The sequence below is a fragment of the Primulina huaijiensis genome, chromosome 15 (assembly GCF_012295235.1).
Source record: "Primulina huaijiensis isolate GDHJ02 chromosome 15, ASM1229523v2, whole genome shotgun sequence".
NCBI lineage: Eukaryota > Viridiplantae > Streptophyta > Magnoliopsida > Lamiales > Gesneriaceae > Primulina > Primulina huaijiensis.
In genome coordinates, this window is record NC_133320.1 from 24,299,865 (window position 1) to 24,432,354 (window position 132,490).

A 132,490-nucleotide genomic window follows, 5' to 3' on the forward strand; every position below is an offset into this window, starting at 1 on the left:
TTGCAGCAATGTTTGCCGCAGGTACACNTATATAGTATGATTAAAATATTATATATCTTCTTAAAAAAATTGGTAGGGAAAAAGATAAGAACATGGCCAAGTAAAATGTGAGCAATTATAACAATAATTCAATAAAAAGTAGTTAGAAATAAGACATTAATTATTTCCAATTATAGCATAATTATTGTATCTTGCAAAATGGATCCTTTATTAAATAATTATTATAAGGAAAACATAATGTCGATTGCATTCGACACATTAATTGTTTTTAAATCAAAGTGATTATAAAGATTATTTTGTTAGCAATATTAATTTGTTGCTGCTAACTTTCTACTTATTACACGAGAAGTTATTCAAATAATCATTTAAAATTGGATATTCTCTACATCTAAAAACATTCGATATACATATTTGTAAAGAAACATATATATTGCAAATAATTAAACGTAATGAGTATACGACACAAAAATAAAATTAGCTATTTATAATTTGCTTGATAAAAACTAGGGAAAATAGTTTATTTGGTACAATAACTTGTTCATTAAACTTCACAATATTTTCAAATTTTGATTTTGACAACTGTTAATTTTCGTTTATTTTGATCAAATTACCGATATATATACATACATACATATATATATATTTCTATACTATATTATTAAGTTTGAGACACTTAGAGTAACTAACTTTTAGTATCATGGTCTGTTTTAATAATTATATATATTAACAAAGTATTAAGATTTTAATGCAAGTCATATGTAGTTCAGCAGATAAAGTCTTTGTTTTTTATGCATTAAGTTGTATGTTCAATTTCTATTTGGGTTTTTTTTATTTCTTTTTTGTTTCTATTTATTTTTTAATTCATATATCAAAATTGTATTATANATATTCTTAATTAAAATTCTTCATGCGTCCACTATCAGTCCAAAAACTGGTGTCCGATTCTTCTTTCTCTTTTTCTCCTTTTGATTTATCTGGGGAGGGTAGAGTAAGGGGTGAATGATATGGTCGTCACTCAGTAAGCGGGGGCCGTTCGAGCACAACATAAAAATATTTACACAATTTTAGAAAACAACACATAAGCATATCATGCTTTTCATAACATATCATCATATTCATATCATAACAGCACTGCGATTTTTCCACCTTCTATGGTTTACTGATATCAGTCCCTAAGTTTTAATCCTCTAAGGGGGCGAGGCCATAATACGGTTCTATCCCACCGTGAAGGGCCATATGTTGGGATTCCCACCCATTTTCAGTGAATCCTCACAGTGCCAACACGTAAACGTACCAAAATCGCACAAAAAAAAAACGTAGAAACAGAATGACGGTGCTCGACCGAAATTTTCGAAAACAAGAAAACACATAACCGAAATTATGGATTTAAAACAAGCCCACTTACCTTAGATTCTAGAGAAAACGTGAAAAATTCGCAAAATCATAGAAGAATCATGCAACTGACACTTCGAGAACGCAGCAGCACATCGCCTGGAAAAAATCAGCCGTCTTGAAAAATTCTTTGCGCCTTATTGAACCGTTGGATCGGGCTCAAACTTTTACAGTACGTCCAAATTTATATCAAATAAATTATGAACGGTGGAGATCGGGTTTGGAAGTCGTTTTAATCTGTTTTTGGATGAAAAACCGTAGGTCTGCTGTTTTCCGCGTAGAATTTGAGCAGTTTTCTTGCAAAGGCTACAAACGAAAAACTAACCGTTGGATTTGGCCGAAATTTGGATATGTTGTTCGAAACATATGGAAGCACGTTCTGAACGGTGGAGATCGGATTCCGTGTATCCGAGAGAGAGAAACGAATTTCTGAACTTGAACATAATTTTGTTGACTCGTGCAGAATTTTCGGAGAGGAAATTTCGAAAATTAGAGAGCAAAACTCGAAAATTTGTGGTGTAAATTCTGAATGAAAGCTTCTCCTATTTATAGGAGGTGACTGCTATCGAGATCGCATATTATCTCCTCGTTTAAACTCTGAATTAAATCTTGAATATGAGATATATTATTATCTCTTATCTATCTCATTATCATTATTCAAATATCTATATCTCTTAAATCTTATAACTCTATCTGTTACAATATTTATCCAGGTATATCAAATCTTAGATCTTTATCTGGTAAAAATCTATATAATCTCAAATCTTATATCTCTATCTGGTATAACCTCTCCAACTTTGAATTTATATCTAAAAAATTTACCTACTTATATCCAAAAATTTCTTATTTAATTTCTTAGATCATGGTCTATTTATTTATCCCAAGTTCAAAATATATGCACAATATTATCTTAAATCTTGAGCTCCAAAAATATTGTACACGATATAATTATCCACTCAACTTTAGATAAACTGCAAATCTTACATCTCAAATAAAATAATGAGATAGATACCCAAATCTTGAATAATCCTAGCACACTTAAATTACAAAAAATATTATCACGATCACAAAATCTTGGGTTTTACATAGCTCGTAGTCGTTATCCTTCGATTTGCAGTAGAATAAATATTCGGTTAACACAATAACATGTAAATCATGCTAACCTGGTAAACACATTGGACGTGTCATATATGACAAGCTCATCTAAAAAAGTGTTAGTAGGCGATAGTCGAACTATTAATCATTGTTAAAACACTCACAACATTCCACCAACTTAGACATAAAAGGACACACAAATATTATTTTTGTAATATTCTATTATGATGTCGTGCTCAATTATGATGTAACAACCGCGTCATAAATCAAATCAAACACCAATATATATTAAGAATTTTAAATTGTAATAATAATTTCTTAGATTAATTAATTCATGCATATTTTTTTATAAGTTTCCTAAGCGATTTACCAATTCTCCGTTAGCCCAAGCCCACACGCAGAAACATACACATTGTTGAAGTCATTTTTAATAATTCAAGTTTATTATTTAGTTTGTCAGAAAATTTAAGTCGAATCGAATTTGAAATCGAGCTTTAAATTGAATCGAATTCGAGCTAAAAGTTTTAAAATTTACGAACTTTGAATTGAGATCGAATTCACATAAAACTAATTCAAGCCTTCAAATTTTTGTCATATTCGATTCGTTACACCCCTAGTATTATTAATTGCTTTTGTCGTTTTTATCTGAAAGTATACCTCATAGCTATGATTCTATATTTATATTCTTGTATGTTAAGATATTGTTTGGCTTGTGCTATATCGGAGTTGACTGGGTTGGCCGAGTCGATTCTTCTTATCAACATTTTGTCGGACAAGTCTGTCGCATATGTTTGCGGTTTGGTGTAGACATCTTTGAATCATCTCGTATTTGGCTTGAGTTTAACAATCTGTAACTATTGACATTTGATAGAAGTTAAGTTAACATTTTATTTAATCATGAAATACAATGATTATAAGTAAAATACTTTTGCAAATTACAGAATTTGTAATTTATAGAAATATCCAAACTTTTAGGGATATAATAATTATTTGAGCTAAAATCAACGATAAATAAAATATCAATATAGTTGTAATGTTACAAAGCTTGATAATAATATAATAAAAACTAAACTCTAATAAAGCATTTCTATATCTAAGAAAAATCACACTAAAATTTAAAAATTATTACCTTTTTTTTTATTAATGTAATTGTTTGGTATGGTTTATTTTTATCGAAAACTTGAATCAAACTAATTTTTCAGTATAATTGATTTTAAAACCGATTCAACCCGTGATTGATCAAAACTCAAACCATACGGTTTGGTTCGTTTCTGGACACCCTTAAGTTTGCCTATGCTTAATCTTCTGCACAATTAATGAGAAACATATGTTCTTATGTAACTATTGAAATTTTTTTTCTTATAAAAATACATGAACATATATATATATATATACAACCTTATCCTAAAACATCACATATAATTTGTACACTTCCATGCTTCCAAAACTGGATTGGTCGGTTCAATCAATTTGATCGGAAATCGATCACTGGACCAATCTGGTTCATGTTTAAAAAATCGTTTTAACGGTCACATTAGTCGAACCGTTTCACTTATATTTTTTTAAGATTTTTTTTTTGATAATTTTATGTTTTTATATTTAAAATCATTATTTGGATTTTGAACTTTTTGTTAAAAATATTATTTTAATAGTATTATAACTTATTTTATTTATAATTTTTTGTTTAAAATATATATGTAATAATANCTAAATATATACATATATATGTGATATTTGAATTATGATAAAGACAAAATCGTGTCATGACATGATGTTACTCGTTAGAAAATCCAAAATACCTATTTTTGGAGTCTTTCTATTTTTGTTTCACGAATAATATTAAACAAATCTAAAAAACATGTTAAAACCAGAGATTTTAAATTTCAATTTTTTAACAATAACTTTTTTTTTAAAAAAATGGATTAAACAAACACAAGCTAATATATTTTAATATTTAAGATAAATGCATTACTATCAACTAAACTATATATAAACCTATGGATAATAGATGATTTAATAATCTAAATTATAAGATATTATGTCACGCATTAAAAATGACGATGATTAGTATCTTATTGTAATTAAAACGGGGATGAGCTGTTACTTAGTAGTCCAAAATTATATTAATCTTTCATGGAAATATCGAATTCCATAAAACCATTTGACTAATAAAATATTCACAGAAATTCAAATAAAAAAAATACAAATAAAAGAAAATAGTAAAAAAAATTGGCCGCTTACCCTACTGATCTCAAAAGAGACGCCGTTTTACTTCCGTAGAGCCCGCGGTCTCCGTTGACCGACCGTTGACTACCTCGTGAACAGGTGAGGCCGAGGGAGTGAAATACATAGGCGAATCATAGGGGGTCGAAAACGGCGTGGCATCACTCCAGTAGTGATCGTCGATCTCCACCGCCACGGCCTCCGGAGGCTCATCCACCGCCTCGAAACACTCCTGCAAGGTTACCCTGCTCCTACTGCTATCATCGATCTTCTTAACCTCCTCCCCAGAGAAACGAAGAGAAATCTCTGCAGGTGATTCCGTATGTTCCCCCTCCTCTTCTTTGATGGTGAAGAGAAATCTCGGCGGTCCAAACATGCCATGAATCTTCAAGAGGTCAACATCGATGACCTCAATCTCCGGCCGCGGATTCGAACCGAGTCCATCGGCTGTATCTGGAGCAGGTACAGAGTTGGGGTGCGACCTAACACAGAAGAAGTAGAGAAGCTCTTTGGAGGAGAAGGATGATCCCGACGACGAATGTTGTGAGAAGTGATCTCCTCCGCCATCGTGACGGTGGAAGACGCGGCGTCGCCATAAGACATAAAATAGCTGGGTGAGTAGCATCACAAGTGAGACAGCGAAGATTATAATCAGCACAATTCCCACCATGCTCAGTCTGCCGCCGCCGCCACTCATTTTGCTCCGTGTTCTTGTTTAGCTATTATTCACTAAATAATATATAGCGCAACTAATTAAACGGAGAATTGATGTCTTGCGGAACAAATAATATTTTTGTTTTAATATATTTTGTACGGTTGCCATTTTTAGATTCATTATAGGATTCGCCAAATGTTTGTCAGGAGCCACGTACAGCGTTTATTATTAAATTTGAAACAAATTATTAATAAAATATTAAATTTTAATATAAATTATAAATATCTGATTATAAGTTCAATTCCTACAATTTTTTTTCTATTTATTATTTTAATTCATATATAAAAATTGCAAGTGTTATATTTTGATTTTCATTTAAATATAAACCAAATGAATTATAAAAAATATTATACAGCGTGCATCAATATACTAGTATGTAGATATAAATTTTGAATTTATATCATAATTAAACTCATCTTTAAATAAATAAAAAATAGGATTAAATATATAAATTATAGACTATAGTTATTATTTCACGAAGAAATATCGCTTCCAAATTAGATTTTTGTGGGTATAGTTTGTTGGAAAGCCGGTGAGATTTTTCAAAAAAGAAGAAACGCTATACTTGATATTTTAATTTATATATTATGAGATATTTAAATATCACTTCCATTACCATAGAACTTGCTTTATAAATAAAGGTCCAAGTAAATGCATATCATCTCTATTTTTTCCAAAACAAAAAATTTATATATTGCATTTATCGTTTTATATTTAACATATTCTAACTTATTCATATTTTACTGTCGATCTATCAAATTTCTAATATATTTTTTTACATATTATTTATTATAGTAATAGATAGAAGTGGGGGAAATAAAATGAGAGATCCGAGGATACAATATTTCAATCCTTCCACCAATTCTATAAAAAAATTATATATTTAAAATTATGATAAATACCCCAAATTTAAAAAGTAATTAACTTTTTTTTTTTTTTTGACAGCATGTGAAATTAGGACTTTTATTGGTAATGTGGATGCTTGAAATATAGTTGGCAAATTTATAGTGAAAAGGACGTGAAAGCGTAAACCATGTGAGCAGTTGCATGTCAAATTTGCAACTAAGCCAATGGTAACCTAACATCATCCAAGCACTCATTAATAAGGCAGGAAACAACAAGAAACACCAGGTCAACGGCCCCTCTACCAATTAATTGTATGATCCATTTTAGAATTTTGTTCAATCCCATTAATTCGTATTTAACTATTTTCAACAAATAGATATAAGTTCATCATATCTATAGTCAAATATAAAAATTATATATATATATATCGTGTGTATATGTGTGCGTGCTTGAATTTCGTCGGTTGTGTCGAATGGTCCTTTCGAATTGAGAAAATCGGATTTCATAAAATTAAAGAAGTGACATCTACTGTCACTTAAATAAATATCATGGAGTTTTGGCTTAAAAATATCAATTTTATGTGTTTCTTAAACTCATTTTATGTGTTAGTTTATGTTTCATTAATTTGATTGAAATCCAAAAATTAATGTGATTTTGCTTCTACTTCTACAAAAGTTATTATAGTAAAAAGTTATTATTTTAATAATTTATTTATCAAGCACTATCTATTTCTGAATTCAGTTTTTCATTTTTGTTTTCAAACATTACTTCTCGTCTTTCTTTTGTAAGAATGGATGGTGAGGTCATTTACAACCACGAAATCTATTTTGATGCAAATCTTACACTAAAATAAGGCGATTTCTGCACCAAATACAACATCCATCTCAAACCCATTTACTTCAAATCTTACACTAAAAAAAATATTCTCGAAGTATTTCTTTTATTTTACATTTATTAATTATTATATTTTATTTAATATATTTTTAATCATGACTAATGTTTATATTATATAATCAATATTATATTATTAATAGATTTAAATAATAATATTTAAGTTTATAATTTAATTATATAATATAAATTAATATATGAAAATTATTTAAATTGAAAAATATGAATATAAATTCAAACATAATAAAGATACAACTTCAAATATAATAAGAATACAACTTCAAACATTTGAATGACTATATTCATCTTACAAATGATCAATTGAAGCATTTCGTGGTGCGAAGTGCGTATCTTTATATTAAATTATATTATTTATAAATCATTATATAAATTTATTATTTAAATATTAATAAATAAATATTTAAAAATCAATAATTAATAATCAACACAAATAAATATTTAAAAAATCAATAATCAATATTTTTAATTTTTATGTTTAGATATCTCATTATTAAAATAATAAAACAAATATTTTATTATTATTTAAATAATATTTATCTTTAAAAATTAATACATATTTATAATAATCAAAACCAAAAAAAAAATTTAAAAAAATTGTGTCTTCGCCAACGCCAAATTTGACGCAGAGGAAGTGGCTGCGCTATTTTTGCTCCAAATTTAGCGCAGAGGTGGAAGCCGTGCTATTTTGGTCAAAATGGCGCACCTCCATTGGAGCAAATCTTTTTTTCAAAATAATGTTAAAACACCATTTTGGTGTAGACAAAAATTTGTGTGGGACGGTCTCACGAGTCGTATTTTGTGAGACAGATCTTTTATTAGGGTCATCTATGAAAAAGTATCACTTTTTATGCTAAGAGTTAGGGGTGTTCAAACTTCGGATAAAACCGAAAAAACCGAGAATCCAAACCGAAAAAACCGAACACCAAACCGAACCGAAAACCGAATTTTGTAATTCGGATATAAATGTTAAAACCGAAGTTTATTTGGTTCGGTTTCATATTATATATGTCAAAACCGAAAAAACCGAAAAAACCGCAATTTCATTAAATTAAAATTTTTTATATATTTTTATTTATATTATATATTTTGATATGATATTTAATGAATGAAAAACTATTTTGAACAATTTTTAGTTGATTTTTGTTTGTTTAATTAATTTAGACCTTATATTTAAATATTTTACTAAGAAAGTATGTAGAAAGTTAACATATTATATTTTACAATATATTAATATTATTAATTTAAATAATTATACCAAGACCGAATTAACCGACCGAAATAACCGAACCGTTTTGGTAGAAAACCGAACCGAACCGAAGAAAAATGGTTCGGATATCGGATTATATATTTCTAAAACCGAAAACCGAAATAAAAAACCGAAAACCGAACCGAACCAATGAACACCCCTACTAAGAGTATTGCTTTTTATTGTGAATATCGGTAGAGTTGACCCGTCTCACATATAAAGATTCGTGAGACTGTCTCACAAGAGACCTACTCTTTGGTGTAAAGGTTGGAGATGCTTTGACAGAACGAAATTCAATCTAAAGAGAAGAGATATATTTGAGAAATATTTTAGTTACTCACAACATTTATATATATATATAAACATCTTGATACACAAGACGGTCTATGCCTGGTAACATGTCCTGACTATTAATCGCAATTAGCCTGCATATATGTATAATAAAAAATTCATATGAGACAGTATAATGAGTCAATTATATGAGATAATCATCCGATTCTATCAGTGAGATAGTCTTATAAGATATATCTCTCAACTATTTCAATATTCAAAAGCACATGGATTTATATTAACACATATAATTTAAACCCATGGAAAAACATGACATAAATAAATATTGACAATTTACTATCGATCAAAGGCAAGATATAAAAAAAATCGATCCACATTTGTGAAAAAAGAAACAAAAAAATAAGGATAGAGATGAGCACAATTTTAATACAAAAAAATATAGGCCAAATTTAGTGTCTTATAACTTGTAAATTGCGTTTTTTGGAAATTATTATGTAGATATAAGTTGAAAGATTTGTCGAAGAGGGGCCAATATATAATAAATTTGAAATAAACGGACTAAAGTGCAAAAACGTGGGGAATTATTAATTTCATTTTCTCTCCACTTCCCTCCACACTATCCGAACCAAAAATTCCCTCCCTTTCCTCGTTTTCTGCTTCCCCTAACCAAATACTTTCTCCCATAAAAATATCAAACATAAAACCCTCATTTTCCCTCTTCGCTCCAATTCCCAAAACACTTCCAAAATCCTGTCCAACCGTGCTAATCTGTTCCATTTGATTGGAAGAAAATGGCTGGGCCTGGAATTTCCACCCGTGACGCGGCGGCGACGCCTCCAGCCCCAGCCGCGGAGAACGGGCGGATCTTCCCACTGCAGCAGACGCCGCCGACTGCGATCAGGAGACACCTCCCCTTCGCGTCTATGAAGCCGCCGTTTGCTCCGCCTGATGACTATCACCACTTCTCCACACCGGCGCGCGCCGCCGCCTCGTCCGGCTCTGCGGCTGATCAGCTGCCGGATGCGGTCGTCGTCAAGTCTACCGTGGGTCCTCCATTTCCGTTGCTAATTTTTTCGTTTTAACTTTGTTTGTGATGTTGTCTGCCATTTTTTTTTTGTTTTTGGATTTCGACTGTGCTCTTACTTTCTGTATAAAATGCAATCAATTGAGTTTTATTGTTCGCGGGCTCTTTAAATAATTGATCACGAAGATAGCTTGATGAATTGCAAACTTATGGGTGGTTCGATCTGTGAATATGGCTGAAACAACGAGAATATTGATACTCTATTGATGAAATGGGGGAGTTCCATTATTTTGAAAATCTCATTGCTAAAATGTGCTAGTCGCTGTTGAATCGTATGGATTGTTGATTTTTCCGTTATATATTATGTATGCAAAAGTGAATCATCGAATATATTCATTCTCATCATTGACATGATTTACCATATCGTCCTAGTCTAATTACTTTGATTCAATGTCTTTTTGAAGAGCTGATTCATATTGCTCCAAATTGGCCTTTAGCAGACTTTGAAGAGGAAGAATGGGAGCGAGAAAAACGAAGCCGAGTCTAATGAGTGGACAACTAGTCCTGGATTTAGTGATATGGCTAACAGTCGCTTCCGAACTCCTGTATCTGGTAAAGGAGGAAGGCCAAATGGTCGGTCAAAAGTTACCAAAAACAACAGATCTATCCCTTCAACCCCCATTTCCAATATTGGTGAGATACTCGTATAGTTTTGTGACAAATCAATTCAGAATCATTTTACTGATTTCATTGTTCTTGAGTGAAGCAAATTATTGACAGGTGTCAATGTTCCAAAAAAGATAAAATTCTATAACAAACATGAGCATATCTCGATATATGGTCACTGCTCTCTGTACTCTGCACAATTTGTTTGTTTATGATCCGTAGTAACGGTATTGTGACATTAATTTGCAGACGCTCCATCTCCTCTTACTCCTGCTAGCAGTTGCCGCTATGATAGCTCCTTGAGTAATTACATCATTCTGTATCTAGGTTTGAATATTGAACCATAGTTTCAAGAGATTAATACCGACAACTATCTGTGATGTTTCTTAGGTCTTCTGACAAAAAAGTTCGTCAACTTAATAAAGCACGCAGAAGATGGTGAACTTGATTTGAACAAAGCTGCTGACACTTTACAGGTGATCAACCGGTAGACTTGTATGTATTTTTATAGCGTGACTCAGATAATTCAAATGAAAAATATGTTGTACAGGTTCAGAAGAGAAGGATTTATGACATAACCAATGTCCTTGAAGGGATTGGTCTTATAGAAAAAAAGCTTAAAAACAGAATCCACTGGAAGTAAGGATGAATTGCATCTAAAGATAAATCTTGAGCTTTGAGATCCCGTATTATAATCCATATAGGGGATGACACCGAGTAGTAGAGCTTAATGAAAATTCAATATATTGCTTTCTAGGGGACTCGATAATTCGAAACCCGGAGAAGCGGACGAGGATGCCGCTCTTTTGCAGGTATGTACATAAAGACTGGTTTCATGGAAAGTACCCTTGTTTGTCCTTTATGTCTTTAAAGTTTAACCATTAATTAATTTGCACAAGGTAATTGCCGTGTATCATCTCATCTAAATTTACTTGTAATGAGGATTCTACTAGTTTGAGTAGATTTGAAGCATTAGCTATGTCATTTGTTTTACATGTTTTCAGGCAGAAATTGAAAACCTTTCTATGGAAGAAAGAAGTTTGGATGAACAAACGAGGTAATAAAATCCGAATGTTGAGAAACTATATGGTGCTGCTGTTATCTTATATGATATGTGCTTACTGCTCAATTTTCACAATGTTGCAGGCAAATGCAGGAAAAATTAAGATGCTTGAGCGAAGATGAACACAATCAAAAGTAAATTGTCTGGATAGCTTTAAATTCTGTCATTCAACTTGACTTAACTGATTTTCTAGTTTACTAATGTTATTATTTCACTTTGGCTGTTTAGATGGCTTTTTGTGACCGAAGATGACATTAAAGGTTTACCCTGCTTCCAGGTTCATTCCTTCTCCTCCCATGGTGCTTATATGTTACTCTGTGTGTGTATGTGTGTGTGTGTGTGTGTGTGTGTGTGTGTCTATATATATATAAGATGACTTGAAGAAAGGATGGGTGTAAGATTTCTATATCAATGTTCCGAAGTTGTTGAATTGACTAAGTCTTTGTTTCCGTGGATTCCTGAGGGGTGACCAACTCTTTTTGATTACTGAGTTGTCAGTCGTTTGTCATTAATTGTCAACCATTTCCACAGAGAAANTTTTTTTTTTTTTTTTTTTTTTTTTTTTTGCTATTTTTAAGTTCCTCTTGTGAGTTTGGAACATAAGACGTTCTTTGTTGTACTTTGATAGGAGTGTTGGTAGAATATTTTTAATAGTATTTTGTTCTTGGTAGGTTCAATGTACTAAGACAGTTTGTAATTGTTTTATGTCACACTTTAAGTTCGAGTGAAAAAATATAGAAGAATATTCAGATACCTTTATTGACAGATGCATGGACCAGGATGGTCTCCGCATCTCTCCTGAATTTTAACTTTAAAGTTTAATTGTGACAGAATGAGACCCTTGTGGCAATCAAAGCTCCACATGGAACCACTTTGGAAGTTCCAGATCCTGATGAGGTATGGGTAGAATGGATCTTAAGCGAGCTTTACTACTGATGTTTCTTGTCATTTGTTCAAATATACTTCTGTCTTTAGGCTGTTGATTATCCCCAGAGAAGATATAGAATTATACTCAGAAGTACAATGGGTCCTATTGATGTTTACCTTGTCAGGTATCATCTTATACTTAATTAGCCATGAAAATTAATGGTCTACCTCGTTGTGTTAGAAAACTTGTTCCTTTGTTATCCGTCACTGTTCTGAAATATTTTCATTTTGGCTCAAGCCAATTCGAGGAAAAATTCGACGAGATGAATGCAGTTGAACAATCAACAAGCTTTCCCATTGCCTCAATCTCAAATGAAAATCCAGCAATGCAGAGGACCTGCTTGCCAGACAACTGCCAAGAAATTGAAGCTGCGGCACCAGAGAGTCAAGGATTTGATTCTAGTTTTGCTGCTTCACAAGAATTTGCCGGAGGCATGACAAAGATAGTCCCATCAAGCATTGGTGTAAGTGTTTTCTGGATGTTTAAATCTTACTTTGTTAAACAAGTATGTTGATCCTTGGTGTTGTTTCGTAAGGATTTTTCACTTTTACTCCGTTGTTGCATCACAAGTGTCTGAAATCTGCCATCTACGAACAAAAATGTTGATGGAACTTTGTGGATTTTGATTGTTAAACCCCTGAAACTTGTTTATTTCATTCGATTTCAGTTAGATTTTTTTTATATTACCATGTTTCTGTAACTCTTATCCATCCTAAAGTCATGTTCTTTTTTATAGGATGAAACAGACTATTGGCTTCTATCGGATGCAGATGTCAGCATCACAGACATGTGGAAGACAGATTGTATCGTTCTGTCCATGCTCGTTATAGTTTCGTAGTGCTAATATCCTAACCACTTTTTAATGTTTGATTTTCTGATATTGACAGCGGGTATCGATTGGAATGGGATGGATATACTTCAAGAGGAGTTGAATATAGCTGCAACTGGTGCGACAACACAACTGACCCAACCATCATCATCTGGTACTGCTGATGTACCACCTGGGGTCGATTTGCTACCTAGATGATAGGCTTTGTTTTATTTATCCGACAAACAGAGTTGTGTCAAATTCAGATGATAAAAACGCATACTGTTTCATTCTGCATTGCTGATTCTCATCTACAGCCAATTGAAGGCATTTGGTCGATTGGCAATGGATTTACTTGATGAACTGCAAAACAAGGAGCAAATACAGATTCCTGAGGCCCTTCTTTTTATAGCTGAGGATTTGCTCGCCCATCTATGGTTCCGAGGTGAATAATTTGTTCATTTTCCAACAATTCCATGTAATGTGGTAAATTGTTTGAAATGATCTGCATTTACCGATCTGGGATCGAATTCTAGCAACTATAGGCCTCTGAAATAACATTCTTTTGCAAAATGTTAACAATTTTCTAAGCAATCTGTTGGTATATGACGACGCTGAATATCCCATGGATGGTTGAACAGTTTGAAACCAAATCAAAGCAAGGAAATCTAGTGCTACATTCGCTACTCAGAATTTAAATGTAAGTTCTCAAGATTCGAAGTTTTATTTCCCCCTTTTCTTCAATTGTTGGATTATTACATGTGTAATTTTGTTCAAGATCTTGATTTGTTAATTCTCATCAAAATTAGTGGAAGTCATCCTTGGTATGTTTTGGGAAGTTCCGTCCTGCATGCATGACCTGATACGTAATTAGACTTATGATTAATTTTGGTTTACATATACTTATGAAAGGAAAATGACAAGGGACAAATATGTATCTTATATGAAAATTTCCTCGACCTTTCCAATTTCAATAACATAAAAGTACTTATTTTAGAAGTTTTTTCATGCTATAGTTTCAATCATGGGTGAAAACAGTTGAATTCAATAGAATATTAGATATTTTTCATATTCGAATAGAGGTGGAGTCTTACTAGAAATGCCAATGAGCTCCAATAATTTACTCAAGCATCAAACTCGTACAAAACAAGAAGTGCATTAAGTCAACTCTATTATCAATGAGAATTTTTAAGCATGAAGTTTTGAATCTCCTCCAAAACTTTGTTGCCCACTTCTGAGAAAGGTTCATTTACGAAGAACCCATGCTGCATCCCTTGATACTCTATGTAGTCAACTTCTTTGCCCATCTCCTTCAATTTCTTGGAGTAATTGTCTATTCTGTCCTTCATCACTTCTCTTCCTCCCACTAAAACCAATATTGGGTCGAGCTTTATACTATCAAGCCTTGGGCTTTCTGGCCCAAATGGGTTGGCCCATGGATGGTCTGAATTGTTTCCTTCTGGTAATGATAGCCTCCAAAATCTAATCTTAGGAATTTTTAAACAATCATTAAAGATGGACATCAAAAGTAGGCAACTTCGTCAATATAATAGTGATACGAAATAAATATGACAACGATTAAGTTAAGACTGGGAAAATAATTTTAAAAAAATAATTTAAATAATTTTTTTCTCCCAACCGAGTGGCCCACGTTCTATACACATTAAAAAAGTGTAACGTCGTATTGACTTTGTCTCAATACATACATTATATAAAACTATGACACGAATTTCTTGAACCGATTCAATAATAATTGACTAATCGTATACAATTGAATTAGGATAAACTTATCCAAAACCAATCAATTAAAAATACTATATCCTATCCCCTAATATTATTAAAAATACTATATCCTATCCCCTAATATTTTTGGCTACTAGCATGTTTTCGGATGAGGATAGAATAATCTTATCACGGGTAAGCCACTACCTTTAACAATAAATTCCAAGAGGTCAATTCTTAAATTTACTTCCTGAAAAATTATTGCTGAAATTAAATATTTCATCCAATTACACTATTATTTTTATTCCTTTTTTTTTTTCGTCTAAGTGTGGCCGCTACCCGATTTTAGAAAAATGAACATAAACAATATATTCCGTATGTCTGCACACACCCATTCACACGTGAGCATGCGTGCTTAAATATGAAATTTGATTTCAAGTATACTAAATTTTGATCATGTTTTCATAAAAATGCATCTAAAATGCCGAAATCGATCCTCTAAAAGTTAATTTTCTGGTAGTAGTGTCCGTAAATATTTTAAAAAGTGATCATGAACTTTTATTTCAAATAAATTTTGTAAATTCGTGAAAGAAAAGTTCATAATAAATTTTTAAATATTTATAAACACTACCTTAATATTGCATTACATTGATATAAATAAATTTACGATATAACTGCTTAATCTAATTAAATGTATAGCATCATTATGTGATAATTTAATGTCGCTATTCTTTGATATGTATTAGGTAAAACCATGAGTTTAAAGCAGTAACCTGGAAGACACGCTAACATGTAAACCGCACTGGACAAGTTCTGTGCGATAAACTCACTCAAGAAAATATTAATAGAAGATATCGAGATCCTCACCATTTATCAAACAATTACATAATCCACCTACATTTACTTGATAAATTTTGGTTCTATATAATATAATGCGTCTAAATTTAGAAGATACAGCGAATCTCGTGACAACGAAACATATCGCCCCCATAAATGTGGAGTCATCCTCAGCAGAGGTGTCATTTGCATTTTGCAGTATAAAAGATTTTACGGATTGGGACTTTTCGAATTTTTATTATTATTCAGAGTGGGAAAATAAAATATTTTATGGATTGGGACTTTTCGAATTTTATTATTATTCAAAGTGGGATTTTCCTTTGGTCTACAAAAAAAGGTAGGAATTTTCTTATTATGCATTATTATTGGTGGACCATTTCCATTTTCAATGTCGTATCCTTTATTTTTTCATGGATGATTCAAATAAGAGATTCGACCCACGAAATTGATCCGTGAGACCGTATCACAAAATTTTTATGATATAATAATATATAAAGGATTGACCACAAAGTCCATGTCTGGCTGTCAGCTAAAAACGTGTCACACTATTAATATTTGGTTCACTAGGAGTTTTAGAGATTAACAAATTTAACTAAACCGATATACGAGAACGTGAGATTTGTTTTAAATTGAGATTTTGGTGTTAGATGAGTTAATATAATAAATTTCAAAATTTGAAATTTATTATATTAAAAAGATGATTTAATATGTTATGTTGTAAAAACCATGCTCAAAATTCATTTGAGGGTCCACGACGATGCTAAAAACCTAGAGCAAATAATTGCTAGGTGTATGTTTTAGTATGTATTTGTGTATGTATATTCCAAAGAAATGAGATTGTCCAATCATATAAAAGCTAGATAAGATAGGAGAAAAAGGTTGCAATAACCTTTGGGAATAAAGTTGAATTCAAACACAGACTAAGCACATGTGTGATGTAACATGAGCCCTACACAATAAATCATATAAAAAAATATATATATATCATAAAATTTTATGTTACATGTAATTTGTTCAAAGCACACACATTTAACATATATTATTTCTTGATATTTTAGCAATATATTTCAATTATATATGTATATATATTATCCCAACAAAATAAAAAAATAATTGGCACGCGCATGCATTCAGCTTTTTTGATGGGATAACTACATTTGTCTCGAAGCTCAAATCCCTCATCCTTTAGACTGTCTTTGTCATAATAAAGTTGATATCAAGAAGAGATTCTAAGATCCAAATTTCATCACTTAGTCCCCACTCTCATCAGCCATCACACAAATTTAAACCCACCATTGATTTAATTTTGAGATGAAATTTATAATTTATATTCTTCAATTAATCGTTTTAAAATCGTGAAAACAAGGAGAAAAATTAAGTTTCTTACGAGACGATGTCACACATCTATATTCACTATACGATTCGATCAGGTTTATATTACAGCGAAAAGATATCATAAAAATAATATTTTTTTGGGTCGAGTCAGGTCGGTCAAAATTTGTCTCACAAGTTGATGATCTCATAATCTTTCATATGAAAACTATTACATTTAGGGTTTCTTCCTGCTATAGCTATATATGCTTTAAAACTATATATATCCATGATTTTTTTTAACTTACAGAGAGAATATGAATATTGTAAATTTTTATGTATGTTTGAAGTCACAAAGGATAAACTATTAGCTAGGTGTAATTATAAATCAGGTGTGTGGGGTAAGTGTGCAATAGAAAGGGTTGATTTTCAGTTGCATATTTTCTTATGTATATGGCCTAAGATTTCTGGGATCCATCAAATTATTATGAAGATATGATTCGATTTCGAAATCTCTCTCTCTGTTTTTTTAAGGAAAAAAAAAAGAATCAAAATTAAGGCGCAGCTCATTCCCATGCAAATGAAATAACACGTAAAGTAAAACGAATTAAAAGGCTTAAATTACCTGTCGAGAATCTCCAAATTCAAGAATGGTTCCAGCGGGCCTTCTTCCTCAGACTTGGTTCTTACAGTGCCTCCAAAAAATGGAGCCATCAGAACGTAACCCCGCACCCTAATCGGTGCCAAATCCGGAGACCCGCGCCGGAGCTGCACCGCCAGATGGTGGGCCAGGTTACCACCCGACGAGTCGCCCACGATGAAAACCCTATCAAAGTCAACCCCTCCATTCGCAAACCATCCATCACCACCACCACCACTGTTCGATAGAAGCGCCTGGTTTCGGAGCCACTCCACGGAGCTCACAGCATCTTCCATAGCAGCGGGTAGCCTGTGCTCTGGCGCCAAACGGTAGTCAGGAGCCACCACAAGAGCATGCAGACCCGAGGAGAGGCGGAGGCAACAGCTGTGGCAGTTGGGCCAGGTTCTTGAGCAAATGCAAAAGCCTCCGCCGTGGAAAAAGAAGACGATGGGGAGCTTGGCAGTGGAGGGTGACCGGGGTTTGTATAGGCGGAGATGGAGGTTATGTTTTTTATCGAACAAACAGTCTTTCCAGACAGCAGAGCCGTCGTCCTGAACTTTCATTGGGAAGTTAATGTCCGAGGGTCGGGAAATGGAGCCGTCGCTGTATACTAGGACAATTCCGAAGCAATCTTCAACTATATGAGGAAGAGATCCCATGATTATCTCTCAATATATATATATAATAAGCTAATCAGCTTCTCTCTCTACTGTAATTTTTCCCTCTGCTTGAGGATGGCTGACAAAGAAGAGTAGGAGAGCAACCCATATAAATAGGACGAATGGCATAGAGCAAATTAAAGAGCTCAGAATAATTAGTTTTATTTGATTATTGGTTTTCAATCTTGATTTTTTTCCAATACTGTTGACGTGACGTAATATATATCAACAAGATATGATATCATATTAGCGATGATTGACATCACAGTAACAATATATGACATCATCATTAATGTATTAATGAAAAATGATTAAAATTTAAAAAAAAATCAAATTATTGTACTAAAATCAAACTTTAATCATTGTCCGGACCAAAAGAGTAGCTAACTTGAATTTTGTAATTTTTTCTTATGGTCACACTACAAAGTTTCAGATGGCAATATTCATCTTAGATGGCAATATTCATATAGTTTTGATATGATGCACATTCACATTGTCCATCTCCGTGTCCTTTTATTCATCTATCGTGTATACAAAATAGATGAGTAAAACCTCTTTGATGAGCACGAAATGAGGTGAGAATGAATTCCGTAGTGAGAAATTAAATTTTCTTACAGACAATCTTAATTTTAGTATTTTAGAATATGCCAGATATATAATATGATAGAAAATGTTGATTTGTAAAATCAATTTGTATAATTTTTGCAATCGCTATAACGATTCATACCATGTATATTTTAGGGGAAGTTGGTGAAAAATCCCCAATCAAAATATTTCTTTGGGTTCACTCCCTACCCACAAAATTGTGGTACTATGTCATACAAAATGTGGTACACTTCATGTGGAAATATGGCACTTCATGTGGAAATGTGGTATTAAAAAAGTACCCAGAGACTGAACACAAAAAAAATCGACGGCCGGAGACTGAAGGCCAATTTCCCTTATATTTTATCACATACATCATAAATACTCACTTTAATGTTCTATATGTATCATCAATCAAACCCTAATTTTTAATGGAACAACATGGTTATCAACAATTAAATGCAATGACCACGCTAGCTATTCGTGATTTGATATCTATAAAAAGTAAGAAATACAACACAAAATAATAGTTATATCTATCTAATTTTTAAAAATTGCACACAATTAATCAATTAGACTGGTTCTTTGTCCATTACAATTTCTACCTTGAGAGCAGTGATTAATGAATAAAAATAAACCTTTGGATGTGCATGGGTACAACTCATGCCGCCTTGGTTATTATTTTTTACAAAATAATATTTATATATAATTAAAAAAATAACTTTAAGGTAATTGCATGTTACTTAAAACAATATTTGCACTCGATGCACATGCTTTTACCTTTTGCCATAACAAATTAATAATATAGAAATGTTCGATTATTTANTATATATCCCAGGAAAAATAAAACGAACATGTCTAAAACCTCTTTTTCGAAAAATGAGATACAACACAATTGTACATGTCCTAAAAATGATATTATTAATTTTCAATATGTGATGATGGAAAAGCACAAAATAATTACAAACAAACATGGGGAGGAATGAGTTTTCCTGGATTCATTATATTGTTGGGATCTAAAGCAACTTTGATCTTCTTCATAGTCTGTAAAGCCTCCATCCCAAGTTCTTTTTCCAGATACTGACACAAGAATTAGCACTATTATGTACATGGTCATAAAAGAAGAGATTATCTTGGCTAATGAAACGTGTATTCAAGAACTGGAGTAGAAGAAAGTACGAATCAAAATACCTTCATTTTCCCAGTGCCAACGCCATGTTCCCCAGTGCACGTTCCTGCTTATAGTACAATTACAAAATATAAGTAAACTCCATATATCTAGCTCATCAGTGGTCAATAAAACCGGTATTGTAGGATAAAAAATTACTTGGATTTACTTTATTAATGCTAAAAGGCGTAAAGAATTTGATCCCAATACCTTCCATGGCTAAAGCTGTATGAACCATGAAGTGGTTTAATCTCTCAGCTTCCCTTCGTTGTTCTTCGTTATCGGGATCAAATAATACAACGGTGTGGAAGTTCCCATCACCAGCATGAGCGATAACCGTGCTGTACTTGCACAGATACAGAGTTGGACTAAATCCTAAATAAATGATTAAATATCGCTAGCTATTAGCAAAAGGTGTCAGTGATCACTCAGCAAGGTCTTACCATATTAAAGGAGAAGAATCTAGCTCTTTTTTGGACGTTGATATTAGTTCTGCAAGGTGTGACAGCGGAACACACACATCCTGCAAGGGTGAGAAAACATAAAGTTTCAACGCCAAAACGAATTATGAAAATGTTACACACTCTTTCCTGTTCGTTTTATATAATCTGTTATAAATCGAGAATTTGCAAGATTAATGGAAAGTTTACTTAGAAAAATATATTCTGATCTCCATTAAATTAAACAGTGCAACTGTCAAGGCCATTACGTATGAAAAGCATACGAGGTCCATATGAATTACATAGGAACACAGCCAAATGAGAAGTTGAAGTATGTTCTACCATGGGTTTTCACTCCACTCCACTTGCACAATCAGAGTGATATTCGAGGAGACTGATGAAAAATTGAGCTTGGTTTGAAGCATGCAGATTTTAAGTGGAGATTTAAAAGTAAGTCACAGTCAACTCGAATTGCCATCAACCCTACACGTCTCGTATTCCATTCCCATGCCGAGAACCACAACCAGACAAGATTTACATGGCAGGGCAGAAAAAAACTGAACAAGATTCAAAACTGACGCAACACAAAGCTACAAACATCGTAATTGCATCATGCCCATCGAAAAGTTATTTCAAGGGAAACCTAAAGTGGGTTTCAAGAATTGGCTAACTAGATGCAAATAAGGAATCATGCACATGATAAATTCAAAAACTAAGAAAAAATACTGACTGATGTCATTGCTTCAAAAGTTGGTTCCATGGCAAAGCAAGCCCAGAGTGCTTCCTTTCTTATCTACATGGTAAACATACTCGAATGGTTATATTAAATTACAATCGATATAAGTGTTCGATTAAAATCTAACTTCCAAGAGAATAGCATTTGGAGGCATACAATATAAATTGGCAACATAAAGAATGAAGAAAGGAAGATAAACCACGAAATATTCGAGTACATCAATGCAACATATCCAACCACAAACCTTCCAGAGTTCCTTTTTTGCTTCAGGATCCTCTGCAAAAACAAAATCAGAGCCATTGTGTTCTGAAGCTATCTTTTGAACTATTAGTGTTTGTTCACGAGAGTATGCTTCTGTCAGTAAGGACAACAAAAACTACATTAGCAATCACAGAGATAAGATCGATTCAACAGAAGATATGTGAAGTCTGTGCATGTAGACCAGAGGCTGACCTTAGCTAGAAAAAAAAAAAGTGCGCCTAGTTTTAAGCAATCTAATTACTTGTTAGTTTCAGGGGCAATATTTTACAAGGCTAGCAAGGTTAACCTAGCAAGCCTCACAGTCATTAAAATGCCCATCCGAGAGCAGGAAACAAGTTCACTCTAGTCCATTGCCTAGCCAGTAACTGGGCTGTCACCGGAGCAATATACTTAAAATTTTCTTAAGGAAGTATTTAAAAGTATGACAAATCCAAGTACGACCAAAATTAATTGTACAATAAATGATATTTTACCAGTGCCAATAAATTCAAATAGCAGAGTTGGGACTTCAGGTAAAGTTTTTCCATTAGCAAAATTTATTGCCCTCACTTGAACTTCATCCAAAAGCTCCACCCTTGATACCTAATGATAATAATTGAAAATGTTACAGAAAACAAAAGTGTTAGGATCTTCCTTACTGTTATAATTGTAGTTATTCTCAGTGATTCGTGTTGAATAGCAAACATAAACCTAATTTCCTCCTCCCATGAAGTTTAAATAGATGAGCAAATGCATCGAGCAAATTTTTTTTATCGATAAGAGATGCGATTAATAAACTACAAAATGTGAGTAGGCATTAGGCTACCATGTGCTGCAACTGTTTCATGCCCTAACCCTCTATAACTATCATCATAACATTTACATTGAAAGCTGAGAGCACTAGATGGGCTGAAAGAAAACCAATAAAAACAATGGACAACATACAGCGCTAAGAGTACTACACAAAATGAATTCGGTAGAAGAAATAAACAAGCATCACGGCATAGAAAACGAACATAAAAATCATGATTTAACTCGTGTATAGAAAGATGACAGGATGCAGATAACATATATTGTATGATAAGTTTTCTTACCTGTATACCAGACAGCATGGTGGCAATGGCAACATCTGCTGCATCTTTAACTGTAGGAAAGTTACACATTGCAACCTACCCATGATATTGACATAAAAATCAATGATCATGAAGATATCAAATATAAATAGCCCGTCGATCCTGTCTTTCTCATAATAGATATAGTGATGAAGGTGTGCAAAATAAATAATGGGAAAATCCAAGAGATAAAGTGATGGAGCTGCAGAAGGCAAAAAATCGAACCGACATAAAGGGGATTTGCTATTCCAAACAAAATTATCAGACTAAAGCCTAAAGGTATCTTGGTCATACTACAAAGAACTCCTAAATTTGCATAAATCCTACCAGAGGAACTGTTAACCTATGAATTTCAGCCCATGAGATTATCAACCTGGTAACATCAATAATTACTATATTATCCTGTTATCTTTATGTAGAAACATGTATATATATCTCCGAGTTTTCAACTGACGTGCATGATTTTTCTTTAGAACCTAAGCCAAAATAAGGCAAAAAAATATCACGAAATAATGCCATGATTATGATAAGAAGGGAACTAAAAGAATCTTCGTGCAATACATAGAGAGAAACGCCATCATGCAAGGACTAAAGAACTACCACTGAGTGTTGAGGAATCTTCTGCAGGCGCAATGTAACTTCAGTTATAACACCCAAGGTTCCTTCACTCCCAATCATGAGACGAGTTAGATCATACCTATTCAATAGAACTCTGTAAGCTGAGAGCACTGCATGGGCTGAAAGCTGAGAGCACTAGAGAATGCACATAAAAAGGAAAAAATTTCTAAAGCGATGCACATAAAAAAGTTATCTTTCTTTCTTTCTTTTTAACTCAACAAGAGATCAATACAACATAAAGTCGCAGATTAAATAAATGGGACTAGGATTGTTACTTCGACATGTCACTGTGCGTGGACAAGCAGAGGTTTGTGCAGACAGGAAGCATCTATCGTCTAAAATAGAGAAACACAATAAAAGAAACTAAGCCTAAGAGCCAGGCTGTCGAAGAAAAATTATTTGTTTCTCTCAGTTAAACACGAGAGAGAATTTTTCATAATAATTAGCTATATCTGCGGTTTTCCATTCTGAAAGAAATTTAACAAAACATAAATGTTACCCACTGAAGCTACAGTAGAAAGATAGAAGTAAAAAAGGTAAATGGGTCATGTGTGCGCTGACGATGTCTGAGAGCTCACAAGGAAATGGTGGATAGACAAGTACAGACTAGAAAGAAATTTGAAAAAAACCAAGAAAAGGAAACGCACCCTGCAGCACTCTTCCTGGCTCGGGAACCTGTCTTGACAATATCTCCATTGGCTAGAACCACCTGTGAGATAAGAAGCATTAGGACAGTGAAGTTGCTGACCATGATGAATTTATTAATGTTTGTCACTAACCTTAAGGTTGATGACATTATCACGCATAGTCCCATATCTACATGGTAGGAAAACCATGATAAGCTCAATTAAGCAGTAACAAAATTACAGCACCAATAAGACTAGGGTAAAATCATTAACTAGATAACAATTCATAAAGATGAAAAAATTGTATACTTCACGTGGTGGTAACTCAAGCATGCACTGAAATAATAAAACAGCCAAAAACATACATAAATTATATTACATGCATTCAGACTTCAAGATTGTGAAGATTGAACCCTCAGCAGGCACGGTTCCAGTGATAAATGATATCCGGATTAAAAAATTGAAACAGAGCAACTACCTCACTGCTAAAGAACCAGAGCATCGTGTAGCACACATTCCCCCAATTGTTGCCCCTGGACCTGTGAATCAAATGGTTTCAGTTACATAAAAATTCAACATGAAAGTGATAAATGTCATTCTAGACCAGAAAAGGCGAAGCTGAAAAATAATATCCACTTAAACTCCATTGGGGAAATCAGTCTTAATCAGTTATATGGTTGACATGAAAAGATGTAGTGTACACGCAAAACATAGGGAAAGGCCACACAGGTACAATTTTCTCTTTCGTTATAGTATCAAAATGTATGTCTTATACATATCATCTATATCAATAATGCATACCTCAAATTAAATAAAATATTTAGAACTTGTTCCTTAAAATAATTAGAAAGGAACCTATAGAAGTTGGCATAACAATGTGCATTATTGAAAGCCTTCACTGTTTATGAGAAACATAAATATAGAAGCTTCTGGTTTCTAAGCAATACTCATTTCATTAAACATAGCTTATTCTATAACGTAATAGCTCAACTAAAAATGAAATTCTATTAAAAACATAAAAACATAAGCATAGCATCACAAAAACAAAAAGGAAACTCACCAGGATCCAGAGGAAAGAATAAACCATAAGGCTCCAAGTATTCATTAAGCTCCATCCAACCAATCCCAGGTTCAACAACCACATCCATGTCCTTAACATTTAATGTTTTGACACGCTGCACACCAAATAGCTTGGGAGGTCATCAACTGTGTGACTTCCAATAATTGCTGCAGTTAATACGGAGACCAGTGGTAGGAAGACAAAAGAAGCTATTATTGAAATTAAAATCTACTCATACTTTCATTAATGACATGTCAATGCAGACACCGCCATTAGGGGACAAGGTATGACCCTCAACTGACGTTGCACCACCATAGGGCACAATGGGAACCTGCCAACAACAAAATATTTTGAGGAGATCTGGTCATGACTTACTCCATTATCAATTAGTTCACTTCCACATTTCATTGCTCGAATTACAGTAAAATCTTCAGTGCAATTTGAAAGCAATTACTCTAAAAACAAGGGCATTATGCCTGCAATATTGTCATATAACAGAACCTCCAACCTTGTGCTTGTCGCAGGATTTAAGTATTTTAGACACCTCCTCTTCAGACCTGAATAATAAAAATTACAGATATAAACATAGACACCATGTATAACATGATATATATATTCTACTTTTATTCATTATTCTTCAAGGAAGAAATAACTCGACATTGAATATCACACCTTTTCATTCGTGTGAAAAGTTTGAACAGAAGAGTTCAGGTCAACATATTTGTTTATCCGTATCAATAATATTTAAACCATAACTGGTCTAGCCTAACAAAGTGAAGAAAAGCCAAAGACTACAACGGATAAAGACACATTCACCCCTGGTTGAATAACAAATCACTCAGTATCAAATCTGACCTTATATACCATAATAATAATTATTTTGTAAGATAAAACCTCAAGCCCTGTTTGTTTAAGATATCCAGCTCATCTCAACTCCATTACTAAAAAATTCATCATTTTGTAAAATAAAATCTAAAATCTTTACTCGACATATCAACTGTAAAAGTTTCAATCAAATCATTAGTTTAAACTTTAAAAATGAACTATTCAAAATCATCATATCATCACAAACTTTTCGCACTACTTTTTTCTCAAATAGTCGTTACTTATTTCTCCTTTTCCATTCAAAAGTAGCAACCAACCTAAGGACTTGGTAATTTGGTTTCCACATCACCCTACATCAAGAACTCAAATTTAATTTAACTCATCATAGAAGCATGTCCTAATCACCTATATATTTCATTCAGCGGTAAAAATTCACTCCTAATATTCAGAAACTGCAAATATCTCCACCCACAAGTCTATGTAAAAGGAAAATGCAAGCAATAGAAGTACACAAAATTCTGAGAGTAGATGAATCGTCCCCACCTTGGAAACACAACTACATCAGGAATATTCACTGCTTTGTGAAAGCTATACTGCGGCTTCCCGTGGAAATATCTCTCATCGTAATCCAAAGTCATATTGTCCTGTACATGGTAGTCAGATAGCAAACTATTGGTCTCAAAACAAAGCTTTACAAAAATATAGTTTACGGTTCACAGTGAGAATGCAAGGCAAGAATGAATACGCAGAAGGTTTCAGAGTAAAAACATAGAAATCATATCAGAAGTTACAAAAAGCACAAAACTTTAGTAGTGAAGTTCAGAGTGAACACCAAACGATGCTACTACCTTACAAATGGCCTTCAATTCTTCGATAAGCTCTTGTGGTACCTTTTTATGTGAACCTTTCACCAAATATTCTGTGCTTTCTTTACCACCAAACCTCTTACCTCTAAATTACAAAAGAAAAACTTTAACAACAAACACTCACACAAAATTTTGAAGCACCGAACTTTACCCATAACCAAAAAACGATACATTGAGATATTTACGTTTGATCAAGATTTGGAGCATCACAGAATGATGCAGAGTCATTGTAGTGTGATTGAAGAGCAACAGAACCCGCAGAGACGGCGAGGGCCATTGGAAGCAAGGACGTGATCCACGAAGTTTTCCTAATGCTTTCAGAGCTCTGTATACCTGAGGTAAGACTCGTGGATAGAGTTGTGTGGATAAAAGAGTTACTGAATTTGGTGAAAATTGGTCTAGAGTGAGACCGCAGACGAAATAACCATGAAGGGAACGCCATGACACGACGGTGCGGCGGCGGATATCGGCGCGGAGTGATGAGTGGGTGAACTGAGCGACTGGAAGAGCCTTTGTTAGCTAAATTTAGTGTTAATTGCATTTCTTCCCCCCAAAAAGTGTAAATGTTGAGAAAACTCCCACTTAAACTATAATAATTCAGTATGTACCTGAAAACACGGAACATATAAAGCACTTTTTCTGTCATGCACTGTTGGGTACTACCAAGTCATTCATGGAGTTTGTTATGTTTTCAAGGTTTTAACTTCTATAAATCCTAATGCCCCGCCAAGTTTATTTATTTGCCAGTATATTGTGAACACGGAACATATTTCCCTTTGTAGAATGTTCGTAGACGCACTATTTTACGACAATTACGAGAAAACTGGGCGGCGTTATCTCAGTTTATCCGAGACAACTCTTATTCCGAATGTCTGATCATCATTTATGAGTATATACTGCATTATGCCATTTTGAAACTTAATTTTTTTTACTAGTTTTAGACTGTAATTAGATTGTCGCACCAGTTTCAATTTCAAAAGATATGTCAAATTCAAATTCTGGTGATTCTTTGTTTTCGCTTTTCTCTCAACTATTAGGTTCTTCTGTAACATATGCCTACCGCATGACTGGCAGGGAAACCATTGCTACTCCCGTATTCTTGAATTACTGATAAATGTTTGGGCATATCATAGCGCGGTAGAAGAATGGTGTATATATGTAGACCCCGAGACAGGTTCAATGCAAGAACAGCACATGCTAGAAAGTCGAAGAGGTCGAATGTTGATTGAATGGTTCCAGTTCAGCACTCTCAAGAGCATGGATCAAGACTTGGCCGAGGAGTACTTTCATTGTGCAAACCCGGAAAGACACTGGCAATGGCCGTCAAAGGGAGAAGTGTTTTGGAAAATTACGGTATAAAGAAAAAGAAAGGAGGCGGCAATGACTTAGAGAAAGAATACAGAGGCTGAAGCAACGACCCCGCCAGAAAGCCTTGGGAAAGTACGTTAATCCAGATGAGTCAAACTCAACTAAATCTTACTGAAGACTACTTTGAATGGCATTAAATATGTACCCTGTAAATCCAGATGGGAAAGCTTTCAGTTTTGTTAGGAGGATTGAAAGAATAACATACATAATATAAGGTTACTGGATTATTAAAATTAAATTATTAAAAGATTGCTTTGATTCACACACATGCTCGGTTTTTTACTTTTTTTTTTATCGATGATTTTAATTTTGAAGCATGTAAATCATGTATAATACTGATATTTACCACATATAATTTTATGTTCAATATTACTGTATATCACAGTAATTAAAATAATTCATATTTCTATATTATTACAAATGATGGAAGGTGCAAAAAAATTAATTTTCTACATATTGATAGTCAACAAAATAAGTGTACATTAATTAAAATAACCAAAATGTCAAACTTTTAAAATATTCTCAAAACTCTATCACGACAATTATTATATTCTAATTAATAATAAGAGATTTTGTTTTGTTCTCTTCGCGATTTTGGTAATCTACGTTGTCAAATTTCATTTTTAGTATGTTACGTTATATTTTTTTTTTGAATTTTTAGTCTTTTTTTTCCCAACGTGAGACTAACGTACCACTGCAATACTAATTTGACATTGACGTGTTTAATGTCACATCAGCACTCTTGATAAAAAAAAAGATTATAATTGTTAAAAATAGGAAGATAAAGGACTAAAATTGTATTTGATAACATAGATGATGAAAATCACAAATTTATATGACCAAAAAAATAGTTTTCCCTTATAATAATTATACACAATAATACATGCTAAAATAACCATATCATTCCAACTAGTTATATACAAATCTTATAAAAAAAAAATTTTACCTTGAAATTTCTTGTGATTCTAATGTTTTCTCAATCATTTATAATAATTTATATATTGATTGATTTAACCACCAAAAATATTTTTAAAAAACCAATGAACCATTACATGACCACAGTATTTAATGTCATGGTACGTTAACAAAAGAATCGTATCACTTACGATTTTTTCTTTTTCTTTCATTTTTTTTAAATGTTATAAAAAACGAGTACCGGTCGATAAGGATAGAGGGGGCAAATAAAAGGACGAGCTAAAGATGAGGTGGTGGCCTTCGCCGTCGCCAAGACTGAAGTGCCGTTGAGGATTAAACTGAGATGAGACTGTGGCCGTTGGAGGTGGAGTCGCGACGTGCAAGATTTTAGTCGAGAATGATTCGAGGCCAACTGCGGATTGATTGAGATCATGCTGAGGAGGTGATCCAGACCAAACTGATATTGAGGCTAAACTAAGGAGGTAGTTGTGAGTTGTGAATGAATTACTAAAGTTATGTGGGTAAATTTTACATAATATTTTTATATATATGATATATTAAATATACTCTCAGATTTTTATTGAAATATTTACAGAGTATTCAGTTTAATTTTCAATATTCAATATACTTAATGTTAGTCGAAGTCTCTTGAATAAAAAAGACCATAGCCAATCGGAAATCTTGGTAGAGACTATTAGAGATTTATGTATCTATCTATACAACAAAAAAGTTGCAGAAATTGAAACTAAAACAACAAGTAACTCAATTAATTAGCAGGTTTCACCGACAGTTATCGTGTATATATATATAATCAACCAATAGGCCTGGTTGCCAATGGAGCCACCTCCGCCAACGGCGTCGACAGAGGCGTAGGAATCGGCGACGTACGGCAAACCGGGCAAGTAGGGTGGTGGCGTAGCCATGGATCGACGCACTTCAAATGGAAGAGATGACCGCACTCGGGCAGTCTCCTGAGCATGTCCGTATTCTTGTAATCTGCCAAACATATGGAGCAGCACGCCGCCGTCGAATCCTTGTGGTTCACCTTCGCTTCAGAGTACAGCATCTTCGGGTACCCATTCAGCGTAGCATCATCCAGCCCCATCTCCACCACCCAGTGCCGAGGATCATCAGCCCCCTGAGGATCCCGCGGCGGCGTCGTTGTTAACGAGGTCGTATTGTTCCTGGTGCAGTAGTATGAGGCCAAGGTTATGGTCGTGATGAGCAGGAGGATCCCCACCGAAACTCCGATTCCGTAACCGAATCCGCCTATGTTATCTGAACCCTGGAAGCCTCCGGAGGCGTCCGTGTTATTCATGTTGGTAATAAAGAGATTTGAGATGGTCGGCCATGACAGGAGGTGTTATGAGGGGGTGTATCTGTAATATATAGAAAGTCAACAGATGCAACATACTTGGGGAAAACTTTATCGAGGGGAGTTGTTCGACATTAAACCGGATTATTATATGTTATATATTCACATTATTATTATTTTTTTGAATAATGTGATCAAATATTAGTCTTTCGATTATATCAATTTTTTTAAAAAATATATATATAAAAACCCACGTTATTTAATGATATTAAAATAAAAAGAGAAATATTCTCAATATAGATTAGACTAAGAATTTTATATGGCAACGTGTCATTATTTATCTGGACCTAGATGTATATTATATTATAAAAAAAAGTTGTGTCCAATGCAAAAATTTATCTGAAACTAACATATTTTCATCAGAAATCTAATACGTTTACGTTGACTATTTCTTATTATAAAAATCATTTTACAACCGAAAAAAAAAAGTACAATTTGTCTTGTTCTTAATAATAATAATAATAATACAAGTCTCATTTTCAACTCTCTGGCTCTTGCATATACATTGCACGATCTTGGTCGCACTCACTTACAAATATCTATTTAAGTAGCATTTGAATGCTGCAATAAAACAACTAGCACGCAAGGTTTGGTTTATTTAATGTATTTGCATTAATTAATTATCTAATTTCATCATTTTGCATAATTGTTTGGTTCCTCCGCCTTAAAAATTTCAAATCTATTGACTTCAGCTACATATATTTTTATGACACTAATAAAAATATTTCAATTCTTACAACATAAATATCAATAGAAAAAGACTTCTTTTGGGTTCTAATGTTGACTATGTAATATGACTTGAATTTATTTGAAAAATTTTCTTAAAAAAAAAAAAATTTAAGAGTCTGAAAATATTGAGGTGTAAATGAATACAGTTAATTTATAAGGTATCGAATTGTAGTTTTGAAGGAATTGCTAATTAATTATTAATTATTAATTAAACTGAAAAAAGCACACATTTGATTTAACAGAGAAGCTTTCCCTTGAATCCTCTCTTCCCGAAGGATTCAACCAAAAATGGCGATTTCGAGATCATCGTTGAGCTTACTTTTGGCGATTTTAAGCTTAATCTCGTTGGGAGAATCGAGAAGTGATACAAACAACGTGTACTCTCCTTGTGCCGACGCGTCGGTTCAGAGATCCGACGGATTTACTTTTGGAATAGCGTTTGCGGACAGATCCGCTTTCTTTGTCAACGCCTCCGTTCAGCTTTCTCCGTGCGATCACCGCCTCTCACTGTCTAACTCACAGCTCGCCGCCTTCCGTCCCAAAGTCGACGAGATCTCCCTCCTCACTATCAATACCTCCAACTTCATGCCGGTACTATTGCTGTTTCTGAAATAGAACATTCATACTTTATTGTTTTATTGATCGGCAGGAGGATGTAATATGTGTAGACTCCTGAGCTTGTTCTGTTTGTGAATTTGGAGATTGTGTGGTTTCGGCTTTAATGTCGTGCCTATGATTTTTTAAATTTTTGGTTTATTTGATTTTGATAAAGGTTTGATTCTTGTTTTTGTGGAGGATTATGGCGTCTGATTGTCCTTTTTTTTTAAAACTTGAAACTGTCTTTTACCGATTCTGCCTGGGAGATGTAAACAATAATATCAACAAGGTTCAGGGAAAATGTTGAAACTGAATGCCTAGAAATATGTCTTAGTGTGTGCTTGAGTGACAGTCGAATACTTTGGTCTTATTAGTTACGGCCAATGGGTCAGAAAAATTTGGTCCTCTGGCAGTGAATGGATTTGAATCGTATAGAGCTTATATCAGAATTTTAGCTTTCATCTGGGAACTTATCAAATACCAACCTTTCATCTCTATCTCACAGATTTCTTTTGTTNTTTTTTTTTTTTTTTTTTTTTTTTTGGAGTAATTTGCCAAGAAAGGTGACGGGTCAGAAGAGGTATTTGTGGTGATATTAGCTTAGAACTTTAGGTATTTAGTGACATATAAGTTTACAGCTGTGCAAAGGAGTTTATGCGTGATTGTATCTTGCCTGTAAGCGTGGGCTGCTAGTGGTAAATTATGTCATAAAACTGAGTAGAGTGCACGGATTGAGTGTGTCCATTATGTCTTATTTCTTATATGTGTATGTTATGAGGCACTGATGGTGATCATGCTATTTTAAAACTACTTATTTACAGGTATTCATATATTATCAATATTTAACCATTGTTGCTTGGATGTCCTTTTTGCGTTGAGTTTGCTGTACAATATTATGTGTTATATAATGGTAATCAAGAGAGCGGGCACAGACATAACAATTTCACACTCATGTGTTTTTGGTATACAACAAGGAACGTACATACACAGTAACTCTTTCTGTCTTGAGTGTACGAAATTAGAGAGGCTGTTTATGATAAGGTTTTAAAAAATTAACCAGGAAGAAGGCTTTTGAAGTTGTTTGAGTATTTCCTTTTTTTCGTTTAGCCTCATTCCTACTTGAAATGTGCATCTGTTTTTCCGCAAGATGGTTAACCACGAAACTGGTATATCTGGTCAAATGATGGTGATTCATAGACAAAGAAAAAGGAAATTCAAGAGTTTGGTTTATTCAACATTTTAATGGTGGATGAATAGTTGATGTCGCTATAGGAATCCAATTATTTCTTTATTAGCCTCTCCATCGAGTATTTTCTATATTTGTTAATCTGTGGAGTGTATCTGGTTTCTGAATCTTGTGATACTGATACTGTTACCCTCGTTATCTTTCATCTGCGGTAATTACTTACAAGTTTTGATTTATCCTAGGATTCTGTCGGAGGCTATATGGTGGCATTTGCGGGTCGAAAATATGCTGCAAGGTCAATCCCTGCTTTTGTCGCGAATAACACCTACATCGTGACCAGTTTTACTCTGGTAAGAAGCTAATCAATACCAAGTGAATTTTACAAAGAATTAATATATATTCTTGTTACCTCGTCGACTTTATGATGATTCAGGTTCTTGAATTCAAAAAAGGGAGACTGGAAAACTTGTTCTGGAAAAGAGACGGTTGTGCTTCATGTAAGGGTCAATCCAGCTTCGTCTGCCTAAACAATCAAGACTGTGCCATAAAATATGGCGATTGTAAAAACCGAGGGGGGCCTGTAGACTGTAGCATTGCCATACAACTAGCATTCTCCGGCACGGACAAGCACCAAACCGTTTTCAACTCGTGGTATGAGGTTAGCAACCTTCGACAATATTCCCTCGTTAACCTTTATTCCAGTCTCAGGGACTCCCTCACCAGCCAATACAACAGATTCATCTAGAAGTTTGTGTGGTATTAGATTTATCAGTGTTGTAATTTTTCGCTTATGCTTGTCATCTTGAGATCCAAACCACTGTTTTGTATTTCTTTGATGTCGACTGGTTTTGTAAATTTGCTCATTTTCACTTAACAGACACTGATTATCCATCTCGTTGTTTGGAAAGTTGTATTGATGTCCCATTCAAATGACTTGTTTATAATCGCTTAATATACTTATGGGTAAATCGAATATATCTTTTTTCTTGTTAGAGGTGGATACGTACAAATACAATTGGGTTGATATATAAATCTCACTAGATTTCGAGGATAAAATTCATCTCTAATCGACATCAGGAAACATGGGTCTCATATTATTAATGTTTTATTTTATTTATAAATATAAAACGGATAAAATTTTATTTCTGAAGAGAGAAGTTAATTTGGGTGGCCATTTTTCAATTAAAAATTCTCAGTCAAAGGAGTGCTGCCCATTGGTAAATGTCCATATCATTACCCCTTGTTCTCCACTACCATTCAAACACCTCTCTAAAATAACCAACCGTACAGAATATACGTAACTACTTTCTCTCTCCCTACAAACAGAAACCAAAGATTTTCACGAAACACGAAGCAAATCCGATCAACAGCTTCAACGAGCTAGAGAATAATCTAGGGTTTCGAATTCCGTATCCAGCTCCACCTGACCTCCGGAATATACTATTCCCCTCGTTCGTTTCAACTTCAATTTCCAGGAAGATTGTTGTCTATTTCAGATCAGGATTCCCGGGAAAATTCCCGCACGATTTTTGCAGCAACTGTTTCCGTTTCTGAGCTGCAAGATAAAGAGAAGATGCATGCACACGTGCATGTGACATGTATTGGTATTGGTATTGGAATTGTGTGCGATCATACGTTTTCATGGGAAAAAATCCTGTGGTTTTCGAAGTTATGCCATTTCATGATCTTTTGTTTTTATGTTTGTAGGGATTAACATTTTGATCTGAAACTTTTGATTGCAAATTGAGGTTGTCAGGAAGAAGGGGGAATTTTCATACATAACGGGAATGAAACTTATGGGTATATGCAGAGGAAGGTGTTAGAGCTTTATATCAAGCCGTGAGGAAGATTTCTGTAGTTTTATGTGAAATTTTTTTTCATTGTTGAATTTGAATCACCGGGTTTGAGGTTTGCTGGATGTTTTTTGGCATATGGAGTCTAAGAGCTCGCCCCCCTCAGCCAGCCTGGTCAAATGTTGTGACTGCGATTGTAGCTGTTCGGTGATGAACAGGTCTCTTTCAGGGACCTATCTCCGTTCTGTGAAGCGCAAGTATGATGATTTCGAGGAAGAAACTGAGTTCAAGATCCCAGGGTTTGTTATACCGCAAAATGCACGTGTGGAGATAGGAAATGAATGTGCGGCACTGCGTGAAACAGTCAGCAGTCAGCAGGTTACCATTCAGGACCTAATTTCAGAGTTGGAGGAGGAGAGGAATGCTTCATCTTCAGCTGCCAATGAGGCCATGTCTATGATTCTGAGGTTGCAGCGGGAAAAGGCAGAGATTCAGATGGAGGCTAGACAATTTAAAAGGTATGCGGAGGAGAAAATGGCCCATGATCAGCAGGAGACATTGGCACTGGAGGAATTGTTGTATAAGAGGGAGCAAACCATCCAGTCACTAACGTGTGAGGTGCAGGCTTATAGACACAGGATGATGAGTTATGGTCTCACAGAAGCTGAGGCTGATGGAGAGAAGGGTATGAGCAGAAATAATAGCATGATTGAAAACCTAGAAGGGCAACTTGAGATTCCTCCTTATGAGATTTATCCTCCTCTGAAGTGCTATTCGCAGGCTTATGTGGATGGCAATGATGAAGCTGGTGACATTGAGAAATATGCCTTTGGAGAAACTCCACGTTCTCGAGATCAATTAAAGGACTTGGAGTATCGAATCAATCAATTGGAGAAAAGTCCTAGGACCATTCAACCTGATGGGGACTATAGTAGCACAAAAAATGTGTTTGAAAAGGTAATAGTTGGTCAATCTCCTAGGCGACCTAGGCATCTCAGAAAATTCTCAACTGACAGCTCAAATTCACTTTTTGTGATGAGTAAAGAAACATACCCTGATTTTACCACCGACTCTCCAAATTATGTTGGTAGTTTCAAAAAGACGGAATTTTCTCGCATCGATAATTTAAAGAAAGTGGGTAATGCTTCAGAAATTGGTGATGACATGAGTGACAGGGTTTACACAATTGATTCTGTTCATCAGGAGGCTTCATTGAATGGCGTCATGGGCCTAAAGACTTCAGTTGCACTTGGTGATGACTTTATGATGACTCCAAGGGAGTCACCCAGCTATTCTCGCATTAGAGATATAGAGATTCAGAAGCTGTATGCGAGGCTTCATGCTCTTGAGGCTGATAGAGAATCAATGAGGCAGGCCATTATTTCCATGGGCACCGATAAAGCACAGATGGTATTGTTGAAAGAGATAGCTCAGAACTTGTGTAAAGAAATGCTGCCAGGAAAAAGCATGCCAGCCAGGAAACCATCAGTGGTTGACAGTTTCTCCTTCATATCAATATTTAAGGTGAGCATGATGAATTGAATACTATTTATTTTTTCTTTGATCAAATCGAGTTTAAATCATAATGATTTTCCTCAAGCATGTTTGTTTTATTGACTTTGTCCCTGAATTTATTCCTGTTTGATTTGCAGCTGTCTTTAATTGTGTGATGTGATTGTAATGCCCTTTCACCAATCACCATAATTCAAAACCTTTCAAGCCAGCACGTTGATCATATTTCTAATGTTCAGGGCTAGAACATTCCCAATGGACTGTTAATGAAATATGAATATGTACGAAGAAATTGGTACTTACTAGTGTGCATCAATTATTTCTAGAAATCACAGGTAGCATGTTCATATCGTTTAGGACTGTTACCGTCAGTATGGTCCCATTAATAAAATATGGTAATGTGGGTCATATTTGTTACTTACTAGTGCAGTAGCGCTGGTCTACCTTGAGTTCGTGATAATTGATTTCAGAGTCAATGATACAGTTGTTGGTGAAGTCAATAGTCCACGAATCTAAGTTTCTTCCAAGTAACATTATGTTTTCCACTTCAGAGTGTGAAAATTCCAACTTGTTGTGTGGCCACTGATTATAATATTAAATTCTAAGCTACATAAGCGTATTCCTAGAGGATCCGTTATTTGGTGTAGGATTCTGTGTGCATTTGTGGTTGAAATCACCATCGTGAGAAGGCTGCTATTTGTTCGTATTCTCCATTCTTCAAGTCTGCTCCATGAGTTTTTCTCTTTCTGGATCGACTATATTTCTCTTATCTTTTGAGTTATTTAATGTCTTAACTCTCGCTATGTGATTCCAACAGATGTGTTTTCACCATGGAGTCTGTTGAGATGTTTACTGTGCATATTGCATCTGTTTTGGCTATTAAACTATAGAAGTTACCTGTTCGGTCTCATGGCTATGTTAAATGATTTTTCTGAAGCAATTTCAATTCTTTGAATCTTCAATTGCTTTTTCTTGGGATTGTGCACGAGAAAAGAAAATTGTTGTGTTGTATAAATTTCAGCATGATTATTGCTGCATGCAAGTATCACTCGAAGAATATTTTTGTATCTCAGACAGCTGACTATTATTTCTCCTGTTTCTTGTTCAGTGGGTAACATCTTTTGTTTTCTGGAGAAGAAAAACACATAAATGCAGGTGAGTACATGCATAGAAACTTTCAAACAACTGAATTCTAATTTGTATGCTCTTGTTAGTTGATACTTGATTGCTATAAGCATATACTTACCAAAGCATTGTGTGTCTACTTGATTACATCTTTCCCATTGCCATATTAAATTTGACATTTTTGGTTGAATATTTTGATATATCAAATTCATGTTGTCAAAAATAATATTTAACTAGCGGGGCTAGGAAACAAAAAGGATGAAAAAGACAGCTCGCACAATGCAATTGCCGTGGAACGAATGTATAATGTGTTGTGCGCACAAATAGGGTATCCCTGTTTTTCTGTGTGCATTGAATTGTTTTTCTGCTTGATTAAGCTTCTTAGAGACTGAATATTAACAGCATTCTTGAGAAATTGTAGCACTTGCTAAATATTATATTGTTGGTTCAGGCACATGTTTGGATTATCAGCCAATAATGCAGGCTTGCTTGTGCTTTTAGAGCGAGGACCTCGTGGGAGGCAGTGGAAACCTGTATCACGTATACGCTTGTGAAATGGAAACTTCATCGACAATATCAGCACAAGACTGATTCAAATACCTCGATTTTTTTCTGTGATTACTATTTTTTCTGGCTTCTTCGTTGTCACGTAATTTGATTCGATTAATTTGTTCATATTGTTCATCCACTTCTATCCTTGTATGAATTGATTAGCTCATTTGGCTTTGTTGTTTTCAGCTAGTTTCGAGTTCCTTTGTGAATCACTTCAATGTCTATGTGCTACAAATATGTATTTTCATTCTTTCTTTCTTTGTTTTTTTTTTACTTATATAACTGCATCGAGTTGAATGTAAAGTAAATTTTTTTTTTTTACATATATACACTGATAAAGGAAACTGATGAATTGTCGTTTTTATTAATTCATAATATATTGGATCACAATAGAAAGTTGTATCAACTAATAATTACAAAAACTCATATGATATTATTGTTTATTATTCTCAAGTTATAACTTAAAATTTTGTTAGTTTGATATTGTATCAACTGACCATTTTTAAAAAATAAAATAAAATATGGATCACAACAGAAAGTTGTATCAACTAATAAGAATATAACAAAACACATTTGCTGAAAGAAATATTAGTTGATAGTTAATAAAAAAACTCCCAGATTATAATATATAAAAACTCCCATGAAACCATCCTCGTTGTTACACAATATAGACGACCGTATCGACTCACTAGGTATACAAATTTTTTTTTTCAGTTAACGGTGTTGCAGCCTCACATTCATAGTTTTATTCAATAATATATGCAGTTCCTCATTGAATATCAAATCACTATTCATCAGAAATAATGAATGTCAATATTCTTTAATAAATCTTAGATTATTTATCGTCTTCTTTAGAAATATTGACAAATTTATATCTTACATGGAATTTCTTTAATAAATCATAATGAATTTCTATATTTTTAAATCCTCAAAACTTTTTCAACCAAAAAGAAATTAAATTAATATTTTCAAGAATATTAACAAATCTTACATGTTTTGAACAAATATTTCTTTATAAGTATTTATACAAGTTGACATTAGATTTATTTATTTCGATAATATTTATAGATTTTGAATATCATAGCAGGTCTCAATAATGAATCTTTTTTAGAGTTTCAATATCTTATATCACATCTTTCATATTATGCTCTTTATATTATCATTGTATTAAATATTATATAAGATCGTAATCATGAATTTGTTTCAATATAAAATCATATTGTATTACTTTAGAGTCATCGATATTATTAACACAAAAATTTTTGTGTGATCGTCTCACGAGTTAATTTTGTGAGACAGATCTTCAACACGACCCAACTCATGAAAAAATATTATTTTTTATAGTAAAAATATTACTTTTCATCAGATTGACCTATTCACATATATAAATCCATAAAACCGTCTTACGAGAAACTAACTCGTTATTAAATCATGATACTTCATGGACATCAATGTATAAATAATTATAATTGTACTACTTCTAGAGTATCAACAAATCTCTCATGAGTATTGACAACAAGTTATATTTTTTCAGGAACATCAATATAATGAGATTTATATTCATTATCAATTTGTTACAACATCATACTGATATCGTATTATAAATCAAACATAATAGAGATCAATTGAAAGAATTCATATGAGTAAATACTCATGCTCAATTTTCAATGAAATCAATTACTAATTAAGCGGAAAAATTACTAACTACGGTACAAAAAGTTTGGTGTAATGTGTGTAAATAAATTTTCAATAAAAAAATATTTTAACCCCAAAAAAAATATTTCCTAAACTAAAAAATTGACATATTTTGTATCCACTAACCAAACTTCGATTAAAAACATACATCAACGGAAGCATAAAATTAGGGGTTTAGGTGAGATCGGTAAAGCCCGGTCTCACCTACCAGCTTAAGCCGACTCACTCCTCGGATTCGATACTCTCCTCAACGCGCGTTGTAATAAAAAAAAATTAGGGGTTTAGGTTTTATAATTTAGGACTGAAAACATTTGCTTTAGCAGTCAATTTAACGGCAATTAGTAAATCCCTAATGAACCGGAGAAGTCATAAAAAAAGCGGGCATTAAACCGAGAAGGCTTTTTGAAGAACAGTAGCGGTCGTCACGGGGTTTCCCTGAGGAAATTCCTTGCCAAAACTTCCTCCGGCGGCGCGAATCTCACTCCGTTCGCCATTGCCAATGTTAGAAAATGCTTAGCCAGAGGAATCTGTTGCTCAAGAAGAAATCGAAGAAAAGAAAACAATCCCGCGAATCTTCTTCTTCCAAGCAACATATCAGCACCCAAAAACAGAAACTTGCTTCCAAAAATCGATATTCGGTGTCACCAACAGTAACCCAGATAGAATCCGAAGATGAAGAACATGAAAAGGTAGAAGGAGGAGAGGAGGGTAAATTTGACTTGAAAAACTCAGCACCATCGCACTCACATGGTGTCCAACCATTGGGTAATCTTTACTTCAGTTCTTCATCCGTTAATTCGAGAAACACCGGTCTTGGAAATCTTCGAACCCTCACCGATGAGCTTATTCTTGAAGTCCTTGGACTTTTGAGCGGGACTCAATTAGGGGTTTTATCAACTGTGAGCAAATCTTTCTATATTTTCTGCAACCATGAGCCCCTATGGAGGAGTCTTGTGTTGGAAAGTTGTAAAGGTGGGTTCGTGTATAAGGGTTCTTGGAGAAACACCTGGCTTGGCGAATTCAAGTGTTCGTATAACATGGTCAGTTCTGGAATTAAGGTTAGAGATTTTTATTCTGATTACTTGTTTCAAAGTTGGCTCTGTGCTAATCTTGAGATGAAGTCTGAGTGGCTTGAAAGGGATAATATAGTAAGGAGGAGGGAAATTTCTGTTGAGGAATTTGTGTTGACCTTTGAGGAGCCGAATAAGCCGGTGTTATTGGAGGGTTGCTTGGATAACTGGCCTGCATTGAAGAAATGGGATAGAGAATATTTGCTCAAAGTGTGTGATGATGTAAAATTCTCAGCTGGGCCGGTGGAGATGAAGCTCGATGACTACTTCAGGTACTCAGATCAGGTGAGGGAAGAAAGGCCATTGTACCTTTTTGATCCAAAGTTTGCTGAAAAAGTTCCTCAATTGGGTATGGATTATGATACTCCAGCTTACTTTAATGAGGACTTGTTCAGTGTTTTGGGTGATGTGAGACCAGATTATAGATGGATTATTATTGGACCAGCGGGATCTGGATCATCATTCCACATCGACCCTAATTCGACGTCTGCTTGGAATGCAGTGATCAAAGGTTCCAAAAAATGGGTATTGTTCCCACCTGATGTGGTGCCACCAGGGGTTCATCCAAGCCCAGACGGTGCAGAGGTGGCATGCCCTGTTTCTATAATTGAGTGGTTTATGAACTTCTACGCTGATACCAAAAGCTGGAGAAAGAAACCCATCGAGTGTGTCTGCAAGGCAGGAGAAGTAGTCTTTGTGCCAAATGGGTGGTGGCATTTGGTCATTAACCTTGAAGATTCTATTGCAATAACTCAAAATTTTGTTAGCAGGTTTGTCGCTTTTATTTCTGTTCTTTTATAATTACGTCCTGATATTCATTTTCCTAACGTGGATCCTTCTCATGATTAACAATCGGTCTCCTAGTATTTTTGGGAAACTAAATTAATAGTAGGTTTTAAATTTTAATCACTAGTAACGTGCGCAGATATGGCCGAGTAATAGCAAATTACCAACTTTCTTGGCTTCTTCTAACATATAGAATAAAGAGTGAAGTCCATTCTCTGATTCAAGGTTCCGAGTTTTATATATCAGGTGGAAATGGATAATTAGCATGTGTTTGTGTGTCAGCAGTATATAGAGATTTTAGAACCTTGTAGAAGTCAATGAAAAGCTCACTCTCCATGTTTGTCTGTGGACAGTAACACTTAATATTCCTTGAACAAGTGGATAGAAATTTAATGTTACCTTTTTTTCTTTAGCTGGAACTGTATTCAGGTTCTCGGTGCTATTGATGGCTAATGATAGTCGAGAGGTGCCTGAGGATGATAATCTAGCGGTGATATAATGATATGGGAAAACTTGAAAATTTATGTTGGTTTTCTTATAATTTACATGTACGATGCATGGTTTTGCAGAAGAATTGGAGGTCTGTGATATTTTTTATCCTCTTGCAGGAGGAATATATTGAATGTTTTGGATTTTCTAACGAGGCCTAATGCATGTACTCTAGTGTCCGGAACAAGAGATAGAGTGAATTTGCACGAAAAGTTTAAGAAAGCTATCGAGTCATGGCTGCCTGGAACCTTGAATCAATGGAGAATGAAAGCAGAAGAGAAAAACAATCAGGAGAAAAAACTCTCTTTCTGGGAGTCGGCAACCGATTCCAAGGCAGGTGCCTTCAAGTTTTCCTTTTAAAAACTCATCTAAGGCAGCCTCCAAGACAAGGTTAAGGGTGATATTTCTTAATTTGATTTTAGTTTCATATTTTTTGCAACCGTAGAAGAATTGAGGAACAATTTTGATTTTTAAGTTTTGTTTCCCATTACCAAATAATAGTTTTTACAAAAAAGTCGACATTATTGATATAAGCAAACTGATCTCTTTCCTTCTGTTCACTGCATGGTTTTTTTATTTGATCAAGAGTATATTGTGTTGATACTTCTCTGTATTTCTGCTCGATGCCGTGAAGTTTCCGTTAGTTTTAACGTTCTACCATAGATAAATTTTGCAGAAACTCCACTATTCTCAGCAGCTAGAATGTTTTTATTAGAGTGTTGATTTCATAGGAACTTTTGCATGAACTAAATATGCCACTTTTCATGATCATTTCACACTACATATCAAGATATAACAACTTAAAATTGGGTTGAGACTTCAACATATATGGGCAAAATTACCCCAAAAACTAATCGAAACAAATTGGGTTCAAGTAAATAGTTTTGAATATATGATATGTTATTCAAAAAGTCATTAAAACTAATTTAAAAAAATCCTTTAAAAATTCTTCGACTTTTAAACACAAAATATTTAAATAAAATTATTAGTGATAATTTTTGGTAAAATAACAAACGGTTCTCCTCAAAAACAAAAACCCAAGAATAATAAAAAAACTAACAGAAATGAACAAAAGGAGAAGATGGAAACAATTTTTGATAAGTACGTGAGACTAAATTAACATTCACCCATTCAATTCGACATGCTAACATAAGGATAAATAAGATAATTTGGGTTGCGTTTATGTTAGCATAAAGATAGTACGCTGAATCTAATACTCTAAAATTGATTTGGACTTGTGAGATCTATAAAAATATATAGACCCCGACAAAATCAAATTAAAATTAGATTTTTTAATTTATTGTCAGTGTATCTATCTTTATGCTAGTATCTCGTTAAACGATAATTTGATAATTACCTTTATAAACACCAATTTCCGCGTACACTTGTCCGATTAATCTTAGTTTCGAAAATATTATTAAGTAATGTTTCTTTCATACGTAAACGTGATTATCAAATATATTGTTTTCCAATAGAATTATGATTTGATCGAAAAATTGATTTTTAACTACAAATTTAGTATATAATAATTTCCTTGTTTGTATTATTTTTTGGAGTAGGTCTCTTGTGAGACCGTCTCACGAATCTTTATCTGTGAGATGAATCAATTCTAATGATATTCATAATGAAAAGTAATACTCTTAGTATAAAAAGTAATATTTTTAATGGATGACCCAAATAAGAGATCCGTATCACAAAATATGACTCGTGAGATCCTCTTAGTTTTTATCTATTTTTTGTATGATGGAATGAGAAATATGGAAGCTTGCCACCCACCATACATGCATTTATTTACGTGGAATAATAATATTTCCTGTCCAACTTCATCTTCACTTTTCGAGAATCCAAAACCAATCAAACGAATCGATCCATTGATGTTTCCGGCCGAGTTGACTCAACAACTCACTTTTCACATTCCTCAATTTTCTCACTTCTTCCTCCATTCATTTTTCTGTTGATTTTTTGTTTTGTTTTGTTTTGATCCATGATTCCTGACGCTTATAATAAAATATACGCGTTCATTTGCGTCCCCAGATTCTTATTATCATTAATGATTTGAATTTTGTTGTTCGTAATTCATTATCGTGCAGGCTTTAAAGTTGCATTCGTTTACGGTACTGCAAATTATTGGGTTTCTTGTTCAAGATTAATATCGTGTTGTATTGCTTCAGAAATATTTTGCTTTTCTGGCTTCAATTTAGGTTCCATTCATAAAAAAGATTGAGATTTTCGGGGTAGTTTCTCTGTTACATAGTCAAGATCGTCTTTCGGGGTTGAATTGTTTGAGGGCTTTTAGATTAAGGTTGTCTTGATCTGATATTGATGGTTGAAACCTATGTGGCTACAATGCTGTGAACGAGATCAACGAGGGCATGTTTGGATTCAAGAGGGTTAGGTATTATTTGAGGCTATCCAGCATTTGATGGGGAACACATGTGTAGGTCCAAACTTGGGCAAAAATGGCTTCTTACAATCCGTGACAGCTGCGGTGTGGAAAACTCGGCAGCCGGAGACCCTTCCGCCTCCCAATCAAGAACAGGAAGCCAGCAGTACTAAAAACAAGAATGGCGATCAAAACAATGTCAGCTCAGTTAGTCCAGATATCAAAATCTCTGATTCCGGTCAGGATTGTGTACAAAGCGTCCCGCCAACACCAATTAAAATTGCGGCTGAGGAAGCCAACTTCGTGGATCCCCAAAATCTGGTGAAGCCAGAGGTGAAGGGAGGTGATCATAGTAGTACAAATACTGACAATGCCACTAACAATCCCAAAGATGAGACAAAACATAATAAGCCTAGTCATATCAAGAGAGTTTCGAGTGTAGGACTGCAAGTTGAATCAGTTTTACAACGAAAAACAGAAAATCTAAAAGAGATATATAGTTTAGGGAAGAAGTTAGGACAAGGGCAATTTGGAACAACATATTTATGCGTGGAGAAGGGAACCAACAAAGAGTTTGCCTGCAAATCTATTCCAAAGAGGAAGTTAACTACAGAGGAGGATGTGGAGGATGTTAGGAGAGAGATTCAAATAATGCATCACTTGGCTGGACATCCTAATGTAATATCTATTGTAGGAGCTTATGAGGATGCCATGGCTGTTCATGTTGTAATGGAGCTTTGTGCGGGAGGAGAACTATTTGACAGGATCATACAAAGGGGCCATTATACAGAAAGAAAGGCCGCAGAGCTTGCTAGGATAATAGTTGGTGTTGTAGAAGCGTGTCATTCCTTGGGGGTTATGCATAGAGACCTGAAACCTGAGAATTTTCTTTTCGTTAATGAGCAAGAGGAGTCACCACTTAAGACCATTGACTTTGGGCTTTCAATGTTCTTCAAACCTGGTACTCATGCATGGGACTTTGATCTAGTTTTGTTTTGTGTATTTAGATATATGTCTTAGAGTTTCAGGTAATTCTGGAATTGTCCTCACAGAAATGGCCATTATTGTGATTTTGTGAATTAAATGAGGATGGAATGTTGTATAATCTTATCATTAACCTTTGTTATTGATTTTACATGATCTTGGATGATTTAGCGCAGAAATGCATGAATTTTCAAGATTAGCTAGACTCGCTCTCTCTGTAGGCCTATTTTTTGTATTCTAGTCTTGTTTTCGCAGTCTTGATTAGGTTTGAAAATTATAATTTTTCAGGTGAAACATTTTCTGATGTGGTTGGAAGCCCATACTATGTAGCCCCTGAGGTTTTAAGGAAGCACTATGGCCCAGAATGTGATGTCTGGAGCGCAGGAGTTATTATTTACATTTTGTTGTGTGGAGTTCCACCTTTTTGGGATGGTAAGAAATTTTTCTCCATATTTCTTGTTTTCTCTCTTCATACATATCTTATTATGCTTGAATCTAGCAGTTATCTGATTCCTTGCTTGAAATCTTGTGTTTTGAATCAGAATCGGAACAAGGAATATTCGAGCAGGTTCTTAAAGGGGAACTTGACTTTGTATCGGAACCTTGGCCTAGTATATCTGAAAGTGCAAAAGATCTAGTCAGAAAAATGCTTGTGCGAGATCCCAAGAAGCGGCTCACAGCCCATCAAGTTCTTTGTGAGTATACTGCATGTACATTTATGAATAGCCTTATAATATAACACCGCCTAGTTACCACTGCTGTCCTCTTGAGAAAATGCAGTGTCGTAGAAGGCCTGAAGATTAATTAAGAGTTGACCTAGATATGCATAAGAAATTGTTGATGGTGTTGACAAGGCTCATCATTCTGAAGGAAATGCATGCAATAGAATAGAAACTTGCATGAGTTTCAATCGAGCATTTATTTAAAAGAATTTATTGTACTAACTACTTCCTCATACATCTGCATATTTGGAGGAAGATTTGATAGAGCATGTGAACTGTAGTCTTTTGACTGCTTAAGGATGAATGGATTCAAATTGTGAACGAATTTTATAAACACAATACATTTGTGCAGGCCATCCATGGTTACAAGTTAATAGTGAAACTCCAGATAAGCCTCTTGATTCAGCTGTTCTCTCTCGTCTGAAGCAATTTTCTGCCATGAATAAACTCAAGAAGATAGCCATCAGGGTATTTTATTACAGTTTTTTTGTTGTTTTACAGCCCACCTGTGGCCAAAAAAAAAAAAATGAACGCGTTGAATTTACCAGACTTCATTCACTGAAAATCTGCAAGTGTTTTTCGTCCTAAAAGAGAGCAAAAAATATGGTAGATGCATTTTTCTACTTTTTACAAATCGATTATCTCATCAATAGGTTATAGCTGAAAGTCTCTCAGAGGAGGAGATTGCTGGGCTAAAGGAAATGTTTAAAATGATAGATGTGGATAACAGTGGACAGATCACTCTCGAAGAACTGAAAAACGGTTTGGAAAGAGTTGGTGCCGATCTGAAAGAGACTGAAATAGTTAGACTGATGCAAGCTGTAAGTACAGATTATTTATCTTTGAGAAATTTCATTCTTTAATCGTTAATCCTAAACAATGAATCTATGAAGTATGACTAATCACCAGATGACTTCCTTAATAAGGGATCTGACATCAAGAAAATTTCTTCCAGTCAACATCCTAACACCTTTTATTTCCTTGATAATTCAGGCTGATATTGACAATAGTGGAACCATAGACTATGGAGAATTTGTGGCAGCAATGCTGAATTTAAACAAAGTTCAGAGAGAAGATCACTTGTTTGCGGCTTTTTCATATTTTGACAAAGATGGTAGTGGTTATATCACACGGGATGAGCTCCAACTGGCTTGTGAGCAATTTGGCCTAGGAGATGTTCACCTAGAAGAAATAATACGCGAAGTTGATCAGGATAATGTATATTATTTTCTCTAATATGAACTTTCAAATTTGGAAGAAAAGATTGTCTTACCAGTTTCACACATTTTTCAGGATGGTCGGATTGACTACAGTGAATTCGTGGCCATGATGCAAGACACTGGTTTTGGGAAGAAGGGACTCAAAACAGTTTAAAGATGGGGCTAAAGGGCACTTGTAAGTCAAATAATCCTTGAAACATTCATGTTCGTTACTTGTGTAAATTTTGCTTTTGATATGAAAAAGGAAAATTTGATGCATTTTGTTGTAAAGATCAAGTTGGAATTTAGATCAGGAACATGAGCATTGCCCTGTCCTTTTAGTTCGAACTTTTTTTTTGTTCTTTCCATAGGTGGTTTTTTTGTAATGAAATTGTTGATCTGCAATTCCATTTAATTTTCTTAATTTATAAGATCTGAGCCATGTAACTGATTATGACAATCACTGACTCCTTTCTGGTTGTTAGACATTATAATATACTATTACGTCTAACCTCTAGTAGGAAGTGGGAATTAAAAAACTTATAAGATAATGTATTTTTTGGATCAAAACATTCATTGGTAGGGAAAATAATTAAAATCCTCTCTTTTTCCTGGAGATGAGTTGTACCTGTTATGTGCTTGTTGTGTTTACCCCCATTCAACGCGTTTTCAGTTGCTCTTCACAGCTTTTAAAGCTGATCTAGATACGGTAAGATTGACTGATATTATTCAATCCTGTGCTTCGTTTACTCTCATTTCAGATTTTATCGAAATTTGTTATTGGCCATAAATCGGTAAATATAACTTGACATTTTGACTTTCTCCAAATCTAATAGCGATTAAGAAATGATAAAGAGAGTTTATATTGTAATCATAGACAAGATGGACAGGTAATATAAACAGCCATCATCAACACGCCACACCCGATGCCCACCTGTTGAACCTCTCATGCGAGTATCCTTAACCAACCAAGTAATCGAAGAAGCTGTAAAAATGTGAAGAATGTGGTTTCCTTCTGGAATCAAGAATGGTTGGAATGCTAAAAAATATACTTCCATAAGGATCTTCTAAAATTTTCCAATCAGCCTACAAATCAGGTATCAGGAAGCGAGATACAATAACAAAGAAGTAACTCCCCATTCAGAGCTCTGAAATCAACATTTTACCTCAAGTGCAAAATGGTGAAAATCAGTATTTGGTGGCAAAACATCAGCTTTAACTCCCATGTGTATAGACAAAAACGATGGGGCTTTAATATATAATCTTTGAAAACTTGCTTCTTCTTCAGGCAAATCTTCCATTTTTAAGAGCTTGCGTACTAAAATAAATTCACAGTAACATGATTCTGTGTAAAATAGTCGAACAAAAAAGCAAGCACATCAAGAAATGGTCGAACCGAGTTCATGGGAACAAACCAAATTTATCCCATCTAGTGGCATTCGAGATTATGGTCCTTGCAAGGAATCGCCTCCCATCTGAAAGATTCACCCCCACCTGCAAGAAAGGGGAACGAGATATCTTCACACTAACAGATCTTAAAACGCAAAACACACTAACAAGTGACTCGGGAGCTGTTACACTCACAGCTTTTCCATTTTCGACCATAATATTTGTTACATTTGCTTTGTCTAGTATCTCACTCCCCTGATTAACCAAGCCTTTTGCTAACGACTTGGCGATTCTCCAACTGCATAGTTGGTTTCCACTGGACTGAAAGTAACTTATTTTGTAAGATGATTTGGGTTCAGATTTAAATGGTATAATAGATATAACACCAGGGATTGTCTCACGTGGTTCATCATCTCCCACACCATATTCTTGAAGGGCGCCACTGCATTTCGTTTCATGCACTGTACATAGACAATGTGTCCTGAGGCAAATTTCAATCTTTGTTCGACAGCTTGCTTAATGAACTTCTTTCGATCTTTACAAAGCTTAACAGCCTCTTCGTCATCCAGCTTCGATAGCGAACATCCCATTTTTCTGCAGCTTATTATTTCTTGCTTGAGACTCCATTTAACTTCTTCAGATTTGAATCAAAATTGTCTTCGCCAGACACATAAAGAATTCTACTATCTATTCAGGAGGAAATAAGGCATGTCTATGCCTAACAGTGAAATCCATGAAGGCTCAATATGATATAAAAACGCAATTCAACAACACCATAATATTTCAGGCACACGTTATCTCAAAAATCTTCAACTTTAACAGATAAACTGCACCTGCAACAAGAAACATCATATTAAGATTTAGCATGTTATGTGATTTTCATTGGTCAGAATATGGAAACTATTAGTCTAAAGTAATAATTCCATGACTTATTATGCATGAGAATGGAGCATAAAATACTATTATATTAATGGGATGGCTTCCTCTGCAGGTAGGTCTTTCTCATGCTTTGTGAGGGGATGATAGTCATTTTTAAGCAAGTATGTCGAACCCACATATGTATATATATATTTATTTAAAACAAAATCTATTTAGGTTTTGATGTGAGTAGCCCCCATACTTACACACAAGAAAAATAGCAGAAGAAAAGAATACGTCGAAGGAAGAAATTCGGATATTTCATCTTCCTGTTCATGAATATTTGAGTACCAAGATTAGCGGTTTAGATCACAGTTTCTATCTTTTATTTGCATGTATTAATCGATGAGAGTGTCAAACTTGTATTTGAGTTTATTGTTGAGTTCCACCTAAGGGTGTACGTGAACCAAATCGAGCCGTACATGAAGAATTCTAAAGTTCGAATGAGATACATTTGATCTCGAATTTGGTCTGAAAAAGTATTTGATCAATTCATTGCAAGAAAAAGGCTTAAAACAGATTAGAAAAAATATTTCTTGAAGCACCATTTAACTATGAAAACTTAAGACATAAGATATAGGAGCCAAACTCTCGGACAAAACCCGTTTGTAGTGTTTTATAAGTGTAAAAATCTAAAGCGCCTGTAAAATATTATCCACAGCTCTTGAATGAGGAGAGCTGCTCTTACTCTATGTAGTGTTTAATTGTATAAAAAATAAACATGAAAATTCATGTGATTTCTAATAGGAACACATGATAACTGCTATATATTATTTTCAAATACACAAAAACTCTTGTGATGGTCTCATGAGTCAATTTTATGAGACGACTCTTCTATTTGAGTCACACATGAAAAAATATTATTTTTTAGGCAAAAACTTGGGTGAGACGGTCTCACGGGTCGTATTTTGTGAGACGGATCTCTTAATTTGGGTCATCCATGAAAAATTATTACTTTTTATGCTAAGAATATTAATTTTGATTGTGACTATCGGTAGGGTTGACCCGTCTCACAGATAAAGATTCGTGAGACCGTCTCACAAGAGACCTACTTTATTTTTTATTGTAAATATAGTCAAAGTTGATATGTCTCATAAATAAAAATCCACAATTTACTAATATTGTATAGAATCTTGTAATAATTTTAATAAAATATTAATATCTGTTGGGAAAAAGTAAAAATTTACGGTAAAAAAGTAAAAATCTCAAACTCTCAAAATTATCACACTACACACTTTATAATATTTTTCTCTCAACTCAATTGTGATTTTCTTCACAAATGAGAGATCTATTTATAGAAAATTTTTACAAATAATCCAAAAATAAAATACATCATTACCTACATCATCACACACTAATTTTCAATATTCAACACCTAATTTTACCTAATTTTCAACATTCAACATTCACATTTTCAACACAAATATTTAACACATTTTTAAATAATTTTTCAACACTCCCCCTTGTGATGATGATCATAATGATTGTATACATTACGTGTTTTTATACTGCCTCGTTAAAAACCTTACTAGGAAAAACCCATTGGGATAAAAACCATAGTAAGGGAAAAAGAGTGCAGTCACGTAAACTCCCCCTCATGTTGACACGAACAATTCTTCACAAATTTCGTAGATTGCGCATCCCAATATTATATATGTGCTTTCTGAATATTGTCGTAGGAAGTGCCTTTGTGAAGAGATCTGATGAGTTTTCACTTGATTGAATGTGACGAACATCAATACATTTATTCTTCTCAAGCTCCTTGGTGAATGCGAAGAACTTAGGAGGAATATGTTTAGTTCTGTCGCTTTTTATGTATCCTTCTTTCATTTGAGCAACACATGCAGCATTATCTTCATATAGTATCACAGGCTTCTCGTCGAATGATAATCCGCATGAGATTTGGATATGTTGAGTCATTGATTTTAACCACACACATTCACGGCTTGCTTCATGTAGTGCAATAATCTCGGCATGATTTGATGAAGTTGTTACAAGTGTTTGTTTCTGTGAACGCCAAGAAATTGCAGTGCCTCCACGAGTAAATACATATCCAGTTTGAGAACGTGCTTTGTGTGGATCAGATAAGTATCCAGCATCGGCATAACCAATTATACTTGGATTAGCATCTTTTGAATACAAAAGTCCCAAGTCTGTCGTTCCTCGTAGATAACGGAATATATGTTTAATTCCGTTCCAATGTCTCTTTGTTGGATATGTGCTAAATCTTGCCAATAAATTTACGGCAAAAGATATATCAGGCCTTGTACAATTTGTAAGATACATAAGGGCACCGATAGCACTTAGATATGGTACTTCTGGACCAAGAATATCTTCATCATCTTCACATGGACGGAATGGATCCTTTTCTATGTTTAATGATCTAACAACCATTGGAGTACTTAAAGGATTTGATTTGTCCATATTAAAACGTTTAAGGATCTTTTCTGTATAATTTGTCTGGTGAACAAATATTCCACATTCTTTTTGTTCAATTTGTAAACCCAGACAATACTTGGTTTTTCCAAGATCCTTCATTTCAAATTCTTCTTTCAAGTATGACACAACTTCTTGAATTTCCTTATTTGTTCCAATGATGTTTAAATCATCAACATATACAGCAATAATTACGCATCCGGATGTTGTTTTCTTAATGAAAACACAAGGGCATATTGAATTATTTACATATCCCTTTTTCATCAAGTGATCACTTAGCCTATTATACCACATTCTGCCGGATTGCTTCAACCCATATAATGATCTTAGTAATTTCACAGAATAACATTCTCTGGGTTTTGAACTTTGTGCTTCAGGCATCTTAAATCCTTCAGGGATTTTCATATATATATTACTATCAAGTGATCCATATAAGTAGGCTGTAACAACATCCATAAGACGCATTTCTAAATTTTCAGATACTGCCAAGCTAATCAAATACCGAAACGTAATTGCATCCATCACAGGAGAATACGTTTCTTCATAATCAATTCCAGGCCTTTGAGAAAAACCTTGTGCAACAAGTCGAGCTTTATATCTTACTATTTCATTTTTCTCATTTCGCTTTCGAATAAAAACCCATTTGTATCCAACAGGTTTTACACCTTCAGGTGTAAGGACTATAGGTCCAAAAACATTACGTTTATTTAGCGAATCCAATTCAACCTGGATGGCATCTTTCCATTTTATCCAATCCTGCCGATTTTTACATTCACCAAAAGATTTTGGTTCATGATCTTCATTATCATTTATGATGTCGATTGCCACATTATAAGAAAATATATCATCAATTTCTTCTATATCTTTTCGGTTCCATATTTTTCCAGTATTAATATAATTGATAGAGATTTCATGATTCTCGTCAGTTTGTGGTTCTGACAAAACATTTTCATCATCATGTGTTTCTTCAGGAACATCATTCTCTATTTTGTGATCATTATGTGTTTCTTCAGGAACATCATTCTCTATTTTGTGATCATTGTGTTTCTCTATGAATTTTCTTTTTCGAGGATTTTTATCCTTGGAACCAACTGGCCTTCCACGCTTCAGGCGTTTAATGACATCATGACTATCTTCAATTTGTTTCTTCGGAATTTCAATTCGAGCAGGGGCATTTGCAGCATGTATATATGATTTAGTTACCCCTTTTGTGTCTGCAAATGCATCTGGTATTTGATTTGCTATTCTTTGCAAGTGCACAATTTGCTGTACATCTTTTTCACATTGTTTTGTTCTTGGATCCAGATGTAACAATGATGATACATACCATGTAATTTCTTTTTCGGTATGTTTCTGTTCTCCCCCTAACATTGGGAAGATTTCCTCATTAAAATGACAATCAGCAAAACGTGCTGTGAACACGTCGCCTGTCTGTGGTTCAAGATATCGAATGATCGATGGACTATCATAACCAATATAAATTCCAATCTTTCTTTGAGGTCCCATTTTCTTTCGTTGAGGTGGTGCAATAGGCACATACACCATACATCCAAAAATTCTCAGATGAGAAATGTCTGGTTCTTTACCAAATGCAAGCTGCAATGGGGAGTATTTATGATATGCACTTGGTCTGATGCGAATTAATGAAGCAGCATGTAAAATTGCATGTCCCCATATAGAAATAGGGAGCTTTGTTTTCATAATCATTGGTCTAGCAATCATTTGCAGACGTTTAATCAATGATTCAGCCAATCCATTTTGAGTATGTACATGAGCAACAGGATGCTCAACAATGATTCCCATAGACATACAATAATCATTGAAAGTCTGGGAAGTAAATTCACCAGCATTATCAAGTCTAATTTTCTTGATTGTATAATCGGGAAATTGATTCCTCAATTTTATTATTTGAGCAAGTAATCTTGCAAATGCAACATTTCGAGTTGACAATAAACATACATGTGACCATCTGCTGGAGGCATCAATCAATACCATAAAGTATCTGAATGGTCCACATGGTGGATGGATTGGTCCACAAATATCACCCTGAATACGTTCAAGAAACATTGGTGATTCAGTTTGGATTTTGGCTGGTGATGGTCTTATAATAAGTTTTCCAAGAGAACATGCTTTACATTGAAACTTATTATTCTGAAAGATCTTCTGGTCTTTCAATGGATGACCATGTGTATTTTCTATAATTCTTCGCATCATTGTTGAACCAGGATGTCCTAATCGATCATGCCAATTGGTTAATATTGAAGAATTATCAATTACCATGTTTGATTCAATGGGACGTATATGTGTATAATGCAATCCAGTAGGGAGCATTGGTAGTTTTTCAATCACATATTTCTTTCCTGATTTATATGTGGTAAGACACATATATTTCTCATTCCCTTCATTCATTGTTTGAGTATCATACCCATGGGAATATATATCATTAAAACTCAACAAATTTCTTTTCGATTGTGGTGAATATAAAGCATCATTGATCAAAAATTTTGTACCATTAGGTAACAAAAATTGTGCTTTACCACATCCTTTAATCAAGTCTACAGGACCTGATATTGTATTCACCGTTGTTTTTGTTGGTTTTAGTTCCAAGAAATATCTTTTATCTCGGAGGATAGTGTGCGTTGTACCACTATCGGGTATGCAAACTTCAGCTTTGCTCATAGCATTTTCCATATTTGAACTTCAAAAAATATGCAATGAAAAAAAATTAATGACAATACATATTTAAATATAACACATATCATAATTGTACAATAAAACATTATCATATAAATACATGAAAAATAAATTATTGTACATTTATATTCTACCACTATATTGTTCATTTTCAGAGAAATCATTGAGAAAATCTGCAGCATCAATATTGTTCATTTCTATCCCACCAACATATTGATCATTTCCAGAGAAATCATTCATAAAATCAGCAGCATCAAAATGAGTTGAATCACTCAAACGGTCACTTCGCTCAGTGAAGTTGGTCTCCTTTTCTTTCCCCTTTATCGATTCTTTATAAAGTTTGCAAAGATGCTCAGGGGCTCGACAAATACGAGACCAATGTCCTGGAGTACCGCATCTGAAACAAGAACTTTCAAATCTTTTCGAGTGATTTTCATTAACACTCATGTTTTCTTGATGCCTTTTCTGTGGATGGTTTGGGACGTTATTTTGAGATGAGTTATAGAAATAACTATCTCGATTATTTTCAAAACCACGGCCGCGTCCACGACCACGACCACTTCCTCGTCCACGTCCACGTCCACGACCTCGACCTCGACCTCGACCTCGACCAAAACTTTGTCTTTGAATTTGATTTTGGTTTCCAGGTTTAAATTCATTTTTACTTACAGCATTTACTTCTGGAAATGCTGTTGATCCAGTGGGTCGGGACTGATGATTTCTCATTAATAGCTCGTTGTTCTTTTCCGCCACAAGAAGACAGGCGATGAGTTCAGAATATCTCGCAAATCCACGCACTCTATATTGTTGCTGTAGTGTTATATTTGATGCGTGAAACGTGGAAAATGTTTTTTCAAGCATTTCCGATTCTGTAACCTCATGTCCACAAAATTTTAACTGCGAGATTATTCTATACATCGCTGAATTGTAATCACTGACTTTTTTAAAGTCTTGGAATCTTAACATATTCCATTCATCACGGGCGGTCGGAAGTATAACTTCCCTTATATGTTCAAATCTCTCTTTTAATCCTTTCCACAGAGCCATGGGATCTTTTTCGATGAGATATTCACATTTTAAACCTTCATCAAGGTGTCGTCGTAAAAATATTATAGCTTTTGCTTTTTCTTGTGATGAAGATATACCATTTTCTTTAATGGTCTCGCTTAGACCCAATGACTCAAGATGCATTTCTACATCAAGAGTCCATGGCATATAGTTTTTCCCAGTAATATCAAGAGCGATGAATTCGAGCTTTGCCAAGTTTGCCATGGTGGTACTAAAAATTACGATGCATTTTATTAGTTAATGAATATTGCAATACAAAGTAATGGATAAACAACAAGTACAAGTATTCGTAAAAATAAAGAAAACACACGAGGAGGATATTCTCCGATAAATACAAGACTGGTGAGTATGATAACCAAAATAATTAAAAATAACCTCGTGAAAGCCATCTTCTTTTTTTCTTCGAAAATTTGATGAAGAATAATTTTTAGAGAAGAAGAGAAAGTTGGAGTGATTGAATGTATTTGTGAGATTGTATTTATAGAGCAAAAACTAGCCGTTTTGTTACCGTTTATTACCGTTGGTGTATAAGAAAATAAATGTATGTATTTGTATAATTTTATGGTAATAATATGGTGTATATAATATTAGTCATATTTAAATAATTATGTATATCATATCACATTATTATAATTAGGTGTCATAAGTTATTTTGTTTAAAAAACCTTATAGGCTTTTATACTTGTCGTATCCCTTACCGGGAGTGTGGGATGTCGTCTTAACATCCTCCCAGGATTTATAACAAGTTTTTGAAAAAATTATTTTTATTATTTCTAACAATAACATTATATTATATATTACATATATAAACAATAAATAAATAACAGTAAAATAAATATTATTATTTTTGTTACCTTTTTCTTCTGTTCGGAGCTTGGAAAAATATGGAGGACTTTTAGAGCTTCGTGCTGATAACGTGTTGGGAAAAAGTAAAAATTTACGGTAAAAAAGTAAAAATCTCAAACTCTCAAAATTATCACACTACACACTTTATAATATTTTTCTCTCAACTCAATTGTGATTTTCTTCACAAATGAGAGATCTATTTATAGAAAATTTTTACAAATAATCCAAAAATAAAATACATCATTACCTACATCATCACGCACTAATTTTCAACATTCAACACCTAATTTTACCTAATTTTCAACATTCAACATTCACATTTTCAACACAAATATTTAACACATTTTTAAATAATTTTTCAACAATATCAATATTGTCACTCTATTTTCAACCCTTTTCTCTCCTTAATTAATTAATTCTCGTTGGCTCCTATTTTGCATTACCCACCCGTTCATGATTGGGTTAACCCAACCATACCCGAAATGCATAAGATGACAAATAAATATAATCCATTTTTATTGAAAAGGAATATATTTTTGTGGTGCACCATCCTCTGACAACGAACATTCCAATTTCGCGTCACCTTTCTTCCTCGCTCGCTGTTCTTCCACCCCCGTCACGGCAGCCGCGGCTATTTCTCAGGTACATCGGAACATCCTTTTCCTCTGTCTACGAATGTTGACGTATATTTTTATTTGTTGAGCGACGGTGGGTGTGGTCTGGGGCTGTGTGTGGGCACGTGGGATCGAATCGTTAGATCTCTGTAGCGAGATATTCTGCCCCTTTCCTTTAAGAAATGGAATCTCGTGTTATGGCTTTTGATCTCTGCACCGATTATAAGTTTTGAATGTGATTATCTTAAGGTTTGTACGTGTGATATTCTTTTTCCCTTTGTGTGTGGATTGTGTTGTTTTGATTGCTAAAAGTTCAAATCTTATCTTTGCCAATATCTTGTTTACAAGAAAGGTGTGGTTTTTTCCTTTTCATTTATAATGATATACAATTTGCTCTCTCTTGGTGAATAAATTTGTTGGATTTCAATTTTTTATGGATTTTGAACGAAGTAGTTTGGAATTTGCTTTTGAATCTTAGTACTATTCCATTTATTCTACTGTATCGTGTTACAGGGGAAAAATTTTGATTTGGTGGTAGAGGTGTACGTTTTACTTGAGCTGAAATTGATCTTCCTAGACCCTAGTCTTAGTATTTTGCCCCAAATAGTTTCACGTTTTTGAAATATAGCTTGATCTCTTTGCAAACTGATATCGCATCAGGTGAGAGCATGCTAAATATATGTACATGATATAGTGGTGAAGGTGGAATTTTTTTTTTGACCTTTTTATATTTTCCATCAGTTATCTGAGTGTTATGTGATGGATCAGTGCAGTTGGATCAGGTGATATGTTCTGATTGTGAATTACATTGCAGTTTTTCTGATCACCATATTAGCATTTTGTACTATCAAATCTTCTACAATAACGTTGATACTCTTATTCTCTATGACTAAACGTTTTGTAATCTTCATTTTTCTGTTTGCTTCATTAGTTATTAGTTATAATTATATTATTGAATCATGTGATTTATATGTGACGATGGTGTTATTTTTGGAGTCTGTCTATTTTTTAAATTGTTTACATTGAGAGTAGATTGTAAAAGATAAGTCCTAAATTTAGTATAAACTTCTCAATTAAGTTTCTCTCTCTCATTTCAGTGTCGTAAAATGTATAGAATGTCTATGCCTTGTATGCCTTTTATCTATATTATTGTCGAGAAGAAGGAACCGTTTTTTAAAAATGAGTGGTGATTAAAATTACTTTTTTTACTTTATCCCCTCATTGTCACCTATTTATTTGCAGATTGAACCTTACCTTAGGACAAGCATGGACAGGCTTTCTGGTGCTGCACGCGTCATGATTGTCTCGGATCTTGACCATACGATGGTAAGTTTTTGCTTTTGTTATCCAGTTTGTGTGGATGGAACTAATATGAGAGACTGTATACTTTAGGTTGACCATCATGATCCCGAGAATCTCTCTCTTCTTAGATTCAATGCCTTGTGGGAATCCAAGTATCGTGAAAATTCTTTGTTGGTGTTTTCAACTGGAAGGTCACCCACACTATACAAGGAGCTAAGGAAAGAGAAGCCAATGCTAACTCCTGATATCACAATATTGTCTGTTGGAACTGAAATAACATATGGAAACTCTATGGTACCAGATGAAGGCTGGGTTGAATTCTTAAATCATAAATGGGACAGAAACATAGTATCTGAAGAGACAAAAAAATTTTATGAACTTAAACTTCAGGTATTGTCATAGATACATCATAGAGATTTATTTGAATCAAATATTACCATATTGTTAGTAAAGTTTGCATGGGAATAAATGGTCTATCTAAAATGTTTTGTGGCCATGCAGTCGGAAACAGAGCAACGGTTACACAAAGTAAGCTTTTATGTTCAGAAAGACAAGGCTCAGGAGATTATGAAGGCTCTTTCAACGCGCTTGGAAGCACGTGGGGTATGGTAATTATTTCCCATTTATGTGTTGCAATGTCAAGTTCAACTGAGTTATGTTTATGCAAAATCTTGTTATTGTATGCCACTGGAAATGAAATAGAAGTGATCTATATTCAGCATTCTTCTTTTTGGCTTAGTCCCTCACCTCTCAGCTCTTTGATTTCCAGTTGGATGTCAAAATAATTTACAGTGGGGGAATAGACCTGGACATACTGCCACAAGGTGCTGGCAAAGGGCAGGCACTTGCTTATTTGCTTAAAAAATTCAAGGCTGCGGGAAAAATGCCTGACAATACACTTGCTTGTGGCGACTCTGGAAATGATGCTGAACTCTTTAGCATTCCAGACATACATGGTGTCATGGTTAGTGTTTCACAAAATATTTGCTACAATTTGCTTCCCCACGATGGAATCTCAAGATGATGTAATTAGTTACTGAAAGCTTTTTTTTACTCTCTTTTACAGGTGAGTAATGCCCAGGAAGAATTATTGCAGTGGCATGCTGCCAATGCAAAGGGTAATCCTAAAATTATACATGCAACGGAGAGATGTGCGGCTGGTATTATACAAGCTATTGGTCATTTTAACCTTGGTCCAAGCACATCTCCGAGAGATGTTACAGATCTGTCCGACTCTAAGATGGAGAACTTTGATCCTGCTTATGAAGTTGTGAAGTTTTACATATTTTATGAGAGATGGAGACGCGCTGAAGTTCAAAGTTTGGAGCTGTATTTAGCAAATCTGAAAGCAGTTTGTGTATGTTCGGTTCTCTGTGTAACTTTTGATCTTTATGCACACATTGCTTGCATGCTTTGGGGTTGCTGTTAATCTGGTCTTTGTGTGTGTGTGAAAATCAAATGTTTCCAGATTCTCTGCTGCATGAAGTCTAGGAGCGTGATATTTATATTTATTTTGTAGGTTCTTATGCTATTCACTCTGGTGTGAGCTTTTTATTCATTATCATTTAAATGTTGACAACTGCTATACATTTGAGACCTGAACTGGCTGTGGGTTTTATTCTTTGTCAGAATAAATGATCCCAGGATAGATTAGCTTATCAAAGATATTTGTTATCTTTGTTAAGTGAACCTAATTTTGTTGGTTTGTTTCTAAAGGAAAAAAAGGGGATTGAAATGTTAAAGTGGACTAGTCACAGCACATTTTCATTTTTTCTATACTCCAAGACATGCCAATTTTTCACAGATGTTGTTTGCAAGTTTCAGTTTGAAAAACTGTGCTGTCAAGTGTTTGGCCCAAATATATATTATCAACTCAAAGGATGCACTCTCTGTACCCAGATCTATGGTTTTATATTTTCCGCGGTTTATTTGAATTTGAACTTAAACTTTGAAGCAGCCGGCTCGAACAAAATTGAGAAAAAACTCCATTAATGTCATAATGTGTTTATAATCAGCTTCACCTCCTAAATATGATCGTGCCGTTCTTTCTTTGTTTTTTCCTACAATGACAGTTTGTATTGCTGTCCTACTAGGAAAAAAACGATGTTGGAATTTATTTCTTTAAATTTCCTGGTGAGGTATAGCTATTGAGCTTCACTATCTACTTTCTTTGGCAGTCACCATCCGGAATTTTTATTCACCCATCTGGCATCGAGCAATCTCTTCATGACTGTGTAAACTTGCTTAAAACGTGTTCCGGTGACAAACAAGGGGCAAAGTTCCGGGTTTGGGTGGATCAGGTTTTACCCTTACAGATTGGTTCAGACTCATGGCTAGTGAAATTCAAGAAATGGGAGCAACTTGGTAGGTCCCGATTTCCCTGCTTGCTGGCATTTTACTCGAGCATCATTTGAAAATGAAGCTTTTTTATTTATTTATTTTTACATCACACTAAAGTTTAGTAGTAGAAACAGATACCATCTCTAATTCATCTTATACCTTTTTTGATTTGATATATAAGCTGTTGTATTGTGCAGGCGAAGAGCGAAAATGCTGTCTCACCACTGTTTTATTAAGCTCTAAGGTACTTGATTCTGAATTACATTTTGTGCTGAATCGGATCCATTTCTTTGCGCTAATCCTTTTACATATGATGGGTTTACCCACAGGATATGAGTGTTGCAGAAGGACTTACTTGGATGCATGTCCACCAGACATGGTTTGATGGGGTAGGGCAAAACGGTCATACAGACTGGCTATTCTAGGCTGCATTTTAGGATTAGTGCTATTACTACTTTCTCCAGGTATTAATAATTCACGTATGCCATTCAACCTCAGAAACATGATGGCTTCTATTTTTACGTGTACTGTTAATAATTTACATATGCCAGTCAATTCTCTTCACATTCATGTGAGAGCTTAGAAAAGTGCCAATAAATTATACAACGATTTCAGTGTACTAAATTTGTGTTCAAAAATAACCAGCAACTATATAAAAAAATAGTGGGAAAAAACTCACAAGTCACTTCATTTTTAGCCGCTTTTGTAATGGTTTTGATACCGTGTTTGTTTACGGTTTGATAGGCTTGGACTATTATAGTAGAAAGACCGATAAATTCAATCAAAGATGTGATGATTTTGAACATCGATACTTCCATAAATTTTGCGTGCATGCAGGGATTGATAAGAAAACTGAATATACATAGCCGCCGAGAATTTTACTAAAAATATATATATTGGCGTAAGAACAAATACAAATACAAACTGATAAATACAAAAATGCGATTGCATGCATCAAGTAATTGATATTAGGAATTAATTGAGGGAGTAGATATTTAGACTACATCCTTTGAAAATGTAAAGAACAAAAACATATTTTTATTATGTTCGCGTAAAGAACTTGTACAAAATTCAAATTTAGGGGCAAAGGCCGCCCGTGGTCGCTCCAGCAGTCAACGACGACGTAATTCTCTCCGCATACAACCATGGAGAGAATTACTGATCATCATGCGCAGGGGAATCATATAAATGCCATCAAAAATAGATTGAAAAACAGGTTTACAGCCACGCCATACAGATTATAGATATACCCCTTAAAACTNTATATATTCTCAAACTTTAACATTACATACAAAATGTAGTTCTATGATACAAAGCGATGAAAAACAGCGTTCGAAAAATTTGAATCTTTTACCCTTCAATCCATCAATCAATGACTTCAGCAGGTGTCCCTTCTGAATTTTTTAGACCAAGATTTGAGCCATGTTCATCGGTAGACTTCACCCCCTTCCTGTATTGGCTCCTCGAGCGATTCTACAATGCAATGAGGCCGATTTTGTGTTTCTTCCAAGTCTTCTGTCTCAGCAAGTTTCACCTTTCTTGGAGTCGAGGATTCACGAGATTGAGACTTGGCTATAGAGTTCTTGATGGATTTCTTCAAAATAGCGTTGCTCTTTTCACTGTTTCTTAAGGGAACCTTTTGTGATTTGGCATCACCTCTATGCAAGCCACCATTGTCGTGGGTGTTGCTAGACATGGAGGCAATTCCCTTGTTCCTTCCTAGCTTGGGCGATATCGGACGAGTAGTCGGCAACTGATGATCATCACATGGAAAAACTAATCATAATTTTTGTATTGCAATTATTGCCAAAGAACATTTGATGTCCTTCGTATGATGCACACACTGCATGATGATTCATCATAGTACTGAAGTTTGAGCTACTTCTTTGAAATCCAACATCAGTTTTTTCATTTACTTGAATAACTATCAAATGTTTAAAAAAAATTTTACGTAAGAATCAGTGGAAAATGATGTGCTCAAGGTAGTTATTAGTTATTACCTTCTTGAGCTCAACTTTTGCAGGGGGTTCTTTGTAGAAACTTGGCATAGGTGTAGCTTTAAACGTCAAACTCTTTCTCAGTTGCTTTATTTCTGCCTCTTGATTTTCCTATTATCGAACCCCAGAAGATAAAAAGACTAGTAGTTCAACGAAAAGCGTCTAAGATTCAAAAAAAATTTACAAAAGTACACCGAAAATTAGAAATCTTTATCGAGAACCTTTGATCGTGCTTGCAAGTTACTTTTCTCCACTTCCTTGGCATGTATCTTCTCTTCTATCTTTGATAAGAACTGATGAGAAAGATTAAAATACCCATATTTACATCATGCCTCGATGAACAAACAATTCGATTTCTAAGCAATTTACGATGAATTTTAAATAATCCACCTCTTTTCGTTTTTCAGCTCGCTCCTCCAACCTAAAGATGGGGATGTTGTTCTTCTGTGACCGAGGAGTAGCATTTCTATTTAAAGCACGAAATTCATCAACATATCATTCACAAAACTAGAAGAAACATGAAAAAAAATGGCTTGGTCGATGAGCATTACGAAGAAGTGGTGGACTGAGCATCATCCTCCTTCGCGGGCAATGAAACATTGTTGCCACTTTCTGCACTTTTCTCAATCAATCTGCAACCATTACTGATTTCAATACTCAAAATGAGTGAATACATGCACTTTAGAAAAATCGAATTGAGCATAACACAATATCCTTACACTTCAGGTGCTAAGTTGGGTGCAGTACCATTAGCGGATGCATGTTTCACAGACTGAATGTAATATAAAAGTTTCAGAAAACCATTATGAAATGCTATTCAAAGAATCAAGAATTAATGAGATAGGAATTTTGAAGGAGAAATGTTGTTTTACTATAGATTGACGAAGGCTTGAACTATATGGTAAAGTTGTTCTTCTGCCAGCTGCCTTAGGAGACGACACCTTCTCGGATGAGTTCAAACTTGAACCAGAACTTGAGTCCACTTTTGAATATTTGGACTCCACCTTTGGACCGTTTTCATGATTCTGCCTTGCATCTGTTTTAACCGGGTGCAACTCAATGCTTCGTTTCATAACATCAGAATGGCGGCCTCTAGCTGGGAATGACGGGCTTTTACTCAAACCTGGTTTCGTGTTTCGTCCGAACACAGCTGTTCCTTTTGAGTTCGATAGATTCTTGGCCAAGTTATTGGTGTTGAGGACATTATTCTTAGAACATTTGATCGTATTTGGTGATTTGTTATCCAAAGTTTCGACTTCTGCCGCAGATATTATGCAACCATGTTGTTTCTCTTTGGTCACCTGATCATTTGGTTCACTGCTACACGTAATCTCGTTGTTTAGATCAACAGTTGAGTCTTCTCCATGAAAGATAACTTCTTTTTCATCCTCAATATGAAACACAGATTCGGTCTCCATTTCCAATAAATTGTGGCCCTAAACCAAGTAGGCAAAGACTTCAGGAAACTGCAGACCAAAAACCTCATTTTTTCCCCAACTCAAAAAATAGTCGTGAAATATGCAAATATGATAGATTGAACAAAAACCCAGAAATCAACTGCAAGTTTTAGAGATCCAAATGCAGAAACTATTCAAAATCTGTAAATTTAACACTTCTTTTTTCCAGTTTCCATCGTACTTCCACAAAACCTCACCAAACAAACAGATTAAATGATCGAGAAACCCGAAACCGTAAACCATGAATTCAAACTAAGAAACTTACAAAAGATCAGACAGACCACCGTAAGAGATCCTCAGAACATTGGGTGCACAATTGCAGCTGTAAATGATCAAACTCACGATTGGATCATATTCATAACAGCAAAGAATCCACCTGTACAGAAATCAAGAAACGGAGCATTTAGATAACTTACTGTAGCATTACCTAAGGCTAAAGGCTGTGGGTTGAGGGAAGATCAACGCTCACAACAAATGATTTGTAACGAAGTTGAATGATATTTTCGTTTAGTTCAGTATGATTTTTTTTATTTTACACTTGAGAACATCATTTTTTTTAAAAAAATAATTGACTGAGTTTTACAAATTACTCCGATAATTTCTCATCATACATTTTGACATTCTTGCAAACATAATATCTTCTGTAACAAATAGTAATGACATTTAATTTTTTGTTCAGAACAAGGGCATAAAAGTCAAGTTTAATTTTTTGTTCAGCACAAGGGCATAAAAGTCAAGTTCGTCAGGTCCCCTCAACACAGCCAAGGGTAATATAGTCATAAAACATAATAATAGAAGAACGTGGGAGTGGGGGCTACAATATAGGGGGGCTGTGGTGCTGGCCGGTGGGAGTTGTCGTCCAATAAGCTGACGTGTCCCGATGTAGCAACGTGATTGGCCCCACCCTTGACCTGTTCCCACCAACCGTTGATCCTGAGTTGGCACAAAATGTCAGAAGAACGGTCGGGATGTCTCAAGGAACACATCTCAGCCGTTGTTTGGAAGTAAATTCAATTTCCACATCCAGCCTATATTATTATTTATTTATTATTTGTGTGGGTTGGACTTGGAGATTACAGTATTTTATGGGTTGTATTCAAGGCTGGCCTTTACGACTGGAATTTCTTTTTAATTAATTGATTTGTTTTAATTTAATTTAATTTAATTTAACGAGTTCATGAAATCATCTTTTTTAATTGAATACAACATTTGGAATTTTACGTAAGTTCGAATTAACGTCTCTCCTTAAAAAATAGAGAGGTTTATGTCACATTACTATCGAATTACCCGAAAGTTTAGAGATAATGTCACTCTATTATGACATAAATTTTATTTATTTATTTATTTTTTGGAATCTTATAATTCAAATGTGTAATGATAAAAACTATTTATTCAACTTTTGTGTAGTTACAAAAAAAATAAATAAATTTATATTATTCACTACAAAATAAAGTAAATAATAGTAATTCATTAAAGAGGAGTGTTGTCTTTTCCATATTCCACAAGTAATCATCAATAATTGAATTCATGTTATCTTCATATTATGTTATGTCTATTATNATTTTATATTATGTTATTGGGAAACATTAAACACAAAACTTAATTGAATTTAATGTATTAAATCATGAATTATTCTTAGTGCGGTGGCCATTCTTGACTAACCTTAAATAAATGGAAATGGGCCCATCTTTATCCTCAGAATCTGACTATTTATTGCTCTAACACAAAATTATGGGGTCAAAATGAAATGTCGTTAAATATCAGCGGCGGATCAGTTAGGATGGAAAATTTTAATTTTTTTATATTTAGATTTTTTTTTATAATCACAAAGGAAACGGGAAAAAAAATAAATAATATTTTTGAAATTTATAGTTAATCACATTTATTACCTAAAACCGTTATTAATTACATAGGAGGGTTCATCTGTGTGTATTGAAATAGTTTAATTTTTTTTGGAAGAACTATATTAAATTATTTAGAACTTTCATCAACGTTGATAACTCCAAAGTATTAATGATTTGGGACAAGGAAGTGATGTCCACTTGACCAACTTTATTGAACAATTATTTGTTCACAAATTGAATAATGTCTTAGTGGTGCATCCTACATATGTATATTTAAGAACCATTTGCTGCATGCAGACGATCAAACATTATTTGATTACTATTTTTATTTTATTAACGTTGGACATTAGCTTTATAAATTATTATGTTAATCATATTACTGATTTATTATGTAATAAATCTTTCATAGTCTCTTTCATCGAATTAAATGATGTCTTAACTACATAAACTATCCAATAAAGGTTTCTTTTTTAGATAAGCAACTAGCAAGTAAATTAATTAACCAAGCCATTATCACTTCATCATGCACACATTGCACCCAAAAATAATATCTTCCGACGGTATCAGGAACTCGCTCTATAATCTATATTCAGAGTTCTTTAGTTTATATGAGGGAAAAATCTCAGATAGTTCTGTTAGAACCGTGTAGAATTTAAATTTTTGACAATTTTGGAAACAAAATAACACACACCTAAATTAGCATTACTGCAATGCAATACAAGCTTAAACAAAAGTCGATATTGTGACAGTCACCAACAGCAGTTCTTGTGCATTCTTCCATGCAATATGAGCTGCATAAAAATGTGTTGATGCGCAAATTCGTGTCTAAAACTCCTCCCCCTCCGAATTCGAAGAATTTCAGTAGTTGCTTCGCTCTTTAGTTCCCAGAAATGGAATGGAAGCAACAATATCGATATCTCTTCTTGTTTCTTGTCTTAGTCTTGATATGTCCATTCGTCTTGTTTATACTAGCATTCATGGTGTGACTCTCAGTCATCTTCTCGCTGAGTGGTGATCCAGTTTTCTGGTCCATAAAAGAGCCTGAAGCAACATGCTTGGTGTGAGAGAAGGATTCATCATGTGAAGCTGGGGCATCGTGGCTTTGGTTTGTTCCCTTTGAGTAAGGTGTGGACTTTTCAAGCCTGAAGCAAGATTTTCATGAGAAAAATTAGAGCAGAGTACGTTTGGCTCAACCTGATATTGCACACTTGGGAGTACAGGACTTTATTTTGTGTCAAGAAAGTGAAAGCTATATCATAATATTATTTATTTGTCTGAACAGATGGTGTTTGATTACGGGACTTGATGGAAGCCATAAATAACAAAGGCCAAAAAAGTAATGTGAAATGTGGGTCAAGGACAGTAGCTAGCGAGAACAAAATTGCAAACAAGCATTAATTTTAAAGAAATTTGTTGTCTTAACTATCAAATTCATGTTCCTTATTTATTACCTGGAAGCATGATGGTCAGAGTTGTTTCTGAGTTCTTGTGAGGTCGTTTCTGTTGGTCCCGTTCTTGAGGATTCACAATTCTCGCTTATTCTGAACATTCGATCAGCTTCGGAGCACAGAGATTCTTCCACACCATGTTTCTCTAAATTCGCTCTTGTATGGATTTTGGGATGAAATATTCCCTGGTTACCGTTAGTCTCCCGATACATATAAATGATCTTTTCCAATGTTTCGAGAGCTTGTTCAACCTCTGAACTGATAATCACATTCTTTGTCTTTAAATTTTCTGCAATTTCATGGGTTGTTACTGAAATTTGTTCTACCTCCTGGCCTGTAACAATTTCCTTGCCAGCCCTTTCCGTAATTTCTCTACTTGAATCATCACAAGATTTCTGAATATTCTCGAGTAATGATTTGCTTCCTTTAGTACTGTTTTCCTCAAACTCTTCGATTTCATCACTTGTATTTCGATCTACATTCACTACGTACTTTGAGGCAATAAGAGAGTCATCACGACCATTATTCGACTCAGAATGATTATGTTCAAATTCTTTTGTCCCTTGTTGTTCAAGCTCAATGGACGTGCTTTGTTTCAGATTTTCTTGTTCAGGGGATTCAACTGATGTATTTCCCATAAAAAGAGCCTCGCGGATACGAGAGTACAAGGGATCTTTCAAGGCCTCTAAAAATTTTTCGCCGCCTTCAGAAACAGAAGCAACTTCCTGCAGTTGTCCCAAGACAACTTAGATAAGAGGGGTGCTAACGAACAGCATGAAGTAAAATAATATGCTGGTGTCCATTTGATTAAAGGGACGACAGTGTATCCAACCAAGAAAGTTTTCCCATCCATTATTAATCATACGATCATATCAATCAATAGAAGCCTTTAACAAAGCAGTTTTCAAAATTTACCTTTTTATAGAGCTTAAAACCACTACCTACAAGCTGCCTCGAGATAAAATTGATTAATGCCGGAGGAACGAAGTCCAACTTGAGATCCATGTTCGCAATTGTCCTGCGAAATTGGGAACACCGTGACCGGAGTCGGGGTGATCGAGAAAATATTCAATTCAAAAATGAAATAATGACACTAATTTCTGAACTGTTTTATGTTAGCTCTAATTTTGTTGTTGGCTTGAAATGGGAATGAAAAAATGGAATTTAAGGCAAAACTGATTCACCCATTTTCTGAAAGTAGTATAGCAAAGATTGCTTCATACATATTTTTATGCACACATACCTCCAGGTCTAAGGCAAGAGCAAAGGAAGTTTTTGGATATACACAAACTAGGATGATGCAACATATTTTATGTCCTACCTGAAGAAGCTTCTATCTGCAGTAACTTTCTGTATAGCAAAGCCTCCCACCAAGTCTATTCTTACTACATCCTGTGCATTAGGTATCCCATCTCGAGTGAACCCATGAGTACGAATATCAATCACCTCTGAGTCGGAGATCTGAAAATTTATCAATATTTATATTTCGAATAAAGAAGAGAGCCAACTGTCTGACAAATAAATCATAATAATTTACCGAGTTGAGAAGCACCACGAGTAGACCATCCTGGAAATACTCAAATGCAAAACCATGTATTAGAGCCTCTCTACTGGAAAGTGGCCATGAAACCTTCATCCTTTCTTCCAAATAATTGGGCAGATATCAGCATTTTATAGCCATGGTCCACATCCATAACTACAGAAAAAATTATGGGTAGCAACACATACCTCACCAATGATATGTTTTCACCGGTTCTAACTCTTCGCAAACATTGGGAAGAGACGACTTTGAATGTGGGAATCGCAATTTGAGGCCACCTGGAAGGATAAAGCTGGCAGCATTATTATATATTCAAACACGGAAGAAATAAAGGATTTTGGGAAACAACATTTTGCATCTGTGGATAAATATACATCACAATCTCCATTACAATCTTCCAAATATTTATTTTCATCTCATTTTTCATATCTCCTAACATAATGATTACATTTAATTTTTATTGCCCACAAATACTCAAATATTATAATACACACTCAATATAAAATTTTAAGATACCAAAAAACTAATATATATCATGAACTCGGAATGGTCAGAAATGAAAACAAACATTGCCATACAAGTTAACTCGTACCATTTTTGATACAGGTCTGACTCCCATGAAATACATAGACCTGTCAGAGACAAAGAAATGTCTTCACAAATATGCGTGATCCGTAAAGTGGTAATGCATTTAATATAACATTATGAAAAAAGGCAAATATCTGAGTATTTAAGTTTATCTTACAAACATCGAGAGGTCCATCCACATAGCCTTCAACAAGCAGTGAATGAAATGGAGTGCCCTCTGGTCCTTCTCGATACATAACTCGAAATTCTTCCGTGTCTTCTTTTACCTAAAAAAGGAATGTTAAACATATAACTTGCTACCCTAAACCCTGATAAGATGTATATCTACAGTCAATGATAAAGTAAATCAATATGAGCCATCATGGATAATCAACTAACAGACTAGAAAAAAGAGCTTTCAAAAGCTAGATAAAATTTCCCCGTCCAGATAGGACTAAAGCAAAAATATAGGAAGGCCAAAATGTCAAAGTTTAATCTTTTAGAGCTTTCACATGCCAAATGTTGAATCCCAAGGTGACAAATTTGTCACAAAAGCCTCAATAAAAAAAAAAACCAACAGCAATTCAAAAACAAAAGAAAAAAAGAGGGTGGCATCATTGATCGAGTTCATATCAGAAAGATTGCAGATAAAAAACATTTGGTAAAGGGAAGACCGGCAGCATACTTTCCAGCCACGATGTATATCCTTGCTGCTTGATTTTGTCGCACTCCTCAACATTTCTAGGAATTTAGAAACTTCCTTGCTTTTTCTTTCCACCACGTTATCCAGATATTCTGAATGTAATGTAACTAAAATCATAATATTCCATAAACATAAACTTTGCACATTAATAGTAGAGCTATATGTGCATCAGAAAATTCAGCTATCAAAAAACAAACCTTCGAACTGAAAATCTGATGATTCTAAAATTTGATTCTTCAGAAGGATCTTAATTGTCTCATCATTTGTCAAGTCAGGAGATGCTAAGGTCTTATCCAGATTGCTTCTATAATCAGATATATCACCTTTCCTCTCCATATTCGCTATCAAATCAAAAGGGGGAAACTCCCACGGAATATCTAATTATCAAAACAAACAAATTGATATTTATTGATTATGGACATACAAGTGCACTACAACAAAACGAAATATAGTTTTTCAAGTCCAAACTAAAAGGGCATAATCTATAAGCCAGAAAATAACCTATTTGAATACGAAACACAAAATTTAAAACCAAAAGTCTGAGAATTTCTCAAATCATCACATTATATACTATGATATAAGATAAAAAGAAGTAATTGGTGCCGTTATAACTATTTACATTATGACTCATCTAAGATGTATTCATAATACATGAACGGACCATAAAATTTCATAAAACCAACCGTAGCAGTACAAGAAATGAATGATTCAATAAATTCTCACCCAAGATTTAATCTTTCAAAGCACCCATTAATATAGAACGCAAACCGAAATCATACTCAATCTACTTATTGTTTGAATAACCTTCAAATAGCACATCGAATATATATGTACATATCTCATAAGCAAAACCAATAAGATTCAACAAATTGCCATAAAAAGCAGGTAAACTCACTTGCAGCTGTATTCAATAAAAACCCAATTGATTTTGATAAATTTTTTCTGAACTCCGATTAGGCTGGACTTGGGATTGAAGAAGATGAATCGCAAACAGAGATGATCGCAAGAAGGGTCGAGTCAAACCAGCTGATACTATCTATACAAGCCTAAAATAGGTCTCTCTGCATACACGAGGCAGAAGAGAATGGTGCGGCATCAAATTCTTGAATATTATTCGAACTGGCGTTTGTGGTAGAAAATTCAGGAATATATTCAATGCACGGCGAACTGTTTCTTGTTCTAGAGTGGAGGGATAAATTGTTGACAGCTTATTAAATACTGGCTCCAAAATCTTTTGAGGAACTAATCGAAAAATAAAAATCTTTTGATATTAATCTCTGTGTTGNTCTCTGGTGTTTAGTTGGAAACAGTCGAGAAATGAAAGATTTTACCGTTGACCGACTGAGATTTAAGGATTCGGGGATTTTTTAATTGACAGTTGCTGTTTCCATGTCAAATCGATTTTTTTTTTAAAAAAAAATAAATATTGATTTTTAATAAATTTTAAAAAAAATTCGTAAATCTAATTTCAATGAAAAATATTTTTTTTTTTTTGATAATTGAGTCACCTCCATAAGTACTAACCTCTAGGATTATTTGGTCTTTTAGTTTGTGAAATAAAATACAATGAATTATTATAATTAAACAGTTAAAGAAAACTTTGTTATTTTGAAATAAAAAAAAATGAAGGTAATACCTACAGTGATTTATTAAATAAAATTTTGAATCCGTTTGATTTATAATTATGAAGTTTTTGAAGGAAAAAATTATGAAATATTGTAATTATTAAAGTTGATAAATAATATTACAGTAATTTACGAAATTGTTAAGGGATAGGATGAGAATTAGGAAAGTGGTCACATCACCGTATCCTTCACGCTTAATATAGTATAGAGATATTTACAAATATCTTATTTTATTTTATTTTTTCATTTTATTCAAGGAATTGTCTCATATTTAAGTGGTATTATCCTAATTTAATCAGGATCTATGTTTATTACTAGCAAATTATATGTAGAGGCTAGGGACAACAAATATAGAACAATTCAACAAATATAATATATATATATATAGTATTATAAAAGAACTAATAATTATTTTAACAAAACCTCATGAAATTGATATCAAAATTCGGCATTATTTAAAATATTAATGTCAAATAATTAATGGTGTCACACCCTTACTCTATACTTAGCATAATTACCATAATCAAAATAGGGTTTGACTTATATAACTGTAGTATGAAGCAAATCAAACAAGGGGCATCACTTTGACGGTTTATAAAAATTTTGGCATGATGTCCCTACATTCTTGTAATAACCAAAAACTCAACTCAAGCATCAACATCAGCACATATATATAATCGTATTCTTACATACAAACATATTATGTATCATCATACACCTAGACATAAACATTGTAAAACTTGTTTCAAACCTTGACATATTTTCGTACAATACATATGCGGAAGCTATACAATAAGAAGTCTCGGTTCTTGTCGAGGTAAGGCACGTCACAAGCATCCATTGGCGAACCGGCATCCTACGTCTCTCTACTACCTGATCCTGTAATACATGAGCTACGTGAGTTTATAAAACTCAATAAGTTGGCACTTGTACGTATCAATATGCGTCGAAGGAACATACATATCAAGTCGTGACAACAATGAATCTTTAAACCATGTCATATCATATCATATATTCATGTTCATTTTTGTACTTGAGCCTCATTAGTTGACCTGTACTACCGTGCTTGCTTTATTATATAGCTACTACTGTGTTGGACGTCAGGGAGCAACCTTTGGCAACCCCACGCCCCATGAACATATATTGGCCAATAGCTTTGGTGGACTTAAAACCACCCATGATGTCAACAAGCTCTATATCATGTAAAAATCAATCCTTTTCTTTTCATGTTCATGTTCATGTTCATAACATAGCACCCATCATCAATATTCATGAGTTTCTTACATATTTAATACATAACAATGGAATATGGTGCTATATTTTCATCAATAAGATACTAACAATGTACATATAGCAATAATCAATGAGAAGTATTTGAAATCATAATATTACTCATGTATTACTTCAAGAACATGCCAACTTACAGTCCAAGCATACGAATACTTGTTTGAGACGATGTTTGTTGTCCTTATGCTGTCAAATACATCAATAAACCAATCACTATGTATTTACTATGTGAAAATCACTCATTTATTGTCCTCTACATGTATAGAATCCAAAAGAGATGAAAACTTACACCTTTAGGAAGCTCTTGGGATGGATCACTAAGTTCTAACCTCAAAATGATGAAAGGAATGAAGAAGGGAACTTTGGAGGAAGATTTCTTGGTTTTTCTTTCGTGTCGTGCTGTGAAGGGAAAGGAAAGAACTGATAAACTGGCTTAGAAAATCGATACTTATCTTTTCTCATGCAAGGCGGCGCTCGGGCGGTTATTTTATACCGCCCGGGCGCGAAATGTTCTGTAAAAATCCTAGGCTTGAAATGCACCGGCGCTCGGGCGGTAATTTTCTCCCGCTCGAGCGCCACCTGTTCTGTCTCTGCGCACTATGTCATCAAATATCGCTCTAGAAACGGCTTTTTCGTTCATAATCTGAAAAAGTGGTAAACATGAAAGTTGTAGCCCTATGTCTTAGCATGAATCTCCAATTGTTTCAGGTCATTTGGAGGTCTGAATAAAAAGTTATGCTTATTCTCCTAACATGTGTCAGTGAGGGAATGACGGTATACACGACACACTTCGGGGCACTTTTGGCTTGTCTTCCACAATGATTTGGACAAAACACAAAACATGAAAGTTGTTGCATTATATCTTAGCTTTCTAATGGTTATAGACTCACTAAATTTGGATCAATATTCAAATCATTATGCTAAAACTCGTAAAAACCACCACAATTTCGTCTCATTTCCTATCAACTTCATAACACTACTTCTACCTACACATCTTACTATAACTCTTTAGACATATTTTCATTCTCAATACACCATGAACAATATAAAAGTCATGTTCAATCTCAATATTGATACCTCAATCAATATGTAAAACATAATGAGCTAAATATCTATCTATAATGACATAAACGTATTACTAATCATTTGTACGAGTAACCGGACATTACAAATGGCATATCAACTAACAAGAAGATAATAACGAGGATGAGTAATTAAAGGCGATATTAAAAGTACTTGTAACAATAAAGATGAGTAATTAAAGATGTTATTAAAAGTGATATATAAATTATAAGTATTTGTAAAACAATGGAACGCGGATATGTCCATATTGGTATGATATTGTCCATTTTAGACATAAATTCTTACGATTTTGTTTTTAGACTTCACCCAAAAGATATCATTTAATCTTATTAATAAATCATTATTTTTCAATGTGAGACTTTAGTTTGAATTCTCAACCTCTTCTCAAACGAAAGTCCACCATTATTACCATGATTATGTTCTCCTCTCAAGCCTATCCGTCCTCAAATCGAGGCCACTTCTCTTTATCGCGTTACGTAAAATACTTGGAACACTACCTACCTCGAGAGATCATCACGGATTTAATTAGAGCCCTCACCTCATTCGTGTAAGTATCCGAGAATTCAATCCACATGACTCGATCTAAACCAATAGAAATTGGAGTACAAATAAGCTTGAGGAGAGGGGAGGACCAAATATTAAGATAATACGAGACTTTGATTAGATTCTAACAATATTAACAAATCTAAAATTATATTGAAAATTAAATTATTCTCTTTTGCAATTAAAATTAGAATGGACAACAAACATAATATTATAAAACCAATTAAAAAAATATAATATTATTAAAAAATTTGTTAAAAGCACTCATAAAATCGATACCAATATTTAGCATTAAAAAAAATATTTTGATATTCACGTGTGGAGCAAGTGCTTCATGCTAGTGAAACTAAAAGTGTGACACATTTACTTGTTATTATTATTATGAAAATTAATATTAAATATATCCAATCTTGTGGTAATCCCTCAAATTAATTATCGATAATTTAAGGAAACTTGTTATAATTAGTAATTGAAACATGGATAAATTTTTTTGATAAAAGTTTCCACTGATATATATACGTACATTTTTTTCTGGAAAATATCATTTAAATCAATTAGTCGATCTTGGCTGCTTTCCAGTCCGTGGTCCATCACATTCCTATCAAAGACTTCTACAATCAAAGCAGTTTGAAAAATATTGATGGCTTTGTTGAAGGCAATTGATGGCTTCGTAAAAGGCATTAATTGTTCTGCCGCATCTACTTCGATTGATGTACCATTTTAAAAAATATTTTTTTTAAAAAAAAAAACCCTAAACAAGTGGACAAATTGAAAAAAATAGACCCGATGAACCATTTTTTTAAAAACATGACCTGTCCAAGCGTATATGAAAGACAATAGATGATGTCGTTTTTTTTTTAAAAAAAAATAGTTGATCAAAGCCAGATAAAAAAAAATACCTCCCTAAATAACTCAAAAATACCTCCCTAAATAACTCAAAATTCCATGGTGTCTTCTTTAAATTATTAATCCTTACGATGGAGCATTGCTGCAAGTTTGTATCTAATTATCAATATTTATTTTTGTACACGAGATCTATATTTTTTTTTACCGTCGATCCCACATGTAAGATAAACATAAATCCATTAGACATATCCATAGGGTAATTTAAGTTGAAGAATCGTTTAGTTGTTTTAGATTCCATGGGATTTGAAGTAAATCTTCACGATCCATTGTCGATGTAGGATCGAGCGCTTGCCGCGTTACCAAAAACTATAGCTGGTGGTAATGATGCAACTCAAATATTTTAAATCGCACAACAGCTCAAGCACCACGATTCGATCGTTCTTTCAGCATGGACAATTATTGCACCCAACAATCTCCCTCTCAATAATTGCACTCATTGCAATCAATGAGAATCGAACCCGTGACATTGACTCTGATACCAATTGTAGGACCGAGCGATTGTCGCTTTACCAAAAGTTATAGCTAGTGATAATTGTGCAACTCAAATATTTTAAACCGCACAGCAGCTCAAGCACCACGATTCGATCGCTCTTCCAGCAGGGACAATTATTGCACCCAACAGTCGAATAATTTGATTTGGGACAATCGCTACTCAACTAATAACCAATTAAGACATAAAACAAAACACACACATTCAACTGAGAAAAAAGAGAATGTAAATAAAGGAATTATGTCGTGTGTCTTAAAACAATGAAGCTTTTGTAGAGCTTAGCTCAGCCCTCGGTTTATCCTATATCTAATAATCTCGACGCCAAGGTAGTCAACAGGACCAATCACAGCAACATGTGGTTTTCCCACCTGCACGCGAACGGCAGATATCCGGGGGAACTTGCCCAAGGTTGTGCAAGCTATCAGTTCAGCTACGTATTCGACAAGATTGCGAGGTGTACCCTCGACGATTTCTTTAACTATGCTGCACGAACACGGCCAAATTATCGAAGAATCATCTTAACTAGCACAGGCAATATCAAAGATTGCGATAACTTGGGTCATGGGGTAGAGTTTGCTGCTTTCTGTGCGACGATTTATAGGTAATGGTAATCAAAATTAAAGATTAACTTTACATAGTTTTTGGCAGTCACAAGTTTTATCACAAAGCTAAATGTTCGATCCTACACAACATATAAAAAATAAGGCCAAAGTTTATAAACACAGAGCAAGTAGCCATAATTTTTAGTTTAAACATCACATCACACTCTGAAACTAAAACTGATTTGTTGAAGAAAAGCATGGGAAGCAATAAAACCAGAGCCTCGACAGACTAGTTCGTATAGTCAGTTTTCTTCGTAGTTTGAGCCGCGGAAAACAGCCTATTGAACACTAATTAAGGGAGGAAATCCTGCTAACTGCAAAAAACCAACCACCAAAATAATAAGGAGACAACATGTAAACTGGATATTGAATTTAGTGTCAAAACTATGTTTTGACAAGTGACTCCAGTTTAAACTTTTAGCTAAATCATCTGAAATAAATGATCTAATTGTTAGATAAGATAACCTTTGAAGTTGGAACAGTAGAGCTGCTAAAGAACTCAAAGATTCAATGTCGAATTTTTGGTGAGCAGACTTCCCCATTTCAAACTCATGCATCTCTAAACTCCTAGTTATGTCTCACCGATATATAGCAGTATAACTGATGGTATCTGATAGGTCATCCGAATTACCGGCAGCTCGAAGATCCATCCAGGCATCAACTTCTATCAAGAATTTCTGACCCAACACCCGTTCTTCGGGCTTTACCCCGTGGTACCCATGGAACTTTAAACCCCTCAACACAAGCTTGTCTCCCTTTGGCATTTCTACATAAGATGTGGCCGCAACAAGTAAAAACGATGGCTAGAATTACGATACACTACTCCGACAACACTTTAGTGTCAAATCAAGTACCACATAGCACAAATAATAATAATTAAAAGTGTTTCTCTCGTAAAAAGAAGTGCAGAGAATAGGCTACAGGAGTACATGATCTCGAAAAGTTCTTGCGCATTAGTCCGACTGAAAAATTTTGAGCTCCAACTCGAGCTCATAAATAATTTTTCAAGCTCATACGCAGATTCTCTGATCATGTGTCTTGGGCCTTAGCTAATAAAATCATGGATTCGACAGATAACAATAACACAAAAAAGACAACATTCAACAAATTTCATTAAAAAAAAAATCAACACAGGGAGATTAGGACACGTGTTGGAAGTTAGGGATTTTGAGTAATACTAGAATTAGATTTTAAAATCAGCTCTCCCAAAAAAAACCCGATTCAACACAGGAAAATCCTCTGAAGAAATTATAAGCAACCCGCGCTTGCGTTTGTGCGTGATATTGAACATGTGCGAAAAGATTAACCAGACTCCAGCTACAAACATGGAGATTACGTTACACAGATAACAGAGCCGGGTGACGAACTCGCCATGGCCGGGTGACGTCATGAGTATGGAATTCGCTGGTCAGGTAAAGTGACGCAGCGCTTCAAAGTTCATGCCTTCACCGCGACGTATTTGGTTTTCTAAATGGGCCTTGCCCAAGGCAAGACTCAATAAATTTTATGGGTTAATGTTATGTTATTACAATCCAACGGGCCAATTTTTCTTTGTTTTTAGCAAACAACAATCCAATTTTTTTTAAAATTTATTTTTATGTTGATATTTTTTAGCAAACAATAACCCGATATTTTTAGTTGGAAGAGGAGTTTGTAATAAAACAAAAATTATTGTGAGACGATCTCATAAGTAAATCTTGTGAGACGAATATCTTAATTGTATCACATGAAAAATTATTATTTTGTATATCAAAAGTATTATTTTTTATCTATTATACTCGTCTAACAAATAAAGATCTTTAAAATCGTCTCACAAAAGAATTACTTTTGTTATAATTAGATCTCGAACTCAATAACTGATCTCAAATTCAAAAGACCTTGATGTTAGTAGACACACGATTTTGACAACAATATCCGTGAAACGGATTTAGTCAATATTTTAAATAAAAAGTAATATTTTTTAACATAAAATATAATATTTAATGAATTAGTTGAATAAGAGATCCGTCTACAACAACTCGAACACTCCTGGAGACCATTACTCTGACATTGTTGCACTCATGGTGTATAATGAATTAATGACCAAATCCAAATTGAATAAAAATATAATTCACTCCACAATTATTTTAATTTGGCATTCATCTCAAAGGACCAAAAACCATGCACCAAAATTGACATTGAACCGATATTAAAATAGATCAGACAAATCTTGATTTGTTTGGAGATGACAAAAACAATAATTTATATAAACGCATTACTTGTAATGGTTTTTGGAGAGTGAAAAAAATATTTAAATAATTACTACTTTACCTAACTTAGACTAAAGATGCTGCTCTCACTAAATCCTAAAAAAAGTAATTCTAAAATTTGGATTTTCCATGCATCAGCACGATGAAATTTTACATTAAAATGTGAAAGATTGATATAATCTATGGTGTTGGGACATTGAGAAATTATTTCAGATGTAGTTTAAATTTGTTTGGTCTCCTTGCAATATATTCACCATCAATCATTAAACTATTAAATGCACAAAATATTTATTTGTTGCACTTTTTTGACAATGGATTATAAAATCCACACAGTTGGGTGGCCTTTACATTTGTTTTTTTAAAAAAATTCTCCTTAATTGTACTTGGTTCAATATAATATTACTTAATCGACCCTTTGTGTCATATAAGAATTTGTTATCGTCAACAAAGTTAATTGGGTAAACCACATTAGATAAGATATGTGCGATATGTTAGTCAAGAAAGTGTAAAGTGTTGAAATGACAAATCGAACTCCTGATAATTTGTCAATGAGCTTACATACTCGAACAGGCCATTAAAAACAAGGTAGGTATTTAATTGTTAGGATGTAAGTTAGACGTTTTATATAAAGAACATTGAATTGGACGACACCAATCACAATTAAATGCCCAGCTGTAAACAATAACTTAGTCTGGTTTTATATGCTAATAATGTCACATACATTAATGACGTTAGATTATAAATCACATATTAACTATAATTGTAGTGAATAAATTTGATGAAGGTTGGATCTCGTCGGGAAGAAATATTTGTTCTTAGTGTTGAAACAGTCGAAACATGATCATGTTTTCAGCATCTAAATATTGTATAATTTAAAAGATTATAATTACAACGTTATCACTGTCTATTATTTTTTAAAAATTGCACACATTCGATCTAATAATCGAGATTTAAATCAATGACATGTATTCGAGTACAACGTTATGGTTTGCATTTTTACAATAAGGTGTGCACTATTACCATTACATAATTACAATAATAATACCAAATGTTGGACACCGTCACTATCCCGAGGCCAATACAAAATCTATTGATTAGGTACGTCACAAAGTGCAAATGGACCCTTATTACAAGGTTAATCATCCACTCTTCCCACCAAGGATCCAAATAAATAATCTTACCTTTAAAAAAAAAAATTTCCTAAATCTAGGTTCTTTGGGTAATTTGTGTTTGAGATGACTAATTTTTTAAATTTCTCAACAAAATTAAAGTAAGTTTCAACTCCACTCAATATCGAATCATGAAATTTCAGTATAATACATGTTATATTTCAATTACACTCAATACGACTTTTACTTGAAATCTTTCTTTCAACACAAAGTTATTTAAAATATTTTGAATCTCATTTACAAGATTTTGGTGAGTGGATTATAAATATTAACTGTCGTAACTAGTGCTATAACGAAAAAGATCGTTTCATGGATTTCTCAAGATCGCAAAAGCATATTGACTTATATGTCCAAACATAATGCCATTCCATCCAAATTATAAAGGTGAATATTCAATATCTCATGCTTCAATATTTTGACATTTATTTTGATACATTATAGCTATACTTATTTTGGATTCATAGTATAATCACACCATAATTACTTTGAAATTAGATTTTAAGAGGTCAACGAGGCCATCCCACTACTTCAAAATTCGACCAACGAACCATGTTATATATATCACAAACTCTGAATTATAAATTGGTCAATGTTCTTATCCATAAATTTTATTTCAGTACCGTTTGATTTGTTTAGCTTAACCAAATTTGAATACGAAATTTCAAAATTTTAAAAATCCAATCATATGAGAATACGAAAATGAATATAGTAATAAATAGAAGAATAAATCTTTTGTCGATCTGATTCATATATACATTAAAATATAATTCTTTTAACGTAAAAAAGAATACACAAAACTTTTTGTATAAATAAAAAAGAAAAATCTAAATCATCTTAGAGCTACGACGGCAGGAAGAACCCGATACAAAATAACATTCGTATTTGTTTTACAAAAATATTAATATAATTTATCCATATATGAACATAACATATATAATCGCATTAAATTAAATTGAATACATAAAAGCAGAAAATCTGAAATTGAAAGAGGATAAACGAAACGTCAGAAATAACCTAAATACCTAATCTTGATTTTGTTGACCTTAAAAGCCCAAAACTTGGTCAACTATCTACTCACCACGCCGTTTTCATTGGCAACACACACACAATTTTTACTTTTTTATAATCCGATTTCATATTTATATTCAAAACCAGATAGATAACGGCAAGATCTTCTCTATTTTCCTTTCCATCCCACTCTCTTTTTCAGGAGGAAAGTCCGCACTTAAAAAAAAAAAGAAGAAAGAAAAAAAAAACACGGTCGCATTGTGGAGAATTTGCATTTGTAGGATCAAGAAGAACCCATGTAGAATTAACATATCTTTCGTTGTTTTCTTGTATTATCGGTTATATATCCCACCAAACATACGATATCTTCAAATTTTCGAGAAATGTAGGACTGTTTTTCTCAAATTTTCTCGTTTCCCCATATCTTTTCTGTTTCTTGGATTGATAATAAGATGGTGGTGAAGATGATGAGGTGGAGGCCGTGGCCTCCACTGATATCAAGAAAGTACGAGGTTAAACTCACAGTGCAGAGGCTCGAGGGTTGTGATTGGGTGCATGAGGGTGCAGAGAAGGATAATGGCGGCCTTGCGGTGGAGATCAGGTGGAAGGGTCCCAAGATTTCGCTGGGTTCGTTCAGGAGGACTGTTAAAAGAAACTTTACCAAAGTGGAGGCTGTGAAACATGGCCAAAACGGCGGCGTTTTGGTGGAGTGGGATGAGGAATTTCATAATGTTTGTAGTTTTTCTGGGTACAAGGATAGCGTGTTTCATCCCTGGGAGATCAATTTTACTGTTTTGCATGTGAGTTACTTGCTTTGACTTCTTCCTTTTTTTCCCCAATAAACTGAATATTAAATTTTTGTTTATGCATTTTCTTGGGTATCTCTTCTCTTCATTAATTCTTTTCGAAAATTTCTGTTTCCCTTTGATTTACTTTTATGTTGAGTTTTTTTATGGGTTTCGGATTTCGATTTTGGCCCGTATACTTGGGCTATACAGTTAGAAATATAGCCATGTTGACTTGCCAACTCGTCCAAGGTTCACACGAAATTGATTCTTTAATCTTGAGTTATAAGTGCAGTTGCTGAAAATCCGTCGGTTGAAATTCATTTTTGACTGTCTAAATAACTCTTTGCAAAGTTTCATTTACTGAAGTCGAATGCACTCCCTAAATGGTGATCTCTTTTCAACCGATTCAAGGGTTTACAAATGCGATCTCTTCAAATCCATGATTTATATCATGAGGGGTTTTTTTTTTTATCATTTAGCCGGCGATTTGGGAATCTGTTGAGACCTTATTATTTATATTCTTCGGTAGTGTATGTTCTTGTTATTATGTGGCTATAATTGGATAGTGTCAGATGCTATTCCAATGTGTAAGTAGTTGTAGATTGAGGATTGGCATTGTGATTTTTATGTTTTTTGATTCTGATAATGATCTTCATTGAGCATTTTTATGTTGATATGTGTGGAGGTCTGAGCTTTTAGTTTGTTCGATTCAACGACCGTGTGTATCATGTAATCCTACAACTTCAGTGCTAACTGTTTGTAGATTAATGATCTTTGTCCAGAACAAGGTACCAATGAATGACACTTGTAAGGACTTTAGATTGTACATTAATTCTCTTGATAACGGCCACATGTGACAAATAAATAACTGATTTAACCGGTAAAACTTTTAACTTATACGAACAAAAAAACCATTGGCATCTGAATTTTTGTCTTGAAGAATGATCTATTTATGCATTACCATATTGCAGATCCTTCATTGGAAACTTCACATTGATGGAAAAGACTGGTTGGTTTGTGAAAACTGCTGCCACTTTGATTAGTACATCAATTTCCTGCGTGTTCGAATTCCAAACATGGATGACTTAAGAAGCAAATGCTTTTTAATAAAAAATTAGTTAGCCGTAATTGCATTCAGTTGAGTTGTTACTTTAATATTTCTACCTTTTTCTTCATTTACAGTCAGATGAGCTCTATGCTGCTACATCATCTGTTTTGAATTATCTAGAATCCGAAGTTTTTATAAATTTTTGACTTACTAATTATCGTTTGAGAAAAGAAGTAGTCTTTAGAGAGATTATTTTTATAGTATTTAAACCGTTATGCTTTGTATCAGGAGCCGAATCAAGGAGTGAAGAGCAAGTTTTCTGTCATTGGTTTGGCAGCCTTAAACCTTGCTGATTGTGCTTCAAAGACTGATGGATGTGTGACTGAAGTCAAAATTCCTTTGGCAGTTTCTAGCAGTGTGGTTGAGCATCGTCCTTTGCTCTGTGTGAGTAACTGATATTTAACAACATTTTTTAGTTTTTGTTTACCAACACTTACTTCTGATTATGTCCCATCTTTATCTACATTCCAGATATCTCTCAGCTTGTTGGAACTTAGAAGTGCGCAAGAAACACTGGAATTGGTTTCAAGTCCAATTGTGCCTGTTCCATCGCCTTTGGTGTCTGGAGAATCTTCCGCGGAGAAAGGTGAGGTTTCGGCCCTTGAAGCTGGTCTCAGAAAGGTTAGAATTTTTACCGAGTACATGTCATCTCGAAGAGCCAAAAAAGCCTGCCATGATGACGAGGGTAGTGAGGGAAGGTGCTCTGCCAAGAGTGAAGAGGGTGAATTTGCTTATCCATATGATTCTGACTTCGCTGAAGAATCTGTAGAAGGAGAATCCGAGGAAAACAAGGAAGATCCCAAATTTCGGAAGTCATTTAGTTATGGCACGCTGGCATATGCTAATTATGCAGGCGTGTCATTTTACTCCAGTGCAAGAATCAACAATGAGGATGAGGACTGGATTTACTATAGCAACCGCCGTAGATCAGATGTTGGCTGCTCGCTAAAAGATGAACTAGGATCGACTATTACCGAGCCTTCCTTAATACAGAATTCTAAACGTAGTATATTACCTTGGAAGAAGAGGAAGCTGAGTTTTAGGTCCCCTAAATCTAAAGGCGAGCCATTACTGAAGAAAGCATATGGAGAAGAAGGTGGAGATGATATAGACTTTGATAGAAGGCAACTGAGTTCTGATGAGTCACTCTCTTGTGGGGTAAGAATTTTTTTGTTTATTCTTCACTTGCAAAATAAGAACCACAAAATAAATGTTCTTTGAGCCCACAATTACTGGTTTTTTTGTAGTTGCTTAAGTATGAAGACTCAGTGCTGTTTTCATGCAGTAGTCAGAAAAGATGTTATATCAGCTACATTTTTAATTTATTGAAAAATTGTTCTTCATTTGGGAATACACCATCATCTATATTAACGAAAGCCTTCTTATTGTCCCACATGTTCCGGGTAACTTTATATTGATGCAATTTGCTTTATGGCATGTGCGGTATTTGCCATTATATTTTATCGTAAAATACAACAATTGCATGCATTCCAACTTAGTAATATTTCTACTCAAAGTCTAATTAAGTGGTGGCTAATTTTCTTCAGTGGCATAAAATTGATGAATGCTCAAATGCAAACCGATCACCAGTTTCCGAGTTTGGCGATGACAGTTTTGCTGTCGGCACTTGGGAGCAGAAAGAAATAGTCAGCAGGGATGGAAGTATGAAGATTCAGACACAAGTCTTCTTTGCCTCCATTGATCAGCGAAGCGAACGTGCTGCAGGAGAAAGTGCTTGTACGGCCCTCGTCGCTGTTATTGCTCACTGGTTGCAGACCAATTCTGATCTCATGCCTATAAAATCACAGTTCGATAGCTTGATCAGAGATGGCTCGTTGGAGTGGAGAAAACTTTGTGAGAACGAAGCGTACATGGAACGGTTCCCAGACAAGCACTTTGATCTAGAGACAATTCTCCAAGCGAAAATACGCGATCTTGTTGTAGTTCCTGGGAAGTCATTTATCGGCTTTTTTCACCCGGATGAAAGGGTGGGCGGAAACTTTGATTTTTTGCAAAGCGCGATGTCCTTTGACAATATCTGGGACGAAATCAACCATTCATTGAAAACCGATGCCCAAGTTTTCATTGTCAGTTGGAATGACCATTTTTTCGTCCTCAAGGTTGAGAAAGATGCCTATTTTATTTTCGACACACTAGGTGAGCGACTGCATGAGGGATGCAATCAGGCATACATACTGAAATTCGACAGGAATACAACCATCTATAAACTGCCAAATACCGAACAACCATCGGAAGAAAAACCCATGGAAGAGCAGGCTGCCGTTTCTCCAGCAGTGGAGCCTTTGGACTCAGGTGCTCAGCCAAACAGCTCTGGGGAAGATTCCAAAGAAGAAACATCAGTTACAATACCCGAGGAACAGATGAAAGATGAACCTGAAGAAGAGGTGGTTTGTCAAGGGAAAGAATCGTGCAAAGCGTACATAAAGAGTTTCTTGGCTGCAATTCCAATTAGAGAACTACAGGAAGATATCAAGAAAGGTTTAGTAATGTCAACACCCCTTCATCATCGACTCCAGATCGAGTTTAACTTCATGCAATTACGGCAACCGGCATCATCAGATACCCGAGGTTGCTACTACTTCAATACTGCACCAAGAACCCCGGTAGCTGTACATTTGAGTAGCCTGACTATGGACTGACTTTATTTTCTTCCCAAAGGGACACCAGAAATAGCTTGTTTGGTGTCTAGGATTCAGAACTACAACCATCTTAGGTAGGAGTTAGTTTGATTCACCACATGTTGAATTGCCAATATATCACGTAAATTACTGCTGACAACTGATCTTTCTGCGGCGTAATCTTGTTCATGAATGACTCCTTCAATTTAGATACACAACATCAACATGTGTGCATAAGCATAAATTTATTAGTTTTATTCTTCAATATTTGTCGTTGTAAGAGATTCATTTATATGTACCTTCACCAAATACTTTTTCTGAAAGGATTTTGTTGCACATGGTTATTGTTTATTGGTGCATGCGATCAAAGTTTAATATTGATTTTCGGGAAGCCATTCTTAGTTTTTTTTATCTGTTTCATAATTAATTGACTTATCATCATGTTAACAGAACTCTTCTTGGGGGAAAGAAAGGACGGGGAATCGAATGATTGTCTTTTCATCTGTGTTTTATTCTGAGCATGAAAAATAAAATCGAACTTGATTTATATTATTATTATTTTTTTAAATGTGACACAGCCAGACTACAACGGAGGAATTTTAAAGAGGTAAATAAAATTTAAATTAAACGCGCCAGGTAGGGGTCGAACCTACGACTTTCTGCTTAGGAAACAGACGCTCTATCCACTGAGCTACAGGCGCTTTCTGTCGTTTTGGTTACAAAATAATAATTTATATAAAACTATCACAGATATAAAATAAATTAATTAGATATTTTTTTTAAAAATAAAAATAATTTATTCTTAAATTAATTTTGAAAATAAGATTAAAACTTTTTATTTATTAATTATTATTTCAAACATTTACACACCGGAAAATTTTGAAAAAAAAGGGCGGTCGCAGATCTCGAAAGAGTCAGGAAAGGAGGAGCGAAAATGGTGTCCGTGGAGGAGTCGATTGGGAAATTCAGCAAGACGGTGGCGAAATTCTGCAACCACCTCCAAAGTAGCGGTGCAGCACTCAAAGAGTCCGTCGACCGCCGTCCCATACCTCTCGGTAGCAATTCATTTCCCCGTAATCAACAGGTTGATTGATAGTGCTGTTCTCGATCTCTTTATTTTTATGCGTAGACTCTGCGTCCACTACCTTCATACAAAGCGTTAATCGGAGGGTAAATGCTGCCGGTGTTGACTTGAACATGCTGGAATCGATGACCTTCGGAACGGTTTCCTTTGAGGAGCTTTTGGGACACTGCAATGAGGTTTTGAAGAAGAATCAAAGCGATCTTCTTGCCCTCCACGATCACCTCGGCTCCTCATCCAACTATAATCCATCTCGTACGTTTTTCCGGCACTAATTTGTACTTATGCCACTTTCTTCGGTAATACTGGTGCTTTGGGTAGCAAGAGATTTCTCCTTATTTTACTACGATATTCCAGATTTAATTGGTTTTTCCTTGGCTTTATTAGTTCATTTAGATGAAGATTTTGACGTAGAAGATTGCGATCTGGACAATTTCTCCACGGGAAGTGAAGATTTGGGATTGAAAAAGAGTTACTTGGTTGAAGAAGACGACCCTTTGTATCCTTGTCAATTCAATGCACAGCAACACCAATATGATGCCGATTGTAGGAGTCATAAAACGCTTCACAAATGTTTTTTCATTTAATTGGTTTGTGCTCGTAATCTACTCCATGGAAAATGCGTGAGAACGGATTTGTATGCTTTTCTGCATACATTTACTGCTGAAGCACTTAACTGGTGATATAGGTTTGATGATTCACTGAGTTTAATTAATTTTGGAATTTCTGATGTCTGTCTTGCAACAATTGCATCTCAAGGTGAGTTAACTCTTTACAAGAGAGCATAAATTCATTCACGCATTTGTTATAAAACGACGTTTTCTATCGTCCATATTTTGAAGAGAGGATAATGGATGAACCTGATTTTGACCCCCACATGGATAGTTTGGAACCGATCGAAGGTGTGTTCAAATACTCAGTTCTTTATATGTTACAGCTCTATCTTCTTACAATTGCAACATATAGTTGATCGATCCAGATGTTTATGCTGAACCCAGGTGAAACAAGAGACAATTTAAGCCAAGGTAAAATTCGTCTTTTAAAAGTCTCGAGAGATGATTATGAAAGTCTTCCCAAACACATGAAAGGTTTGGCATCTTGGGAGGTACATTTTATTGCCAACTTTTACTATACTGGCTTCTAGTAATTGAGCAAGAAAATGGGTATTTCACCAATCGTAATTGCCCACATCTCCAATATATCATCTGTTCAATTATTGTATCATGTATTTATGCTAAGTGTTACATGATATTAATTCATGCACATTATTCGGATTAGAGTTTTGGACTGAATTAACGCCCAACATGTTATCTTACATAAAAACAAAAAATCATCTCTATGTGCTCCATGGCTATCCATCGTCTAGCTTGCCTCCATAAAATATTCAAGTTTGTCATGATCAGGATCTATCTACTGCTGTTGAAAAGATGAACGCATACATAGGGAGGAAACAGCAAGACTCTTTCCGTAAAGAGGAAATTGAATTGCTAGAACTGGGTATGTCTTTACTCTGAACATACTCAATGGGGAGTGTCTTTTGAAATTCGATGGTTTAATTCTACTTTATCAGTTTTGATGATTTTGATTCAAGAGAATTTCAAATTTTCCCGTAAAAAACCAAATCCATCATTCAAATAGAACCTTAAACTATTTCTTAATCTGAAATCCGTCCGGTTTGATGAAGGTCGGTCATCTCGTCAGCAGCAAATTCCCTGCTATCTAACTCTCATAGTACCTGTGACTCTAATACAAGAAACTTCCACAACTTGACTAACTCATTGCGACTCAAACTCAAAATCTCACCGCTAGTCTAACGGACTGATAATGCTTTAATTTTGGTTTATGCTGTGCAGGTTTCAAAGCAAGATCATATCTTCTGCTGCTCATAAAAATGAATCGGGTGAATGTCGAGACAAAGATAGGTGTGATCTCTTACAGAGTGTCGCAACAATGAACCAATTTGCAATATACATATTTTTTTTAAAAGAATTCGTGTGCAACAATTGTTTAGTGTGATTGTTTTTCGAGTTAAAATTTAGATGGTAAAAAGTTTCACTCTTTTCCAACTACAAGAGACAAATCCGCATTGTATAGTCGGTCTGTCACACTGTGACATCTCTCGTCTGCCACAAGATTTATTTTATCACGCGAAATGAAAGGTAAAAATACTGTTGGGATTGTCGGTTTCTATCGACGAGATGCATCCGATGGCTTTATTATGAGAACAGGACACTTTGCTTGGTGAACCACAGTCACTTACACTTCCCAAGAAATGCCTTTGTCACGAATAAATCCAATTTTTCATTATTTTTTTAACATTACTTCCTCAAGGTGTGAAGTTTTCAAGTAATAAAAAAATTTATTATTGTTACCTCTTAATTTGACCAAGGCCGCGGCTACCTACAACAATGAGATCAGCAAGCATTTGTTCTGCGGCTTCACATATCATTTCCTTTGGATCACCTTCGAGAATTGATGCACTAACTTTGTCCCATTTAAATGTAACTGCGAGAAAAGTTTTCTAAAAGTGAAGGTTCAAATTTACATCGAAGCTTATTTGAAACTTCAAGAAATTAGCTACAGAAGTATAAATTGCGAGACAATATGCAGGAGAACTAACTCGTGCTCCTGCGCACATGCAAGCTGCGTGAGCGAGTAGGGTTTCCGCATTTTCTTGTCGATTTCTGTTTGCAGATTGAGTTATCGACATCGCAGGAAACACAACTACATATATGAAATGCAACAAGTTGGAATATTCGCCACATATATATTATATATAAAAGGAATGACAAGTGGGGGAAAGGCTCCAAGACATGGATGATAGCAAGTGATTGAATGGTGGAATATGTTGCAAGTTTTAGAGGGCAAAGAAACTATCCTCGCTCTCATCGATCGGCCCCTATCACCTTATTCGCACTCTTGTTTGGTTATTTGAATGAATAGTACTGAGCTCAGATCGATTTATACAATACTACGCATGCATGGGATTAATTTACAAACTAATAATTTTTATTGTAGATATACATTTGCACACATTTTTATATTCTTTAAAATATAAATTAATTCACTTATAAAATAAATGTGAGCTAAAAAAAAGGCTCCGTTGCTGCATTGATCATTTGTTTGGAATAACCATGTACTCTCCAATATGTTTTCAGTATCGGCTCTTCAATTTTGGTCATCGACCTTATTTTCAGGCATCTTATTATTATAGATTCACAAAAAATTTGTCTTTTATTTGAATTATTCATAAAAAAACAATATTACATAAAAATATTAAAAATGACTCACTTATAAATTTTATTTATGCACGACAAAATGATAAGAGTAAGCCTAACCGATAGGTCTCCATCGACGTGGCCGCATTTGCATGCATTTTTTGGATATTTCTTTGTGCATGCAAGACAAGTGTAATTTTTTTTATTTATTGTTAGGAGACTGTCACTATCTCTCTCTCTTCTCTGAGACAAGAAAAAGAACTTTTACATATATTTTACTCCTTAATCACAATTCATATTTCCAATAAATATTGCAAACGAAGAAAACTTGATGGAGATGCTTGTGCTTTGTAAGCTTCACTACATTCCATTATCACTATATAATTGCCAAAAAATCTAACCACTAGCCAGTCTCTTCTATTTAAATGATTGTTATCATTATTAAACTGTGCTTTAATCCAATCCATACATTTAACTGTGCTTTAAATGCTTTAAGATTTAAATATTTAAATACATAAGCCAAGTAAATACAATTTACAAAAAGAAACAATATAATTTTAAAAGTAACTACAATTCATATTAATATGTGCCGAAAGGGTATTATGCATATATATAAAACCATCGCGTCTATAGATTTTATTAATTTATCGAAATCTAAAATATTTGGCCATTATCCCAAAGTGTACAAGCTATGGACACCGGAAGGGAGCTGCTGCAGACGAGTGCCGGGGAGCAAGCTGAGGGAGAGGAGCCGCAGCCCTTGACCGCATCGGAGTCGAAGAAACTGAATGTTTTGGTGGCTCTTGATGAGAGCGACGGCAGTTTCTACGCCCTGAGTTGGGCTCTCGATTATTTCTTCACTAGTTTGGCCACCGCGGCCGGCGGAGATCCCGCTCACGATCAGTTAGATTCAAGCATGGTTACTCTAGTCAATGTCCAGCCTCTTTTCCATCCTTTCATCTACCCTGCTGGACCAGGTTTGTCACACATATATATGAAAATTTTAGTTAGTCTGTTGTTATATATATATATATATATAATATGTGTGTTGTGCATGAAGTTGTGTACGCGACACCAGCAGTGACTGAATCTGTGAAGAAAGCCCAACAACAAAATTCCGCGGCTATACTTGGTCGTGGTTTGCAGATGTGCAAAGAGAAGAAGGTTTGCCGGCGAGAGCCATCATTTACTTCCATTAATTTATGCATATATATGATCCCTATATATATCCCAAGATATATTAACCTTTTTGTTTCTTGGGGTTTCAGATAAAGGCAGAAACTTTGATCCTTGAAGGGGATCCAAAAGAAAAGATCTGTGTAGCTGCTGAACAATTGCATGCCGATGTCTTAGTTGTTGGAAGCCGTGGCCTCGGCGCCATTAAAAGGTACATCAATTTTAAGTTATTTCATAGATATAGAAGTCAAATTTATAATTGGTTCGAAATTTTGATGTGTATTATGTTGCAGGGCGCTTCTGGGAAGTGTTAGCAATTACTGCGCTCACCATGTTCGTTGCCCGGTTCTTATTGTGAAGCCGCCTACGAAAGTTGCTCATTCGTAACAAGGAAGCTGCTTATAAATTGTGTTGTTTATTATAATATCAGTAGTCCAAGTGGTTTAATTAAGTCTCCTTCACTTTAATAGAACTCTACCCAACATTTTGAATTGCATGTATATTGATTCATGTGCATGTCTTTTTTTACACGAGACTTGGTGTGGCCAAAGGCTGGTGGTTTCGTATGTGTGTTTGATGAACTCGAGACTATTCTATTTGGTGTGTGTGTGTGAGTATATATTTATATATAAAATATGCAAAATGTTTGGAGTTCGATTTGATTATAGCCACCCATTTTATGTATACTCCTACAATTATGTTTAAGAATATGATTCCAAATGCCATTGAAGTTTTCAACTCACCCATTTTTTTAAACGTGGGGTGGAATTTCAATTTGGATCAAAGATTACTTTTATTTTAAAAGTTTTAATGAATAAAGAGGCAGTATCACGAAAGACTTACTCACTTAAGTTTGAATTTATGTGAGAATATGTGAGACAGTATTACGAAAAATTTACTCTTAAATTCTTCAAACGATCTTAAATTTCTTTTTAGTTGTAGATAGATCATGGATTTTCACGAGATATATATTTTTTGTTTTTGTTAAATTTTTTATGATGTAAGGACTCATAATTGTTATTGTTTGATGCGTTAAATTTTTTATGATGTAAGAACTCGTAACTTAGTGAGTTGATACAATAACATGCAAATTATGTTAGCCACATTGATTTCTTTGTTTTTTGTTTAAAGGTAAGACAATGTTGAATTGTATACATCATGCATCAAAGATGAGTGCTGGTAAAACATGAAAAAATTGTGGGATTCGATATTCGGATAAAACTAGAATAAATTTGTGAAAGGATTTTATATATTTCGATTCATTTAATTTAAAAATAAAAAATGTAAGAATAGTCGCTGAAAAATTTCATGTAATTTATTTACAAAGTTTGTAATTAATTTATAGAAAATGTTATATGTACACAGGCAAATATATTGTCTTTGAAATTAAAAAATAATTTTTTCCAATATAGTCATTTAATGCCCCTATCATCTTCCTACTTCCTCCGCTGTGCTGTACATTTGCACTTTTCAACGTTCCCTAATGCCTAAGAATCATCACAGCAATGGCCACTTCGTCTTTATTCATCCACACTCTGCTCACGCGCCGCCGCGATCCTAGCACACATGTCTACGGGCTCAAGTCCCTTTATTTTTTCATGCCCGCCACCTTAGCTCTCACCACCTCCCTTATTATACTCTTCTACATATCCTCCACTTCCAATCTCTTCTTCATTCATCCTCAGCATCTCCAGATTTCCGGTTCTGGAGATGGGGATTTTTTAATTCGTGATAAACCCACTAAAGTTTTCACCTTTTATAGTCCGGAATCAGTTGGGTACGGCGAGATTCGTCGTTTTGCGGAGAGGGGGATTGTTCCGGGAGAGACCAAGGGTCGAAGTGATACGGGGTTTGACAAGAGATCACGCGGTATGTGGAATTTCATGTCTTTTCCTTCTTTAAGCTTGGTTGACTCTTATTTTTATTTATTTTTTGGGAATATTATGGTTTGGCTTTAGTGTGCAAGTATCATATGTGAAGGCGGAACATTGATGGAAATTTTCTCAGCTTGCTATACTTCATTCTTTAGTCTTTCCGATGGAAAACAGATTTCTGGGTTATTTTGTTTAGCTATGATGATTGGTGAATGCTTGCTGCTGTGTCAGAAAGGATGTATCATCGACAGGCCGGCCTAGCCCGGGGAGCTGGTTTTTAAAATTTCCAAATATCATTTATAACTTCTAAATTATAAGTTTCTCAGTTGAAAACAGCACCAACTCTTCTGCTCTGACTGTGTTAATATCAGTAGTTGGAGATTTTTCAGTCAGCATAAATTCATAATGGAGCAAATGTGGTATCTTGTTTGGTGCCTCCTAGGTTGTTCGTCTGGTTAAAATGTAGTGTTATGCTTGTCCACTGCCAAAGTTGAACTAGAATCTAATTTGGACATGCAATTTTATTCTGAGGCAATGACACTTGATGAATGCCACTAAAATGTTTGTTGCGGTCAAGACTCGGATTCTTGCAATGTTTTCTAAAGTTGATTCCTTGTTTTTATGGTTCGAAATTGCTGGTTTTGTGTTCAGGGATGTATAATAGTGACACAAAAATATTCCATGACAGAGATTCCTTCCTGGAGAACTACAAGGAAATGAATAGAAGCTTAAAGATATTTGTTTATCCACATAAACAAGATGATCCCTTCGCTAATGTGCTCTTACCTGTGGATTTCGAACCCAATGGTAATTATGCCAGTGAAAGTTATTTCAAAAAAGTTCTTGTAAACAGTCATTTCAGTACAAAAGATCCTTCCAAAGCCGATCTCTTCTTTTTACCTTTTTCAATCACAAGACTCAGGAACGACCCTCGAGTAGGGATATCTGGTATCCAAGACTTTGTTAAAGATTATCTTACCAACATTCGTCATGAGTACCCTTACTGGAATCATAGTGGGGGAGCTGACCATTTTTACGTTGCCTGCCATTCCATTGGACGTTCTGCAATGGAGAAAGCAGTTGAAATTAAGCTTAAAGCAATGCAAATTGTATGCTCTTCAAACTATTATCTTTCTTCCTATGTCGCTCATAAAGATGCATCCTTGCCACAAATTTGGCCTAGGCTGGATAACCCTCCAAATCTGGAACGTGAAAGGTGTGTCGATGCTTTTGAATATCTGTTGATTTGGTTGCATTTGCATCGATTTATTGGATTAATCTTGACTGCAGAATGATCATATTCATCAATGCAATTTAAAACTAAGCTTCTAAACTAAACTATTCATCGAAGTTCCCTAACAAGGTTTTTGTTTGTCTTAATTAGTATGATCTTAACTGATCCCAACTTGTTTTAAACAAACTTTCAGGTTCAAGCTGGCCTTTTTTGCTGGATCTTTAAACTCGCCAGTACGCGCAAAGCTTCTTGAGGAATGGGAAAACGACACTGAGATATCTGTTCACTTTGGTCGCCTCGAAACACCCTATTCAGAGGAGCTTTTAAGAAGTAAGTTCTGCCTTCATGTCAAAGGATTTGAAGTCAATACAGCCCGTATAGGTGATGCATTGTACTACGGTTGTGTCCCTGTAATAATAGCCAATCATTATGATCTCCCTTTCGAAGATATACTTAACTGGAAGAGTTTTTCAATCACCGTTGCCACTTTAGATATCCCTCATCTGAAGAAAATCCTCCAAGGAGTAAGCTCAGAGAAATATTTAATTTTACAAAATAATGTGTTAAAGGCGAGAAAACACTTTCAGTGGCATCTTTCTCCTCTGGATTATGATGCTTTTTACATGGTTATGTACGAGTTATGGCTTCGGCGAAGTTCTTTAAGAATCACTGTTTAACTTAAGTAGATATAGTTCCAATGGGATGTTTCTGTATATTCTATCAACACGTATATAGTTGACTGCAACTCAAGCTCCATGAAACCAACCGATCCCCGACCATGTGAATGGCTGCCAGCCGGTTGTGGTCGAATCAGCGGGTTGCTATAGTCGTATATTTTGCAGCATTCCATTTGATCAAAACTTAAAACACCGGATCTAATTACTTGTACCACTTTTATAACTCTACATGTTTTGGTAGTTTCCAGAGTCATGCTCTGAACAAGATCAAACAATTTCTCCTACTAAAACTCAAATAAAAATTCCTGACAACCCCTGCTGATCATTGTGATCCAACATAATGAATGATCGATCTAGTCACGTATGGTTTTGCGTAAATTTCTGTTTCAAGATTCATCGTGTTTTAGGTTTAGAAACAAACTTACCGATCAAATCAGAACTTTAAGGCTACCAATTGTTTTTTGCTATCTAACGATGTTCACACTTGTCAAATTGATGGCACTGCATAAAATGAAGTCGGCTACGCTTGAGCGAAGGAGAAGATATGAATGGGAGACACTAATATTAATTAATTCATAAAAATGTTAATTCATAAAAACACTAGTGACGATTTAATTTTATGACATATAGCTTCTCTTTGGGTGAAAAAATGTTATTTTTAATGTTAAAAATATTATTATTTTTATTGTAAGTATCGACATAATTGACTGATCTGACGGATTATAATAAGTGATATCGAGTCACAAAAGACCCAATCATATATTAATTTCTTCAAGATTTCGTAAGACATAGGATTAAGTCTCATGTTTAATCATCATACAAAACTTCAAGACAAAAACTTGTGTGAGACGGTCTCACGGATCGTATTTTGTGATTCATATATCTTATTTGAGTCATCAATGAAAAAATATTATTTTTTATGCTAAGAGTATTAATTTTATTGTGAATATCGGTAGGGTTAACTCGTCTCACAAATAAAAATTTGTGAGACAGAGACTCACTCGAAACTTCAAATGATTGAACTTTTATGGTCGAGCTTTTTTTTTTATTTCGAATCGCAATTCAATCTGTTATTTTCATGTATTTAGATAAATGGTATTTTGATTTTTTTTTTTTTAATAATGCAGATGGACGACTTGTACCTATACCATGCACGTAAATGATATGTTCCATTCAATCTGTTAGTGGAATAGGCATGAGAACATTATTTAGTCATAAGATATCTCATCGAAATCTTTGAATCCCACGAAATACATTCATTACATACAAAGTCAAAGAGAAACGTATCTACGCGAAACAACAGACCCAAATCCAGAACATTATTAAATGAATGAAAGAAAGAAAGATAACGAATGAGACAGTATCAGATTAACTTATAACCAAGCTAGCTAGGTGAAGAAAATGAAATTTGTCGAACATGAATGTCTATCACACCTCTTTAACAAGGAAAAAGAAAGCACAATTTTATGAGTTATTCATCAAATAGATTCGACGGGGTTTCGTCGCCTCGAGTTCTAATAAATCGGTCACCTCCGTTCCCTCCTCGAGAATATTCTTAGTTCCGGCCTTGGAAAGTGGGGTATGAGGAATGAAGCCTGGTCCGAGATCTTTCTCACATTCCACGTCGCTACATGGAAAAAGATGGATCTTGAAACTGCAGCCTCCATTCCAAACATCCCCCATCCTCGATACAATGACTCCGATATAATTTCTACACCGGCTTACAATTCTTGCGTTTTATATAAGATTTAGTAAAGAGAATCTTCAACCACCAAGGCCTGGAATAGTGGGCGGGAGCGGGTAGACAAAAGGTGTAATAATAAAGGAGAAAAGGCAAAGGGTCCATGTGTTGAAAGACAAGTCATTTTACTGAATATGTGTAGCAATAACAATAGTTAATGACGGAATAAAGTGGGAAGGTTTTGGAATAGAGTTCTTGTCTTATTCTCAAAGTTTATTGAGGTATGGGCTACCTTTTATTTGTGTATAATGAATAATGGTGCATTGAAGATAACGAGATTCATAGTTAAAGAACGGAACATGGATGGGCCAACTGTCTGTACCTACGTTGCTTTCTATGTTTCCTGTTTTATGATTACAAAGCAGGATAAGAACAATGGTATTAGAGTTCAACTCGAGATCCCTTTGGGATGTTTGAGATATCACATTAATTAACTAGTTGATTCGATCCTACCTAAGGCCACAAAACTACAAGGGTTGATCCAATGAAAACACGTGCATACGATTTTTCATGTGGGGTTATGAAATGAACAATGTGAAAAATTATATGTGACTCATTGTATGACATTGGATCAACTCGTCTTAAAAGTAGGATCGATTAATAAATAACCTTAACTTCGTATCTCTAGTCAAACATTGTCGGTTTTTGTTCAACCCGATAAAGGAAGAAAATGAGACAAGTAATGGAGCGGACATGATGGAAATTTGATAATCAATTCGTGACAATGAGAGGTTTCCTATCATCACACTTGAGAGAAATTTCGTGTTCCCCAATCAGCTTTATCATGAACTTCCTCATCACATGCTTCCGGCGAGCACATGTCCCGTCTCCTTTTTGGTGGTCCCTTGTTTACATTAGCTCCAATAGATCAAACGTTGATCTTCTGCAACACTTTATGTAACATCTATCATATTTTTAGACCATTTCAAAATCGGTAAACAAGAAGACTTGGAACGAGCTCATATAGAGACTATAATGGCAGAAACAAGTCGTGGACAACTTTCAATTTCTTTGAATATTCCAGTCTTTTTGTTTCCAAATTGGCTGCCAAACCATAGTCAGAAACACAAGTCTTTGGCAAAATCCCCGTTCCTTTCATCGCCTAACACAAGACAATATTTGATGATTTCTCTTGGGAACCACATTTTGTTCTTGATAATCAAAATTCCACGTGATTTTTGAGTAATTCACTGTTTATTTTTGCAGGTAAATGTAAAGACAATGGTTTGAAATTTTGGTTTAGATCACATGCAAATCATAATTTCAAATATAGATTGCACAAGGCCACCAAAGGTTAAGGGGCGCAGTAACATCTCTCCGGTGTAAAAATGAAAAACAACTTTGGCCTAGTTTGCACCTCTGTAGCTTCTTTTTTTTTTTTTATACCTCTGTAGCTTGACAACATCGAGGTGAAAATAATTAAATCAATACAAGGGAAAGAAATATAGAACACAATTTGCAGGTCCCTAAACATGGATTACGTTTGGGCAAATGCCATGTAATCCATTACGCAGAATCAGTTCACACGCTAAGAACTTATCGAATCCCCCCCACAAGGTTTAACAAATTAAAGCAATAACACAAATAATAGATCTCAGTGTATAGATTACATCAAAATCATACACGATATCTGACAAAGATTAACCGATAAAAAGAGAGAGACCAAGCAGTTTGCTGCAGGCTCCAACCTTGATTCATGCTGCAATTGATGGGTCCTGTAAATGCATGCAACCAAAAAGAAAGGAATATTAGAATCAAACAGAAAAGTTGATGAAAGTGTGACAATGATCTTTTTCACCATTACAAATTTGGTTTGGACAAGAGGTCTCGATCGTAGCCATGAAGAGATTAAGTACTGGTCTAAGAAAACATGATAATTTGGTGAATCGATCTTATTTTATGTTATGGTATTATCCACATAACTAGAACATGTCCAAGCATGTCATCCAGAAGAATCGAACGAAACTGCAGAAGCGAGTAGCAATATGCTGTAGTAAAAACTGACAGTCTAATAAAAAAAATTAAATAAACGAAAAGGAAGTAAGCTCTAATCAAGTGTTATTATTTGAAAGTATCAAACGGCATTCTCTATTAGAGCGTGAAAGGGTTGAGTAAAAAACAAAGATTCGGAGGGCCGCACTATGCCCTACTGGTAAAGAGTTGTGGCTGACAAGTGATAAGAGTGGAGACATATTTAGAGATGAAGATAGCCAGAAACAGACAGACAAACATCCCAAGCTCCGTATTCCGCCTCTTTGATTCCTTGTATATACTGACACATAAAACATCACATGGCACAACAAAAAAGTGGGACTAGAATTAACCTTTGCAGTCAAATTAGAAATTGCCACATTCCACTTCTCTCTAGTTTTTACACCAGCTACTTGGCCAGCTTTAGCCACTTTGTTAAAAGCACCATTCAGCCAAGTTGTTCCAGCTGTCACATACCTGATAAATTCATAAAATTAAATCCAAATTGAGTCAATTCATCTAGTTTTCAACCAAGAGAATGCAAAAATTACTCCAGCCAAAATGGCCAGGAAAGCAGGAAACTGGTGTATCCATAAAATCATATATGGGGTAAAAATCATTGAGAAAATGTCCTCTTTTCTTTTTTGCTTCCAGGATATAGTGACAGAAACGTTAAATAATACTGCACATAATTCACAAACCTGCTAGATTTGACAGCTGATCCAGTATCATTTAATTTCCTTTCTGCAGCCATAATAGCAGCCGTAGTTTTATCAGATACTTGAAATCTTTGATCCACTGATTTCACTTTCTCATTCACCACCGAAATTCCAACTGTAAACTTTTCTGAAAGCCCAACTCTCCTGTCAAAGGAAATAACTCTGGCAGATGCATTGGCAGTCAACCTATGTTTTTCATCAAATGCTTTGGCCTTGTTCACAGCATCTTGGCGTATAGCCGAACCTTTTGCAAGCATATTTGACACAACATCTTGGGCTTTAGTCACATACACTCTCCCATTATTTGGGCTCATTTTTCCCTGCTATGAGAGAAGAAAACCGAGACTAAACAATCGAAATTCAAAGAACTTGAAAGGCAATGAATTAGTGGTCAACAATTGATAGACATCTGAACAAAGAGTGCAAATAATGTTATCACATCTTCTATGCTTGTGTCTGCTGCAATCCACATCATCAAAACCACCAAATGAGAACTTCAAAAGTAGTACAAGTGCCACACTGTCATATAACCCACGTGGCATTAAAATTTTAACAAGTTTTATGGAATAAAGCACCTCAGCAACCGGAGAGGTATTAGCCTCGGAAACGCTCACATCATTGTCAGCAATCCTAACTTCCTGAAATTGCCAGTGCCTCAAAGTTAATTAAATGAATAACATGTCGAAGATACCATAAATATTGTATGTAGGGTTACCGGCTACCTGAATATCAGGTTGTGGTACATAATTTTGTACCGCCGTTATGGTAACGACCTGGTCGACGATGGTTGCTCCCTGCATGACAGACAACCGACACAATTTTAAATATAACATCCACTTATCCCTGGTTTATTTCACAAGGTTTATCAAAGTTCCAGGCGATCGAAGAACATATTGCCTTCAAAAAAATGTTGTGTTGGATATCAAATTCCATGCCGTAAAAATCACAAACAACATCAATATGAACCTTGAGCCCTTGACTCAAAAATTGCCACAAGAGCATTGAGTAGGAAGACAAGTCTCCAAACACGACGAGGAACAAAAAAATGTTCAATTTATAACCATTGTCTGAATGCCTGAGCGTTTCCATTCTGAAATATAGATTCTAACTTTACTATCCTGTCGTACATGATTATTGATGTCCAACAACCATTTACAGATATAAATTCTAGTGTATGCATATAGAAATTCCATCCTGGTATTTCAGCTAACCCTATCCATTAAAGATGCGATCCTGAAATTTTCATAAACTAATCATTGACCCACGAGTACAGGTGTACTACAGAAATATCAGATAATGAAGATAATAGTAAAGTTATCATACTTGCCCTCCATCAACAGGAAAACAAAGACAGAAAATCATCGGTAAAGAGCGGCAACGGGAGGCTTTTGAGATTATAAAAGATTACTTACAGTAACCATGATAACTCCTCGTACTTTTTGGCATAAGATACGAAAGTCGCAGATCAGGCTTAACCTCCCCGGCGGCCGGCACAAATAATTACAAAATTATTGTTTGGTGTGTATTTTGCACTTCAACTAAAAACAAAATTAGCCGGGGGATACCTTCTCTTTGCAAGGGAAGTACGTCGCAAGCCCCTTAAATTTAAAAATTCCCTCATTTTATGGTAATAATAAGTAGGATATGTTACTAAGGGACACTACAAAACTTAGTATATTCTAGGTCACTTGTCTGTTTAAGCCAGAGCAATAAACATGCTTTCTCAAACTGTAAATAAACAATTAGCATTTGTTCGGAAAATAAAAATAAAAAGGCTTTAAATAATTTATCGGTAAAAAGGAGGAAAAACAGAGAGCGTTACAGATAATAACAAGGCGATTTCTAGAGCCTTGGCATCCTTGAAGGTGACAAACGCAGTTTTCGACTGCCCTGGCTCTCTGCAACCACACACAAGCACACCAAAATCGGAAACAATTCTAACTCAATTCAAAATCGAATCAAAGAGAATAAAGAGCAACAAGGTCACCTTCGGATCTCAACGTGTTCAATATCACCGGAAAACGAGAAGAACTCGTGTATTTCTCTCTCCGACGCTAGATCTGACAATCTCTTAACTTGTACCGTCCTCGTCTGCATCAAAAATTCAAAAACAATGTCTAGTACAACGAAACCGGAAGTAAAAGTGAACATAAAAACCAAAATTACCTGCATTGTTCGCTAAATCTCCCCTTAATTCTCTGAACTTGTGCCAATAGTTGAAGAGAAACACGCGCGAGGATGTGTATACTTCGTAGATGCTCGACTGTTGGCAGGAGATGAGGAGAGAGAAGGAAGAATGTAAGGGCAGCGGAGGAGAATGTTAAGTTGAATTCAAAGACTTTTTTCCTGCTTTATTCTAATTTATCGTGCGCTAATAAATTTTCACGTATAAGCTCTTGCAAGATTCCCGCTGGTGGTGTCTACAGTGGTGGGGGATTTTGGGATTAAGTTGTGTTTGGACGTTTGAGACTCAATAAAGGGAATAAATTTCAAATCGATCTGCACTATGTTTAAATAAATTTGAATTATTAAAAAAAATATATGAATATTATGTATAAAAAAAATTAGTATAAATTAATGACGAAACATTTTATTCATCTATTTTTTATAAATATTTATCTAAATTGTATCGACATTATTTATAAAAATATANGATGGTGCACGTGCGTTGCACGTGAGATGAAGTTGTCGGTGATTTGTTTCAAAGTAGTATGCATAAATTTGTGTATTTTCTGAGTTTGTTTAATATTAGTTTTTTCTTAATGAAATTTCATGTAATATATTAGGAGCCTGGATCATAAGCAAAAATTTTTTTGAAAGCAACAATAGGCGAAAGAGGTTCTTACAAATGGCTTGATGGGTATCCTCAATATAATTTGCATATATAGATATTTAAGGCAGCAAAAGTTATTATACCTAATTTTCTTGTTTGATTTGAAATTTTCCTAGCAAATTCTTTGATTTTGACGTAGCTTGTGATCTTATCCTTTTTGTATAATCTCCCAATATTTCATCGTCGTCAATCTCTATTTGCTTCTTATTTCCTTTGGTGTTTTTGACGAGCTTTATTGATGATGCAGTTGTTCCCTTCTTTTCTTCTATGATGATAGACTAAGATTCTGCCTTACTTTTCTTTGTCAATTTCCGTTTCCCGATCTTCATTTCTCTGTTTAAATTGTCATCGATTTTGTCAACACCTTCAGCTTCTATAGAACATATGGTGCCATATTTGTCCATGAAGTGATTTAATTTAAACAAGACTTTATAGTTTTCGTTCAGTAATGCATCAACGGGATTTATAATTGTGGTATCAGGGGCAAGCTGGAGACAATAAGAAACAAAAATGTTTAGATTTATTGTGATGATAAGAATTATTACCTATAAGAAATATAATGTAAAATTTAGTTTTTACTTGATTATGAATCTTCATATAGTTTTCAACAGGAAATCCAATTAATGCCTCGACAACTTCTTCAAAGATTGTGATCCTAGCAATATTTGTACCATCATCCAACAAAAATGATAATCTATACCTGCAAGATTGAATTTGTAGTGTTCAATATCAATGTTAGATATATAAATATATGGCAGATGTAAAAAATTGAATAAATAGTATTACCTGGGAACTATCTGGACTTGTAATTTTAAGCAATTTAGACAAGCAAGGCCATTTGACATTTTTGTACCTGCTTTGAGACAATGATCACAAGCTTCGTATTATGGTAAAGAACCATTGTCAATCTCCTTGATAGTTCCTTTCAAATAGTAATATGCATTCCATATCCAAAAAAAAGTTCGATCATTAATGATAATTTGAATTTGTTAGGTTTTTGGTTTTATTCAATGACGATCATTAACACCGATTAATAAATACGAGTTTTCTACAACTGTAATAAGCAGACTAAATTCAATAAGACATGGGTAGAAATAAATACTCAAAACTCTGTTAAAGTTCGCGCCTTTATAATCACTTCGTCAATTGTTACACACTCAGAGTCAACAAACATTTTCTTCATCCAAATAGTAAATAGTTTTTCGCGCCTCTCTTCTCCGTCCAACCTGTTTATTAAAAATTTGTTTGAAAACAAGTAATAGATTTTTTTAGAAAAAAGAGATGGAGTAGTCTCAAGATATGAGGAAATTAAATTCATAATTATTGGTGGTAGACAAAAATGATGAGTAGTATCTTTTGACAAATATATAAATGTTAATATTGAGATTGAAACGCAAACGTTGAAACTGTTAAAATGAGAAGAAATATATTGCTTTTTGATAAGTTATTTGATCCATGATAGAGAAGTCACAATTTACCATGAGTTTGAAGCATCTGTCTGGGTGCAGGGTGGGTTGAAAAAAACAGATGTAGTTGGCGTTGATTTCAACTGATATACTCATGTTTGATATTAGAAGGAAAAATTGATGGTGTTTGGTTCATAACAAAACAAATAAACAATGAACTTAATGAATTGTACTGTTGTATTCTTGCATCCTCAGGTTGGTAAAAACGATAATTGGGTTCTTCGATTCCATATGCTTCATCATTTGTGCCTCATTCAAAGCAAGGTCGTCCCATAGATTAATATTAATGGATGTCAGCCTAGCATTGAAAACATGTTTAGCTTGATCGCAAAAGGTTTTTACATACACAAATAATATAATTGTGCTTAAGTCGTATCCAATAAAACAATGTCTATTTTGTATCCCATGATACCTTCTGGTTTGGTAAAAACAATTAGTTGCTTGACCTTTTTCAGCACACCTATTACATCTGTAGGCAAAAGGTGATTTTCACAAGGGCAAATTATTTTTAAAGCTATAAAAGATAAAAATAATATACGTATAATTACTTACGTTGATTTTCTTTATCGCTTAGTTGAGGAGTTATTTCAGTAAATCGCCTGAAAGCCAAGTGCAGTTGATGTATTGCTAGCTTTTCTGGTAGCTCTGTAACGACGGTTCCCTGTTGGAATAAGAGTTCAAAACTTGAGTGAACATTTTCGTAATTCGAGTTGATGAACTTAACAAATGGATTATAGATGATATAAGATTTATCTGTCTCCATTATTCCTTGAAATTGCTTTATAACATTCGAGAAAATCAGCCCACGAATAAATGTCCCCTAAAAAAAGACCGTAGAGTGACGTAACTAAATATTATGCAGATTACTTTTAGAGTATAATGAGGTAATTCAGAATGAGACCTAACATGAGGAAAAATACTGTAAATCACAAGTAAAAATGTGAAATTGTGAAGCAACAGTAGCAATAATTAAAGTATGAACCTGAGAATCATTTTTCGGATCGTCTTTCCTTGTTTGATTGTGATTTCGGATCCTTGTCGAAGAATAAGAACCTTAACGGCAGTTGCACCATTGTTTAGCTTGAGTTCTTTGAGTGGCGTGGGTTTAACTTTTTCCGTCTTATTGTTGTAGTTTTGATAAGCAAATAATAATCTGTATCGTTAGGTGTGGAATGTGTATAATTTATAACTCAGTAGAACCACTCCAAAAGTCGTCACTTTTAACATTTTTCGTAACGGATTGTGTGATTAAAAGCTTATGTGTATTTACTTTTTCTATTCAATTGTACCATGCATAAATTATGTAAATTCATATAACGTAGATAAAACCAAAAAGACGCTATTGTATTGAATTATTTATATTGGCGTAAATGATAATTGAGAAGGTTTACAAATACATGTATGTTTAGAGTAGAGCAAAAGACTTATTAGGATATGTATTTATTTTTTTATGCCAGTTTTTTGTTTTATGTTTTTGTTACTTTTAATCTAAAATCGTATGTATATAACAATATTACATTCACATATGTAAATTTTTTTATTTTTTGAATATAAGTATGATATTGTTCGCTTAAATTTTATTTGGTCATATGTTTATATAAAATGTAATATTTTATCTAAGAAATACATAATAATGATGTTATGATTGACGAGATAATGATTATTCAAACGCTTGATTCTTGTAATGTTATTTTTTCCCATGACAGATTTACGTACTTCACACCGAATGAGTCAAGTTATATCGTTATTCGTGAAAATGATTTAAAAGATTCATCGTAGTATTCATGTATTTGTTTTTTTCTCTTTGCGAATGTGTGTGTGTGTGTGTATGTGTGTGTGTGTGTGGGGTTAGGTGAAATTAAAAATCTAACATATGAAATTTGTTCGTGAAAGCTCATAAGATTTTTTTTGTATTTGGGCGAAATTGAAATGGATATCTCAAATGTTTTATTGTTTGATGTTGGGTTTTTTTAGAAACGGATGTTTTTAGCCTTGATTTATTTTGTTAATTTGTTTTTTTTTTTAATATGTACACAACCAAAAGGAAAGAGTTGAGTAAGTAATTGTAAAATTTGATAATAACTTTTGAAAAAATATTGAATAATATAAATCGTAGAATTTTGTAATCACAAGTCATGTATATCTTGATTCAACCAACGGCTGAAAATCATTTTTGATGAATAAAACTGAAAGATTTGTCGTCATTTCGATCTGAAATTCTCTTTTATTGTTCACCAATGAATTTATTTGTTAATATTTTTTTTATTTTGTTAATTATCTATTAAACAAATGTGTTTTAATAGCCATTAGATATTTGAATTATTAATCATTTCGGAGGATTGTGTAAAAATAGTGTTTTTCAAAGTCGTATGAACAAACACCAACAAACGTTTGATTGATTATTTTCAAGTTTGTTTGACAATATAAATAGATTAAATATCACCGAATTCAATGTAATTACTCATAGTGAACAAACAAGATAACTGAGAAGTAAAATATCTCAATAAACTATAATAAACATTAGGTGATAATGGGAAACTTAATTGTTTGAGGCGAAAGAACCACATAAGAAAATAATGTAGTAAACAAAAACAAAAGTTGCTTTATTTTTATTTTTTTTATGAAGAGAAGCTTTGAAGAAAAAATTATACCATCGGAAGTTAATACTCGAGTCTGCGGCTTAACGACACCAAATAAAGTTTCTTCCAAGTTTAAACAAGGCCAGCAAGTACTTCTTTGTATACAACGTTTCTTGTTAGTGTGCCATCATCTCCATTGTTAACATCTGGTTTAACCAAAACTTTTGTAAATTTCATAGAAACACCTCTTGACAGCGCAACATATAACTGACCATGTGAGAAAACAGGTTCAGGCAAATATACACCAACAATTGGAATAGTTTGGCCTTGAGCCTTGTTAATGGTCATGCAAAACATAGTCGGATTGGGAACTGCTTTCGTCTAAATTGAAATGGATATCCTTCGTTCTCCGCCAGAGACAAAGGTATTCGAGGTATTAAGACCATCTTTCCGGCATGATGACCAATTGTTATCTCTGCTTGTATCACATTGTCTCTGAAGTCTCTACAGACCATTCTTGTTCCATTACACATACCATTAGATGGATTTAGATTCCGAAGGAGCATGATAGGACAGTTTTTTTTCAACACCAAAGTATGAGGAGGTAAGTCATTGGGTGTTAAGCTATTCAANTATAAGTAAAGTATGTTTTGAAGAAAAATATGGTACTAAAAATAATTCTATTTGACATATCCAATTCATTCTGCCACCATACTGAGCTATAAAGGGCAATTCACAGAAATCACTGCACGCAAATTCATCAATAATCAAAAGCTCCTCTCGTCAATCCGCTGTTCCAAACCCTCTTTCCCAGTCTCGATTTAGCATTTTATAAAAAACAGTTGCTGGTAATTTGGGTTTGGTTAAGCCTGGAAACAGTGTTATCAATGGTACAGATAATGCAGATACGGTAACATTTGTGGAGACGGAAAAAGCCCGTTCTTTGGATATTGAGACTGTGGTGGGAAGTGGACACGGTGTAGCAAGCGAGCATATTCTGGCGTACGGACAAGATGAACGATCCTTTGGGCCTACGGATGGGCCTGAAAGTAGGGAGAGCGGCGTGGTAGTACCTGGAAATGGGAAGAAGAAGACGGTGAAAAGGACAGTGCGAGTGGTGACTGGTGAGGAGGGTGATAAGGAAGAGAGTTTTTATTGATCGTTCAGAAAATCAGGAAAATGGTGTTATTCTGAACGTGGTGAGTGAAAATCTAAATCTTGGGAACGATTTCATGGAAAGTTCTAATCTTGATGCGATGGAGAAAGGTGATCTTGTTAACGAGATGAATGGCAAATCAAAAACGGCTGATGAAATGACGGAGACATCAAATTTCAATATTGATGCGAGTGTCTTGGAGCCGATGATAGACAAAAGATGCAATGATCTACTCGCTGTTCATCCGATAGACATGGATAAATTAAAGGGTGATTATGTACTGGCCTGAAGGGGGAAATATGAGAGTTCCTGATTTGATGGAAGTTGAAAAGGTTAATTCAGCTGGTGAAAGTACTTTGAAGTGTGATTGGACAAACGGGCTGGATGATTCTATAACTGAAAATGTTAATTCTGCTGGTGAAAATGCTGTACAGAGTGGATTGACAGCAGGGGTTGAGGCTTTGTGATAGATAATGCATTGGAGGAAAATTTGAGGGATGAGGCCAAAAGTGGGTATGCTGATGAAGTTATAGATTAAATGGTGCATTCAGTGGAACAAGCACGCATTAGTCTATTAGGGGATCAGAATGAACCTCTAATGGGGAATACTAGTGGCGGCAAGTACGAGGGGAAGTGAAAATTAGTGAAGATGTTGACGGTAAGAATGTTCCCTTCAACAAAGGGTTGAGTGGAGAATTAGAGGCGTTGGAGCGCAAAAAGAGGCGAATATTTTGTTTGTGACATGATGAGAACTTTGATCAGGCATTTCGTATAGGATTTAGCTTCTCATATTGGGGACGTACCGGCTTGGTACTCTATTCAATGAGCATAAGCTTAAAATGTCAGTGTGAGAAACTGAGAGAGCTTCTTTTGTGGCTTTTGTATCTCTGGGAAGTCCCAGTCATTGTTCTGGTGTAGCTTTTCAGCAAAAAAAAGAATATTGTTTTCTGTTTATTCTTTGGTTCCACAAATTTTGTTACGTTTGAAGGTTCCATACAAGATTGCATTGTTTGGTACGCATTGGATTGACATAAAATAAAAGTATAACCTCTTTTCTTTGCAGACAAGGGAACAAGCCCCTTACAACTGGCTTCTTCTTTATCTAATTAAACTTCCTATTTTATCTTTCTGCTCAAGAACTCGTCGTTTCACTTTACTTTAGCAAGCACACTTCTCAATGATTCTTTGTGCAGAAACATTTTTACGGCACTTGAGAAAGAGAGAGGGTGTTTCTACACAAAATACACGTCTTTATTATGCATGTGATTGGTCATCGAAAATCTTGTGTTGTACTTGTGCAGATTGATGGAACCTTTTGGTTGGGAGCCTGAGTTTGTAAGCTCACATTTGTACATAGCAGTGGGAAATGCCAATGGATTTATATTTATGTGATCGATGGTTAAGCACGTACAGTTTCATAGTTTCATCGTGTCTTTTGAGGGACAGTGTCTTGTTCCCTTGAATGTCAATTGTATACTATCGAAACTGTTGAGTACATCCTTTTACTAGACTTGAATTTGTTTGTTTATAAAAATGTAAAATACGAAATACGAAATGTGCAAGTATGTTGAGTCACGTGTCGTGTTCCAACCTAACAATTTGGTAGGGTACCCAATGACTTAACTCGAAAAATGTTGAGAGTTTTCGGATCCAAGTCAAATCAAGTTGGACTCGAAATTTGACCTGAAAAAAGTTGTCAGGGTCAACCATTGAAAATTTTTTTACATTATTATTATTTTTATATAGAATTTAAAATATTGATTACATTTTTATATATTGTGTTTAAAAAAAATTTATTATATATTGATATCATAAATTTTCATAATTTAATTTTTTTTTTGTAAAATTTTGATTTTATAAACATTTTTTATTTATTATCTACCATTAGACTTCTAAATTTAAATAAGTGAAAATTTTTTATTGTGCTTGAATTAAAATATTGTTATTATGTGATTTGAATTTTTATTTAACTATTTTGTTATAAATAAAAAACCAAATTGGGTTGATTGGGTTAATCCGGTTGGTCATTTTCAGGTTGATTCGAGTTCGTGTCGGTTTGAGATTTTTTTATAATATCTAACGTCAACTCGATCTGAATCTACCTGAATTGACATCTTACAATTAAAAGCTACTAGAGATATAAGTTCTTTATATTATTAGAATGCTATAAAAATATACAAATTATGAAGTTGTGGAAGGATGACACATTTCATCACGAGGTTCTCTAAGGGTTTACAAAAGAAAATTTAAAGTTATAATGAAAGTTCGTATAATAAAAATATACAAATTATTAAATACATATTCATCAAGAAAAAATATAATATCACAAGGTTGTTTTTTTTCTTCAAGGCCATACCAGGTAAGTATGATGGTCGAGTAGGAGATGTAGAATAGATCGACGGCGTTTACTGTTTTACATTGAGAAAATTACAGAAAGTTAGAGATTAATGAATTCTATCTCAGTAGATCAGTTGTACCCAGTTTGTAATGAATTCCTTTATGCCTTGAAGCTTTAGCTGCGATGATTAATGATTAAGCAGACCAAGTCAGCGGTTAATATCATTTTCTTTGCGAAGGCATGGATTCTACTACCACGGAGTCTGTTAGCCAGTTTTAACGAGAGAGATGCACTGTATCTATTCAGTTGGTCATCTGTTACACTAGATGTACAAGCAAACCTATGCTGCTGCAACTATGCGGAGGATTCCTGGTTAAGCTTCCACTTTATAAGCAACCCATTGGTCATCGCTACAGGGCATCACAGAGGCACCATCCGGAATAGGAAAATCTGATTTGCGAGGAAAAACCACTGTTTTGCTACAAAAAATGCGTGGGGATTCATGCTGCCCGGAAACAGGTTCAGTAACAGGTTGATGCTCTACTTGTGCAGATGAAACTTCAGGAGGGAGCAGAGCCAGCAAATTGGCTGTCTTGTTTTCAGGAGAACGTTTGACTCTTTTGGCATTAATCTCTGTTTCTGGAGACAAAATGAGTAAAAATGAGTGCTCACTTGGACTAGAATCAATTTAGAATTACAATCATAAAAACAACAAATCATCAAACATCATAGAACTAGAGATGCAATATCGCAAAATGAATTTATAAATTTTATAGTGAAGACTGAAGAGTAAAGATACAGTGAGAAAGAAATGAATGATAGGCACCCAACTAATAATGGCGACACTTTAAGGAGATCACACCACGAATTACAAGCAACAAGCACTCATTGTAACCAAACAATGGTAATTTTAAAGGTCACAAAGTATTAAGGAGGAAGGGTGGTGATCCTAATTCCTAGGAGGCCAATTTTGATGTTAGGTTTTCTATTAAAATCAATGTTAAAAATGGCGAGAGGCGGTGGCAGGGTGGGCAGTCAGTAGCGGTGCCTAGACGGTTGAATTTTTTAGATGTAATTATATATGATCATGATCATGCAATGAAAATACAAATAATCATAATTTTTTATGTAATATATGTAATTAAATAATATTTATGAATAAAAAAACTTTGTACAATATAATACAAGCTAGACAATGTGCAAATAAATATATAAATGCAAACTAATAAGATAATTAAGGCGGCGGCTGGAGACAGTTTGAGACAGGTGGTGACTGATGGTGAATGATACTTGAAATAAAAAATATATACAAAAGAAAGTGTGAGGTGTTTATATTATATCTAGGTTTTTTAAATTGATTGACTTTGACTAGTTTTAAAAATTATTTGACTTTGACAGTTGACTAGGATTTTAAAATCATTAACCGGCTCTGTCGCCTGCTCGCCCGTCTGATAGCCTCGGACCGCCTCAAACAAAGGCGGGGTGGTAGAGGGCCGCCAACCGCCTAGACGGCCGCCTCGACCGTCATTTAGAAAACTGATTAAAATAAATTATTACCATTTTATCCACTGCCAACCTTTGTATATAAAGACCATCCATATCCCGTTTGACATTAAACCACAAGCATACATGGGTGGAAATATTCAAAATTTCTGAAATCACCTTCATTTGCCACAAATTCATCTCGTTTCATTGTTTCCGTGGGCAGTGAACTCTGAGTAAGATTATCGGAAACAACACATTCCACGCTAGATGATGCCTTTGAGCATTCTGTCACAAGGGATGCTGCAAAAAGATGTCTCTGGTAAGCCAATTAACAGTGTTCATTTGAAACTACAATAGCCACAGAGGTCTAATACCAAAAATCAATTTTAACCAAGTGGAGAAGCACATAATAATCTTTCAGCAATTGATCAGCTACTTAAATGCAAAAAAATTGTCAGGACATCCATCACAATGAGAAATGGAAGAGCTTCTTAATTAAATTCTTATATAAATTACACGTGGAGCTTACAACAAAAACAATCCATCATTATAATAAATTGCCATGCACAATACCTTACAGACGCTAAAACCAAATCAACACCCAGTAAATTCTTAGTTTCTTACACTCTGTTAGAGCACAGTAAGCGACTGTGGCAGCATTAATCTCTGCCTGCTTTTTGTTTTTGGCTTCGTCACCACGAAATGTACTGCTTCCTATCTCCACAATGGACACAAATACAGATCTGTGAGGTGGACCCCATCTGAAAGTTTCATATGTTGGACAAAGAAGACCCCTCTTTTGTGCCAGTTCCTGTAGAAGGTTTTTGTACAAGCCTCCATCCTGATGTTATTTTCAGATTAACAATAAATAACGAATTAGCAACATAATAAAAAATAATTGAAATTTTATGATTTGTTTCAGCACTAGCCTCTTGACTCTGTTCGATTTGCAACATCTGACAAGCAACCATTGCAACGGCATGTTCAGCCTCCTTTAATGTAGGGAAAAATTCCATTGTTTCGTATGATTTCCCATCAAATGACACTCTTGACTTAAAGCGGCGAGTGTGCGGAGGCCCTTCGGATTCACAAGTGTAAACAGGTAAACTAAGATACCTCTTTTGGGCATGTTGTTGCAACCGATTCTTATACATGTGCAGTGAACCTTTTTCAAAGGAAAACGAAAAAGAACAACGATGATATAACATTTTGGAAATAACAAATCCTTCCGTCCACATTTTAAATCTACCATTTCAAATGTGAAACAAGATCCAAGTTTTTTTTTTTTAAGTGAATCTTGCATCTTCCCATGTTTACCTTCAAACATAGGGATGGATGTTCGAGTCAATCAAATCATGTGTTGCAAGTAAAAGGACATTTTAAACTAAAAGGACTTTTTAAACAACAAACAAAAATTTATAGAGTACGTTAGTTTCAAACAATGGAAAACGAGTTAGCGCTAAATCATCGGATAGGAAACCATGATTCAATCTTTGTATTGACAGCAATGCTTTTATTGAATTGAATTATGGAACACAGATTTGGGAATCTAAACGGTGTCTTTTCAAATTTTGGTTTATCTAACACTGTAGCCAGGGGAAAAAAACTATTCCACTCGTCCTTATTGTATGTCACATATATTGAAACCATTTTATGATTACAGTAACTCATCCGTTAGTCATTCGATAATTTTTCCCTTCACTCTAATCACATGCTAAGATTTTACCTATTGCACATCCCTACTCAGTTTTACAAACTTTTAGTCAGTTGGTCAACCCGGATACGTGCTGATGATTAAACTGGCCAGAATATATGATATTTGCAATCATATAATTAACAATAGACAAAAGAAATTAAATTTGATCAAAGGGATTTCTTCCTGTCCAACCACCTTGGATAGAAGAACTTAAATTCGGGACCTGGATGATTGGTGTCAGACAGACGGCACAAAAAAAGTACTTGCCTAGCACATGGTAAGTGAAGAAGGAAAGCTTTTCTAGCCAAAAACATGCTTTATAAATGTCGCTTCAATTTTTTATTTAAGTTTCTCCTATATGCAATAGCCTCAAACCATTTTTTTGGAGTTAACAGGCCACTTTTCTCCAAAGTTGGAAACTCTCAAAAAAAAAATGAACACAAGAAGAAGAGATGAAAATTCTAAATGAACATTTCCCATTTGTAAGGCATGACCAGAATGGCTACATATTATCCCTGTAGGCTGTATCAAAAAAGGATAACTCCATATCACGTTCGACGTTTGGCGCATCATACGAATTACTAGATGATATAAGCCAAAGTTAAGAAACTATTGATTTCATTTGGGAATACCTCATTTGTGTTCAAGAATTTAACAGTTGTGACTATTGATTTCATGGGAATACTTTATCTGATCAAGAACGACTAACAAGCTGATCAGTAACTTATCATTCAATTTAACAGTTGTGATGCAAATGCCCTTGGTTTTATAGTAGATCTTAAAGGCTCTGCAATATACGAATGTTTATCACCCAGCTGGCACCAAACTTTACAGAATATAAGTTTACACAAAAGTTCACAAATTGATAAAGGTATTAAAGAAATTAAGCCCACCAAAAGATCGTAACACTGAATAAAGAAAGAAACATTTTTATGATCTTTTGAACTCTTACCGCCAGAACCTATTGGTGTTTTGTAAAGCGTGGAAGTTTGTGTCGTATCTCCCAAATTCGGCTGTATCATGTCCTTGTGGACAGGTTCTGTAAGTGCACTGTTGTTTGGTGCCAAAAGTCCTGAAAATATTACAGAGATGCTCAAACAACGCAATGAAATACTTGACATCTTCAAATTATATGATTGTGAAACTGAAGAGTGCAAATTATGTGGTTGAATTGAACTGAAAGGGATATAGGATCTAAAGGCTATGATTAAGTACCAACTGGGACTGAACATGGAGGTAAAGTAGTTAGTTTTTTAAGAAAAAAATAAAATGTGCTGCAGAGGCCAGTCTACAACAGCAGTCACCCAAATTATTAAAATTAAAAGACAAATAAATCAAGATAAGTACCGGGAGGAGGAAGTGGAAGCGATGATGGAATTGGAGAAACTGGAACAGCCTCAACATTATGCGACATAGGAGCGAGAGGGGAAGAACACGCCGGAACGAATCTTGAAGCTTTCCGGTGATTGAAACATTTACTTCTGCTCTGCTCCTCTTAACTCTCAGAGAAAATATGGCTTTTTTCATATAAATTAAAAAAATCTGATCACCTATGAACGCTCGGTATATATAAATCTTTGTCGATGGTCAAACTTCACCCATTTCCGCAATTTACAATGAAATTTGAACTGAATTTTTTATTTCTTTTATATAAAAAAATATGATACATTTATTCATTCAAAAAAATTACATTTTTTATTTTGGAATTTACACAATTTTCACTTTTTGGCTTCTTTAACAAAGAAATCACATTTTGAAACTTGTAAATTACATTTTTTTTAGTCGGATTATGATGAATTTTCATTTTTAATAATGTAATTTGTATGTTTTTTTTTCTTTGGTTAACCATAGTACGTCATGTCTATCGATTAAAAAAACATCAACAATGAATTTTTAACTTTTGCATCAATTTATACAATAAATTTTGGATATTAAACATGAATATTTAAAAAGAGCGTCCATATTCATCAAAACTTAGTATAGTATAGTATAGTATAGTATAGTATAGTACAGTATAGGTATACTAATGAAGTTCACAATGCTCCCGTTTCCTGTATCCAAACACCTTGAAAAAAAAAATGCTGAGCATAGCAAGATTCTGCAGCACATCATATTATTAGCTGGAACATAGCTAAAATCCTACACCAAAAAATTGAATCAAACACAAAAAAATGTATCATAATTACCTCGAAAACAAATACATTAACTTTATGCATAATTGGTTTCAAACCTACAAAATATCCCTCGTTATATCGAATGATACTTTATTCTTGTAAATAACTTTATTAACTTTAATATAATCATATACCAAATAACTCACTATGGGTGAAAATCCAAACTTGAACTAATAATGTTGATCCCGAAACAAAAAACTACATAAAAAAGAAGAAAAATGAGCAATCAAATCTGACATTTTCTTCTGTGGCTAGGGCATGAAGAAGCATGTTGTAATTAAAATATCCAATTCCCATAATTTCTATGTAAACCTCCATGACTCATTTACTCAAATGACAAATAGGCATGCAGCAGATACTTGCATGTATAACATGTCAACTTCAAGTCCCATTTCTTCACCATACATCCAAGCATTTATCCACCCCAAACGACCATCAAAAGCACCTAGCAATATATTAACAGTGGAGATATTTCCCGGCTTTCCCGCTTTCTCTATCAGCTCTGTGATTTCTTCTAATTTATCAAATATCCTATCGGGAAGAGATCATTTTGACTGTAAGACTAATTTTCTATTTTAGAAACTGAGCTAAAATATGTCAAACATGGCCTCAGACCTTTGGAAAATCTGAATCCTACAATTTTTTTATACATATAACATTTTGATAATGCAGAAAGTTGGTAGATCATGGCCACCGTGGGAAGATCTACATGCCCACACCCAATAAGAATGACAACGCCTAAAGTCCCGAGAATGGAATTTGAGTTATTTTCCCCTTTCACCTTCTCAAAATCAGGAAGATCTGCAGTGGATTGCAATGGGTAAAATGTAAAACAGTGGCAAGGCAAATCATGCACATAATAGTATTCCATACGCCTACAAATTTCGTGTTTTTGGGACAAGATCTCTTATGCAAAAATCAATGACCAATCAGCCGCAGTAGGCAACTATTTTTTAGCATTATTAAATGAATGAGGAACCCACAAAATCATTAAAAAACGATGGGAGTGGAATGCCATCTTTGTGCATGGAAAATTAATAAAATACCCAACATAAAGCAAATTGATAACCATTCTAGCCGTAAGCAGTGAAATGTTCGAGTCTGTTATGTTACTCATCCGTGTGCATGCACAGAAAATTATGGAGTCACAAAGCATTCCTTCGTTATCGCTGCTTTCATCATTTTCACGGCATACTGGAAAACAAAAAATACTTGAGTTAGATGACGAAATTGTCCTCATGAAGTGCTATACGTTGCAGACAATCGTCTCTAAGATACAACGACTTCAAGTCGAGAGATTACAGCACTACAAACTCTCGAAATCAGCGAACAAAATTATGCAGCAACTTTCAAGAACGAAGTGAAAGAATACGCAGCAAAATGGCAAGAAGTATGAATTATGCATGAGAGGAATTATTTATAAATGATTACAAGATGCGTAGAAGAGACACGACTTTTCGGATCAGATGCGTAGAGAAGTCACAACTTTTCGGACTGGATACGTAGAAGAGTCACAACTCTCAGTGAGTATCGAAGGAAACATTGTTTGGTGCAAACAGTAGGCTGGAATAGATACAACCTTCGAGAAAGGACGCACACACTGTTTCGTGTGTTAAAAACAGTGGGAGGCACGCTGGGCGACATTGGTGCGCCACTGGTTTTGTGCACACGCTCCAAACCAGCAGGAGGCGCTCTGCGCCACATTGGAACGAGGAATCGAATTCAAATCTTTATTGACCAAAAGTTTAGTTTCACCTAATCCACGTATTAAAAAATGAAGACGTGTGCATAATATAATTTTGATAAAGTTCGGGGTGCAATGCGGTGCCTAAATTTTAGGGGTGTCAATCGAAGGGGTTGGGTCGGGTCGGGTTTCGGGTCAACCCGCGACCCAACCCGACACCCGCATAACATGTCACTAATTCGAACCCGAACCCGAAAAACCCCAACCCGAACTTGATTTTTTTCGTGTTGGATCGTGTCGCATTTTGACACCCCTGCAACACTTTAAGACTTTAAGAAGGAATCAACCTTTCAATTTATTTCCGCCTTAGAAAAGAACGTTAATTTTACAAATCATCACTAAAAAAATTGGCCATGGAGGCGGAAGGAGGAGGCGGTACTCTATCGGAGCTGTACTCAATCTCCAAGAGGCTGTTACTGAGGACGAGAGACGCCTTGGAGAGGCTAGAGCGCCTCGAGTACTCGTCGTCAGCAAATGCTGTCATTCCCGGGGCACCTGATGATCAATCCACCGCGGTTCGACGAGATATCAACCAGATCCGGTTTTTGTGTTCCGACATGGATCGCCAATGGCGTTCCATCGCCGCCAAATCGCAGCGTGATCTCTGGAAAAGGTGCCGTTAACTTGTTTTTACGTTTTTTTCCTTTTTTATCGTTGGTGGGTGTAAATTTAGGTCATGAATTGGACGGATTCTGGATTGTTTGGCACGTTCGTTGTTTAATTACTCTCGATTTGTGTGCGATTCAGGAGCCTCGCTTCCTAGTTAGATTGATTCATGGAGTAACAGGAGGAGAGGGGGATTGTTACTTGTTGGAAAGCCAAAAGAATTCATTCGATTTGATTGATGTATTTGGAATCAAGGCATATCAAATCTATTATGTAGATTAATCGTACTTGTTTAGATACTTGTAGGTAATTTGAATTTCAAATTCATTCATCATCAATTTGACATCCCCAAAAATAAAAGTCATTTGAGTATCACCTATCAAATGTTTTCATCAAATATTAAATCCATCAACCCAAATTCAACCCCATGGGTTTCCTGAGAATTTGGGTTTGCTTTTGTTGCAGTACAGGGTTTTGGATCTGTTTTGGTGGAACTGGGTATGGCTGGTCATGATGGTTATGCTAATTTCCTTTATATCCCTGGTTCAACTAAAGTGATAAAGAACAAAAATTATAACATATGTTTATATATTGATTTGTAAATAACAGAATTACTTATGTTCATTGCGCTTTTCCTCTGTTACAACTTGTTTTCTTTTTCATGTTGATATCTTTTGTCCTGATTGCATATCAAGACTCTTGTACCATTTTGTGATAAAGAAGGGAAATCTTTTATTTAATAATAAAAGATTTCCTAAAATCATATGTCGTCAGTGCATTTAGAAGGTGAAATAAAATTGATTCAAGCTTTGTTCAATATGGAAGCTGGAGGTTGAAGAATGGACTACTTTTGTCAGTGGTCCTTGTTTAATTATGATGAAATCATATGCCTAATCATTAATGTTGTTTTAGGATAGAGTTCAACCTCTTGACTTACCTTTTATCAGAGTTTATAATTCATGCTTGTTTGTTGCAATAGATCTTATTTATGGAGTTGCTCAATTTTTTATTCTCCATGATGTTGCACAGAAAAGTGGAACAAGTCAGCGAGGAGGCTGAGTCATTAAGAACTAGTCTGGATAAATACTTATCACGGCATTTAAAGCGAATACAAGAAGCCCAAGAGAGGGCTGAATTAATTGGAAGAGCTGTATGGACTCTTGAAGATACTCTCTAGGACAACTGTTTTTGTTCAAGTCTTTAAATCAACTTATTTGGTATTGCTTTCCCCTTTTTTTTCAGAATGGAGATTCACATATATTGAGAATTTTTGAGGAGGAAGCACAAGCGTCAGAGTCTGTACGCAGGTCGTCCCATCTACTAGAGGATGCTTTTGCGACTGGAGTTGCCATTCTTTCACAGTATAGCGAGCAAAGAGAACACTTGAAGGTAATTATTTGCTTCTGTGGCTAAATACATTCATCCTTACTGGGTACTGTTATAAATGTTGGCATTGAAATACATGTAACAAGTAAAACTTTTACGTAACATAGCAAAAAAAAGAAAATACACTGGAATTTGAAGATTTTTGCAGTTGAGGGTTGCAGCGTATCGGTTTTAAGCTAACATTTACTGGTTTTGATACAACTCTTTACCCGTATGCAACTTTGAGCAGAGGGCTCAGAGGAAAGCATTGGATGTGCTCAACACTTTGGGGCTATCAAATTCCCTGCTAAGGCTGATTGAAAGGCGTAATCGTGTTGACAAATGGATCAAGTATGCTGGCATGGTTTTTACGGTGATTGTCATCTTCTTTTTCTGGAGGTGGACCAGATGATCCTATCAGCGTAATCAGCTCCCAAGCCAATATAGTTCCAAGTTTTGATATCCTGCATGTTATTTTCTTATGGACGTTTCCGTGTTATAGTGGTCGAATCGATTGTTGTTTGGCATGGGTAAATGATTGAAAACACGGTAGAAGGAATTTATCATCCAAAGCTACTTGGCCACAGAGTTTGCTCGAGCAACGGAATCGATGGAATCAGTCTCACCTTCATCACATGTACAGAACAGATGCACAGGAGTTTTCAAAAATGAAAACATAATATTAAGTTCAAATTTTGTAAAGAAAAATTCATAATATTTTTGTAAGCATTTATCGGTTTTCTTTTGACAACCTATGTTATATAATATATATTTGAAGTTCGAAAATGGATTTTATAAAGTGTTTTTCTTAATGACATTCAAGTATAAATTTCCATCAATTAAAAAAATTCTGCAGCAAGATGATTCTTTAGTTTTGTTGGGCAATTAAATGTATACGACGAAATCGGATCCATATGTTAGTTAATTAATTTGAATTGATATAAAACAGTAAGAATGCCGCTCAATTCTAGAGTTGTCTTTAATAAAAATCAATTTAATTTTTTTAATCATGTAGTTTGATAATAATAATAATAATAATAACATAAATTTATGAGACTATCTATACGTTAATTTTATGAAACATATCGCTTATCTTTCGATCAACTCATATCGATGATCAGGACCCCAAAAACATAACATAACTCCAAATCATAATCAAACGAGAATTTTTGACTCTTTTTAAAACCTTTACACCCAAACCATGCTCCTAAAATACTCTTCTTCTCTATATTTTAAAATTAAATATTATACATACAATTTTAAATAAAAACTGCATGATAAACATATATTGTTTTAAAATTCTTAAATATTGCTTATAGGCTAGCCTCGATTCTTTTTGTCATCGGAATAAAGAGATAGAGATGTCAATGGGGTGGGTATGAGGCGGGTATAGCTAAACCCAAGACCCACCCCATGAAGAAAACTCGGCCCCATTACCCGTCCCACCCCGATTAAATATTCTTCGAACCCTCCCCACCCGGTATACGAAATGGGGTCGGGTAGACCCGCAAGACCCATGAGACCCGAATTTTTTTTATATGAAAACAGTAATCTTCTTATCACATGATTGAATTATAAAACAAACAAACCTCTAAATATAACACAACAGAAAACTAATTCATATCTTCGACCACACTTAATAATAACAAACAAAGTATTTTCATAACATAATGAATTACATAAAAAAAGAGTTACTAGCTCTCCAAAAAAAAGTCTTGACATCCCAAAAAATAAGTCATAACAGAATTTAAACATATCAATATAAATCAACGAGTAAGCATGATTTCAGACACATTCTTCAGGATCATCTTCTTCTTCATCAAGAATGATGGGACAAGTTGGTAATTACTTGAAGAATTACCTACAAAATTAAAGAGAGAAAGTACATTGAAAATATAAAACTGTAATTTAAAACCGTAAAAAAAATGTAATTTAAAGAGAAAAGTACTGTAACAAAATTAAAATGAAAGTACAATAACAAAATAACCTTCCACCTCACCTCACAACCATATTCGTGAGCACATCAATGCCTCCAAAGTCGTTGGATTAAGCCTACTACAATGAGGACCAACTATTCTTCCACTATTGCAAAAGTAGATTCAGATGCAACAGTTGACACAGGAATATCTAAAATATCCTTTGCTATTTTCTGTAAATTTGGATATTTGACCCCATTCGTCTTCCACCAACTAAGAATATCAAAATGTTGAGTTCGTGGCAAGACAATTTCTTCCAAATACATATCCAACTCGGTTAGGGATTTTGACGCAGCTTGGCTTGAACTTGAAGCCACAAATTTATCATACATATCTAAAATATTAATATCAGATGCATCAATATTAGAAACAGACGAAGTCCCATCAATCCCTGAACCACCACTATTTTCAAATGATTTTTTTGTCTTGGATTGGTAATCTACCAATAAATCACAACAATTTTGTCAAACTTCATCAATTTTAGATTGTGATATTTCATCATAAATTAGGGGAAAATAAAATTCAACAAGCTTCATCTTATATCTAGGATCCAATACAGTAGCAACCCCCATCATAATATTACAATTATCCCAATATTTATCAAATTTATCATTTATATCCACATATATGGGGTGGTTTTATAGAATCCATGACCCGTCCCATACCCAGATGGGTTTGAAAAATTGGAACCGAGACCCACCTCATGACCCATTTAGTATGCCCAAACCCGTCCCAAACGAGGCGGGTCCATTACGGGTCTGGGTAAAACCCGGACCTATTGACATCTCTATAAAGCTTTACCGGGACCCATTGACATCTCTATAAAGAGATATTAATAATAATAATTAAATGTTCACACATAAAATTTGAAACGTTATTTCAAATACGGACTCACCCCTATAACTATATTTACGTTTGGTAAAATCCCACATGTAATGGGCCTCGCCAAGCCCGAAAATTACGAAGTAGTGCCGCCGATATATGAACTAGGGCTGTTCCCCTTGCACCAATTGAAGTACCCTCACTACAGCAGGAAACCCTAATTCTCCTCGCAGAGGCGCTAATTTGATCTGAGGTAATACGCGGGCATGAAGATCACCAGCATTTCCGTTTTAATTATTTTTATTGATTTCCTTATTTTGGTTATATGCATGATGGATGGATGGATGGATGGATGGATGTTTAATTGAATGATGATGATGAGTCAATGACAACATAGGATACGAAATCTGAATCCCATGATTCTATTTCTTGTCTCGAATATTTTTGGAAATCTTTATTCTGTTCTGTTCCTCTAGCTAGACGGTGCTGTTTGATTTGTTGAGCCCTGGCATGCAGGATAACTCCAAAGAAGATAAATTTGTTTAATTTTTATGTTTGAAGCATTATTGGATTAGTTAACATTCTGAAAAATGTTCTTCATTTTGCTAACCTGAGGTCTGAGATTTGAGAAGCAAGAGAAACGTATGGAAATAAGGCGTCCGTAGAATTTAAAATTTACCGAATGTCAATCAGATGTTATGCTGCACAATCTTACCATAAATCTGTACCAGTGGACTGGTTAAACCTTACATTGTGAGAAAATCATATCTCATCACTGCCAAGTCCTCCACTAATAAAGGCGAGCATGCAAACAAATTCGTAATTCCTGATACCTTGTTGAAGCTAAGGACGTATTTAGACACAATTTATTTAAATCTGTTAGTAGACTAATAACTTTGTTTGAAAGTTTGTAAGATCAGAGTTTACCACCCTCAAGGCGGGTTGCCATTTTTTGTTTTGTTCTACTTTGCTACTGGGATAGAGAAATGGGTGAGGAGGTCAAAGGTGAAGTAGTCCCTGAGTCAGTTTTCAAGAAACAGAAGAGGAACGAGGAATGGGCCCTTGCTAAGGCAAAAGAGCTCAATGAAGCAAAGAAGAAGAAGTCCGAGACAAGAAAGTTGATCTGCTACAAAGCAAGGCAGTATGCTAAGGAGTACGAGGATCAGGTATTAATTGAATATTTTTTTTGTTAGAACCAAAATGAAACTTAATATTTGCTGAATGTCTTTGTTTGCTCTATTGTTTTCAGGAGAAGGAGTTGATTCGCTTGAAGCGTGAGGCTAGATTGAAGGGTGGATTTTATGTTAATCCAGAAGCTAAGCTTTTGTTCATTATCAGAATTCGTGGGTAAGGCATTTACTTTTCAATATAATTTTATAGTTATATGAGCATCTCCAAGCATGTTCATGCTGTCATTTGGCTTTCAGAATTAATGCAATGCATCCGAGAACCAAGAAAATTCTGCAGCTTCTTCGGTTACGTCAGGTTATTGATCCTAAATTTTATTGGAATGCTCCATTTATAAGTTTTGCTCCTCTCTTCAATCAAGTGTTTGCTTCCAATGTTTTAAGTTGTTCTACATTCTAATTAATCATTTTGGTTAACTCTTGTGTAGATCTTTAATGGTGTCTTTTTGAAAGTTAACAAAGCTACAATGAACATGCTCCACAGGGTTGAGCCTTATGTTACTTATGGGTAAGCCACTGCTTTCATTAACAAAAATAACATATACTCTTGGGAATCAAATGAACTACCAAGAAACTTCTCACTGCTATATAATTTTGTCAGGTACCCTAACCTCAAAAGTATCCGTGAGTTGATTTACAAGCGTGGTTATGGGAAAGTAAATAAGCAAAGAAATGCCTTGACCGACAATTCCATCATCGAGCAGGTTGAGACTTTGGACAATGTTTTGTTAAAACTGCTGTTAATTTCAAGTTTTCCCCCTTTTTAATTTAGTTGTAGCTGTGTTGTGGTAGGTGCTGGGTAAATACGGTATAATCTGCATGGAGGATCTTATTCACGAGATTATGACTGTTGGACCCCACTTCAAAGAAGCAAACAACTTCCTATGGCCATTCCAACTCAAAGCACCTTTGGGCGGTTTGAAGAAGAAGAGGAATCATTATGTTGAAGGTGGTGACGCTGGTAATCGCGAGGATTACATCAATGAGCTGATTAGGAGGATGAACTGAGTATCTTTCATTTCTGTTTTTCACAAAAGCCTTTGTTTTAGTGACGAGATTTTTTATTTGAATTAAATTGAAGCGACTTTGGTTGGTTGGCTCTTTTACCTTGATGGCTCCTTTAAGATACCTGGGATTTACAAGTCAAGTACGTAACCATCGACTTCAAACTATATATCTATTATATTTACTTTAATCCATCTTATCAAGCGAATAATAATTCTTATTTGTTTTGCAAAAAAAATAAAAAAATTTGTTCTGGAAAATTTAACTTATAATTTCACGATCTTTTGAGCTGAAGCACTCGTCTTGGATTCAAATGATGGAACGTGTAAATCAATTTATGAAACATTAAGATTTCAGTTTTGTTTCGATTAGATCATTTGATATGTTGTATGTCAGTCTAGAGTAGCCGTACTTATTTTTCCAACCATACAAATTGGTTCCGAAAGTATCCAACCGTACTCTACACCCTTCATTAAAAAGTAAAAATACATTAAAAATATTAAATATGCACTAAATAGTGGAATTATGAGGAATACACTGTCAAATGCTTGCGATGTATCTCCTTTCAACTACAAAGCCACGAGGCAGGAAGCAAATCCGACACTTGATCTCCACATCCACCTTGCCAATTGATTTTCACAACATTATTTCACTTCATCTCTTTCCTCCTCACTACCACAAACATGAACGCAGCTCATATTTATTAGTTAATTTGTTGCTTTTCTTCCGCTCTGATTTACTTTTCTTGCCTGCTATTTTGTATATATGAAGGTGAACTTTTGTGATGAGTTGCTTTTACGTACGGGGTTGGGTGGACACACAGGGACGGATCACAATTGGCCGCTTGGTGGTGGTTTGGAACCAGCGCGGATATTAATTGAGTATAGACAACAATATAGTATAATTGATAAAGCAAAAATAAAGGACATCTATTAATCGACAATCACAAATAATAAGTTAGGTTCGAACATATATATTATGAATATGATTCCAACTGTTGAAATCTAATTGGGCCATGTGAATTGGTGTACTCGCAGCTTTGCTTTTAAAAAACACAAAGAAGAATTCAAAGCAGAAATTTGAACTCATTCTTTGAAACTAATAAATATTTGGATTATTGCATTTTTTTATGTTATATTTGAAAAATGTACCTCAAAAACATATATGATGACATTGATTACACTTTTCAGATAATTGTTTACGATTGATTGCTGTCCTATGTCTCTTCAATTCTAAGCAAGAGGCCCCCGCTCATTCATATATAAAAGAAATTAATCTTTTAACGTAATAATTGGTTTTCGATCAATGATAGTACTATTGCATGATAAACAGATTTTGATGATGAAACAGATTTTCGATCCGATCCAATTTATGAAAAACTTACTTACTGTATTTTGAAATTCTATGAATCTTTAAATTAACTTTCTGTATATATCATGCATGCATCTCATAATCACGGGTCAAATTAGAATGCTGACGAAGAATAAAATTTTAAAAAAAAAATCAACATATATATAATATAAATAATTAAATTCACTCAAAAAGGTAGGTTGAAATTAGATTATAAAGCCTCATAAGTTGCATTCGAGAAAAAATACATCTCCATGTCATAAAATTTTTGAAAACCGAAATTTTTTGCCCTTTCTTAAAAAAATGTTAGTTAATACCGACAACCTCAAATTCAAAAGGATTCAGACGTAAAAAGTTACCACATAAGTACATACTTCATTTCCAAGCAAAAGAGAGTGGCAAAAAGCCACAGAGAATATCTCAAGCCGAAGAACATATATCCTTGTCTAAGAGTATTTGCCATCTTCGACACAACCAAATTTTCACAAGATCCAAGAATAGTCAATTAACCAAAACAGTTCCAACAGAACATGAATCTACAACTTCTGGTAAATTGTCAAGGCTCCTCCACAATACCTAAAATAATCACACCAACGCTCTTTGAAAAACTTCCTGATCAAAATGAAATTGAGTTGGAAGAAAATACACGAAAACTATACAAATTTGCCTTCATGTTCTTGTGTTTCTAATATTTTACCCTCTGATAACAGAAACCCTTTATGGTATGTAAATGTTACCCACTAAACTGGTATAACATCTATCTTTGAGGTGTCCTCGCATCTCAAAACGACACCTTCAAGACTTGCAGGCAGAATGCATTTGCTCCACTGGCATCCGGTTGAAAAGGGTTCTGGAGGAGGAACGATCATTAAAACATTCTCATTTCGCTGCACCACGCCCATAACACTGACGGTGCTGCCTTCTTTGACGTACCTAGCAAGTGTTCGAGATAATAAAGGTCAAGCCTGGCTAGTAGGTTGAAGCCCAGATAACGGGCAATTTTCGATGCTATAATTGGAGATATGCACCGAGTTTATTGATCATCAGGGAATATGCGAGTTCACATTATCCATCCACAAAGACTGCACTTGGTCAATTACTATATGCTCAGACAAAGAGAAACCAAATTACCCATCTTTCCATTATTGCTCCATCGTTTTCAACATTGCTAGCATAAGAACCATTAGCATGAAATGCAACAACATAGAATGTTTTGCAAGAAAATAAACATCTTACCCTTCTTTCAAACGCATTACACGGTCATCACTTGAAAGATTCCTTACTCCTAACCATCTGGAAAAATCAGAAGATGCATCCCCATTCGATGGATTGATTTCAACAACCCCCGATTCATCAACATGGGGCGTCACTCTTGCACCATAGCCAGTCTTAACCAATGCCCTCAATCCAGATTGGAAATCGGATATATAGAAATCAACCACGTGCCTCTGCAGTCAGACAGGATCTATTAAGGGAGTGTGAATTTGGGAGACAAACAACACGTGGATCAAATACATTTCACAATTAACTAACTCTGAATAAGTGAGATTCAGATAAGTTTCGATCATGGCAGGCTGCAGCAACCAAATGAAAGCCAGTACTACTCTAAAGAGTATAGACTTATGAAACATGCTTGATACAATACAAATGGACAACATAGAAAACTTGATAATAACAGACAAAAGGTAGCATGCAAATAACTCAAATGTGCAAATCAAGTTAGTTTAGCAATCGTCATTTTAAATAAAAAACAAAATCAGTGAATAATTCACGTGAAAGATCAGAGCCAACTAGTTAATTTTCAGAAGGACAGATAGTCCTTTCTCACCTGTAATGCGCGAAGGCCCCAAGTAAAACGGCGATGAGTGGGATTTGCTGCTTTTGAATCCCATCCCCTGTACTCATATAAACTTGTGGAGGTATAAACACAACGGGGAACTTTCTGGAATGATGATTCAAGAGGAACATTTCCACATGTGACAACCTTCAAAGTCAACATTTTACTGGTTAGACCAGTTGTTTAGAATTCATCAATTACATGAAATGAAATCAAGCAATACTTACTATTCGTTGATGATACATACAGTAACAAAGATGACAAACTATCATCATACAAAATCAAACATAGTGCCAACCTAAAATTTCCAAAGAAGAAATTAGATGAAATGTTGTGTGTGATGCCACATGAATTAAATTGTCACATGCCAATTTAAGTCCAATGCAATGAATATCGGATGCCAATTACCATTTCAAAAAGAAAGGACAACTAACAAAAGTTGTGGTGAGAACTTAACATGTCACGGCTTTGCTAATGAAAATTAAGATCTAATTAATGACTCTCCACGGGAATATCAAAATACATAATTTTTATAATCAAAACTATCATCTAGCTGATATATTCGCAGACAACCCTTCAATTTCCATGCTACCATCACAGGAATGTCTAACCGCAGAATGTTTCTGTATAATCGTTTGACAACAGTCACATAATCTAGCTCTCTAAAATAAAATGTGAGCTAATGTTCCATATAAATCCAGAAAATACTTGATAAAGCAGAGATACAAGGCATGTAACATCAACTTCAGATAACATGGAAATAGATATTTCTAAACTGATTTCTTGAAAAGAGGCAGGGGCACACAAAAAAGCAGGATCAGCGGAAATTATTCATAGAGCATGTAATAGGAAAACTTATATAAGCACAATTCAAGACATATCAACCCCCGAAACTTTAACAAATTGGCCATCTTTCGCAGTTCGTAATTCAGCATCAGGATAACTAGCTATATAACTGGTAACAGCTCTTCTTCCCCAACATGTATTCCAGGTAAATACTGTAGCAACAGCAGCAAAAAGTACGACAACGACAAGAAGAAGAATTGGATTGCGAACAGCTCCAAGAATAAAACCACCAGCAATAAACCCCATCACAAAGAGAAGAATGATGGACCAAAGAATTGGCTTCGGGAAGCTCCTCCGGAAGGAATATTCATCATCCTGACTGAGGTGGGTAACAGCCTGATTATTCACAACAGAAGCATTGTGCAACTTCATTGATCCAATCGACTCCAAAGGGCCAGATGTTTTCCTAGGAGCCCCAGATGAATTCAGTGGACCTGAAGTAATAGGTCCGGATGTAATTAGACCTGTGGTTGGAAGAACTGGTGGAAGAGGACCAGAATTTTGACGGGAAAGAGCTGTTCCTCCTCCTTGAGGACCAGATGATTTTTTTAATGGTTCCCCATGTTTATTAAGTGGACCAGAATTGGTCTTCTTCATAGAGGCTGACCCAGAAACCCCTCCAGAAGAAACAGAGGCACGATTGACAGAATTTAATTGGCCTGAGTGAGAAGATGTGCCACCAAATGACCCCGTTCTTGTCGGAGCATTATTTATAGGACCAGATTTTCGGGACCTTGAGCTGTCCATAGGGATGTCAAACATCTTTCCAAGCTCTCCAGACCTTTTGATATCACCACCAGTGTAAGGCATGGCGACTGAGCTCATTGAGGGAGTCTTCTCTTTTGGTTGTTCAGGGCGGCCAGACACATATAGGCCATTGCTCAACTGATGTGAAGGAAATCGAGAACCCATATCTCAGCCGCAACTCTCCTCAGAAGGCCAAAGGACAGACTTTTGAATAACTATACACCGAACAGCCACTAAATTATGATGATAATTACAATGCAGTTCAGAAGCTCAACCTAGCGTGCTCGCATCCAGTAGGATATTATACCTACAAATTAAAAAATAATAATGATAACTTTACGTGCTAAAAAAACTCCTCTAGTCAAAGTTGAAACTCGATCGCATTGTTCAAGATGTAAATATACCAAATTTGAGATAGCATCAACAGATACATTATGAAAACCCCAGAAGCAATTCAGGAATGGAAATGAGAATTAGAAACCGAACGAGAATCCACAGCAAATTCAACAAAACAAGAACACAATCTGAATTAGCAAATTGTACGAAAGGCCTCGAGATAAAGTGATTTTGATAGAGCGAACAGCAGAAACTCAACAATATCAATTTTATCCTAAAATGCAATAGAACCTCATCCTTAGAGGCCATATGCACATTTCGCACAAAGTGGACCGAAGATTACCACAAGGGCAGAAGAAAACTACACTATAAACGCTAGATCTGGAAACAAGTTAACTAATTCCAATCATCAAGACAGTAAATAAAACCCAAAAGGCACATAGAATTACTCAACTTCGGCTTAACATTATCAGAAACAATAAAACACCAGACTTCGCATTCATATCCAGTCCAGCCTCGAGTGGAGTAGGCAACTTCACAGATCCAACGAAAAACAGACTACGGCAAAATTACCCAATCCCCCATTGTATTAGAATGTGACGAATCAAGCGACAAACGGGAAAATAAAAGATCCATTTTTGGACAGATAACACCGGATATTATAAAGATCCGCAACCAAAAGTCACAAGTTACCAAGTTCTGAAACCAGAAATCCAAGAAAACTTCAAACCCATGCCACAAACACATAATCAAGAAAACCCATGTCTTCAATTTGAACCCAAAATGGGTGGAATGGGATAGATCACCGAACCCACACGCAAGTCAAAATCAAATCAAAGCCAGAAAAATGTAAAGCAGAGTACCTAAAGACCACGGAGACATTGGGGGGTCGAAGCTAAAGAGAGAATAGAGTTAGTTGCTGAAGAAATGCTGAAGAAAAGAAGTTAAATTTGGGGTATATCAGTGGACGCAGGGAAGAAAAGTGTGAAACTTGAAAACCCACACTTCACCCTTGTTGATTTCTGTTGGTCCATTGGTTTTCTACTGCTGATGTGGATGTCCAATGACGGTTTTACGCTTCCGGTCGACATGGAATACCCATCCTACCCTTCTTCTCCCAGTGTTGCTGCTACTTTCCAGGGCATGTTTGGCTAATTTTATTTCTTTCTCACTACTTGTTTGGGAACTATTTCGATACGTGACTTGATGATATTTTGCTTGTGTGTTTGTTTACACTTTACTCAAGACAAAGATAAGCATTGGGCAAAAATGACGTCTCGACGTCGATGATTTATAACTCATTTGAAATCAGAATTTTAAATGATATTTCGAATTTGAAACTCGATTGTCGTTCAACTTTTAAAAAAAATTGGCGCGAAACGAGATTCAGTTAGTTTTCGTTATTATTATATTTTTTGTTATTTATTATCGAACGTTACAACTTGATAAAATAACTACTCGAAATCTTCACTGCTCATACAGATGTGAGATTATAGAAAATATAGCATAAATTTTACCTTTTTTTTTTTTGAAAAGATAAATTTTACCTTTTTAATCTATATTATTATGTAATGAAATTCCTCTTTTGTACCATCATTATTTAAATGTCAACATGACTCACGTCTCAATGAACAAATTAACATTCAAATGACCACGCTATGCAAACCTCATTAAATAAATTACACTATATTTTAATATAATTTTTTTTAAAAAAAATTATATGTTATTAGTAAAAACTACAAATATATATAATAAATTTGTATCATTAATTTTTTTTAAAAAAAATACATGTTTTATCCAAACAATAATTATGAAAATTAAAAAAAATAAAAATCAATTGTACAAGGTTTGAAAATACAAAATACTCAAATCCTCTTTTTATCTTTTACAAGAAAGATAAAATCTTTAATTTATTTTTTCCATACAAAGTTGATCCATGTATATTATATCTTATCTAGATTTTATTTTTTTCTTTAATTGTTGAAACTATTTTCTATGTTCTACGTTAAATAAATGTATTCTGCTAGAAATCGTGAAATTGAGGCCACCAATATGCACTTGCAAAGGTCAATCTATTATTATATTTATTTGTTTAAACCTAACTCTTCAATCATTAGTTATTGGATATCTATATACCAAATCACCCTTGAAAATAAAAAATTAAATGCACCACATTTCTAGAATAGAAAATATATTTTATTAAAAAACTTAAATAAAAACTTTATTTCCACACTGCCCTTTTGTTTCATTGATTTTTACCATAATAATTTATTCCAACTTGTGATTTTAAAAAAAAATACATGGATACTTTTGATTACAAGTCTGTCATATTTATTATTATCATTTCGACCTATATGGTGCTTGAGTGAATTTTTAAAATAAGTCGTTTGACAGCATATAAATTATCTTTATATCTTATAAACTTTCAAGCGTGCATTATGCAAGATATGAAAAATGAATAAAATTAATCGCTTGTAATATGCAGTGGCGGAGCCACATTATATAACATCCGGGCTTTAGCTCGGGTGGCTCAATTTTTTTTAAAAAAATTATATGTAATTTTTGGATTGATTTGATATTAATCAAGATAGATCAATTTAAAATATTAAAAAATCATAGAATTTAAAATTGTAACATGAATAGAGCTATATTCCTTATTATGTCAAGTGTCCAATTGGGGTCGTATATAGATAGGGCAGGGGACAAATTTTGTTGGGATGTTGGTGGGCACACTTTTTATATGTTGCTTTTGTTGTAGAGTTACTATCAATCATGAGAATGTCTTTTTTTCAATCAATTGCGAATTTAGTTACACCTTTTATCTTTTTTTATATGAAATTTTAAAATATATTGGTGTATGTATGAAATCTGAATTATTATTGATACCCCATGGATGAGCCCATCGAGATCCGGCCCATATCTAGGGCCCACAGGTGAAGGGTCCATGACGAGCCCAGGCATCCCCCTATAAATACCAGGTTTGAGCGTTCAGTTGAATTATTCACTATATTGTTTTCAGCAGCACCCTTAGCTGCTCCCCTCATATATCCTCAGTCTCTGACTTGAGCGTCGGAGGGGCTACGCCAGGACACCCTCCTGGCCCCCTTCTAACGGTCTTATTCTTGATTTCAGGCTTAGGGTGATCTTAAAGCCCACGTCTGAACTAGTGACGCTCGTTGGAATCGGACCCGAAATTTCCCGTGAGTATCACTTGGCGCCGTCTGTGGGAATACTTGAGTTGAGACGTAGAGATGGTAGGCAGGAAAGGAAGTAGAAGGGCTACCTCAGCATCATCGCGTCCTCAGAGGGGACCCGAACAGTCTCATGTTGAGACAAGACATGAACAACCGCGTCTTGAGACGAGACATGAACAACCTCGTCAAGAGACAAGAACCGAGCAGCCCCTTCACGAGACAAGGGTCGAGCAAACCCGTCCCAATGAGAACGTGGGGAACTT

The 132,490-nt window shown here is 34.7% G+C and overlaps 23 protein-coding genes and 1 non-coding gene across 46 annotated transcripts; 12 read left to right on the forward strand and 12 right to left on the reverse strand.

Moving 5' to 3' along the window:
- Positions 1–4,738: 4,738 nt before the first annotated feature.
- On the reverse strand, positions 4,739–5,407 carry LOC140959441 (uncharacterized). The gene has a single exon (XM_073417271.1). It carries the CDS (start codon positions 5,405–5,407, stop codon positions 4,739–4,741), a length of 669 nt encoding a protein of 222 aa, XP_073273372.1.
- Positions 5,408–9,338: 3,931 nt separating this feature from the next.
- On the forward strand, positions 9,339–14,108 carry LOC140958997 (transcription factor E2FA-like). Its single transcript, XM_073416675.1, has 14 exons — positions 9,339–9,763; positions 10,245–10,437; positions 10,660–10,713; positions 10,801–10,886; positions 10,961–11,049; positions 11,168–11,222; positions 11,415–11,467; positions 11,557–11,607; positions 11,702–11,750; positions 12,305–12,370; positions 12,449–12,525; positions 12,639–12,864; positions 13,138–13,204; positions 13,289–14,108. Exons 1-14 carry the CDS (start codon positions 9,512–9,514, stop codon positions 13,426–13,428), a joined length of 1,458 nt encoding a protein of 485 aa, XP_073272776.1. The 5' UTR covers positions 9,339–9,511; the 3' UTR covers positions 13,429–14,108.
- Positions 14,109–14,252: 144 nt separating this feature from the next.
- LOC140958998 (strigolactones hydrolase CXE15) lies at positions 14,253–18,503 on the reverse strand. Its single transcript, XM_073416676.1, has 2 exons — positions 17,705–18,503; positions 14,253–14,691 (listed from the first exon to the last, which is right to left on the reverse strand). Exons 1-2 carry the CDS (start codon positions 18,376–18,378, stop codon positions 14,385–14,387), a joined length of 981 nt encoding a protein of 326 aa, XP_073272777.1. The 5' UTR covers positions 18,379–18,503; the 3' UTR covers positions 14,253–14,384.
- A 1,315-nt stretch (positions 18,504–19,818) lies between these two features.
- LOC140959550 (D-lactate dehydrogenase [cytochrome], mitochondrial) lies at positions 19,819–27,207 on the reverse strand. The gene is made up of 18 exons (XM_073417448.1): positions 26,840–27,207; positions 26,637–26,739; positions 26,332–26,432; positions 25,472–25,520; positions 25,202–25,294; positions 24,964–25,078; positions 24,382–24,442; positions 24,057–24,093; positions 23,925–23,986; positions 23,260–23,356; positions 22,642–22,716; positions 22,042–22,150; positions 21,552–21,661; positions 21,302–21,364; positions 20,575–20,654; positions 20,342–20,472; positions 20,155–20,198; positions 19,819–20,043 (listed from the first exon to the last, which is right to left on the reverse strand). Exons 1-18 carry the CDS (start codon positions 27,193–27,195, stop codon positions 19,924–19,926), a joined length of 1,806 nt encoding a protein of 601 aa, XP_073273549.1. The 5' UTR covers positions 27,196–27,207; the 3' UTR covers positions 19,819–19,923.
- A 2,364-nt stretch (positions 27,208–29,571) lies between these two features.
- On the reverse strand, positions 29,572–30,317 carry LOC140960195 (RING-H2 finger protein ATL70-like). The gene has a single exon (XM_073418351.1). It carries the CDS (start codon positions 30,253–30,255, stop codon positions 29,749–29,751), a length of 507 nt encoding a protein of 168 aa, XP_073274452.1. The 5' UTR covers positions 30,256–30,317; the 3' UTR covers positions 29,572–29,748.
- Positions 30,318–31,264: 947 nt separating this feature from the next.
- On the forward strand, positions 31,265–33,757 carry LOC140958914 (uncharacterized). The gene is made up of 3 exons (XM_073416509.1): positions 31,265–31,632; positions 33,067–33,174; positions 33,258–33,757. The coding sequence occupies exons 1-3, from the start codon at positions 31,330–31,332 to the stop codon at positions 33,567–33,569; spliced, it is 723 nt and encodes a 240-aa protein (XP_073272610.1). The 5' UTR covers positions 31,265–31,329; the 3' UTR covers positions 33,570–33,757.
- Positions 33,758–33,950: 193 nt separating this feature from the next.
- LOC140958913 (myosin-binding protein 7) lies at positions 33,951–38,089 on the forward strand. Of its 2 annotated transcripts, none has more exons than XM_073416507.1 (4): positions 33,951–34,434; positions 34,532–36,141; positions 37,238–37,284; positions 37,706–38,089. In XM_073416507.1, exons 2-4 carry the CDS (start codon positions 34,756–34,758, stop codon positions 37,806–37,808), a joined length of 1,536 nt encoding a protein of 511 aa, XP_073272608.1. In that variant the 5' UTR covers positions 33,951–34,434; positions 34,532–34,755; the 3' UTR covers positions 37,809–38,089. The 2 variants fall into 2 exon arrangements, with proteins under 2 accessions (XP_073272608.1, XP_073272609.1); XM_073416508.1 differs by having other exon boundaries at positions 33,951–34,428.
- Positions 38,090–39,900: 1,811 nt separating this feature from the next.
- On the forward strand, positions 39,901–42,406 carry LOC140960100 (arginine-specific demethylase JMJ22). Its single transcript, XM_073418232.1, has 2 exons — positions 39,901–41,341; positions 41,966–42,406. Exons 1-2 carry the CDS (start codon positions 40,011–40,013, stop codon positions 42,204–42,206), a joined length of 1,572 nt encoding a protein of 523 aa, XP_073274333.1. The 5' UTR covers positions 39,901–40,010; the 3' UTR covers positions 42,207–42,406.
- A 1,225-nt stretch (positions 42,407–43,631) lies between these two features.
- On the forward strand, positions 43,632–47,594 carry LOC140959952 (calcium-dependent protein kinase 20-like). Of its 2 annotated transcripts, XM_073418026.1 has the most exons (8): positions 43,632–43,960; positions 44,048–45,190; positions 45,502–45,645; positions 45,756–45,908; positions 46,288–46,403; positions 46,589–46,756; positions 46,929–47,153; positions 47,229–47,594. In XM_073418026.1, exons 2-8 carry the CDS (start codon positions 44,269–44,271, stop codon positions 47,307–47,309), a joined length of 1,809 nt encoding a protein of 602 aa, XP_073274127.1. In that variant the 5' UTR covers positions 43,632–43,960; positions 44,048–44,268; the 3' UTR covers positions 47,310–47,594. The 2 variants fall into 2 exon arrangements, with proteins under 2 accessions (XP_073274127.1, XP_073274126.1); XM_073418025.1 differs by having other exon boundaries at positions 43,632–45,190.
- Positions 47,595–56,992: 9,398 nt separating this feature from the next.
- LOC140960451 (sucrose-phosphatase 2-like) lies at positions 56,993–61,259 on the forward strand. Of its 2 annotated transcripts, none has more exons than XM_073418728.1 (9): positions 56,993–57,127; positions 58,342–58,425; positions 58,492–58,791; positions 58,903–59,004; positions 59,171–59,365; positions 59,468–59,758; positions 60,579–60,765; positions 60,939–60,985; positions 61,071–61,259. In XM_073418728.1, the coding sequence occupies exons 2-9, from the start codon at positions 58,366–58,368 to the stop codon at positions 61,164–61,166; spliced, it is 1,278 nt and encodes a 425-aa protein (XP_073274829.1). In that variant the 5' UTR covers positions 56,993–57,127; positions 58,342–58,365; the 3' UTR covers positions 61,167–61,259. The 2 variants fall into 2 exon arrangements, with proteins under 2 accessions (XP_073274829.1, XP_073274830.1); XM_073418729.1 differs by having other exon boundaries at positions 57,037–57,127; positions 58,530–58,791.
- Positions 61,260–61,926: 667 nt separating this feature from the next.
- LOC140960254 (uncharacterized) lies at positions 61,927–64,728 on the reverse strand. 7 transcript variants are annotated; one of them, XM_073418452.1, is made up of 9 exons: positions 64,623–64,728; positions 64,461–64,517; positions 63,611–64,174; positions 63,458–63,510; positions 63,290–63,382; positions 63,129–63,204; positions 62,960–63,031; positions 62,742–62,849; positions 61,927–62,494 (listed from the first exon to the last, which is right to left on the reverse strand). In XM_073418452.1, the coding sequence occupies exons 3-9, from the start codon at positions 64,154–64,156 to the stop codon at positions 62,168–62,170; spliced, it is 1,275 nt and encodes a 424-aa protein (XP_073274553.1). In that variant the 5' UTR covers positions 64,157–64,174; positions 64,461–64,517; positions 64,623–64,728; the 3' UTR covers positions 61,927–62,167. The 7 variants fall into 7 exon arrangements, with proteins under 7 accessions (XP_073274553.1, XP_073274558.1, XP_073274552.1 ...); XM_073418457.1 differs by having other exon boundaries at positions 64,477–64,517; positions 64,623–64,701; XM_073418451.1 differs by having other exon boundaries at positions 64,461–64,571; positions 64,665–64,700.
- Positions 64,729–66,385: 1,657 nt separating this feature from the next.
- LOC140959654 (uncharacterized) lies at positions 66,386–71,528 on the reverse strand. Of its 4 annotated transcripts, XR_012172036.1 has the most exons (12): positions 71,193–71,528; positions 70,495–70,674; positions 70,280–70,404; positions 69,773–69,881; positions 69,620–69,659; positions 69,216–69,305; positions 69,025–69,124; positions 68,809–68,948; positions 68,403–68,505; positions 67,491–68,212; positions 66,725–67,181; positions 66,386–66,521 (listed from the first exon to the last, which is right to left on the reverse strand). XR_012172036.1 is itself a non-coding variant. In XM_073417595.1 (11 exons), the coding sequence occupies exons 2-11, from the start codon at positions 70,631–70,633 to the stop codon at positions 66,917–66,919; spliced, it is 1,833 nt and encodes a 610-aa protein (XP_073273696.1). In that variant the 5' UTR covers positions 70,634–70,638; positions 71,193–71,528; the 3' UTR covers positions 66,576–66,916. The 4 variants fall into 4 exon arrangements, 3 of the variants coding, with proteins under 3 accessions (XP_073273696.1, XP_073273695.1, XP_073273697.1); XM_073417595.1 differs by lacking the exon at positions 66,386–66,521 and having other exon boundaries at positions 66,576–67,181; positions 70,495–70,638; XM_073417594.1 differs by lacking the exon at positions 66,386–66,521 and having other exon boundaries at positions 66,576–67,181.
- Positions 71,529–76,068: 4,540 nt separating this feature from the next.
- On the reverse strand, positions 76,069–78,332 carry LOC140958552 (dihydroneopterin aldolase 1-like). Of its 5 annotated transcripts, none has more exons than XM_073416040.1 (3): positions 78,201–78,301; positions 77,416–77,599; positions 76,069–76,714 (listed from the first exon to the last, which is right to left on the reverse strand). In XM_073416040.1, the coding sequence occupies exons 1-3, from the start codon at positions 78,205–78,207 to the stop codon at positions 76,510–76,512; spliced, it is 396 nt and encodes a 131-aa protein (XP_073272141.1). In that variant the 5' UTR covers positions 78,208–78,301; the 3' UTR covers positions 76,069–76,509. The 5 variants fall into 5 exon arrangements, 2 of the variants coding, with proteins under 2 accessions (XP_073272141.1, XP_073272140.1); XM_073416039.1 differs by having other exon boundaries at positions 76,086–76,714; positions 78,205–78,332; XR_012171797.1 differs by lacking the exon at positions 78,201–78,301 and adding an exon at positions 78,170–78,192 and having other exon boundaries at positions 76,573–76,714; positions 77,299–77,599.
- Positions 78,333–81,342: 3,010 nt separating this feature from the next.
- Positions 81,343–86,132, forward strand: LOC140960016 (uncharacterized). Its single transcript, XM_073418116.1, has 4 exons — positions 81,343–82,059; positions 83,384–83,539; positions 83,627–84,313; positions 84,703–86,132. The coding sequence occupies exons 1-4, from the start codon at positions 81,712–81,714 to the stop codon at positions 85,813–85,815; spliced, it is 2,304 nt and encodes a 767-aa protein (XP_073274217.1). The 5' UTR covers positions 81,343–81,711; the 3' UTR covers positions 85,816–86,132.
- A 290-nt stretch (positions 86,133–86,422) lies between these two features.
- Positions 86,423–86,495, reverse strand: TRNAR-CCU (transfer RNA arginine (anticodon CCU)). Its single transcript has one exon. It is a non-coding gene; the product is annotated as a tRNA-Arg (tRNA).
- Positions 86,496–86,665: 170 nt separating this feature from the next.
- On the forward strand, positions 86,666–89,063 carry LOC140959906 (uncharacterized). The gene is made up of 8 exons (XM_073417957.1): positions 86,666–86,849; positions 86,924–87,130; positions 87,263–87,374; positions 87,564–87,634; positions 87,718–87,777; positions 87,874–87,980; positions 88,279–88,372; positions 88,729–89,063. Exons 1-8 carry the CDS (start codon positions 86,729–86,731, stop codon positions 88,827–88,829), a joined length of 873 nt encoding a protein of 290 aa, XP_073274058.1. The 5' UTR covers positions 86,666–86,728; the 3' UTR covers positions 88,830–89,063.
- Positions 89,063–89,585, reverse strand: LOC140959442 (uncharacterized). The gene is given in 4 exon segments (XM_073417272.1): positions 89,063–89,126; positions 89,128–89,151; positions 89,248–89,396; positions 89,496–89,585. Coding segments are annotated over 4 exon segments (327 nt in total).
- A 1,135-nt stretch (positions 89,586–90,720) lies between these two features.
- On the forward strand, positions 90,721–91,844 carry LOC140960224 (uncharacterized). The gene is made up of 4 exons (XM_073418402.1): positions 90,721–91,070; positions 91,154–91,257; positions 91,362–91,480; positions 91,563–91,844. The coding sequence occupies exons 1-4, from the start codon at positions 90,785–90,787 to the stop codon at positions 91,654–91,656; spliced, it is 603 nt and encodes a 200-aa protein (XP_073274503.1). The 5' UTR covers positions 90,721–90,784; the 3' UTR covers positions 91,657–91,844.
- Positions 91,845–92,433: 589 nt separating this feature from the next.
- On the forward strand, positions 92,434–95,090 carry LOC140960574 (probable glycosyltransferase At5g03795). Its single transcript, XM_073418879.1, has 3 exons — positions 92,434–93,138; positions 93,795–94,359; positions 94,571–95,090. Exons 1-3 carry the CDS (start codon positions 92,775–92,777, stop codon positions 95,052–95,054), a joined length of 1,413 nt encoding a protein of 470 aa, XP_073274980.1. The 5' UTR covers positions 92,434–92,774; the 3' UTR covers positions 95,055–95,090.
- Positions 95,091–98,256: 3,166 nt separating this feature from the next.
- On the reverse strand, positions 98,257–101,876 carry LOC140959600 (binding partner of ACD11 1-like). Of its 2 annotated transcripts, none has more exons than XM_073417517.1 (8): positions 101,652–101,876; positions 101,473–101,576; positions 101,308–101,383; positions 100,208–100,279; positions 100,061–100,123; positions 99,468–99,805; positions 99,120–99,243; positions 98,257–98,510 (listed from the first exon to the last, which is right to left on the reverse strand). In XM_073417517.1, the coding sequence occupies exons 1-8, from the start codon at positions 101,655–101,657 to the stop codon at positions 98,490–98,492; spliced, it is 804 nt and encodes a 267-aa protein (XP_073273618.1). In that variant the 5' UTR covers positions 101,658–101,876; the 3' UTR covers positions 98,257–98,489. The 2 variants fall into 2 exon arrangements, with proteins under 2 accessions (XP_073273618.1, XP_073273617.1); XM_073417516.1 differs by having other exon boundaries at positions 99,468–99,808.
- Positions 101,877–110,065: 8,189 nt separating this feature from the next.
- On the reverse strand, positions 110,066–114,516 carry LOC140958359 (double-stranded RNA-binding protein 5-like). Of its 4 annotated transcripts, none has more exons than XM_073415774.1 (6): positions 114,386–114,516; positions 113,991–114,110; positions 112,272–112,420; positions 111,967–112,183; positions 111,520–111,642; positions 110,066–110,496 (listed from the first exon to the last, which is right to left on the reverse strand). In XM_073415774.1, the coding sequence occupies exons 1-6, from the start codon at positions 114,450–114,452 to the stop codon at positions 110,231–110,233; spliced, it is 942 nt and encodes a 313-aa protein (XP_073271875.1). In that variant the 5' UTR covers positions 114,453–114,516; the 3' UTR covers positions 110,066–110,230. The 4 variants fall into 4 exon arrangements, with proteins under 4 accessions (XP_073271875.1, XP_073271874.1, XP_073271876.1 ...); XM_073415773.1 differs by having other exon boundaries at positions 112,272–112,507; XM_073415775.1 differs by lacking the exon at positions 113,991–114,110 and having other exon boundaries at positions 112,272–112,507; positions 114,386–114,495.
- Positions 114,517–117,232: 2,716 nt separating this feature from the next.
- Positions 117,233–119,678, forward strand: LOC140960234 (membrin-11-like). Its single transcript, XM_073418426.1, has 4 exons — positions 117,233–117,569; positions 118,592–118,712; positions 118,805–118,951; positions 119,178–119,678. The coding sequence occupies exons 1-4, from the start codon at positions 117,310–117,312 to the stop codon at positions 119,337–119,339; spliced, it is 690 nt and encodes a 229-aa protein (XP_073274527.1). The 5' UTR covers positions 117,233–117,309; the 3' UTR covers positions 119,340–119,678.
- A 2,140-nt stretch (positions 119,679–121,818) lies between these two features.
- LOC140960498 (large ribosomal subunit protein uL30x-like) lies at positions 121,819–124,008 on the forward strand. Of its 2 annotated transcripts, XM_073418784.1 has the most exons (7): positions 121,819–121,978; positions 122,708–122,891; positions 122,975–123,072; positions 123,153–123,210; positions 123,341–123,420; positions 123,514–123,616; positions 123,705–124,008. In XM_073418784.1, the coding sequence occupies exons 2-7, from the start codon at positions 122,712–122,714 to the stop codon at positions 123,918–123,920; spliced, it is 735 nt and encodes a 244-aa protein (XP_073274885.1). In that variant the 5' UTR covers positions 121,819–121,978; positions 122,708–122,711; the 3' UTR covers positions 123,921–124,008. The 2 variants fall into 2 exon arrangements, with proteins under 2 accessions (XP_073274885.1, XP_073274886.1); XM_073418785.1 differs by lacking the exon at positions 121,819–121,978 and having other exon boundaries at positions 122,684–122,891.
- Positions 124,009–125,687: 1,679 nt separating this feature from the next.
- LOC140959147 (uncharacterized membrane protein At1g16860-like) lies at positions 125,688–130,175 on the reverse strand. Of its 2 annotated transcripts, XM_073416939.1 has the most exons (7): positions 129,897–130,175; positions 129,687–129,732; positions 129,488–129,591; positions 127,990–129,004; positions 127,096–127,251; positions 126,504–126,715; positions 125,688–126,200 (listed from the first exon to the last, which is right to left on the reverse strand). In XM_073416939.1, exons 4-7 carry the CDS (start codon positions 128,860–128,862, stop codon positions 126,008–126,010), a joined length of 1,434 nt encoding a protein of 477 aa, XP_073273040.1. In that variant the 5' UTR covers positions 128,863–129,004; positions 129,488–129,591; positions 129,687–129,732; positions 129,897–130,175; the 3' UTR covers positions 125,688–126,007. The 2 variants fall into 2 exon arrangements, with proteins under 2 accessions (XP_073273040.1, XP_073273039.1); XM_073416938.1 differs by lacking the exons at positions 129,488–129,591; positions 129,687–129,732 and having other exon boundaries at positions 129,897–130,174.
- Positions 130,176–132,490: the final 2,315 nt, after the last annotated feature.

Excerpts from the sequence above, each read along its gene's own strand:
- LOC140960498 (XM_073418784.1), top strand. The coding sequence starts at position 122,712 with ATGGGTGAGGAGGTCAAAGGTGAAGTAGTCCCTGAGTCAGTTTTCAAG. Across the intron at positions 123,421-123,513 it reads GAGCCTTATGTTACTTATGG|GTACCCTAACCTCAAAAGTA; the intron begins GTAAGCCACTGC and ends TAATTTTGTCAG. Across the intron at positions 123,617-123,704 it reads ACAATTCCATCATCGAGCAG|GTGCTGGGTAAATACGGTAT; the intron begins GTTGAGACTTTG and ends GTGTTGTGGTAG.
- LOC140959550 (XM_073417448.1), bottom strand. The coding sequence starts at position 27,195 with ATGCAATTAACACTAAATTTAGCTAACAAAGGCTCTTCCAGTCGCTCA. Across the intron at positions 25,295-25,471 it reads AATCCTGCGACAAGCACAAG|GTTCCCATTGTGCCCTATGG; the intron begins GTTGGAGGTTCT and ends TGTTGTTGGCAG. Across the intron at positions 24,443-24,963 it reads ATTCTTTCCTCTGGATCCTG|GTCCAGGGGCAACAATTGGG; the intron begins GTGAGTTTCCTT and ends TTTGATTCACAG.
- LOC140960224 (XM_073418402.1), top strand. The coding sequence starts at position 90,785 with ATGGACACCGGAAGGGAGCTGCTGCAGACGAGTGCCGGGGAGCAAGCT. Across the intron at positions 91,071-91,153 it reads CATCTACCCTGCTGGACCAG|TTGTGTACGCGACACCAGCA; the intron begins GTTTGTCACACA and ends TTGTGCATGAAG. Across the intron at positions 91,481-91,562 it reads GGCCTCGGCGCCATTAAAAG|GGCGCTTCTGGGAAGTGTTA; the intron begins GTACATCAATTT and ends ATTATGTTGCAG.
- LOC140960451 (XM_073418728.1), top strand. The coding sequence starts at position 58,366 with ATGGACAGGCTTTCTGGTGCTGCACGCGTCATGATTGTCTCGGATCTT. Across the intron at positions 58,426-58,491 it reads CGGATCTTGACCATACGATG|GTTGACCATCATGATCCCGA; the intron begins GTAAGTTTTTGC and ends TGTATACTTTAG. Across the intron at positions 59,005-59,170 it reads CGCGCTTGGAAGCACGTGGG|TTGGATGTCAAAATAATTTA; the intron begins GTATGGTAATTA and ends TTTGATTTCCAG.
- LOC140959952 (XM_073418025.1), top strand. The coding sequence starts at position 44,269 with ATGGGGAACACATGTGTAGGTCCAAACTTGGGCAAAAATGGCTTCTTA. Across the intron at positions 45,909-46,287 it reads CACAGCCCATCAAGTTCTTT|GCCATCCATGGTTACAAGTT; the intron begins GTGAGTATACTG and ends ACATTTGTGCAG. Across the intron at positions 46,757-46,928 it reads TAGTTAGACTGATGCAAGCT|GCTGATATTGACAATAGTGG; the intron begins GTAAGTACAGAT and ends TTGATAATTCAG.
- LOC140958997 (XM_073416675.1), top strand. The coding sequence starts at position 9,512 with ATGGCTGGGCCTGGAATTTCCACCCGTGACGCGGCGGCGACGCCTCCA. Across the intron at positions 9,764-10,244 it reads CGGTCGTCGTCAAGTCTACC|ACTTTGAAGAGGAAGAATGG; the intron begins GTGGGTCCTCCA and ends GGCCTTTAGCAG. Across the intron at positions 12,865-13,137 it reads TAGTCCCATCAAGCATTGGT|GATGAAACAGACTATTGGCT; the intron begins GTAAGTGTTTTC and ends TCTTTTTTATAG.
- LOC140960254 (XM_073418452.1), bottom strand. The coding sequence starts at position 64,156 with ATGGAGACCGAATCTGTGTTTCATATTGAGGATGAAAAAGAAGTTATC. Across the intron at positions 63,383-63,457 it reads CCCAACTTAGCACCTGAAGT|TAATGGTTGCAGATTGATTG; the intron begins GTAAGGATATTG and ends TATTGAAATCAG. Across the intron at positions 63,032-63,128 it reads GAGCTGAAAAACGAAAAGAG|TTCTTATCAAAGATAGAAGA; the intron begins GTGGATTATTTA and ends CTTTCTCATCAG.
- LOC140960574 (XM_073418879.1), top strand. The coding sequence starts at position 92,775 with ATGGCCACTTCGTCTTTATTCATCCACACTCTGCTCACGCGCCGCCGC. Across the intron at positions 93,139-93,794 it reads GTTTGACAAGAGATCACGCG|GGATGTATAATAGTGACACA; the intron begins GTATGTGGAATT and ends TTTTGTGTTCAG. Across the intron at positions 94,360-94,570 it reads CCAAATCTGGAACGTGAAAG|GTTCAAGCTGGCCTTTTTTG; the intron begins GTGTGTCGATGC and ends ACAAACTTTCAG.
- LOC140960016 (XM_073418116.1), top strand. The coding sequence starts at position 81,712 with ATGGTGGTGAAGATGATGAGGTGGAGGCCGTGGCCTCCACTGATATCA. Across the intron at positions 83,540-83,626 it reads AGCATCGTCCTTTGCTCTGT|ATATCTCTCAGCTTGTTGGA; the intron begins GTGAGTAACTGA and ends TCTACATTCCAG. Across the intron at positions 84,314-84,702 it reads ATGAGTCACTCTCTTGTGGG|TGGCATAAAATTGATGAATG; the intron begins GTAAGAATTTTT and ends AATTTTCTTCAG.
- LOC140959147 (XM_073416939.1), bottom strand. The coding sequence starts at position 128,862 with ATGGGTTCTCGATTTCCTTCACATCAGTTGAGCAATGGCCTATATGTG. Across the intron at positions 126,716-127,095 it reads GGGGCCTTCGCGCATTACAG|AGGCACGTGGTTGATTTCTA; the intron begins GTGAGAAAGGAC and ends GTCTGACTGCAG. Across the intron at positions 126,201-126,503 it reads GTAATGCGTTTGAAAGAAGG|GTACGTCAAAGAAGGCAGCA; the intron begins GTAAGATGTTTA and ends AACACTTGCTAG.
- LOC140960100 (XM_073418232.1), top strand. The coding sequence starts at position 40,011 with ATGCTTAGCCAGAGGAATCTGTTGCTCAAGAAGAAATCGAAGAAAAGA. Across the intron at positions 41,342-41,965 it reads ACTCAAAATTTTGTTAGCAG|GAGGAATATATTGAATGTTT; the intron begins GTTTGTCGCTTT and ends ATCCTCTTGCAG.
- LOC140958913 (XM_073416507.1), top strand. The coding sequence starts at position 34,756 with ATGGAGTCTAAGAGCTCGCCCCCCTCAGCCAGCCTGGTCAAATGTTGT. Across the intron at positions 36,142-37,237 it reads CCTTCATATCAATATTTAAG|TGGGTAACATCTTTTGTTTT; the intron begins GTGAGCATGATG and ends TTTCTTGTTCAG. Across the intron at positions 37,285-37,705 it reads AGAAAAACACATAAATGCAG|GCACATGTTTGGATTATCAG; the intron begins GTGAGTACATGC and ends TTGTTGGTTCAG.
- LOC140958998 (XM_073416676.1), bottom strand. The coding sequence starts at position 18,378 with ATGGGATCTCTTCCTCATATAGTTGAAGATTGCTTCGGAATTGTCCTA. Across the intron at positions 14,692-17,704 it reads AATTTGGAGATTCTCGACAG|ATTTTGGAGGCTATCATTAC; the intron begins GTAATTTAAGCC and ends TCCTAAGATTAG.
- LOC140960234 (XM_073418426.1), top strand. The coding sequence starts at position 117,310 with ATGGAGGCGGAAGGAGGAGGCGGTACTCTATCGGAGCTGTACTCAATC. Across the intron at positions 117,570-118,591 it reads CAGCGTGATCTCTGGAAAAG|AAAAGTGGAACAAGTCAGCG; the intron begins GTGCCGTTAACT and ends GATGTTGCACAG. Across the intron at positions 118,713-118,804 it reads CTGAATTAATTGGAAGAGCT|AATGGAGATTCACATATATT; the intron begins GTATGGACTCTT and ends CTTTTTTTTCAG.
- LOC140958552 (XM_073416039.1), bottom strand. Across the intron at positions 76,715-77,415 it reads AGTTATACTGCTATATATCG|CATAGTTAAAGAAATCGTCG; the intron begins GTGAGACATAAC and ends GTGTTCGTGCAG.
- LOC140958359 (XM_073415773.1), bottom strand. The coding sequence starts at position 114,452 with ATGTCGCATAATGTTGAGGCTGTTCCAGTTTCTCCAATTCCATCATCG. Across the intron at positions 112,508-113,990 it reads AACACCAATAGGTTCTGGCG|GTTCACTGCACATGTATAAG; the intron begins GTAAGAGTTCAA and ends CCTTTGAAAAAG. Across the intron at positions 112,184-112,271 it reads AAATCGAACAGAGTCAAGAG|GATGGAGGCTTGTACAAAAA; the intron begins GCTAGTGCTGAA and ends AAATAACATCAG.
- LOC140960195 (XM_073418351.1), bottom strand. The coding sequence starts at position 30,255 with ATGAATAACACGGACGCCTCCGGAGGCTTCCAGGGTTCAGATAACATA.
- LOC140959654 (XM_073417595.1), bottom strand. The coding sequence starts at position 70,633 with ATGGAGAGGAAAGGTGATATATCTGATTATAGAAGCAATCTGGATAAG. Across the intron at positions 69,660-69,772 it reads GGATGGACCTCTCGATGTTT|GTCTATGTATTTCATGGGAG; the intron begins GTAAGATAAACT and ends TGTCTCTGACAG. Across the intron at positions 69,306-69,619 it reads TCAGACCTGTATCAAAAATG|GTGGCCTCAAATTGCGATTC; the intron begins GTACGAGTTAAC and ends TTATCCTTCCAG.
- LOC140959906 (XM_073417957.1), top strand. The coding sequence starts at position 86,729 with ATGGTGTCCGTGGAGGAGTCGATTGGGAAATTCAGCAAGACGGTGGCG. Across the intron at positions 87,375-87,563 it reads GTTGAAGAAGACGACCCTTT|GTTTGATGATTCACTGAGTT; the intron begins GTATCCTTGTCA and ends CTGGTGATATAG. Across the intron at positions 87,635-87,717 it reads TGCAACAATTGCATCTCAAG|AGAGGATAATGGATGAACCT; the intron begins GTGAGTTAACTC and ends CATATTTTGAAG.
- LOC140959600 (XM_073417516.1), bottom strand. Across the intron at positions 99,244-99,467 it reads TCAGCTGTCAAATCTAGCAG|GTATGTGACAGCTGGAACAA; the intron begins GTTTGTGAATTA and ends TGAATTTATCAG. Across the intron at positions 98,511-99,119 it reads TTTCTAATTTGACTGCAAAG|GACCCATCAATTGCAGCATG; the intron begins GTTAATTCTAGT and ends ATGCATTTACAG.
- LOC140959441 (XM_073417271.1), bottom strand. The coding sequence starts at position 5,407 with ATGAGTGGCGGCGGCGGCAGACTGAGCATGGTGGGAATTGTGCTGATT.
- LOC140958914 (XM_073416509.1), top strand. The coding sequence starts at position 31,330 with ATGGCGATTTCGAGATCATCGTTGAGCTTACTTTTGGCGATTTTAAGC. Across the intron at positions 31,633-33,066 it reads ATACCTCCAACTTCATGCCG|GATTCTGTCGGAGGCTATAT; the intron begins GTACTATTGCTG and ends GATTTATCCTAG. Across the intron at positions 33,175-33,257 it reads TCGTGACCAGTTTTACTCTG|GTTCTTGAATTCAAAAAAGG; the intron begins GTAAGAAGCTAA and ends ATGATGATTCAG.